General features: G+C 41.0%; 3 protein-coding genes and 1 non-coding gene across 4 annotated transcripts; 1 reads left to right on the top strand and 3 right to left on the bottom strand.

Annotated features, from left to right (window-relative positions):
- Window positions 1-8,643: 8,643 nt before the first annotated feature.
- Window positions 8,644-52,887, bottom strand: LOC149300139 (methylcytosine dioxygenase tet3-like). Its single transcript, XM_089485572.1, has 11 exons — window positions 52,555-52,887; window positions 38,067-38,123; window positions 20,996-23,528; window positions 17,323-17,413; window positions 16,980-17,073; window positions 15,563-15,771; window positions 15,049-15,199; window positions 14,127-14,216; window positions 13,774-13,911; window positions 10,894-11,230; window positions 8,644-10,349 (listed from the first exon to the last, which is right to left on the bottom strand). Exons 1-11 carry the CDS (start codon window positions 52,885-52,887, stop codon window positions 8,644-8,646), a joined length of 5,739 nt encoding a protein of 1,912 aa, XP_089341698.1.
- On the top strand, window positions 51,975-52,046 carry TRNAE-UUC (transfer RNA glutamic acid (anticodon UUC)). The gene has a single exon. It is a non-coding gene; the product is annotated as a tRNA-Glu (tRNA).
- Window positions 52,888-53,200: 313 nt separating the features above from the next.
- LOC149300138 (RNA/RNP complex-1-interacting phosphatase-like) lies at window positions 53,201-72,050 on the bottom strand. Its single transcript, XM_089485571.1, has 11 exons — window positions 72,019-72,050; window positions 71,014-71,089; window positions 70,449-70,580; window positions 69,357-69,480; window positions 69,015-69,075; window positions 68,630-68,676; window positions 68,061-68,136; window positions 66,988-67,096; window positions 58,685-58,786; window positions 54,566-54,655; window positions 53,201-53,272 (listed from the first exon to the last, which is right to left on the bottom strand). Exons 1-11 carry the CDS (start codon window positions 72,048-72,050, stop codon window positions 53,201-53,203), a joined length of 921 nt encoding a protein of 306 aa, XP_089341697.1.
- A 1,283-nt stretch (window positions 72,051-73,333) lies between these two features.
- On the bottom strand, window positions 73,334-89,194 carry LOC149300137 (disintegrin and metalloproteinase domain-containing protein 9-like). Its single transcript, XM_089485570.1, has 19 exons — window positions 89,116-89,194; window positions 88,121-88,203; window positions 87,196-87,257; window positions 86,293-86,371; window positions 85,417-85,493; window positions 84,347-84,512; window positions 83,497-83,559; window positions 82,260-82,331; window positions 81,891-82,063; window positions 80,511-80,592; window positions 80,071-80,207; window positions 79,071-79,206; window positions 78,692-78,784; window positions 78,198-78,393; window positions 77,023-77,125; window positions 76,233-76,416; window positions 75,355-75,435; window positions 74,580-74,733; window positions 73,334-73,434 (listed from the first exon to the last, which is right to left on the bottom strand). Exons 1-19 carry the CDS (start codon window positions 89,192-89,194, stop codon window positions 73,334-73,336), a joined length of 2,121 nt encoding a protein of 706 aa, XP_089341696.1.
- Between the last annotated feature and the right edge of the window lie 14,895 nt (window positions 89,195-104,089).

Raw genomic sequence — 104,089 nt, 5'->3', positions numbered from 1 at the left:
ACATCCTCAGCCAAGAACTCCAGGGGAATTGATTGAATCACTCGGGAAACAAACACTGACTGACTAACAGCAAGTGACATCGCATGTGACAGATTTCTGATGTATTACAAATTCTTGTTCCCGATTCTTTACTATTAAACCACTGTTGGTTAGTGAAAATTACCCCCGAATCTTTTACCTCTTTATGATTGGTACCCAATGGATATTACCCTAATGCTTCCATATAAATTAGGTTTTTTTAGAATCTCTCATCCGCTGTCATGCCTGTTCACTCTTAAGCGCTTGGTACCAATGAGACAGTGCTAATGGCCATTATGAACTTAAAACTACCTTTAATAAACCAGTTCTGCAGTTTGAAACTTTTTTTTTTTTTTTAACACATTATATTTGAATATTTTTCTTCGTGTTGTTACAGAGAAAACGATAAAACACTGTAGGCGTTTAGCAGCAGGGACTCCATGTTCGAAACTAAAAGTTTTTATTTTTTACAAGAAAAGCCCCTTCTGTTTTATTTAGGCATACTTTGCATTTTCTTAGCTTCAAAAAATACTTCCAAAATTACCATCATAGTTAATGACACTGGACTTCTAATTCATAGTCATATGTCACCAACTGTGCCTTCTTTGAGCCAGGGAAAATAGCTCAAATAAGTGAAACTAGAGGATGGTGATAAGATCACGTAACTTTACAGCAAAATGTCATACCCAACACTCCTAAAGCCTTAACTGGTTCATTGTATTGATAATGGAGGTATATAGGTGTACCTATATATCGGCGTAATTAAAGATACAATTACCCTTTCTGCCCTAATTCACGAAATTAAAAAAGCAACACAGAGTTTGAGTGCAAAAAATAAATATAAAATTTATTAAAACACCCACAATATTTTAGTTATCAGGAATAATACATTTCACAAACAAGCTGTTTGTGAAAATTATAATAAAATACAAATTAAAAACAAAAAAAAGATTCATACTTGCAATTTTTTAGGCATCCTAAAAATAAAAATTACAGAACACAGAATAGGTGGGGAGGAAATGAAAGGGAAAAAAAAATACAAAACATGGAAAATTATACAAAATAAAATTATCAGCATAAATTTACTGCACTATTTAAATCTGCAGTTTAATACACATTAATCCTACTGCCTTCAGACATTGTAAAATCTACCATTCATCAGATCAACCCCAAAATAAACTGAATTTTCAAGTAACCACAGTCACAAGTTGAGATATATTCAAGTGTGGCGTACAAGCTTAGCTCCATTGGAGAATCTTGTAACCAGTGAATTTAAAAGACATGAAATCAAATACATCAAACACCTATGTTTCTAACTATCTATACTGCATTTATTTATGCCACAAAACCAACCTGTTTCCCGTACTTCTTTCAAACCTCCTCCACTGCTGCTGGAATGTACAACACATGAATGTACCAGTCCTATCCAGCCCCGGAAAAGGATACAAATACATCAAAAGAAGAGAAAGTGGACAAGCCATACCTAAAATGTACATATCCGAAATTTTTTTTTTATTGTTTTATATATTTTTTTTTATTGTTATTATTTGACAATGCATAACAGCGGGCAAAGTTCTGAACGGTTTTAATTGAAGGTGTGTGGAGTTTTACAAAAGAATCCCTGAAGAAATGATGTTGTGATGGTGCCAGGTGGTAACATTTCAGTTCAATTATCCCTGGTAGCAGAATTTAACATACAAGGGAATAATAAAATGAAAAAAAAAAAATAAAAAAAAAATATATGTCACATTTGTCCTACCAAGAACTATTTGCAATGAGAAAACATTCTACTTACAGACGGCCCTGAAAAGCGGAGTTTGTACAGAAGGTGTTAATCGATGACATTTTATTTTAGCTTCTTATAAAAGGTGACAAACTGATTTAAATACAATGTAATCATTTACATACAAACACAGAAGTCAATAATTTCTCATCAATTAGACCCCATGGGTAAATTCTTTAAAGTTTTTTTTTGTTTTTTTTCCCATTAGCCACAAGACAAAAGTTTTAAAAATGCCCAATATAATACAATGCGAGATGCGGCATCCCACCGGATTATTTTGGAGATATGCGGAGGTGCAGTATAGAGACGGACATACGGGGGGAAATATAAATTACGAACGTGTCACAAGCGAAAATATAGGACACTTTTACCCTAGATATCATTCCCATCAATGAATGCCTACCACAAATGTTTTTGAGGTATAATTTAGGAAAAGTATCTATACAAACAATAAAAAAAAATCTGTACAAAAATATAAGATAGCAGTGAAAAAAAATAAAAAGGCCTGTACATCCGACTGAGACAGTTTACCCCAGTAAAATATATTACAGAGTGGATACGTTTTGGGGGGAAAAAGCAAAAAACAAAACAAAAGCGTGTATAATATATATATATATATATATATATATATATATATATATATATATATATATATATATATATATATATATATATATATATATATATATATATATATATATATAAAGGCTGTTGATGCAATGTCCCATTCGTTTCACTACCGTTCCATATAATATTTGTAGAATGTGTTGTATAGCTTATCTAGGTTAAGAAATCTTCCTTTAAATAGAAACGAGGAGAGGGCATGTATACGTTAAAGCCCCCGCGTCCCACATGCTACATTTCTCCAGGTAAACGGGGGAGAACCACGTTATCTTTCTACACAGCCTTACAAAGCAACAGAACTATCCACGCCGACGCACCAAAAACAAGCAGCGGAAATTGTGCATCGCTAATAAACGCAGGCACGGCCAGCTTCACCTAACTGAAGTGTAAAGAATAAAAGGAGACCATCGCAAATCATTTAAAAACACCATTCTATAAATGGTTTCACAGGAATAAAAAAAAAAAAACAGCCTTCTACACAAAGTTCAGATTAATTGGTTAATTAAAAGCCACCATTGGAGATCTGTTTGCTTCCGCGCCGCTTCTGCTTACAAAAGGAGACACCGCTATCCCCCCCCCCCCAATAAATTACATTTAAATGGCAGAAACATTTACAGCTACTTAATCATGCTCAAAAATACTTCATTATTAGCGGATCGTCTGTTTTTAGTTTAGGAATATTTGGAAGGCCGTATTTTGTTAAGAAACTGACATATCGCCATGTATATAGATATATATATATATACACACATATATATATATACACATACACGTGTCTGAATAGTGACGGGTTTGGGTAGAAACAGGACTACAGCAGACGTAGGCAAACTATCTCCAGCCGACCATGGCTGACGGACACTCACGGGAGATGTACTTCAAATGTTCTCAACCAAAGCATTCTGAGTCAGCCAGTGATGGACGATATCATCCTCGGAAATATTAATATCTCCACATTTACTAGAATACTAAGAATATTTAAGCCAAGAGCAATCAAAACTGAACAGTTTCAGCACAAATATCTGTTCTGTATAGCTGCAATACAGAGAGAAGAAAAAAAAAAGGATAAAAAAACAAACCATTTTTGACCTCAGATTTAAAAAAAATCATAATTTTTCTTAGCACGTAACATTAGGCGCATGACTGAACGGGCCGGACAGAAGCCGCACATCTCCCACCGCAGAATACACACACGTTGGTATGTGTCGGGTAGAGCGATCGGCTCGCGGGAAAATAAAAGCCACAAATCAAATGAGAAATACTAAGAAGGGAATGAGCTGCCGAGCTGGGAATGAGCTGCCGAGCTGCGCATGGTGACCGCATCAAGCGTGCAGATTTATAACCCCTTTCAGTTCCACAAGTTTTATGGTTCATTCCTGGCTTGAGGTAGGCTAGACTTAGTGTTAAGCGTCATTTAAAAGAGTTCCCATTCCAAAAATACACGCTGTATCCATTCCAGTTTCACCCGCCAGCTACCTGTACTTCTAACATTGTCAGACGCCGGGGGGGGGGGGGGGTACCAAAATAAATTAAGGGGGGGGGGAATTGTAGTTTCATACTAGCGCAACTTGGCACTGAAGGGGTTACATTTTAAAACAATGTAAATACTGATTGATAGAGATCTATAGACTAAATCACCCTGGTGGAAATAATAACAGATTACACATTGTTTGGGGGTGAAAGAAAAAGCTTTGTATTGTGAGGAGTAGCGGATATTTTATTTATTGGAGGGGCTTTTGTTTGATGTAAATAACTTTTATACAATTTACTGTCTCTTCTGCATTCAGAAACACACTGGCAAGCGCGCGAGCCACAGATACGGCGCAAGCGCTGCTACGTGTCAAAAAAAAATACTTATTCTTTACAAATGACGGTCGACTGAACCTCAACTACAGTCCCTGGTAAGATGACCCAGTAGTTAAAGCACCACCTGGTGTAGTTATGAATAATATCCCCCCCCAGGAACAAATGATCCAAAATACACCAAATGCCATTTTCATTTTTCCGTATTTTGGTGATCCGTCGGCAAGGATTCCTTTTTGTTCAGTAGAAGGGTGGGTTAGCGATTATGCAACCGTGATTTGCTTTCTTAAAAAAATCCAATAAATATACGTTTGAACGTTATTAGGAGTTCATTGCCATCTCTGGCTCAACATGAACTCCGGACGCTTTTAAAAGCAGGCACCATATAAAGAAAAAACGAGACTGCACTAAGTGTGTCCCCCCCCAGGCTTATTTCATGAAAATAAAGAGAAAATACATACAGATGTTAAACATTACTTTGTTTCATTTTTTAAAAAATATACCCCCCCCTGCCCAAAAAAAAAACAAAAAACAACACAGAGCCCTCGCATCTGGCCGGTGGAAGAACCAGAATAAATGATTTGGGTCCAAGACCCAGAATAACACAATTAGTGAGATGCGAGTAGTCAGCGCCCCCACCTTGTTATTACTACAGATGTTTGCAGGAACGTTCCACCCTATTTAAAGGTGAAGTTCCACCCAGACACCAGTATCTGAACTCTATACCATGCTGAGCAAATAAACCTTAGCAGTCCTTGAGATTAAGGCTCGTAAAGCTCAGTCAGATGAAGATCACACAAACTTTTAAGAAGCAACAATCGGCACCTGCGTTTGGGTCACAAGGCAAGTGGTCCGGGCAAAATAATTTTACACTATTAAAGAATTTCTCAATGGGTTCAGGCATTTAACAGGACAAGGAACGATTTCTCTAATGTTGCATTTAGTTAAGAATGCAATACATTTAGCAGGGTAGGTGGAACAGCACCTTTACCGGACGCTGCGGAGGAATGGATCTTGTTGCTCTACACTGGAAGTCAAACTGCCCAATTTTTAAGGATTTTAAGAAAAGAAAGGCTGCAGTAACTTAAATAATTCCGTAACACGTGGCGATGTATAAAGCACCGTAGAGTCCTGCCTAGATCGGCGGCACGGCTCCGTCTAATATTCAATGGGACAGACGCCTGCATCAGCACCCGATGTTTCGCCACAAGTTAGGCCAATGTTGTCTATAAAGCTTAGAACTTTGTGCGTTAGCTGACCATATGTGTTAACGATCAAATAGGACAGAACAAACACCCATCTGGCAACTTGAGGTCTAGGTCCAAATCCTATCTTGATGGGGAATAAAAAAGTCAAATCTCCACAATGGATTCCTGGCGCAGCTTTTAAGGCAGGGTAGTGTGGTTGTTCAGTACATTACCAAGTAAAAGCGGTAGACACGAATTATGGGTAATAATATCACAGAACACGATAAAAATGAAGCAAAGGCCAGTAAATGATATTCCACTACCAGGTAACAGCTGATTAGAAGGTACTCGTACATAAACATAAAAAGCCTGCACACACACACGCGTTTACAGGCGTTTCCTAACACGATGTTACACCTGGGTATAAGATCTGGTTTCACATCATAGGACCGGGTTCTCGGTATTGCCGGAACCGTCGCTCAGATCTAGAAAACGCGCATGCGCGGCACGGCTATACACCGACGACTCCATGACATCACAACAGCCGAAGAATAAAATCTGAAATAACTCCGATTCGTTTAAAACCTAGACGGACAGTCTATATACCTATATATCTCTCTCTATATGAAACAGTAACTAGCATTTTAAAAAACATTTCATTAGTCCATTAATATACTTTAATTATAGATTCCCTTTAACTTCTCAAGGCAGCATCCATTATGCGATCTTATTATAGTATCATAGGACTGAGTCCCTACGTGTGTTTGTGAAAAGGTATATGTTTAAGGCAGCACTTTCTGGAAGCAATGATTTTCTATAGGGAGGGGGGGGGCACCACAACGTGAAGCGGTAGTGAGTATGACCGTCACTACAGTAAGTCTACCACAGTAATTATAGTACATCTGCCAACGACGGGTTAATACTTTGTAGAATATACTCTAGAAAACCAACTTCTAGATGGTTACTTGACTTGGGACCCTTGGCCTGTCCCACGTTACAAATGTACAGATACTCAGTATCGATAGGGTGGGGAGAAGTGGCGTTCTTCGTCTGTTACACTATCGGCCACCCTAGCCAAAACCAGAGCACCGTTAAGCTAATCGGGGGGGGGGGGGGATTATATATATATATATATATATATATATATATATATATATATATATATATATATATATATATATATATATACACACACACACAGATATAGTAATTGGTAGGACGGACACACTGCGTTAAATATTCTAAGTCTATGTACAGTTCTCCCATGATCTATTTCAAAATGTTTGCAGCAGGATAAAAAGTGCTTTAAAATAAAATTTAAAAAAGCTATTTACAGATTGACGGTTTCAAATATTTAGGTGCATGGAATTTACCTCCGTGCATTTAGGAGTCCTTTAAATAAAATAAAAAAAACCACCTTTCTGGTCTTAATGCTGGATTTACATTCTGCGTGACATTAACCCCTCGAGAGCTTGAGTGGTTAACAATGACGAAGCAGCACGTTTTCTGTGGCACAGCCTGGCATTCTTTGCCCGGCTTCGGTTAAAATGACCTCCCTAAAAAAATCTAGATAGCTTTAGTTTTGTCTACACTCATAAAAAATACTTCTCTTTTCTTTATATTCCTTTAGTTATGTAGCACCTTGCCTTTCGCTGCAGCTCTTTGCCAACCTTTACCACCCCCTCCAAAAAAATGAGTTGTTTTTTTCCGTAAATACCAAAAATACACGTTACGGTTATAGAATAAGCACCAATGTTTTGCAATAGTTGTTGGGTTTGCTATGGTAACAAACCATACATCCCACAAAAGACCCTGAAGTCCTCCACCCAAACCCCCCCAAACAAATGAAACCTAATGACAGAGGAGAATCAATGATCCTACGTATCGATCGGGTGGACAATGTTATTAAGGAGAAAAAACACAGGACTGTTTCTTTTAATGTGTTGCAGTCCCACTAATATACACTGAACAGAGAATGCCCCAGAACCCACCAGCACCATATATACAAGAAGATGACTATTCACAGTTTGGATCTGGCGGGAGATACAGCAGCCCCTTGTCAACAGGTTTTATAATTCATACTTTATTACATTTTTTTTATCCTCCATTTACAGTGCAGCTGGTAAACACACACATTATAGAGATAGATAGATATATATATATATATATATATATATATATATATATATATATCTGTTTTCTTTTTATACCTAATGGGCAGTGATGCAGATGTGCAAACATTCTGGTCTCGTTTTCTACAACTGGAAATAGTGAAAAATGGAATACGCAGCACCGTCCACTATTTGGGTTCCTTGAAACCGAAAAAATGTTGCTTTAACCTTTTAATAACGGGAAGCCGAATGATGCATCAGGCTGTTAGAGAAACTATTTCCACTAAGGTGAGCTGCCCCTTCTAAACAGTTAAGGAAGGAGAGGATCAATGCACATCATGTTGAATTTTTTTGAGTCCCTGTTTAACTGTTTGCATGCCAGACACTCACCTTAGATGGAAACGTTTTACGCTTTCAATGCATTTTCCTGGATTGAATGTTTGTTTAAGTGACAGAGCTGGTCGTCCGTCTGAAACCACCATATATTTGTTGGACACATCTGTATTACTGCATCATAGGCTACAGATTTCTCTGTATATCCACATCATACGGAGTCAAACCAAACGCCGCATGGAGGCCGACACGCGAATTATCAGGAGGGCGATACTGTTATTTACACTCCCACCAAAGAATGATTAAAAGTATGTCTTTACCAACTGGTTTAATAAAAAATAATAATTAAAAAAAAAACATTTTGGTGATCCGTCAGCAATGATTCCTATTTGCTTGAGAGCACCTGTTCAATAGAAGGGTGGGTTAGCGATTATGCACCATGATTTGCTTTCTTAAAAAATCCAATAAATATATGTTTGAACGTCATTAAAAATCTGTGTGTCTTAAAAGGATGCCTTGATTCCTGTTCTTGTACAACAGTAGGTTTTGTTTTGTCTTGTTTTTTTAAAAATGCAGATATATAAATCTTTTTAAGATTAATGAAAACAAAATAAAAATTATACAGTAAAAGTTCTCTTACAGAGAGGGTTGAGTCCTGGGGAGATGTGCACAAAAGCAGGGCGCACCCATTGTACACACGTTAAAAGCACCAAAAATCTAGCACCATATCTTACAGTGCTCGGGGGTAGCTGAGGTACGGTGGCCACCATCCGTGGCTGCGTTAATCTCATATCCAGCGACTGTATGGTCCCGTCACCTTGGTATAGGCATAGGAGGATGCAGTGGTAGCAGAGTTTGTTAATAGAGTAGCTGCCTGCCTCGTCGGGATAATGTCTTTCTTCTCGACCGGTGGGGTTTCTGGAGTGGCAGCACCTCCCCACTTTCTCTTTTTACCAAAGCCTTTGCTTTCCTGCTTGATGCCTAGCCTGGCAGCCTCCTCCTGTCTCGCCCGTGCCCTCTCGGCCAGCTGCTTCATTTTGGCTTCCCACAACGCCAGACCGTGATTGGGTTGGTTTAAGTTTTTGTGCTGGTAGAACACCAAGGAGATGCGGGTCGGGTGACATCGATTGGGTCTTTTTAGGGGGGTAGTGGCATGAAGCTCCCTCCGCGCACATTCAATGAGGATGGAGCCGTGCGCCGGGGCTACAGCAACCCCACCGATGTTTTCATCCAGAAAGTTGTGCTCGCTGTCAGACCAGACCTCCTCCTCGTCGTCCTCCTCCTCTTTCGCACTCTTCATGCTAGCATCCTCCGCGTTGTCATCTAGGCTGTAAGGGTCCCACTGGGTCTGATTGGGGTCCGTTTTCAAATTGTTTACAGGTGGATTAGCATACGGATTCCAGGCTCTCTCTTGTGGTCCGGCATTTGGGGTTACGTTGCCTCTGTCGTAGGAAGCAGCCGAATTCCAAAGCTTTTCTTGGTATGACATGGGCTCTTTCATGGCTTGTCCATCATTCCAGTTTTTCTCCGGCGTGTTAGCAGGGGGAGGCAGGACAGCTGAGGTATCATTCATTTTGCATGAGCTCCACACCTTCCCTGAAGACTGTGTATCATGTTGACCCGTTTGATTATTCATTCCATATGCACTCCACTGCTTGCCCAGCCCGTGCCCACCCTTTAATCCTATGCCATTCACATGAGCACCAAAATAATCTCTCTTCTCCAGTCCGTTTGTTAAATTTGCCTTCTCGCTGGATGTAAACATGCCACAAGGTCCTTCAGCGTTAGTCCTTTCAGAAGATGTTAGTGCTCCGTTTGCTTTATACGGCATGGCCTGATCGCTGTTCTGCGATGCAAGATTTAGACCTGGACTTTGAGCGTGGGCGCTTGATGCTCTCTGGAATGGATCTACATGTGGCAGATCACTAATAGGCTCCTTCTTGATTACTTTGTTGAAGCAAGGAAGGTTCTGGGAGAATGGAGTGGTGTCCATGGCAGCAGGAGTGCTCCGATGGGAAGCGCCTGCGGATTTCTGACCGGTGGGATCTTGGTGGCTGTACTGGTGCGATGGGCCACTAGATCTCATAAAGCTTTGCTCAGTTAAGTCGCTCCCATATCCATGATTCATGCCATCGGCCAAAGACTGCAATTCTGGCTTCTTCTCAAATCTGTTGTTCATCCATCCACCAGTTCTCGCATCATTGGAACCGTAATTCATGAACTGGGAGGGAACCATAGGATTGCCGGGAAAGCCATAGTATCCAAAGGGAGGAAGAGGAAACTTTGAATGAAAGCCATTCATGGAAGGCATGTTAGGTTGTGCATAGAAAGAGTGATAGGAGTATACACTGTTCATGCTGTATGGGTCAGATGGCCTGCAGCTGCCAAGTACCGAGTAGCTCTCAACAACTCCATTACTTTTATATTTGAAGGTATTGTAGTGATTAGAAGGCTCCACTTTAACACAAGGCTTAACCTGTTGTGGGGGTACACCTGCAGAAGCAAAGCACGGAGAAGTTAGAATGAATGTATGGCCACCATTGTCAGCGCGACTAATGCCTTCATAAGAATTGAACTGCTACGCCGTTTGTAACACACTTACTCTCGGCATTATATTAGTTTGATATTTACCCTGCCTTGTGCAAAGTGTGATTGTGAAACGTACGGGCATATGCGCAGGTGCACAAAGCACATACATGCATAAGCGTACAGCGGGGAAGCATAAACTAAGAACGTGCGTTTAAACAGTAAAACACTACCTACTAAAACACACACGCACACCACCTTGTCTATACACACATGCCTGTCCCAAAACAGGACTTTTCTGTATCTTGAAGATTTTGATGGAGGTTTAGTGACTCTTACATTTAAATAAAAGGTTATTTAGGTGGTGGCGGTAGATCCACTTAAAGATGAATTACTGAACTGAATAAAAAATCAAACAATTTTTAAGGAGCTGTGGTTGTTCACATCTGGTAAGGATTTATTTTTGGTACATTCCTGAAAGCTTGATGAACCACTTTTATTGCTTGTTTACCTGGATTCTGGGTACACGGCTGTGGCTCTGCAGGCTCCTGCTTCGTCTTATCTGGGGTTGTCAGTTTCTCTTTTTGAAGCTTCTTCTTTTCAGCTGCTGCTTTCTTGGCCTCCATCTGCCGCTGTCTACAAGATTTGGCTGGTTCCGAAAGTTTACGCACCTCCCTGGGAAAGGAAGTCAGCACCTGAATTCCACCTTTCCTGACCTTTTCCGCTTGGCCCTCCTCACTTCCAAATTCATCTGTGGTGGAGACCTTGTAGAGCGGCAGAACGTGGAGCTGCTCATCTTCTGCAATCTTGCCAACAGTCCTATTATCTTCCTTAGTGAGGGTGCAGACCTAAAAGAATTTGTGAAAAATGACTCCAGAGGAAACAATGCACATAGAAAGAAGCCCGTTTAACCAAGTTTTATACTTGGTACCTGTAAAGAACCCTGTGCCTATAAAAGAAACCGGTGACCTAAAACTACGCAAAGTGGTTTATGTGACAAGACACGCTGTAATCTCCAGAGGGAAACAAGCTCATCAGAGGCAGTGGATGATCAAGACCCTGGGGGTTCCATCCAATCACAAGTAGTGGCTTGCAATACAAGTAATATTAAGCTACAAGTCATAGGCAGTCCCTTATCTGGCCACCAGGTGTCGCTGTTGCGCGGTCAAGTTGATACTACTACTTGTAAATCACAAACAGACCACAATTTATTTAACCCCTTCGTGACAAAGGCTGATTCTATTTTTTGTACCCTTCGTGACAACGGCTGTTTTATCGTTTCTGCGGTGTTTGTGTTTAGCTGTAATTTTCTCTTAACCCATTTACTAAACCCACACAAGTTATATATAGTTTTTTTCAGGACAAGAAGGGCTTTCTTCAGACACCATAATTTTTTATATATGATGTAATTTTCTATAATAAAAATAATAAAATATGACGAAAAATTGAAAAAAAAAAAAAATTCTCACTTTTATTTGAAAAATCTTTTATTCATCATAAAAAACTACTGAAAAAACCTGCTAAATAGATTCTACTATTTGTCCCGAGTTTAGAAATACCCAATGTTTTTATGTTTTTTTGCTTTCTTCTACACGTTATGGGGCAATAAGTACAAGTAGCGTTTTGCTATTTCAAAACCATTTTTCTCTGAATCTGGTAATTCTGTCTCCATGTGGTATTTGGGGCATCTTTGAAGCCAGCAAATTAAATTTACCCCACCAAACCATATATTTTTGAAAACTAGACACCCCAGGGTATTTTAGATGCTGATAGTTTAACCCTTTCCATGCACTAATCCTACCACCAACCCTTGTCAAAGTTTGTGATAGTAATTGTTTTTGCTGTTTTTTAAACATACTTTGTACTTCAGGTGTAAAATTACAGCTCCTGGTATGTTGTTGCTGTCACACAACACCCCGATATGTGTTCAGCAACATCTCCTGAGTACATTGATACCCCACATGCATGGGTTTGTCAGATTGTTTGGGGGCAAAAGGGCCAAATTTGGAACATGCCTCCTCAGCCGTATACCGCTGCATGGCAACAATTGCAGCAAAAATAGTGGGGAAGGAAAGGGTTAATGGCTCTAATAAAAAAAATTAAAAAAACCCTAAAAAAAAAGGTACAAAAAAAAAAAAAGTAAAAAAAAATGTAAAAAAAAAAGAACCCCAAAAACAATTGCCACTATGCAAGATCACTGTTTATGCAGTGATCAATGGCAATGAAGGGGTTAATATTAAATGGGTGGCTCTTATAAGAGCCTTTGGATCAATATATATATATATTATTGAGAATACCTAAAAACACACTGATCTGTCTCTCTCCCTCACTAGAAGCAAGTGAAGGAGGGAGGCAGATCCAATACTGATCAAAGGCAATGTTTAGAAAACATTGCCTTTGATTTATCAAATCATGATCACTCTTATGAGTGATCTGACCACTAGGGGTGTTATTCACTGGATGTCCATGACATCCAGCAACACCACCCCCCCGATGATGGGCTTGATGGGCGCCGCCATCTTGAAACACCGCATGTGTTTCGAAGACGCCGGCACCGGGAAGGTAAGTTGAGCATTTAGGAAGCGATCGCTTCCTTTGCTAAACAGGTGTTGCAAAGATGCCTCGATACTGAGGCATCTTAGCAACACCAGCTAAGCAAAGGAAGCGACTCGCGATCGCTTCCTAAACCCGTTTTTCGGCGGCGGGCGCCGCCATGTTTGAAAGACGTGCAGTCTTTCAAACATGTTTTTTTATTTGCTCCTAGGAGCGATCGGGGGGGGCCGGGAATGTTTTTTTTGGTGTTGCTCAATGCCTCGATGTCGAGGCAATAGAGCAACACCGTTTGAGTGAAAAAATCGATCACGGATCGATTTTTTCACCCGTTTAAAGACGTGCCGGTCCTGGCACGTCAATTGTCATAATCGTCACGATTTTCGGTGACGTGCCCGGACCGGCAATTGTCATCAAGGGGTTAAGCTTAAGAGGTGTTTTGGTTAAGCATATATTAAGACCACATAGTTTAGCATTTTTTAAAGGTATGAACCCTTTATAGCAGTCATTATAGAAGTGCTAAGCGGCAATATTTTGCCATTTCCTTGTTAATCGTAAATATTATAATCTACACCTTTGTCATTATTGGCTCTGCTAGCGTGCCATCCTGTGATCTGATTGCATGTGCATGGGGGGGGTCACTGTTCTTAATTCCCACAGATGAAATGCATTAGCCACCAACACCCCCTTTCCCTGTATCAGAGCTGGACGTCCATCTAATTAGCAATTTCCATCAATACAATATAGCTGCAACTTGCTCCACTATATTGGTGGAGGACAGTTTTGGTTTAGGTCCGAGTCATATACCGCTGAAAAGGTGGAGTGCAATGAGTGTTCTTACCACAGTGCAGCCATTGTACAAATTGTGCTGGTCCTTGTGTGCGTGGGCACAAAAATCCATGCACGCCGTTACTCCAGAGAACGGACGACCTTCCTTCAAACCCAACCGACAGTCGATTGCTACATCCTCATTATTAACCTAAAGAACAAAAAAGCACAAGAAAAGTTTGTTCATGGAGGCAAGGTATGGTTTGCTGAATGCGGCCATAAGGTAAAGAGGTAGATTACGAATGCTGTGAAACGACAAATGTTCTAAATTAGGAAGACCAGGAAGGACAGAACGGCTTAATGTAGGGAGGCCAGGAAAAGAGAGGATGAGTTAAGCAGACGTACACAAAGCATATTATCAAGTACCTGGTTAATGTAAGCCTGTGGGGCAAGCATCTTGTAAACAGGAGCCACCTTGGTAGCCAGGTCCTGGAAACTGTCCTTGAGAGATTCCTCCTTTGAGACAAACAAAACATTCATGTTATACAGGCTTAATACGTACCCGTGCAAGAATAATTTTACCCTGAAGACTGACCGTCGTATTTGGCCCGAACATCCAAAAACACGGTGCTTGGTTTTGGAAAATCTCAGTAAATATGACTTTCCTTAATGCTGATGCCCCATTCTACCGAAAGGCTACTCAAGGTTTGTGTTCCCCGTGAGCACAACTTCTGCTTATCCTTTGTTCTTCCAAATGACACCAAAATCACCCTATTCGGTTACCTACTAAACCCCAAATGAAACAGCTACACGTTTTCCTCAATCATACACGACATTATATTAATAGGATCATTTATCAATACCGAAACCGTTTATAACGATTTAGGCATACAAAAAGCCACCTCTCAACTCATTTAGCAATAAAACTGAGGACATTTACGAACTTGCATAAAATTGTAGTATTTGACTTGGGAGACATGTATTGTCAGAAACGCTGCACTGTGTGTTAAAGGTGCACAGAGCCTTTTATTGCAATTTATGAAGGTCGACACAGCCTCCATAGTGAAAGGCGGCCGGGCGAGGAGATCAAAGATCTTCCACATAACAGACTCTTTGTGCAGAACATCAGGGGGCCTGATCACCCAAGAGGCGGCCTAGGCCAGCATACATGACAGGGAGTAGGAGTCCCTGAGTTTAAATTCGGAGCTATTGGCTTAAGCATTTATTGTTCAGTAATTTTGTTTTAAAAAAGGTTAAAGAACCGGTCCATGGACCGATTAACCAATTTTGTAAGAAGCAATCTTGCCAAATTTTAATTTAATTAAGTCTGTAGCGAAGTCTACCCTACCTCTTTGGGGTTGTCTCCGATCAGGCGGAACTTCCGGGGGGTCTTACTACGTGCATACTTGCAGCCGTTGAAGTACATGCTCCAGGAACATCCAAAGGAGAAAGAGGCACCGCAGGTGTTGGGGTCCTTACCCTGGCATGCACACGTTCGACTAAAAGAAACCAAAAATTGTTAACCTTTATTATTGGAACTGTTCTGCTGTGATAATCTGCGGAACAGACGATAATGCACAAAACCTAACACCTAGTACAGTTTCCCTGTTACTCGTACTTCCAACAGAACTCTTAACTGAATGTTACACACATTAAAACTTACTTAGTGGACTTTGGCTATTTTGTAGCATCCATCTGCATGAGATGTGCGATGCCACCCAATAGAACTTCTCAAAGCAACCCAAAGCAAAGGTGATTTATTGACCTAATACATCTGACAAGATCAAAACTGGCAGTGGCAATGGCTAGGTGACAAAATAAATACTCAAAGTCACTCTCTGTTGTAGAAAGCATTTACTCACTCATCGTTGAGGCCACATCTCCTCGATGTTGGGTTTCCATACTTCGTAATTGTCTCTGTGAGGTCTTGATAGAGAGTATCTCCCAAGGAACGTGGGATTCCCTCCCATGCCATGATTAGGATGATTATGACCGCATCCTCACAACTATGGCCAGCCCGATGTCGGACCAAACACAGAAGCTTCTCCTCCTCGCTTTGCCTGCGGATTACCTAAACAGCAAGACTTGCTATCAGTATATGAATCCCAGCTCATTGCAGATCGATTTATTTCCAAAGCGGTTGATGTAAGTCTGAGAACTGGCATTGTGTTTTAATTATTAATGCCAGAAATTCATGGTGTGATGCCAGAGTCCAGACAGCACACAGCGAGCTACACCAGTGCCTTTATAATACAGAGCTGCGTGACCCAAAGAGCTCACGGCTATACAACTCAACCTGAGCAAAGAAAGAAAATATAATGGCAGTGCCATGATTAGGCTTTAAAATATGGATATTCTTATTTGCTAAACTAGTTGTGATGTTTTCTCGTGTGTTCATAGTGCCAACAATTTACCCAACATTTTTTTAGTTAAACTTGTACTGCAAACACATGCTGGGGATTATTCTGCTTCCAAAAAACAGGATTATAATATTCTTGTAGCAAGAAAAGAGATTATGCATCATAGAGCATCGCTGAATATTGGGGAATGCCATGCCAGTAATAGACTGGAATTGGCTTATTTTGCTGTGGGCGATATATCATGTCACTAGCACGGGCAGCTTTTAATAAATAATAATAAAGGGATATTGTTTTACTCTATCCTGTTAAGTAAATTGGAAAAGGACACTGTCTATAAGGAGGTTCACAATCACGCTCTGAACAGAATTAAATTCATCTGTAAACACAGGAGACAGCAGGACTTACAATCCACTGGGTAATAAATCATGCAGGATATCAAAGCATATAACCCTCCCAGCATCGTATGCTTTATTTACACAGAAGTGAAGGCTGACGTAACCATACAGTAATATTTACACTATTTGTAGATATTCAGAAACCTGGCAAATAATTTGCAGCAGCGTGGGGGTTAATCAAAGGATAATAAGGGATGAAGGCTTTTCTACAATGTCCTTCCTTGGCGCAGGTGGCAGACAGCTTAGAGCTGGCGCAAGGAGAAGACACATATCTGTAACAAGCGTGTAACGTAACACGGCTGTCCTCGGATCACCTCTGCCCTGCCTCTCCGCATCCGTTTCCTGCCATTCCAGGATAGAAGCAGCCTTACAGACCTAAACAATGCCGAGGGGCTATAAACTACGGGTAAGAAATGTCACCAGGGCATCTCCTCATACTTCCCGGGTGGTCTGATTTATAGCGTGCAATCCGTCAGATTCAGGGGCAAATCTGTACCGATGGGAGTAGCTTGAAGAGAACTTACCCATTTAGCAATCGGACAGCCACGGGAGCTCTTCCCTTCTCGTCCGGTGTAAACAACCTTCTCGATGCGAATGGCTTTCCCTTTCTCACCAAACCTGCAAGAGGATGGCAGAAAACAAATGAGAGGAGACATGGAAAAAATAGTAGCCAAAAGGTTAGCAGAGAGGGGGCTACAGACAGGAGCTGGATGGCACTCTATGAAGACAAAGTAATTAAGACCTTAGATGACGCGACTTAGAAGTTCGAGGCGTCTTTTAAATTTTATAAAAGGGGGACTGAGGTTTTAGGGTTCAGCAGTAATAACAAAATGCCCCCCCCCCCAGCACAGGCTGCGAGCTGCTCACCGCTCTTCCATGAGTTCTCTGATAGACGCCACTGACGGCCCTGAGCCAAGATGAGTGTAATACGGCCCTTCATCCTTCTCATTAATTTGTTCTGCGAGAAAGACACCGTAAATTAAAAACATAACACATTAGCACGTTCCCAGGATGACCTCTACCAGAAGTAACACCAAGACTTACAACAAACATAGCCCACACTGGGTTTGGTCGAGGTTTATGGTAGTTCCTGTCGGCTAATTATGGTGTTTAATCAAGTATTAATATATTTTAATAATATATTTGACACACAGTTATAATATATATATATGAAAATGTATGCGTCATATTTTATTTATCTTCAGGTATATTATATTGAGGGGTGTGTGTGTATATATATATATATATATATATATATATATATACACACACATACACATATACACACACACACCTCAATATAATATACCTGAAGATAAATAAAATATGACGCATACATTTTCAGTTATTCTAAAGAATCCATGCAACGAGGCTGCGTTCCCACAATCTATATATAGTGTACTTTGCTATGCCCCGAGATGCGTGCTGGTTACCATGGTAACAGGGAAGGAACTCACGCTGGGCGATGGAAAGAAAAACAAACAAGCCGGCTCGGCAGAGGCCACAACGCTGAAAAAAATGGATTCCGGCCAAAAAAAAGGACAGAACTGGATTTAAAGGAACCGGCATTTTTTACATCGTACCGACAATGAAAAACACGTGGGACACAAGTAAGCATAGCGTTTGCCGTTCCGCTATATTATATCTATATTAAAATGTCCAAGTTAATTATTCTAAAAGTTGTATTTTTAGAGAAATTATATAATCAAAGCGTCTCGACATCCTCAGGCATATAATGCCTATAAAGCTGCGCATGACTTTAAATACGCATGAAATAGGCATAAAGATATACTGAATCGAAGGCAAGAACAAGGACTGATTATGGTCCAAGTCTCAAAATCAGGAAACATGGGCAGACTTTGTGATTCCACCTTTAGACGGGTATGAACACTTTACATTCGTGACCTTGAGCAATAAAGTGTATACACGGCTAAACCCAAAGAGCAAACACTTTTTTTTATAAATATTAAAATGATGTTGGCCACTGTTGGAAGGCACTTTCTGGATAACTAAAGATTAGTCTGTATCAATCGACCGAGACCCCTTCCCCCATTCAGAACTTTATTAGACAAATGGGGTTGTCTGAGAAAATTCACCCTTCAGTGTTCAGTAAGATGGTGACGTAACAGACACGGTTTACAAATGACAAGTCAATTAGTCTGACAAGTCAACCCATTTAGATGTTTATCCTTATTCCGCATTATGACAGGATCATAAACCTCCATTTGTGAAACAGAAACATAACTCCCCGCATCCCAGTTCCAAGGACTTATTGGTAATGATTCCCCTTCTCGGTAAAGTCCAGCTCTGCAGATCTGTGTTGTTCCACCAGAACGCTTTGCTAAGTTGTAAAAGCAAAGAAAGAAAACCAAATATAAACAACAGGCTCTCCTACAAATCATTGCAACAGCAGAAGTCCCTGTATGTATCAAGAAGAGACAGTCCTGTGAACTGACAGCCTGAGACAGGCTCGAGCTTTCATGTACCTGGCCCTGCCCTGATCACGAGCAGAGGTGTCATCTAGACCACTGGGTCCATTCAAACCCCCATCAAAAAGTCTCAAGCCAGGGAAGAATAATATGTGGATTGTCAGCTCCTAACATATGAAGCCTCATCTGTTGATCAGAAAATCACAATGTAGAGAGCAACGGATGCCAAAGGCCACCCGGCCAGACCTTGGATGTGCCGCTCAGTCTGCCGGTACACAGAAGGTGGGAAGACCCATCTTCATAAAATAAATACAGCTGGTATTACACTATGTTTACGTGTCCCCACACATTTGTTTCCAGACATCCTCTTGCAAGCTTGGCGAGAAAGGGAAAGCCATCCGCACCAAGAAAGTTGTTTTCACCGGACGGTAAGGGAAGAGGTCCTGCGGCTGTCCAACTGCTAAAATTGGTAATTTCCCTAAGAAGCTTTGGATGTTTGACACAAACTATGTTTTAGCGATCACCCTTGTGCGTCTGATGGCACATTGCACAGCGCATTCCCCGGGTTAAGGAAGTGTTACTCATCTCATAGCGTGGAGCGATAGGGTTAGCTGTGGAGTAGTAACGCAGCGATGCTACCCTGCCCTCCACCCCCAAAGCTGCTAAAGGAATGTCTTACACACAGCAGATGTCTCCCGCAGCATTCCTGGGAAGAAATCCGGTCAGGGATGGTTTTACCCCCACACGCCCTGTCTGCAGACATTTCTAAAAGGATCAAGTTCAAGGGTAAGCCACGCACAATGAGGGATCTTTCCCAAACGTGTCTCTGCGGGAGATTCGGGAGTTCTCAGAGCCTATTCCAATAAGCATACAGTCTATCCTTCTGATGCCCTCCGCACGCACCCTAAAGACACCATCTGTCCACCCCACCATTGAGATCTCTAGGCCATCACCCAAGTAGTCCCTCTCCTTTAGCCTCAACATCCAGCTCCCTTAAAGATACAATAATAAGCTACAGGCGCTCCCATTTGGTATCTGCAATTATGCCAAAATCACCATGTATTTTTATTCATAAAAATATTTTTCATAAGGATTCCTCATCACTACATTTTTTCTGTGAAAAGATGTGACTGGGCATTGAGTTTCTTAGTACATTCGAAATCTTTTCACTAACCCGGAGTTAGATACAAGGCTTTCTAAACTTTTGCTCACTTAGCCAGCACAGAAAATGACAAAACCAGGGCCGTTAAAGCATTAAAGTTATTTACAACTGGGGTGAAAAGAGCTGGGCCAGGCTCTGCCACCTACCCTAAGATAACCTTTTTATCACGCTGCTGAAAGGCAGGCGCAATTGGGTGATTGAGTGCTGCGGACTTGACACCAGCTCCTTGAACCGCTGAACCCTGAGTCACCTATAGTAGACGGGGCATTGGAACACACACCCTAGTTTGCGTATGCTGACAAACTCTTATCAGCCTCTGACAGATAACAGGATCTCCTGCCTTTGGAAAATAACAGCGGGAGAGGTTTGGTTCTCCAGATCCGGCAATGTATACAGCCATCCGGTAGCCCTATTCCTCCCACCCCCCCTAGAAAAAGATCAACTCATAACGACCAACTTGTTAAAGCATAGTTATTGTGGGTGGCTCTGTTTATTAGGGTCTGGAGGAGAAGCGCCTGAAGGAATCTGAAAAATGTATGTATCTGGAATTTGGAGAAATATGCCCATGTAATCAAACGCTCTTCCTGTTTTGTATCAGTCTTACACATCCCGTACATACACGTCATTTCGGCAGCACCTCTTAGTACCCAGTGCTAGGTCCCCTACTGACAATATCAATATGACACAGAAGTAAATAAAACAGGGCGAGTCCCCGTCGAAGCCTCAAAGAACGGTAGAAGAATATGGGAGGTAAACAATTGCCAAGCACCCATGATGCCATCCCCTGATGGTAGACAGCAGCCCAGCGGGTCATCAATCCTCTACAAGGCTCCCAAAACCTAAACAAAATAAGCCCGCCACACTGCTTTAGATGTCATGAATGATGCTAAATCAAGTTCTAGGGCACCATTGCTTATCTTATTCACAGTACCTGAGCTCTACAACTTACCGACACAGTTGCACGTTGGAAATTCAGCTTGAGCCCTTTTAGCTGGAGTGTCCAATAAGCTCCTGGTTGGAGAGCTTAGATAATTCAACGGGGATTCCAAAAACCCGCTGAGGGAAGGATTGAAAGGCATCTCGCTTTTTGTAGGCGTTTCATCAAGACGTTGATTTTCCTCTGAGTAGAAGCATGTGGTAGACAACACTGTTATAGCACCAGAAGATTCAATTTTGATCTGCTTCGGAGACCTGGATGAAAACAGGCCATCAGATTTCTCTGACGTTTCCGGTTTCAAAGAGACGTTTGAAAGCGCAGAGCCGGTACGGCTGGATGACTGCGTTGAACTTTCAGCAGATAAAACTGGCGTAGGGTAGGGCAGTTTGGCCTGTGGATCTACCGACATTTGCCGTTTTGTAAGTCCTTCGCTATTTTGGGAAGGCACCTCAGAAGTGGGGAGTGGGAAATCATCACCAAACTCTGCTTCAAACTGCCTGATTAGGTCTTCAAACTTGTCATCTATAGAGTTGAGGTCATTCTGGGCAGGGATATGGCCTGCACTGCTCTGCTGGTTGATGGACTCACCCCTACCAGAGGTGGAATTTGTATCCTCGGTGGAAGGTGTAGGACACATGTCTTTCGGAACGGGAGGGTTCACTTGAGGAATGCAAAGTGCATTCATTTGACCATCTCTTGGCTGACTTACAGTGCACATTTCCTGAGTGTTTAACGTGTGTCCATTTTCAAGACCTGTCGGTATCACATTCTGTGGTACAGATAGGGATGTAAGCCCAGGTGGCTTGATATCATTAGGATAAGAACGATCAACTAACATCGAGTTCAGGTTCTCATTGTTTCCAACTCGACGAACGTCTTCTAAGTTGATCTGACTCACTGGCAAGAAGACAGCATTTGTGTCTTTCTGCTTGGGTTTCTTTATGAGCACCGGCTTGCGCGGAGGTTTCATTTTTGGCTCAACTTGTTTTTGGGAAGGGGACTGCCCTCGTTTCTTCCTCTCTTTTACAGGCTTCTCCAGTGACTTTGAAGCTGGTGTTTTTGGGACCCACCAATTTGGCTGTTCTTGGGTGCATTCCTGGATCGTGTTTGAGTCTACAAAGAGGTTTCGTTTATGATGGAGATGCTGCTGAAGTGCAGCCTGAGCACTCCTGTGTAAGTCTGTCTCTTGAAGAATATGAGACAGCTGCTGATCTGGTGACATTCTGTAAAAATCAGATGCTTCCTTCTTAATGGAGTGTACAGAGATTTGCTTAGACTTAGCATTTTTTGCTCTATTGGGTACAGCCTCTGGGCTTTTGAACACAGACTTTACATAGTCATCTGCATTCCCAAGCAACTGTTTCAATCCAGTCATAGGATCCGAGGGAGATTTAGGATGTCCTGAATCCGTGCCCCAATGTTCCATGTAATCTGATTTTTGTGGGGTGGCTGTATGGTTGGGTAGCACAGAGGAAGAGCCTTGGGATATATTATTTCCTGGAATGTATTGTCCGTCTTGGTAACCAGTTGCCTTCTCTTGCTCCCAAGAGGTTTGCCTTGGAGGTTGTGACACAGTAAGTGCATTTTTGCCAGTATATAGATGAGACTGCTGGTTGAATAGGTCATTGCAAGTCATTGACAAAACCTGGCCATGTTCTCCTTTGGCAGCAGGGAAATGTGTTAGCTGCTCATGTGGTGTTGACATCGGTTGGGTTGAGCCATTAGGATAATCCTTGTTTGACTGTGGAAGTGCGGATGACAGCTGCGTAAGAGCTTCAATTGCGATTGCAGTTTGCAGACTTATGTTCTTCTCTTTTGCAATGCTCAGAGCATTTTGAGAAAAGGGAAGAGTGCCTGAGGGGCATTTTGCAATTTTATTTTCTAGAGCAAGCACATGCTCTTTAGGAAAATTTTTCTGCACCATTTCTTTGTTGACCTGGCTCAGTGGGTGGAGTGTGCTCTCCGGATGACAAACAGCAGCAGACTTGATTTTGCTTTCCAACCACTCCAGGTAGTCTGGACACTCTGGCCCATCACAGTTGCAGTTAGGTGGCTTCATGCCGTGCCTTGCTAGGGTCAAAGCTGCCTGTAACGTATTCAGGTCCTCAGGACACTGTGGGGCTTTGTTTTCCGAAAGGCCAGTGTTGTCCCTGTTCATTTCATAGTTGAACTTTTCATATAGCTGCATTGATACCAATGAAGGAGTCCCTGATGCTGGTATGCCATATGAGGACATGGCCTCGGCCACAGCAGAGAATGCTACTAGGTTTTTGGCATCTTCTAGGTTAGAACTGTTAGCAGCAGCATGATTGGGGATAGGAGGGTTTTCCCAGTGGATTTTGTCATTAGAATTCTGGGGCGCAGGGGTATTCCTTAGCCACGAATTGGCTTCCATTAACAACCCGTTTTCAAGCTCTTCACATCCCTTATTCAGCAGGCCTGGGTCGCATTCCTGTTTTAACCTTCCTTCTTGATCATGGCTAACTGACCCCGTTTCCATTTGGTCTGTTTTGGGTCCATCAACTGGAATGCTTTCAGAACAGCTCTGCAGAAAACAAAAGAAAGAAATAAGAATCACAATAGTAACAAAGAATAACTAGTTACTTACATAACATGTTAATGATTAAAGCACTGTTAATAACAATTTATACATCAGAAAAAAGCAGTATAATTTATTCAGATAAACCAGAAATACACAAGCTTACAAAAATAGTGTAATAATTTGTTCACATAATATTTCAGCTCATATACCACCACACACTCAACTTTTCTTGGTCTTGCCTTCCTATGACTTCTGTGTTTTCAAGCCTTATGTCCACAACAGACCGTTATTATAGAAATAAAATCCTTATAGATCGTGTACTGAACACCATGTGATTCTAAAACAGGGTAAGACTTCAAGCCAACTTGGGTCACTAACTTGACCGACCACTACAGATTGGAACAAATACCCTTTGTGTATTATTTCAGCACTTAACATCTGATCACAGCACAACATCTCTCCAACACAAACTGTGTTAATAACCAAATATAATTTAGCCAAGAATCACCTGCATCTTCAAGGCTTAGAGCCACCACAGTAAAAAAAAAAAAAAAAAAGCAGGTACATTCTTTAATTAGGAGCCTGACATCAGTTCTGTAATGTTCTGTAGGTAGAAACCTGAAGCATAATATTCCGGGCGATGTAAATTCTCAGTTGCGTAATTAGTCAATGGAAACAAAACTGTTCAGACAACACATGGTCATAAGGAAAACATGAGAAATGGGTTAGCTCATGGAAGTGATTACACCACGGCTCATATATGAGAACATGTTCACCCACAGACCTCAAAAAAATGGAGTGCAGCAGGAATCCTCTCTCAACATTTAGAACCTCTTTCCTCATACTGATTCAAGATCATGGCCAGTTGTTAGGTCTCCTAAATATAGAAGTACCAATTTACTATTACGTCTGCCAGTGCTGCCTCACCAGAAGGGTTATTAAAGCAAAAAAAAAAAAAAAAAGGGAGAGTAAGTAGCCATTTCCAGCGAACAGCTCTCATTTATGCCTTTAAGAGAGGTTTTGTTTAACATACTTTTTGTTTGCTAGTGGGACTGAAGCACTAGCAGCAAACAATGGCTTCTCTATAATTCCACCTCCTTGATAGAGGCCTGTGAGACTGCAGCTTGTGTGTTTTCATTATCTTTAGATTTACAGAAACCAGGCAGCTGTCCCTTATCCAGACAAGAAGGGATCTTTATCTATTGAGATGCCAAAAAGCCTCTGATTGAGAATTCACAACAGCAGTAACGCACATAGAGGATAGCCGGTACACCGAATAAGCCCATGTAATGGTGTTTACAGATTATGATAAGCAAAGTACACTTATTAGAATCCCACCTTATGCACACAATAGTGGGATCAGCGATGCTATCACTTAGTTCTCATGATCTGCATTACCATCCCTCCCGCTCCATTATTTCTCCCATTTGGCTACGGCCGTTTTAAAAGGGAGAAAAGATAAGCGAGGTGAGTTCAGGACAAGAAGCGTATCATTTAAGCGGGTTTTTCGACAGTCTCCCACTGAGCGCAACTTCACTGTGACAAAGTATTAATTTAAATGAAATTGTTTCAACAGACTTGCACCGGCAGAACAAAAGGCAGCATTAATCATTTAATGCTAATAACATTATGTGGATGATAGATCTACTTACTTTTATAATAAAAAATGCAAGTCAAAATTATTTTGACCGAATTGCCCCTTTACGTGAGATCCGCCGGACCCAGTATTGGCTTGTTTCACGTAACTGCCCTTGTTTGGTTCCCCAAGGTTTATTCGTCTATCAGCGTGAAGTCCAAACAAGAATGCCACAAAAGTGCTGGATGGTTGTGTGAAGGATGATGGAGGCAGCCACCAAGAAATCAAAAAAAGAGGAACATATTTTTGGCCAATACTAATCCTTTATATTAAAGAAACCTTCATACCCCTTTGGGTATTTACAAGAGACCGGAGTGCAACACACAAAACAATACCAATTATGGGGCAAATAGATTATACCATAACATGTATGGCATTCTCCTGGCTGGCTTGATAATAATCTCGTTGAATAACCAGGCAGGGGTTTTTCTTCCTGAAAAGATGGGTATTCTGAAGCTTCCCAGATATTAAAACATAAACCGGCGTAATGGGGACAGGCAAGTCTGGCGCAAGTGAAGCAATCAACAGTATCATTTCATCAGTTGCTATGGCAACTGCGCTACAATTTCTCTGCATCCATAACCCCTGGTGACCAACACATTCGTTTATGTAGAAAGCCGTGTGTGTGTGTGTGTGTGTGTGTGTGTGTGTGTATGTAATGGTAGCTTCATATAAAGCTACTGTATGTATGTGTGTACTTTCACACACGTGCACAAGGGTATTCATGTGCTTTAAAGAAAACGGCTTTTATTGCATTCAACATAAAGATTGTAGGGGTATACAAGGGCAGCTGCGCTGGGAAAGGACAACCCCCCCCCCCCCCTCAACCAAAGAACACACGGTTCCAAAGGAATAGCAAGGGTTAAAAAGCAGGCCATCCCCTGCAGCACAGCCTTGGTGGGAGAGCCAATAGAATCGCTCTCTCCGGACCAGTCATAGCAGTAAGTCATCGGCCCCCTCTTTGTCTCTCTCAGTGGAACACAATGGACGAGGAGGCATGCAGAGCGTTTGCACAAAGATGGATTTCAGACACCCTCCACATTACGCTCTCCAGAGCAACCTGACATTGTACTTCAACAACACGGCCCATCCACCCAAACCAGGCGCATACAAGTCATAGATAAATCCAACCCAGTGATTCAAGCAAATGCTCATGTATTACACTTTGTACCCAATCCCAAATGCACATAAGCAAGTAGAACAATATAGAGATCTTTTATGCTTTTTGATGTGTACACACACACACACACACACACAGTTAAATTAACTCCTTGGCTGCTGGGGGGGTCAATTATTAAATGTATTACTGCAGTGCAGAGGGACTGTTGGGGACATGATCGGCTGACGGCACGACATGCAGACATTGCTTACGGGGATCAATAGTCAAGTATTCTCTCCGTGTGAAGGGCTACTTTTTGTTTTATGGATAATCCCCCATGAAGCAGGTGTTTTGGGATGTCTAGCAGCCAGCCGCAGAGAGATCTACAGCATGCTGAATGTGCAGCTTGTTAAATATTGACGTGGAAAATGAAATCGGACTTACACGGCAACGCTTGAAAGTAGAAAGAAAAAAAAACGGCAAAAAAGCCTTGGGAAAGAAAGGGTTACACACTGTGAAAATCCCAGCCTTCCAACCCGATGTATGCAGGCTGCAGAAAGGTCGGTAATGCATCTCACGGAGGCCTGATCCGGCACACGAGGATAAAGAGAGAAATAAAGGAACTTACATTTGAAGAAATCCAGCCGAATGCAGACGTGAGAAAGCTTTAGAGGGAAGGAGAGTCTGGTGCTTTAAAGGACGTGAGAGCGCAAGCGGTAAGCAGGAAGCTGCTTAAAGATTCAGCCTACACACACCTCGCCCTCCCCCCTTCTAACAGCTGTAGGGGCCATTAGCCCTGTCAAACAGCACACGTACATTCTGCAAACAGCACACCGCCTCGCTCTGCCGCAAGCCTCTGACAGAATAGTCTCTGCAAGATGGGCAACAATGTTCTCAACGTTCCACAGACAACAGCTATCTCCAAGCGGACTCCGACCCTGCATTCTGCGTTCACCCGACGGCCTTGTAAGTTGTCGCAGCTCGGTTAAGGGAGCGGAGCATAACTAGAATTATTTTCTCTCGCTCGTCCTTAAGGCCGGCTTTGCATGGTGCCTCGGAGAACGCGTCTGTATCGCCGGCTTCCTACAAATGCTCGGCTTCTGGTCGACTTTTGCCTTTGCCTGCGCTTGGCATCGGGCGTGCGGAGAAGGAGAGAGAGCTCCCATTCTTTCCCCATTCCTCGCCCCGTCTTCCCATGTGATGCAATCTGGTAAACCCTGGCAGATAAAGCGGAATCCACCCTTCCGTGCCTACGTAGGTTTGGCTGCCAATCAGGAGCGGGGCAAGGATTCCGTAGCGCAAAGGGCGATACTTTTTGCTACAATTTTGCAGGAATATTTAGAAGGTTCCTTTGTGGCGTCACTAGCGCGGCTCCTAACAAAACGACGACACGTTATACCAATCCTAACCTAGACGGTGTTAAGAGACCGTATCGGGGCGACGTGAACATGGTATTTATAGCTCAGTCAAGTGGGCATGTCACCGAGATTAAACGTATCTCTCTAAACCACCTCCAGATTTCCAAAACACAATAAGGATTATTATATCGTAACACCCAAGTTTAGTAGTACATGGGGCAAAACCTGCATAACTTATTAGCTATCCATCATGAGCCGACTACCCATTCTCCTCATCCCTCCTTTTCAAGGTAGCAAGAACCAATCAGCATTTCCCAAAACAGGAAACAAATGTAATGGGGAGAATGAATCATACCCACCATTTGTTAATTAGTTAATACAGACGACCTGACTGGCACACTGTTTTAATCGAGAAGAACCAAATCCACTAAGAAATAAGGTGGATTTCAGCACTATGTAGCAGAAATATAATGGTCTGGTCAAGAAAACCACAAATAACCTATTTTAAGTGAAAAGCAGGCTTAAACACCATCGATGCAGTCCTACTTATCAAGAAATTCCACAGCTTCAACTTTGATTAGAACCCAATTTCTTAAACTATAGAGATTATAAAACGTATAAAAACCCTGCACCTGTTCAGTTATTTACACGCAAACTATGAAAGGAGAGGGTTAAGCTTTAACTGGCCTATACATTTGAGGTCATTTTCTGTGTACGTGTGTTATCTGCTGCACAAGACTTTCTGGTTTTAAAGTGCAATTCTGTAGAAATCTATCATATGCCTAAAATGTGACATTTCACTTTCACAAGAATATAAATAACTCCCTACCCTTCGGGCTCTCCATAGTCACAAGGCAGAAGTGAATCATCCAACCGCACTAAGTGTACAAACACGAGCCGTCAGCTTCCCCTTTAAAGGCAAAATACTTTAGGGTCATTCTGTTGGTTAAATGTCCTTTCCCTGGGAACTTTCAACAGATCCTTGCTTAGCAAGTGTCAGTCACTATAGAATCCACAATACTAAACATAAAATAATGTAAGTTTACTCTATAACATGAGCCAAGAACGGCATTGAGGGGGATAAGGGTGAGGGGTTGAGATACTGCTGTGTTGGCTGTTAAATCCCCCTCATCAGAATTCATCATCTACCGATGCAGGATTTCTCAGCAAAGCATGTCCTCAGCTCTGCAATGCAGTATCCAGGGGAAAGGGTTTACCATAAACCTCTATCTATCCACTTATAGATTACATTTTAACCGAGGCTGCATTCCACTAGTGAAACAGTAACTTTCATAGGCCGGCTTTAAAAAATCACCCCTTCCAAGTGGTAAACCCAATGTTATGTTGATGATTAATTCCTGAAGACCAAGGCTCTTTATATAGTGTTTAAGTTGTCTGGATGTTCTATGTAGACCCTCCAGAGCAAGGTTCCCTCTAAGCTGTGCACGAACCAGCACACAAATGAAATGTATGTGTAAAGTTAGCAGGGCCGGACTGGGATAGTGGGACATTTCCCAGTAAGCCACCTCCACCTCTCTTTTTCTGCGAATCCGTCTGCAATATTCTGGCTGCCTGGAATACTTCCGCAAAAAGGCGGATCCACAGCGTGTACCACGTGGACATCCTCTCCCCAGATCCTTCAATAGGGTGAGAGGGTGTGGCCGGAGGCGCTCAGGGAGGCCTAGTTCACGGAGCAGGTACCGGGGAGAAAGACGAACACGAAGAGGCAAGAGAAGAAAAAGGAGCCGCTGATGCGGTTGGTGGAGAAAGTAGTGAGTCATATAGAGAGCGAGTAAGAAAATATTGTTAAATAAAAGAAAAAATGGCACACAACCATAGGGACAATATAGTAAAGGTGTGGCTGTGGTGGCCAACGCAATGCTACGTAAAAAAAAAAAAAATGGTGCCAATTGAAGGACCGATCTCCTCTCAATGTACGTCTGCCGTGCAGAGCAAGAAGGCACCGCAGATTGCCAGACTCAACCGCTGAGGACGGTAGGAGGGCAGAAATATGTTTTTATGAATATGAAGGGGGTATGCTAAGGGAAGGGTATGAGGATGATGGGGAAATAATGCAGGGAGGCTATGGAGATAAGTTATGTTAGGGGACATGAAGATGGAGGGGATGATTGTGATGCAATATGAGGTGATGAAGGTAATGAATGATTGCGGTGGGGGTTGTGAATGAATTATTACATGGGGATATCGTAACGTCTTGGGCAGCTCTACACACATCCATCCTAACACCATACAACTTACCTATACGTATATGATTTATATACACACACTTTAATACCTTACACATACAAATGTAACGTCATATATTGCACATGTATTATATTACAACACAACAATACAGTTATTAGCCATGAGAGAGAGAGTCCGCGCCAAAATTATATTGAAACAATTTCAGAAGACCTTGTTAAGCTAAGTTCCTCTAGGATTTCGCCTGTACCAGCCAACATTGCCAACAATGAACGCAACATACACTGTTACAATCAGTAGCAAAACATTATACTGTATCAACGTAAGAGAATAAACACCCTTGGGTAAAAAGCTCCAAAAGGTTTTCTGTATTCAAGTTCGAGTCCCCATATCCCATTTGAGAGAGAGTGGGTTTAACTGAACTCAAACAGGGGTTGTTACAGAATTTTGCATCTAGACAACAAAAACAGGCTCATTAATCTTTCAGTAAATAATAATAATATATAATAAATATTGGTCAGCCCTTTGAGGGGTTGACATATCCAACAAAGTCTGCTAGAACACTCTGACTCAAACAATGGGCTCCACCGACGTTGGCTCAAACCCGTCAAGATCAGCACAAACATGCATGCGCTCCAAGCCTATAGCCTCCTGTGACATCGGCTCAACGTTCAGCTCGGACCCCCACTACACTTAGGTGGATCAGTATCAAATTTAGTGCTGCGTTAAGATATATCAGAGACCGGAATTGCACAATACAGAACATTCTGACAGTCAAAGAAAAGCTTCAAAATAAAATGGTTTTAACAGATTTAACAGGGGAGCATTCGAATAACGAAGGATGTTATGTATGCATTATTCAATCTTACTATAACTGAATGAAATGTGAATGATTATTAACCAAGCCATCTAGGCAATTACAGATGTTGCGGTACTTATATGCAAAATTCAGCCCGTCCTGTTACCCCTCCCACTAAGCCTAGAAAACAGAGGCGTAGAACGAAGCCAGCCCCCGACACACATCGAAATCCAAGTTCTCGCCTTAAGATCTAGATGAAAATTTCCTAACAATATGGATTTTGCCATTTTACATGGCACATTAGACCCAGCTGGTGTCATTTAAACCCTGTCCTGTTTGATAATTCTGTATTCTAGAACAACACGCCTATAGCCCAGCCCTAACCGCTTACCTGGCCACCCAAACAGTCCAAGCCCCCAGATTAACTTGACAGGCTCTTCCGTAAAGAATGCTTAAGCCAAAAGGTACGACGGTCTCAACCGTCTCTTTTATCACTTTAAAGGGAAAACAAAAAAAAGAGAAAAGTGAGCTGCACCCACATCTTCCTCTCCTCCTCCAGAACCACACCTGTCAATGCAGACCGGTTGGGCAGGTCTTTCTACGCTGCCAGCAAGATCTGCTGCGTACAGGGTTCTTTCCTTCAGTTTAAAGAGACCAGCTGATTTAGTTCCTAGGTGCTTAGTGAACACAAGTCTCTGAGATGAACAAGAACGTCAACCTTAGGAAGCACTTTGCACACGTCTGTGCATGAGCATTACATGAAATGTGCTAGCCCACATACTCCACATTTTTCTTGTAACATTATTCCTACTATTGTTGATTGCCCAAAGCAGCCCAGAAGTTAATGTAATAAGTTGCCCATATTCATATTGTGTGTAGGAAACACTTTATTATGTGGCACAAAAGTAAGGTAGAACATCTTTAGGGCTGCAACTGTCTGCAGGCCTTACTTCTGTACCAACGAGAACAAGAATGCTAAACACAAACAGGTGGGCAGTCCTAATTAACTCTGTTTTTGAGTAAAATTTGTCTCTCGGCCAGGTCAGAACGGGCGCATGATCAAGTAACATCATGGCTGGTAGAGACGCTCACTCACAGATACAAAGGCCAGAGTTGCCTGTGGATTAGACAATCGAAGAAGACACAGCGGAAAGTACCTGGATTTTACAGTTTTATCCTTTATCAAAGCGGCACAGCTTGGTACACAGAGGTGAAAATAAAATCACACTGATTAAAGGGGGACTCGTGACCAAGTTTTCTGTTCCAGCCCAATTGACACCACCTTCTGCATCAGAAACGTAGCTGGTCATGCTTGAGGTTCCTTCACAGAACCTGGTCAGATAAAAGGCTGAATGTCTTCCGTGAGGGAGCGCGTGGACACAACGTATTTCATTACATGTGTATTAAAAGTATCAATTTGATATACTTTTATATCACTTTCATGAACAATTCCCAGGAGCCAGGAATGCTGTGGAACCTAATGATGCCTCTCAGTGGTTCACGCATCTGTAAGTATGGCTCCCAACCAGAGTAAATTTATTCAAGTATAATTCCTAATTTCAAGGTAAAAAGACAATACAAAAAAAATTAATCTTAATTCAAAGACTACAAAGAATTCAAATATTTGTTAGAACACAAGTAACACAAACAGGAGAGTCACCAAGCATTTCAAGAGGATGTTTGACGCGCTTTGTTAAAATGTAATTGAACCAATATTTCATCTTTCAACAGCGCTATGAGTTTTAAAGTTTCAAATTAGTGGCAAAAAAGTATGTTTGACTGATGTGCTAGCTGTGTTTGTTTAACCCTCTAATCTTCTTCAGGAAAGGGAATCCCACGTGTATTACCTTACAATAGAATGAGTAAATATACCATTAACATAGGACCCACACATCCGAATGCGCCCAATTATTTGGGCTTTAGCTCTTCAAAAGGAACCATCAGATTAACTTGACCGTTTATAAAAGATGTCATTAAGATGTGTAACGAAGAAATAATCACACAAAGCCTGCTTATCCACAGGACAGAACTGCTATAGAGGAGTTTAGTAAAGATGGTTCACAAGAAATCCAAAAAAGTATTTGACGGAAAACTCAGACCTTGGATTCAGGATAGCGTTATGCCTACCCCATGCATTCCCAGGATCCCTACCAACGGGTCTGTTTGCCTGAGAGACAACATTCATAATATGAATATTTAACAATTAATGTTGAGGTCTCCTGTGGCGACGGCCGTCACACACCAACTAGACACTCAAACAACGATGGGGAGAGGCCACAAAAGGTGGTTGTTTGGCTTCACGTACAAAAATTGCTACTTAAAAAACCCAAAATGTAGGTTTAATCATGGGGTTTAATGCTCAATCATTTCCAACGGCACCAGTGTCTTAGAAGAGTTGTGATTGCTCCGGCAAAGAGACAAAGGACCAACATTGAGAAGCTCTACAGAAGGCAACTTTGGAAATAGCCTCCTTTTTCTCGGTGGGATTTTCTAATTCTGGAAAACTCTTCAATGATTTAAGTGCATGATGTGACGCGGCGGGTGCCTTGCCGCTCCCAAGCAATCTAGATGCGGGAAATGGTTAACTGAAATGTTTAATAGATTACTTATCGCGGTCTTCTGGGGCAGCGGAGGTAAAGTGTGTATTACATGCGCGCGCGCACACACACACAATGCTTTCATTCGCTTGATACGCTTGGTAATCAAACAAACTATCTTCACTTGTGAAAAGCGATTCCCCCTCCCCCAAGATTTGTGCCAGCTTACCTGAAATCTAATATTGGCTCTTGCTATCAGAATGAAATAGTTTTCACACCAGGCTCCAAACCCATTTCATAAAAGTTCCGACATCTAAATAACTGGGAAAACCATCTCAGCTATTCACTGAACCCCTATTAGAGCCACACTGACTAAATGCTGAAGGTTTAGGAGTAGCCAAAGTCTCGACAGCCAGGCATACAATCATCCGGGTGGTCTCAAGGGACCCTAAAACAACATTCAGGCTTTTGCAGGCGCCTTCTCTTGCCTCAGCGAAGGTCATCAGATATATACAGGGGGAACATGAGATTCATGGCAGAAACCACCCCTCCCCAAAGAGAACACGACTGCTGGTCTACAGTTTGCCAAAAAGCACCTGGATGATTCTCAATCGTTCCGGAATGAGTTCTATGAGCAGATTTCATAAATACGTAAAATACGTTTACATATTTTAGATGCATATAAATATCAAAACAAATGTTTAGTTTGTTGGCCAACATCTGATTATGTTGAATGCCCACTGGGCACAACCAACCTTTTGAATAACCTAAGCAGGTCAAACGGAGGACAGCGGGTCTTGGCTGAAAAGCTGCCTCCATTGCATGCCACGAGTTTTCCTTGGCTGGTGGGATCTGCATGCGCATCTCTTCCCTTCTGTACTGCTGTAAGGACTATCACATGTGGGCAAGGTTAGTGATTACATATTCATTGAAGGGATGTAAAGCAAAGATATACATCCTCTGCACTACTCCAATCAGTCAGCTATTGCTGCTTCCCATGAGTATGTGAGCATCAATCATTAGAGCTGTTGGGCCAAAACCCGTCAATCTCTAGGAAATCCATAGCAAACTCTAAAGAAACGGGCAGCGATATACAAGTAGTACACGCTAGGAGAGCCATCTTATGCCATCAATGTTATTTGAAATGGTCTATCCACTCATAGGATATGTTCGTGCGCATGTGTGTTCTGCTGAATAACCTACTGCTTTAAAGCTGGAAAACGACAATGTCTGGTGTAAATGTGAAAGAAAAGGGGGGGGGGGGTAGTGAAAGGAAGGAGAGGGATCATACCAGGGTATATGGTCTGACATTCAAGGGCATTAGTGCAAGGCAGAAACTACTTCCACCCAAAACACTGCTTGTGCTGCACGTCTCCGGCACGGAAATGGTAAAAGTCATCAAAAGCATGAGTGTGTGTGAGTGTGTGAGTGTGTGAGTGTGTGTGTGTGTATCTTTCCTTGTGATTTGCTCAGTAGTGCTCAGGTAGGGTAGCCGAGTTCTCTCTCGAGGTCCTGAACAGGACTGGCTGCGGAGGTTCTGGCAGCTCTGTTCAGACACGTTTGGAGCCGCAGACAAGGATCGCCAGCGTGACGGTTGCTAGGTTTGCCAAGCCCTGGAGGCACGTCGGCTGCTACACCTTCCTGGTTGGGTTTGGGAGGGGTAATGAAGGGTTATTGCAGTAAAGTACAAGACAAACACAATTGTTTCTGCTGTCCTCCATTTCAAACTCATCTTAAGAGTTGACAAAGGCAGCTAGTGGAGACTTGCAGCCATATTAACACTTTGCGGGCTATAACGGTATAAAGGGTGTGTTGCAGATTATGCGAAAGAGGGTTAACATGCCAACGAAACCCCTGTCCCTTCCGTAGCATATGCTGCTCAACGCAGATCGTTCATTTTCCCCGAAGTGAGTATATTACATTTCACCACCTTAAATAAACTTACGTAATGGTGATTAATGATTAAAAATAAGTAACGTATGTATATTCTGCACCTACCATGGGAGAAAATGTGAAATTATTTGTTCTTGGAGAAGAAAAAAAAAACCTGCTTTTACTATTTAAATGGAAAATTGTGACCAAACCAGTATTATTCCCAAAAATTGGATTTTATTTTACTTTTGGCGGGGCTCTGACATGGCTGCTTATGATGAGGTGTGTGGGGGGGGGGGGTATTTTACAGAATTTCATTTTCTGTGGAAGAATTTCAGAAGGAAAAAGTGCTGTGTTTAGGAGTAAAATTCATTCTAAAGGCTATATCACTAGGATATATAATTTCCAACAGAGTGTAAGCTCACAAGGGCAGGGCCCTCTTCTCATTCTATTCCAGCAGGGACCAAGTGTACTAATGGCATTGCCAATTTTGTATATTGGCAATTCCAATATCATTGTTCATTTTTATTCTCGTATATTGTAACAGCCCTACGGAATCTCCATAAAATAACGTTATGTATTATAAGAATGTTCATTTCTCCCCCCACCGCCACCACCACCATTTAATTCACAAACTGAAATCTTTGGCTTCGACTGGCAAAATGCACTATTATTTAAGAAAGGCTATTACGATTATCGAGTTGGGAAAAGACCCAAAAGATTTGTTCATGAGACCAAAACTTACGGAACAGAAATATATTTACCACGGCCATGGTTGGTCAGGAGATCTGGAGCGACGGGGTAGTAAGAGCACAGCTTGCCATTCCCACAGTTCTAGGGATTCTAGGGCAAAGGCGCTGGGTAGATTACTTACACAAAACGGATTTGACCCCTTCTTCGCCATCCATTCTTGAAATCTCTTGCACTTAAAAGGTTAACGAGAGGAAGCCGCTTTATTGCGCAGGGAAATCTTATGGCTTTAATGATTACCGGTCCGAATGCTAAGCGATGACTTGGTTTCATTCATTCTCATCCTACGATTGGAAAGGCTAATAGAATAAATCCATGTGGCAGAGACAAACACCCAGTTTCTTCGCATATACAGCCTACTTTATCATTTCTAGGCTAGGCCACAGCGTGGTTGCGCTCTGATGCGGCGTTTCTGGACAATGGTTGTCATTGTGGATTTAAGGAACCTTTTTGCGTAATTTTGGACTCGAAAGCCGAGTCTCTATATGGCGGGCGGTGCATTTATTTTTATTCCTGGGGAAAATACCGCACGCTGGCGGGAATGGCGTGTCTCCCTCAGATGTGACGTGCGATGGATGCAATGTTTGTAAACTAAAAAGTCACGTGACGCAGGGATCTGTGACTCCGCCAGACACGGGGAGAGCAAGATCTGCCTGCCAGGAGAGAGGCGGCGAGAAGAGATTTCCTAGAAAGCAAACGAGGCCCGTGGTTTTCGCACAAAGCGGAAAAGCTGCAAAAATGTCTCGGACCAGCTATTTTTATACCGATTACCAGTTTTCGCGCAGCTCGGATTGAATGCGACATGTTAACCCACAGAAGGCCAACGGCTGGCGCGCTATCAGCCAAAGCTAGACCAATGGCTCAGAGATTCCCACCGGAGATCACCCGACATGTGACGGGAGACAGGCTTCCCAAACAGGTATGTGGGATGTGTGTTATATGCACTCACACGCATCCACGCGCCGAGACCTCTAGGCCACACACACGTGCTGACATTTACACACATATACATCATACTCAGAGATGTACGGGCTCACTACAACTAAACAGATGCGTGCAAATATATGCCGCGGGTGGAAACCCGTGTACACCAAAACCAAGTTTGCTAGCACGTGAAAATGTTTCATAGCCACACGTGCATCGAACGTCGAAAAATAAGCAGTTGGAATAGCATGAAAAGTTCCACCGAGTATACGGACGGAACATTTCTTAAGATTACTACGGATTACAGATACCGTGACGTCTGACCAACATGTACATTTGCAGGCACTTATGAGTTTAGTAGAATAGAGTACATATGTACGCAAGCATAAACGGCACCGCGGTCAGCGAGTATGAACGAGCGCGCTCCCTACGATACTTTCCGTTATGTTACAGGGTATTTTGGCAAACGGATCGATTCTTTTAAACAGAATCAACTAAAACCCCAAAATATGAAAATTCTTATGTTTCAATTGGAGCACAGCCGGAAAATGGCTCTGCAGCAGGAAGAGTAATATAGTAAACAAAGTTTAAAGGGAGGTATCGAAACGCGGATACTCCCTGCTACTATACAGCGCAGCGACTACAAACACTCTTTTAACTGTATGTGTACATCAGGCCATCGGATACGGCTAAATCACACCGGTGTCTGAAGGGAAAGGGTGCATTTCTTTTATCAAGCCCCCGTGTATTCTGGTTTCCTGTAAGCTAAAATGGGGACACGCGTGTCACACGCCATGACAAACGTGTGACACAGATGGGAACGGAGGGCTGTGTCCTGGCCAAAGAGAGACCGTCCTCCAATACGGTCATACGGTCGGTGCAGTCACCGCACAACACAAACACAGACATTGCATTTCTGAGATAAGCAAAGAAAAATATGGAATGTTAACCCTTGATGTATGAGCAATGCCCTGCTCGCCCCATTAACCCCCAGCGACTTAGCACTTACTCTACACACACACTAGCTACTAAACAAGACCCCAGGAATATTTGCAGAGAGCATCTAAAAAAATTAAATAAAAAAAATAAAAAAGCGAAATGAAACCCATCTCAGTGACGGCGAGGGGGCTAACCCGGGGGGGGGGGGGTGATGACCCCGAGGAGGGGACAGGGTTGAAACTAATTGACCCCAAAATCTCTTTACCACATTTGCTATCAGATAAAAAAATATATCCAGAATACTTCTTTTTTTCCTAAAGAACGGGGTTTCCTTTTCCACGTAGAATTAAAGTGGAAGTAAATGGGTGGGAAATAAGGCTCAAGTATACGACCTGCTACGGAAATGTTTAATGAGGACCTACCTTTAAGCTGTGCACTTGCTCTTCCACCTGAATTTTGGAGCTGTCCTTATTTACAACCTGAAATTAGAAAACACACAGGGGGGGAAAAAAAAAAAAAAAAAAAAAAAATTACGGAGGGTTTCCATCTTCAGAGTTCGATTTATCAAACAGAACAAGGAAATGGAAGAGGGGTCCTGTGTACGTACACACAGTGCCGGTGCCGGGGGTCACAGGGACATTGAGGGTAAGATGCCGGCAGATAGGAATTGAAATGGAAACCCCAGTTTCTAAACCCCCAAAGCCCTAGAAGCTCAGCCGGCTTGGACGGCAGACAGATCGAACAATAACCTTTTGTTTAAAGGATCTGGCTTCCAAATTCAAAACACAGTTGATTACGAGCAGCCATTTTAGGTCTGCTCCTATAAAGACACTGGTGCATTGGCTTTTTTCTTTTCCTTTAACCTCCCTCCCTCTCTAGTTCTCTCTCGCTCCCCCTCTTCTGCCAGCCAGACGCTGGGATCATTATCATAAAGACCGAGTTCTTAATACCTCTCCCTCTCCTCTCCTACCCCCTGCACATGATAATATGTGACATGCCCTCCTCCCTCTCTCACTTGCAGTAGTAGGGAGTCCAAGGCACAGGGAGGGTGGGGAGGGGGCTGGGATGATTTTTTTTTTTATTTTTTTTTTTTAAAGATCTTTCTTAACATGGAGAGCAGACCATGTGGTTTCTCTCCCAGCCGTCAGCGGCTGCTGGAATCTGTGGACTGGACTATAATAATAGGATGGAGTGGACGCTTCTCGCTAATCAATAGCTGTATATTAAATCACACAGACCTTTAGAGAATGAAAAGGCTTCATTTATCTAGAACTACTCACACACAGAGCTAGAATAAAATAGTCATTTCTGAGATTGTTCTTCAGGGAACGAGGGGTATACACGGTATATCCGTCAGAATATATAGAAGTATTTATAGAAGTTCACGTTAACCCTTGCACTACGCAAACATCCACAAGCACGTACTGCGATGATGAAATGAGCTTCTAATAAACACACTACGCTAGAAAGTACCAAGTAACGCTGCTACTGTCAGTAACGTATCGATAGCATTTTTAAGACACAATTACCAAAAACTCAAATTGCTACAATTTTATTTTTTTATTTTTTTTTAATTCTCATAATAAAAAGACATTTGAGAAAGGCGGGTGGGTCTGCCCTGAAAATCCCTTTCAAGCCACCCTCCTATCGATACGCATAATTTGTGAACCAAAGGGTTAACGTTAGGGAGTGGTTAACTCTGTCATGAGAGGCTATTTAATAGAAGGTACAACGTGTGTGGTTCTGTAGTTGAGCGTACCGGCAATGACGGGGTTAAACCACAGATTAGCAAAACAGGAAGCCTTTCTTAGGAGGATGTTCTGCGAGCGTTACACAAGAAATAGATTATCCCCCAGCCCTCGTCTTACTTCCTTTTTGGAAGATATAGGAAGGAGAATCTATATGCGCTTTTGTTTTAATGCATTCCGGGCATTAATGTCTGTGGAACTTAGCGAAGAATCTTAGCGAAGATCCGCTACACACAAGCCGGGTTTTAACAATGTAGCGCTGACGGCAGAAAGGGGTGTGTTGAAAAGATCCGAATGACCTAAAATGAACTAGGAAAAAATAAATAAAATTGCCCTAAAATGGAACTCCAGAGGAACGATTGGCGTGTGCGAGCGGCGCGCGGCCAGCTTAAAGGAGCAGCGACTGCTGCAGCGCTTCACTTGGCGGCCGCTGGAGAGTCACGGATTTAACGCTGAATACAGACGATGGTGGACACCAGGAGCTTTATCTACATCTGGCACGATAAACGTGGGCATGTCAACGCATGGATTTTACGGGTCTTATGGGAAGGTTCAACATAAAAGCCTTGTCACCAAGTGCACAATGCAAAAACACAAAAAAAGAGGGTAATGTCAAGTAGAGCGAAAGAGATGGCATTCTGTATATTAACCCATCGTATCTACATTACTGCATCGCTGTGTAACATACAGTAAGAATACTCCTAAACAGTATCAATCAGTATTAGGAAGGTCACAGCTCTCTGAACTCTGTGCTTTCATGGTTATTGAGGGGTTAGGAGATATCACAGTATGACATCCAGATTAATGTATTAACACATGTCCAACACAGATTAGCGGTGGTCCGGTAATGAGAAGCACTTGGGACCTCGGCCCGACTTCTCCTGCACAGATAAAGCACTAGCGTTATATCCAGTTTGTATCTGCCGAAACTTTCCCCAGCTAATCGTCTACCAAAAAGGTCAATGAGCTCAGGAGAGAACAGTCAACTGGACTATGAATGTATTTATTTAGAATAAACCTCTTTTTACTATATCTTTAGCCACATCCCAACAGATCCCAACATTGGTTACAATGGCAATTGCTGTAAGAAAAGAACCCTTAGCTGGTTCCTTCGTAGCATTACAGTAGAGGACAAAAGCAGCTTTTGATACAGATAAATATATATATATACACATATATATACACACACATTTTATATTAATGCAACCATTCGTAAAAACCATACATGGTTACCAGCCTCTCCATTCTTTAAATCATTTGATGAAAGCCAATAAACCAGAAGACCTTGTGTGTTTAGTTCCAAACCCAACAACTTTGCTCTCACCGATAGTAACCGTCATGGCTTCCACTGTGATTACTGTAGACTGAAGGGGGTTTGTGTCCATACTGTATCATTGTTTTAAGCGGTAACATTCATGCAGTAAATGGAGACAGCTAAGTGATAGAATGAGCCTCAGTTTGCCGTCTCTTGTGCCCAGATCCAGCTGTTGTCACTTTTTAAGAGTTATGACGGCACAGCTTTTCTGGTCATAACAAGCTGTACACTTTCACATCACATGGACCAAGAATGGTTGAAATTCCCCTTTTCTGCTCCACAAGACTTTAGGGAAAGTTCTCTCTCTCCAAAAGCACACAGCTTCTAAATACTATAACAACCGTGTACTCTGGAACCTCGTGTGAAGCGAGTAACGCATCTACCTATTCCATCTAGTGCAACATTTTCACCAGTTTCTTAATCTTGGTATAGAATAGAGAGCGCGTTAATCATGAGGCAGGCAGCACTCGTGTTGTTGCACACTATTAAAGCAATACATTTTCACGTATTTCTTGAAAGTTGTCTTTTTGCCTGTGGACGTCAGTAATACATCTTTGCATGATCAATATAATCTTGGCTTATTAGGCAGATGCACCCCAGAGGGCATCCCCTAACATCTTCATCGTGGGGGGAGAGTCCCTCTGCAGTACTAGATGTACTCATTCAAGATAAACAGAAAATAAAAACCATAGCTAAGAGTCAAAAAGAAACTTTTCAAATTCCCCTCTCCAGTGTAAAGCTCTCATATTGTCATTTGAGACGGACATGAAGGTGGGAAGACCCCAGACGAAATCATCATTACGTCTTCATTCACTGTGAAGACAAACAGGGCAGCTACTGAATGTAATTCCCCAATTAAAGTTGGGGAGAATAAAGCGAGCCGTGGCATAGCCGTGCCAGTTCCTGGACCATTGTTTTACGGAAGCAAACCGTAACGTGAAACCCTAGAATCATCGAGGAGGCCTTTATTACAATGTGTATTACCACAAACTCACATCGACACTGTAACAAACACTGATCTGGGACTTCTATTTGTAAAGGTCGCTAGTGTTTTCATTTGATACGTTTTTGCCTCTTTCTGAAAAAACATCAATTAAGTTCCTTCTGAAATCCTTTCCTTGAGCAGTTCTATATTTCACATTAGGACAGACTCTTGGGGTTCAATAAGGTTGTCTTAATGAAGGTCAAGATGTCAAACGACTTCAAGCAGCATATATTTGCGTGTATGCAAACAGAATCATAACTGTGGGATAACCAGATCCAGGAGCAAGCGTGGGAAAAGTGAAGGTTAAACATATCTGAGCAAAGGGAAATAGATATATAAAACATAGAATCAATGATTTTAGATCACCACGCCAGGAGGTTCAACCCATCTCCTGTTCCTAGTTACTTCACCAACCATAAGCAGAGGTAAAAATCCGTAACTGAATGTGTTTTTCAAATGCATGTCCATCAATATGTTTCAGGCGCAAGTAACAGACACAAGCAATATTAGCAGATAAGCTTTATTAAAATACCTTTAAAACATTAAGCGTTATTGTCACTGATCCACTATTACGAGTCACTACAGAACACCCAACGACCACAAAGTTACTTTCAGATCCTATTAAAATAGCGAAGCTATTGCGAGTGACAGGGGGTTGTGTTACAATGGTGTGCTTTTCCATAACACACAGTTTTTGATCTGTTATTCACAGTCATGCACCTTCTGCAGGGTTATACCTCCACCATGTTAGTCAGCTGTGGAGAGACTAGAACAACGCATTGAGTTTTCGGGATTACGGCACTGGCATACATGCCTACACCTTAAAATACCAAGTTTGGCTTGGGTGATACATTCACCTTTGTCAATATTGCCTCCTCCGGCCCCAAAAAGGGGTATCATCTTCAACTGAAGAATCCCATCTTCTGTTAGACCAATAAATAATAAAAAGGGAGTAAAAATACCGGGAAACTGCATTAGAACCGGTTTCAGCCTACTAAAAAGGGAAGCACGGGAGGGAAATCTACTTCAAGTAGGACAACGAGCCCAAGCACAAGATGACAACATTGCAGCTGCTCACGACCAAAAAGGTGAATATTATAGAGTTGCATTGGCAAACTACGTCACTAAATGAAAACCGCGCACCGTCCAGAAGCGGTGTCCAACCAACATGTGCTATCTACAGCAAACCAGTCAAGAAGGATGGACCAAAATCACCCAAGACACCGCATGCAACATACCTACCCATTACAAATATCATAAAGCATGACATTTTAATATACCAACTGGATTAAGCCAACACAGATAAAAACGGAGTCTTTCGTTTAAGTTGTTACCGTTTATTGGGCCAACGTTAACAAAACATGTCAATTTGCATTAAGCTTTTTGGAGCTCAGGGGTCTCTTGAGATGGAAAGATTTAGACTCCGTCAGATGAAGAGATCCCGAATGCTTATGTAAGTATATATTTTTCTATGTTGGTCCAATAAAAAAAGGTATAAACTTCGACTAAAGATTCCAGTGAAAGATCTGGTCCAGAGTACTTCTGCAAGACAATGTATAGAAAAGAATCCCTACAGACATCAAACTATTAACGAGACATTAGCCAGCAAGCGCATGCTTTGCACCGTTCAGGATTTTACCTGGCAGGTATGAACATGGTCTCAAACGTGTCCTCTTGCTTTTAACCAAGACTCACATTTTGTGTATTGGGTATTTCAAGAGTAGTGGATGTTCCTTGTTTTCAGGGCACAGCCTTACGTGGGAAAATGTTTTCCTTTGTCAGCAATGTCCCAGAGGGAGCAACCCTTTCCATGAAAACATAACCGTTTCATGACAGATACAAATCTCCCTCATTTACACCATGGCAAGAACGTCCAATTGTAAACATTACAAGAATTTAGGAGATTTTTGTTTCACATCCTTAGCTGCCTTATTTGGCAAAAAAAGAAAATAGAATAGTTATTTATATTAAACTGAGATCTTGCTGGTAGGTAAATAAGATTACTTTAGTAGCGTTTAGCAGAGGGTGGTATTTCTTTTCACCGTGACATCCACTATTAGCGTGTATCCGGAGGAATGTACCAGGAACGGATGCCTGCTTTATGCCATACGCTAATTAGCCATGTGCAAAAACTCGTGGCCGGCCGGCCGGTGCGCTGGACGATTTCCCACCAGATTCCACAGCACAGCGGCAGATTTCCCACCGAGGTCATTTAAATACTGGATCGTCACATTATGCCTCAAATGCAATATGTCAAATGGCTTAAAAAAAAAGATAACATTTATTTCTAAGTGGATGGAATGGTGCTAAAAAAACCCCACAGCGTTTCCAGAGACGCCCAAAATTAATATTTTTAAGCTTCTCTCATTTTAGAGTTTAAGACCCCCATGGCACTAAAACTTCTGATACTGTTCTTCTAATATGTACATGGCACACATACATATATATATATATATATATATATATATATATATATATATATATATATACACACACACACACACACACATACCTACCGTATTTGCTCGATTATAAGACGAGGTTTTTTTTTTTAGAGCAAATGCTCTGAAAAATACCCCTCGTCTTATAATCGGGGTCGTCTTATAATCAGACCTCAAATAGGTCTGACTATGAGACGACTAAGATCCAGATCCCCCTGTCTCCCCCCCGCCCCACTTACCGGTGCGATCTTACGCTGCAGCCGGAAGGAGGCGTGACTGGCAGCGGGGGTTGTCTGCGTCCATCGCGCAGACCTTCCGACTGTCAGAGATCAGAGTTCCCCGCACTGGTGCGACACCGGCACGGGGAATTCTCTTTGACAGTCGGGGAAGGTCTGTGCGATGGACACAGACAACCCCCGCTGCCAGTCACGCCTCCTTCCGGCTGCAGCGTAAGTGCGTGGGACCTACACACTACCCCGGCTACATGACAGGGAAGTCAAAAGCACCGGTAACTTGGGGGGGGGGGGGGAAGAGTGTTAAATGGGGGGCATAAGGCATTTCTGGAGGCTGAGTGTTCTATGAAATGCCTTTTAACCCCCTTAATGCCACTCTGCCTCCAGAAATGCCTTTTTAACTCTCTATACGCCACACTGCCTCCTGAAATGTCTTAAACCTCCCTATATGCCACTCTGCCCCATAATATGCCTTTTAACCCCCTTAATGCCAGAGTGACATATAGGGGTATAAGGCATTTCTGGAGGAGAGTGGCACATAGGGGGTCAAAAGGCATATCATGGGGCACAGTGGCATATAGGGGGGCATAAGGCATTTCTGGGGCAGATGTGCATAACTGGGGGGGGGCAGGTTGGAAAATAGAAGGAAATAAAATCAAAATATTTTTCTCAATCATAGCTTTTATTAAAAAAAAATAGTTTACATGAATTAACATTTACTGGTAAAACTTTTTTCCTATAGGGTCGTCTTATATTCAGGCTTTTTCTTTTTTTCCTAAATTAATATTCAGATTTGTGGGGTTGTCTTATAATCGAGCGAATACGGTATATATAATATATAAACATATTCTGGCAAGGAAGCAGACAGTTCACATGCACACACAATATATTGTACATTATGTATAAAATTTATCATTACTGAGTAGGTATTGATAAATAATGGTTTTCGAGTAAATTTGGCCTATTCTACCCCCAAAATCTGATTTCCCGGTTATAACAACACAACTAGAGAGACACATTTACACAGCAGTGTGCGCATGTTTATTCTGTGACAGATCCCAAACATTGTCCGTTACTGGAATATTAGTGATTATCACCATCATTCTGGATACACCCAACTCCAAAACAGACCTTCATTCCCAGATATTAAACGGATGACAAATTGTTTATTTTATGGAAAAGGGAAGCAGATGTCCACGTTTGAGACAGCCTCTGAGTCTCTGCCACTGGCTCCGCTGTCAAAAGATAACCAACGGGCCAGAAATAACATTATTTATAATATGTATAAATAATACAACCATGAAAAGAGGAGAAAACTATATTATATATATATATATATATATATATATATATATATATATATATATATATATATATATACATATACACACTGCAGTATCTCAATCTCTACAAATGTTCTAAGTTTTGTGGTAGGTTATAAATAATAATCAAAAAAAATAAATAAAAAGATTCCTGTGCAAAGCCAAGCCCAGCATCTGCCCAAACCGGACACACCAGCCACCACATGGACTTTAATGCATAGGATGTCAGAGCGTCCGAGTGATTTTTGGTCCTTCCAAACTGGCATGAAAAGCGCCAAGCGGAGGGCCGTGTGCTGCAATGTTTTAGGAAAAGAACGTATATTGCGGTACTTTCGAATGCATTTTTCGCTGGTGGAGCTGCTGTTGTATCCTTTCACCGTAAAAAGGGAGCGCATTGTCCTGAAGGCTTGCGTCTGTCTGCTCAGCCAATAAAAAGTATCAATTTTACTTCATTGAGATTTCTTGACTCCCGACTATAAAAAAAAAAAAAAAGATACCTTTTAAACTAGCTGATCGCCAACTTCAATTCAAATACTCAGCGAACACTTTAAAAACTTTTACACCTATATATCCGTGAAAGTCCTGAAACGCTCATTCAGATGGGAGCAATTAGCATTCTACTAGATTCTCGTTAAAGCCCTAAAGCTTTTCCTCACTATTTACATCTGAATAGACCTTCTCCATGTGAGCTGCACAGAGATGTTGATAACTAAAACCTTTATTTCCTACCAACCCTCACCACGCGAGCCATAACCAACCAGTTTGGATCCATTGTCCCAGCAGGCGAGTGCGGAACAAATACGAGGGTTGCGTTGTCTGTTGTTCCCCGTGCCAAGACTGTGCCAGCCACGTGGCAAAGCTTTAGAATTACTCCACATAATCACTCAACGTAATCGCCATTCATAACTTACGCAACACATAAAGCACTAACAAGAAAGAGTGTGCGCCCGGGACAATGACACAGGCGCCGACCGACGATTCAAAGGGCACCAAACGGGATTCAATGCCCATCCAACATTCCAGGCATGGGGCATCCATTAAAACACGGGACATCATGTCTTATCAGTACATCACAAAAGCTTGGAAACATACATGTAAACATAAAACGGCTACACGGCACACCGTAGGCTGGATGAAGAATTTGTAACGACCCACAGTATGTAATTTCAAGAATTTTAGGAATTCAAAACAAAGAGCGAACGCAATATGGATAAAGAATCCATACTTTAATAACAGGGGCAATTACTGCGTTATTAGTATTGCAGGGATCATAAGCCATTATGAGTACATTGCTACGGAGTGTGATGGCGCTATTTAAAACAATAATAATAATGAGTAGAGGAATAAGAATAATGGTTTAAGAACCTGCACATCTACGTGTAATGCGAAGTGCAAGCACACCACCTGCGTTCACGCTAAATCAGCAGACAGCCTGCCAAGAAAGTTTTGCATTGTAATCAGAAGCGGTTACAGGCTCACAAGGAACTCTTCCGGATATCTTTCATAGCGAGCCGTAACCAATTTAGCCATTTCGTGAGCGCGAGATCTGAAACAGGTTGCACGTCTGCCATTCTTAAATGTACATGTCTGTCATTTAACAGCATTAGATTGTAAGCTCACGGGACCAGAGCACTTTTCTCCTCACCAGAGCACTTTTCTCCTCCCGTACCAGTATGTCTCAGCAGGTGTTAATTGTTACCTGTAATCCTCCGCTATTTCAATCGATATGGAATTCGCTAGTGTTCTGTGAATAAATCGTAAATAGATAAATAAAAGTAGTAGTGGCTCCCGGGAGTCATTTAAGCCCCGCATGGGATTTCTATGGCCTCCCTAGGGACTCTATAGGTTAGATATACCACTATTTTAATAGGACCAGAGCCAAGTACATATGAATGGGTAGAGAAATCCTTGGGTTATTGAAGCAGCATGTCGACCGAGCACTATTCAGGTTTCTCGCAGTGTAAAAAGCTAGGAGACAATAGCAGAGCCCTAATAAAGGAGGAGATTATGGAGACACTTTCTCATTCTGCATCATCACCTCCTCACTCCCACCGTGTGTATCACCCAGCAAGTCATCTGCCGCTTCCCCCCCATAGAAGATACAATGACGGCATTGTCTTGGATTGTCATGCGACTTCTATAGGTAACGACGTACACCAGGACCTTTCCTGCAATCTGTGAAAGAAGCAGAAAGCTCTTCTTTCATGACGGACTCACTTTTTACGAATGCAAATCGCAATCTACAGAAACAGATGGGTTAACAGACACATTCTATCTATATTCTTCTTCTCAGCTTTATCCAATCTGGTGTAATAGACAATGAAAAGATCTAGTTAAGTGATGTTTATAGATGTTTAATGCATGCGGTTTTTCGTGTGACTATATGGTTTTTTTTATGGTACACGCAGTCCCTTTGCACAGGTTTTACTCAACGCAGATTGGTACATTGGCATGTCACGAAGGTAGAAGAATCCGAGCCCAATCATTTGTAAATACCCTCCAACCAAAACCAGGATTCTGACTAAATGATTATCTTTTTTTTAATCTACTTCGAAATATTTGCAGGGAACAAAATGGCCAAACCGTGGATTAAACCATTTAATAGACAAAATAAAAATAGTCAATCATCCTCTTTTCTCTTCTGACATCGTGGCTTATTTAAGATTGAAAAGGAATCACCAGAGTCCCGTCCAGATGGTTTTTGTACATTTTTACATGCTTCATTAAAACAGAGAGAGAAAAAAAAAAGTAGATTTACTCCTTATTTGTTTGTCTTTGCTACAAGCTCTAGAGCTGCTTTTGGGGCCAAACTGCTTGAAATGGTGATGTTAATGGCCGGGATGAGCATAGTGAGAATTCTTACACCTCACCTTATCACTAATGTGGCTTTTGCATTCCACTTGTGTTCCAGTAGAAAAGGTAAGAAGCAAGTTGTAAATCTGTGAAATTTGCCACCTCCCAAAACAACAGATTAAGGACTAGAGAGCGTGGCCATGAAAGAAGACCTTTGTACCTGCGGAATGGAGAGGGCAAGTGTTCTAGTTATTTATTTACAGAAAGTTGGGCAACGACGGGATGGCCGTCTAGTATGCTTCCTTGAGAGGGTTAAATATTTAACCATAAGTTGGTTATTGTGCATAAAATAAGTGGCATAAACATCCGAGGAGCCAGATGGTACATAAGGCATTGAGCAGAAAGAATGTTTACCCCAAAAATGTGGACACGTTTGCAGCCGGCGTCAGGTTATGGCAAAACGTCTGCAATGTCCGCAACCCGAAAAAAGGTATTTCGCATTAAGCTGGTCTGAATTCCCAAAAGACGGCAGAAAGTAAGATCACGTCTTTGATTTCCCCTCCTTTCACGCTTCAGGATCTAAAAATAGATCGTAAGCTTGACCTACATTGCCTTCGGCTGCCTCCTAGATTAACGGACTTCACCAGAAGGTTGGCGAGTTCTTCTCACGTGAAATCAGCCGGTTCCCCGCTAGATATAGTAGAACAGGTCAGAAATTAGAAAACGAACCTTAACTGAAACAGATATTAGAAATTAGAAGCGTCCCCGCTGTGCCGCGTTTCCTGCAGCGTAGCCTACTGGACCACGGATGAAAAGTGCCCTGAGAGGTAACTTGAGGACATGGCGAGCGGAATACTTATGAGTCATTTTCCCAAAGTAGATCAGCCCCTGGTTCGCAGCTATGCGGCAGTGTGGGGTCGTGTTTAGGGGAAGGCGGCGAACGAGAGCGTCGATTAAAAGGCATGAATAAGGAATGGCAACGTAGGAGGATTCGCCCACGCTCACTCCGCCGATGCCGTGGGATTCTTAAAACGAGATGAAATGTCGGAACGACGCAGACTAAGGATCTCGAAACAGAGACGTCGCAAAAACTTGAGATGGAAAGAAATAGCTGCAAGGAAGCTCGGGAGATACGCAAACCTGTGGAACATAGTTTTCCGCAGAAGAGGATCGACAAACGAAAAGGGATTCTGTAAAAACAAAGTGATTCAGAGGAAAGAGCCGATGGTAAAACGGAGCGGAGGGACCTCGCGTCGATTCATCAGGGCACAGGCTGAACATCCTAAACCATCGCATTTTATACTGCGACAACGAAACCAAGGGATGGTGCATTTAGGAAGAGAGGGAACAGCCATCTTTAAATGATCCGTAACAACATGGATTGCCTTCTGGACAAGGACGCATATTGCTGTCTACTTGGAGTGTGTTCCAGCATTAGAAATGTATTTGGGGGTACACGTTCAGGGCAACAGGGTGAACACACATGAGCAGGCATTGTGGGCAATCTCCAAGACGCAGTTACTGCTGCTACCAGCGCAGCTCAACATCCTTTAATAACTGGATTGTTACAGAACTGCAAGCATATGGATTATACAAGTACCAAAGCTTACCAACAAAAAAAAAAAAATGGCAAAACGGTGCGTCTGATATGCAGAAGAATATTACCATTATTGATTTCCCCCCCCCCCCCCGAGACCAGAATATATGCGAGCGGTTAAAAGGTGTGCAATACCACATGAGACATGGGGATGAGGACTGCGGCCATTGGAGAGAATGAAGAGAACGGAGAGAGGGGGTTTTTTTTGTAACAAAATACAGTTGTTACGGATGTATGTAGTAGTACACGAGTCGACCCATTGCACTATTTTGACTATTTGACCACTGATTATAGTAACAAATGCCAACTTCTAAACCAAGGATTACCAGCTGGTAGCGCTACAAAGGTTGGTGGTCTAAAATTCACAAGACCCTGGGGCAGCCACCGATCTAACCTGTGGTCTACAGAAAGCATATCAGTGATTGATAGTGAATGGAGTAAGACAGGCAGCTGAGGTTAGTGGTTGAAGCTCAGCAGAGCCCTGTCTGCTGTGAAGAGTTCTTCCTGATACAGCCACATAGCGATCACAATGCAGCAGAAGAAAGAAGCCCACAGAGACGCGCACAATAGGAGCAGTATGTGGCCTGCATTGGGGGAGGGGCGGCTAAAACCCAGCTGGCAGCCATAGGATACGCTCGCCTATACCACACGTCAAAAATCATTCCCTGAAAGGAGGAGGGGAGGAGGGGGGAGAAAGGAGGAGGGGAGGAGGGGGGAGAGAGGAGGAGGGGGGAGGAGAGGAACGAGGGGGGGGGGGGTGACGCAGGCTCTGTTACAACCCCAAACACAAAAGAGAGGCTTGGCTGCTAATCCAAGAATGCCAGTGATTGCTGACATTCATGGCAGCAAGGTGGACAGATCCTAATTATCGTAATCAAGGCTAGGAAGTTGCTGAAGGAGCGAATGAGCAGAATGCGAGGCTCGTTTCAAAAGGCCCTCCAGTATTTCGATTACCCCCATCCCTCCTAAACACACAACTTTAAGCCCCTTCTAAAACAATGACCCCGCAGCATCACGCCAACGCGTAGAGAACGGCCATGTGATTCACATTACATTCGGGTCAAAAATAGATATACTGAGCCCCGAGTACTCCATGTGAGCAACACGCGTGTCATGTAATTTACTCTGCATATGGCGTTTAGTGATGCATCTATAGGGGCCATTAAGATGGAAAGATAATGGATTATCCTGGCAGCAAATGTAACCAGTTTAATACTCCCCAAATGAAACAAAGATGACGCGATAGAGATTATCTAACAAGCTGCAAAAAAAGGTTTCATTTTTTAAATGGTACAAAAATGACTATTTAACCTTCAAAAAGGTAGAGTTTAGTAGCGCATAAAGCAAACGTGCAGACCAGAAATATCCCACGGCCTTCGAGGTATGACGCCTGTAAACGTAAAAGTTTAGAATCCGTCTTTCATCACAATGTTTTATAAATAAAGCATTAAAAATAAGGCAGCCGCTAAAAAATCCTTTAAACCGAGCGAGCTGGACAAATACAGTAACGTTCTGTACACTTTGCTTAAAGAATACATGCCCATGTACTCTTATTCGGACATTAAACCAGAAATATTTATTCTAGAATGGGGGGGGGGGGGGTTGAACTCTCAGCCAGTATTTCAGGCTTTGCAATACTGGTTTTGGATCTCATAAAACTGGGAGGAGGGTAGGGGCTCCACTACAGCACGTCCCACACGCCTGCCGCTACACCCGTTAATTACACACACACACCGCTAGAGCCGCCACCAGAGGAGGAATAGCGGCTAAGTCAGGATATCTGCAGCCCTGGATCTCACACACACACACACACATCATTGCTTAGTAACGCAACACGCAACAATGCACAGTCAATCTCACAGAGCTACGCAACGTTTCCAGTTTGTACGTAAGAGTTCCCATATGGTCTAGCGGTTAGGATTCCTGGTTTTCACCCAGGCGGCCCGGGTTCGACTCCCGGTATGGGAATGATTTTTTTTCTTCTAAAATTTTATTGCTTCACAGCAAAATGAATAAAATATGTTAAATTATGCCAGTTGTTTACAAGGATGCAATATAACACCAAAGCACCTACCCCTGCCAAAAATCAAAGTGATATTACATCTCTTGACAAAGGTGTGCTTGTTAAAAGGTACACTCTCTTTTAAACCATTATTCCCATATAAAAAAAAAGTCAGTTTTATTGTGTGGTGCATGTATATATCACCAAAGTTGTGTATGTCTGGTCGTCCCAATTGCCGCAACCTAGAATACAAATTGGTGAGCCAGGGGCAGGAGGACGTTACCATCTTTTAGGGAATGCTAAAAAAACAAACAGCACTCAACCATACTACCCAAGGCCTCATGGCATCTTGGAACTAGAGTTGTGTCGCCAGACAAGTACTTTTGACTTTCAGCGCGACTTGAACTTAAATTTTTAAGGGATAGCTAGAAACATGTAGTAATAAAATAAAGTATACAATCTATAATTTCTCACCTCTGTCCCTTTAAGTGGAATCAGTCTCTTCTTCTTGAGCTCCTCGCACTTCCTCATCTTACATATCTGATGGCTGGTACTCCGGTTGACACAATTGTAACAGGCTCCACACGGTGCCTTTCTTAAACACGGCACACAGACCCCACATCGCTTCCTCTTCTTCCTGCACTGCTCTAAAGTTTCCATGGGTATGCCACCACCGAGGCCACCACCGCCATTCTCTCCTGGTAACTCAGGTTCTCTTAACCTCCCCAAGGATTCCCCGTCATCGTGGAAATCATAAATATGTTCGGACCCTGCATGAGCAACCGGTGTAGGCTGGGTATCCTTCATGGCACATTCAAAATACTGCAGAAACCCGTCAGAGAAACTTCAGGACACCAGATTCACTAAGAAAGCATCAGACTTTCCTTTTTGTGAGGTCTAGGTAAGCGTTATCTAGTCCTGCGACTCAACGACAGACAGATTTTCAAACTGTAACACAATTTGCGTCCCTTCATTTGGCTGTGAACCCTCGAGTAGCTTGAACCTTCCTATGGAATTAAATTCTAGTGCCCCTTATTGCTTTCTTCTAAGCACAGCTGAGCAGCTGAAGGAAAGCGCGCACGGATCTCTCGGAGACTCCCGGCTTCCCTCTGACAGCTCATCATGACGCCAAGAGTGCAAAACTTCTCTCTGACTCTGGCGTGAAGCGGGTCAGGCCTTTCAGAAAGTTTACCTATGAGAAAGAAAAATTACAAAAAATACCCAAAAATAGCCAGTAGTCAACTTTTAAACAAGCAAGTCTTAACATTATTGGACCAAACCCTTAAACATGCACAGCTACATTTAAAAGAGCTGGAGAGGGGGTCCAAATAAATCAATGTGATCCAACAAGCACAGGGCAACCAAGAAGAAGCAGCTATCTTTGGAATAGAGGAGAGCTTCCAGTTCAGGGATTTAATTGCTGTCAAAGTAACACTAACTGCAAAATAAGATGATTTAAGATCAGTGTCTGAATATACAGATTAACACCTTCACTGCTGCATTATCCATGTATCAATCATTTTATATCAATCTACTCTTCATCAACTCTCTGCCAGATACACAAAAGCACATAAGCACTCACATGCACTGCAAGACCACCACACTGCAGCCAATCACTGCTATTCATACATGTGCAAGAGACACACACTATATATACATACATACATACACACTGTATACATACCATGTACAGCCAACATACAATGAAGATCGTGTACATTGACACCCTATAAGCACGCAGACTATAAGCGCAATACACACCTACAGAAGCCCCCGGCACAGACACAGAGGGCTAATGGCTCATTATCAGTGACAGGCCACAGCGACCCTTCGCTTCTTTGTTCTGAGCCCCGAGCTGGGACTGTACCAGCAGGTCTGCCCTCCCCTCCCCCTCCAACAAAGAGACACCCGCCCCCAGTGTGCAGGGCAACACATCCCCCTCCTCCATGCCCCGCAGATCCCCCAAAACACCGGGGGCAAAGTACCCCAAACACCCCGGAGCAGCCCTCGTGGAAGGGGGGCAATGTCCAGAACACCCACCTACACAGAATGCCCCCTCTCCCGGAGCTCGGGCGACACGGAGTGCAGCCCACGTGTGTGCAGAGGGCATCGGGTGCCAATAAGTCAGCCCCCGGCGAACGCAAACCGTGCCTGATCGCACCGCACACAGGACACTCACTCTCCGGGCACCATCAGCATCACACATCATTTACATACAAGAGAATAAAGCACCGGCACCCGGGAGAAGCCCGATCTATAGGGAATGATCCATGCAGTGCGATCGCTGCACACATGCAATACATACAGCCATGCACACATGCAATACATGCACACACTACTGAAATGCATGCATGGTGCATACAAGCACTCAGTGCATCATACATGCACGCCAATACACAGAAGCGCAATCACACGGCATGCGCACATCTGCTTATTAAATGTCACGTAGAGCCGGCGTTCGGGAAAGCACTCAGCCCTGACTCACCTTGTGTGCCTCTCTGCGAGCCTTCAGCACCGGGGAGGGGGGAAGGGAGAGCTCGGGGGCACAGATGTGGAGCAAACAAAAGGGAAGTGACTGACAAACACAAAGATGCGAAGTGGAGTACACGGGGATTCGGAGCAGATCTGGTGTGGGGGGGGGGAGAAGCCGAAGCATTCAGGGAGGGAGCAGGTGCTATGAAGGAGTAGAGAGGGAATAATGCTATGTACACAACAGGGAGGGGGGCTGCCATACATACAAAACAGGGCCCTTCCTATACACAGAACATGGACCCCTGATTCTATAAAGAACTTGGTGTAAGGGGGGGGGGCTGCTATATTCAGAAGTGGGAGTGAGGGGTTGTGTTATATATAGGAGGAGAGGGAGAATATACTATACAGAGAACACCTATAGGATAGAGCAGAGCTGGCTGATCAGTACATTGGCAGCTGCTACTAGATCCTCAGCCCACTAGCCAATATAGCTGAAGCCTGGACAAGCCTTACTAGAAATGAGTGGCTTCCCCTGGGCCAGAGAATGGGCCACAACAGATAGTATATGTGTGTACTGCAAACATAATATACGACAGAATATATGGATTTCACACCGATACGCAAGACGTGTATATAACTATATAGCCGACTTAACGGACATAGATACAGCAACACCGAACTTTGGGGCATAACTTGGAAAGCGAAATCATATTCCGAGCCCCTCGTACCGTAATACTTTACTTGTGTTTTACGCTCATATGCTAACCTGGCCTTTAATGAAGAGCAGAAGCTCCAGTTCATGGGGCGATATATGTGATCACATGACCCAGCGGAGGTTTCCCACGATGAATCACACAGAATCCCCCCCCACACTTTCTTTAAAGACTCTGACAAGATCTCATTTACTGAAAGTGTTATGAGGTTTTAGTTTTTACCCCATGCTGGTCTATTTCAAAAGATCTTCAAAGGGTCCAGAATTTAGAGGTTTACACTAAACAGGAGCAAGACGCCATCATTTCATTTTTCAGAAAAGGAAAGGTTTTCTGAAGAGCGAGCGAAGTGGTTTTTTTTTTTCTGGCACTGCACCAGACAGGCAGCCGAGACGCGGCTCGGACGACCACAAACACGACATCGGCCACTAGGAGCCACCACCGACCGCACGCACGCACGCCACACAGCCGGCACTCGCACAGAGCGAGACGGAGAAGTACGATAACCCAAAAAGTACACGGCAGAGAGATATCCCCCGGAACAGGACTACTATGTCCATAAACGCAACCCAACAGGTTCCTCTTGCGCCTTTCTTTACATACGTCATAGGTGGCGGCACATATTCGGCATTCGCTCAATTATTACATCTCTGATACCCAATCAGTGAGAAGGTGTTTGAGCTTCATTAGTGTCATTAGCAGCTTTTTATTAAACCAAGATGCTATCTACCCGAAAGATGAAGGAGCATCAGGACAACAGCCAGCAGATAACTGCCGGGGGGTTCTTCCCAAAGGTGGTCTCCAACTCTACAAAACGGGGCACATTAACTAAAATGAGAGTTTTCAGGAAAACAGAACATTTCAACTATGATGTCACTACGTTAAGGGGCATTAATATAGTGACAAAAACAGAAAATATAAAGAAGGACGGTTACAGGACTCAACAGGTACGGCCAAACTAATAGAAGCCGGCACATTTCTGCAGCCTCTGCGGAGCTGCGTCTTTCCCCTTCCGTGTACCACCATGGCCGGCCTACATGTCAATATGTAATTCTAACGCTTTTGCATACATGTAGTAGCACATACATGCACAAAAACCTTTCATCTGGCGCAAGCCACTGGCGCAGCAAAACCAACAAGAGGTCAACCTAAAACTAGAAGGTCAGAGGCTCAGACATAAAGTAAGTTTTACTTTACTGAGAGGGTGGTAGATAAATGTAACAGCCCCCCAACAATAGTGGTAGAGGCTAATACAGTGAGGGAATTTAACCATGCGTGAAATAGATTCAGAATAGCTTTACGCCTAAGACAAGACCAAGGACGGATTAAGATCCGAGTCTTACATCTGGAAAACGTGTGGACTGGATGGTCGAATGGTTCTCATCCATGTCTCGCTCTGAAGAAAGCATTACTGGCCCTTTAAAGACCTCCACATTATATAAAGCAAATGTGATTTCCCAGCTATGGCATTCATTCCAGCCTACAACCGATTGCTCCTCTTACCCCCCAGATCTCTGCAGATAGCCAGAAAAGTTCACTAGCCATCCTGAAAAAGAAAAAGACGCATCCATAGAAGCCATAAAGCATATCGACACCACTAATCAACAGGTTTATTTTGGCATTTACAAACCACACAGCTAAAGTTAAAGGGAAACGGGAAATGTTCCTGTATATTTTACAGCCCGAAGATGTTGGTGCCCGGTGGCTATCTGTGTTTACTCTGCCCATCCCCAGCAAGATAGTGGGGGAGGAGAGCTGTGAGGGATTTGTCAAAGAGGAGGAGAGCAGATAATCACAGGCAAGACAGTTTAGTGCTGAGCAGATCTCAAAGCATAGGAAAAGAAAACAGAAGCACAAGCATAGAATTTCACAGCGGAGAGAAGTCACCGGGCCATCTAGCCGGCTTAAACCTTCATCAGTAATTGGTCTTGGATTCGGGAGCCGTATACATATCCCGCGCACGTGAAAATCAAAAACAATAAAATGTCTTTAAAGACAAATCGCTTCTATTCCAGCTACAGGTTTTTGGACTTCTGAGGATATAGTAGGAAATAGTGGAAGGAACAGTACATCTTTTTTTAAGCGTTTAAAAAGGTACAAAATACTCAAAAACTTTCTTAAAGTGGAATTGCCTTCTTTCCACAGAGTCCAGACAGAATGACACACTGCTCCTCTCAATAAAGCTCAATTACATGTCCTAAAGTCCTCTCTCTTCATCCATCTTCACCCTACGGGAGCCGCCTGAGCCAAATGGACGTAATCAGCGATATATAATCTCTAAATAAAGAAAAACGTGCGATCGGACTATAAACCTTTTGGAGTTAAAGAGATGCCACGATTGCAAAATAAATCTGTTAGGAAACGGCAAAGGTCACATATATAACTCTGCAAATAAACATTAACACAGAGCCCGGCGCAAATGAAGAGTCAAACACATCCAGGTACAGACAGTAACGCGGAATTCATTTACATCACCCGTCCAAACATTCAATAAAATGCCATTTAGACGCCACGATATTCAGAAAAAAATATCTTAACCTTCTTTAAAACGTATTTCCATTTGTCCTAAAAACCCCAATCAGCATCCCCATACATTAAAAGGCATATTAACTGCTCCATGGACAGGGGTTTGCTGAATCATAACTCCCCTTATGTTTAACGTTAACATTGTTTTTAAATTACGCTATTTTTTGTTATTTTAAAACATTAAGCTCTTGGGGTCTGTATATTCCTTAGGGATCTCTTTTTCAACCACATGGTACCCTTTATGATGTCTTGATGACATCAGTGGGGACTGCTTATTTTTTTTATTTTTTTTTTTAATATATATAGTTTTCACTACGGCAGCTGATCAGTGTAACCAACAAGGCTCTCATAGGTCGTATTGTTGATTGCAGTACCTGTGATCAGCATGAGGCAGGGGGTCATCAGATGTCTCAGCGTGGGTCAGATAGACTTACCGCAAACTCTTTTACATCGAATGTTGTTTCTCATGGCACGGACGCCACAAGCAAATAATGCTCAGAATTTCTGGAAATTGTGTGCTACGTAAATGTAACCGGCACTCGCACCGAGAGCAGTTACACTTCATCGGCCAAGAGCCAGAGATTCTGCCCCATCTCCTATTTACCAGCAAGGAAAGGCCACATACCGGGCAAAAACAAAAGGGCCTATTATTCCATCCATATGGTCACTTAGCACATGATCGCTGGGATGTCATAGTTAAGTCCCAATGTCATGAATGGGTTAAAGTACTTTATAAGTACTCGAATATATTCATTCATGACCGATTTAAAAATTCATTCCATGGTTCACTAGTCGGTGACAGTTTTTGGCTGCTTTAAGCAACTAATCAGCGGCCTAAAAGCACTTCCCTTACAATCAATAGGAGCTTTTTCTGCGTGTGCGCGGAGAGGACTCACCTGGAACTCCAGCACGAGCCAACTCTGTAGCCTGGTGGCCGAGATTACCTCGCGCATGTACATTGCGAAGCAGCCAAACACCATCTTCAGCAAGGCAAACAGCTGAGGGCAGAGAAACAGAGGAGACAATGATCAATGCATCTGAATAGGAAACACATTAACAATACGATCACCCTCAGCCATCACATGCATCATAGGGTATAAGAGGGATGGAGTGCAGCTTTATGTTACCCCATCGTTGTTTATTGGTTCATAGTGAAGTTTGCGGGTAGAAGACGGGAGATATCTTGCTTGGATAATGTTGACTTTTGCGAAATCTCAGCTTCCCTGTCCTAAAACTGCCACTCACATTAAAAACATGGTTAAGTGAGTGGAACAGATAACTGCGCATGCGCAGGCCGAGCATGCTCCCTGCATCAGTACAAGCAGATGGGGAAGAAATGAAGCAAACCCAAAATGAATGCATGCAGTAAACATCCACAACAGAGTGCAATGCACGCTAATGTTATCTATTGTTTTATATAGCACCATCATATTCCACAGCACTGTACAATGGGGAACATCAAAATACAAACAGCTTAATAAACTATCCCCAACAGCTAAAGCTTGAGTGGCTTTTTGTTGTAATGGCTGCACCTAATCCAGTGTATGCAATCCCAAACTCCCCAAAAAACACCTCAGAAGTATCAAACCAATATGGCTACTCACCGCTTCATGTCAGCTTTGCAGGCTGTGGTGCAATGAGCCCATCCTGTATCCATGACACAGGGGCCCAGTGACACTGCCAATGCTTTCAGGAGCCAAAACATGGCTCCAGTCTCTGTCTGCATATAAATATGCATTATGTTCTAGTTCTAGTTCTAGTTCTAGTTCTAGTTCCCATCACGGCTGAAGCCCCCAAACACCTCAACCTCCCCTCACATTCAACCTCTCACTCACTATCCCAACCTCCAGGGAGCAAAAGGAAGTGGAACTTCTGGCAGCCATGTTGGAAATGGGCACTTCCTGTTTACAACATTTACCAAATTCCCTTATAATGTCTGTGTGTGGTGAACCAGGTTACCAATGATATATCTCAATATAACCACTAATACATCATACAGTGCGGACAAATGATCATTTAGTATACTTTCAGGATTATTTGATTGCCTATTAATCAAAACCTGATTATATATATAAAAAAAATGCATAGCACGGATATTTTGTTACGTATTTGGATAATCACAGATCCCAAACATTTTCGCGGTGCAATGCTATTTATCCCATTGTATGATGGCACAATATAAAACAATAAATAATAACTGCTGCCGGTCCGTGGATTTAAATTAAAACAAATTATTTACTTTTAAGAATTAGCCGTAATTGTCTAGTATTGAAATAGTTAAAATGGCTCTTCTAATGACAAAGCCTGTACATGTACGGGCTCAAAATGCATTGTTTTCAATTGGTTAAGGGACAGCCCATGGTCCTTAAGGGGTTAAGGCTTTTTTTTACATAAACATGCAGTTAAAAATAACCTTGCAAGGGTGAACATTTTAAGAACAATAATGGCTTCCTTTGGAATTCATTGACTTTGTGGACTTGCGCGATAAGAGATCAGGGTTATGCCTCAGCCTGCTAGTGCTGAGTGAGAAGTCAAAATATGGAGACCTGATACCTTATGTTTTTAGAAAACTTTTCCCATATGACTAAAACCGTGCCTCAGAAAGGGACAGAAAATCCTGCAAAAGCCACGAGAGATGAAAACATTGGGCGATCTTCCTGACTAATGCACAGTGTATGCAAAACATCTGAGAAAGTTTGGGCCTCATGGGCATCCTTCTCTGATCGCAATGTAATGCTTTCCTTAATCTTTGGCGTTTGAAGAGGCGTAAGTTACATCAAATATATTACCATTGTATGGCTCATCCTCAGGAGCTCACGTAAAGTGTCACTTATCCGCAACAATAATGCCTTTAACAGAACAATTGTGTTGGTATTTTAAATGAATTCAGAAAACCTCCCTCTTTGGCGACTTCAGGAAACCTACTGGATTATAATAGAAGCTTGGTGACAGGAGGAGACCATCGTTATGGGTATAGCTGCCAACAGTCTCAATTCAGTCTAGACAACTGAAGTTTATGTTCCGGTTGTCAGCTCTCCTCATATGTTTCCCAGCAACGTAGGTTCTGTGCATGCAATAAAGGGTTGGAGACCATGGCACATCACGCGGACAACGTGTGACAACACAATATAGCCCCGAATTGTGTGCACAGCCACGCATACTGAGCTTGGCTACTTTCAAGCATCTTTCTCCAGTCGCAAACTATAGAAATGATCCCTGAAAACATAGCCACGCATAAAGCCACAAGTAGTCTGGTGTCCCAACACGGGATGGCTGGTGAGCGTGTATGCAAATGGTTCCTATGCAATACCCGTGTCTATGACAATGCTTGTGGAAGTCCCTCGTACATCTGCTACATTTAGTGAAATGCTGACCACAAACCTGCTGTTGCCTAAATCCGATCAGTGCTTTACCATCCCTTTACAACTATTCATACAACTGTTGTAAGACCCAGAAAATATATAATCTAGTAAAAAAAAAAGAAAAAGAAAACCTCAGTATGCCAGATTCTGTTATTACTATGAACTGGTGTGACCAGGAATATTGTTCTGAGAATGGAGTGTGATTTTCAGATGAGTGAAGGAGCCCTAGTTCGTGAAAAGACAATAAAATACATGGATACATAAGAATTCAGTACATTTCTTTTTTGAGGCTTAATAGATGGCACCTTTAATACGTTACACTGAACTGTCTGTCTCGAAACATTATTTCATATTTACAAATGGCATGGCCTCCGGTATATGATATAATAGCAGCCTACAACAATCAGTTTGAATCCTGGGGTCTAGAAGCCATTTAGTTAGTGGGCATCTAGAACACCTACAGAACAAGTCTGACCTCTACTCACCCAAAATATCAGCCAAGTTTAGGCACTGATGATATAATGGGTTTACCTAGGCAAAACATAAAAAAAATAAATCCTGCGTTCTCAGAAATGAGCCTGTTAGGTTCCCGCTACGGGGCAATTACATATATAAGTGGCAGACTACTTCCTTTACTGCTAAATTCTATTAGTTTCCTGGCTGCTGTTGTGATGGGTTTATTGGGTATTGGGCTTTCCCTACACAAGGGTCTCTGAAAACACATGACCAAGACTTCCTATTTTCTGATATCAGTGACTAAAATTGGAATACAGCAGGCTGATAATTTCACAACTCAAACTGTGCAGGCGGATGCTGACTACACTCATTCACAGTTAGGAGTTACTGAAATAGCTTCTATTCATTAAAGAAAGCCTAAGGTGTGGACTTTACAGATCCTTACACCATTAGGAAGTGATCAGTCCATGGAGCAGGCAGCCTAATATGGCTGGTTGCTACCATGGTAAAAAGCTAAAGATCTATTATGAGATCAGCTGGCTGGGGTGCTGTAAAATAATTCTGATCACTTCTAGCTTGTCACAATCCCCACATAAAAAAAATGTACAATGACATAATGTAGATTATAGGGTGATGGGAGTTTTTTTTAGGATTCTTTTAACGCCTAACCAACCCTTACCCTATCTAATGCCCATTAACCCACAGCACACTAACTACCCAATATACATTAAATATTACATATAAAAATATTAAAATAGAGAAGAGTAACATGCAGGGCTGAAACAACGAATCGATGGTCAACTATTTTCATGATCGGTTAGTTGGTCATTCTATTAGTTGGTCTGGTACAGAACGCACTATTGCTTTAAAGATAAAGTTTAATTTACTGGTCTGATCCAGTCCCCTCAATAACCCCCGACCACCCTCCGGTCTGCAAATTAAACTCCCTCTCTCCCAACCTCCGGTCTGATCTGGTGCCCGGTCTCTCTCTCATCCCCTCATTAACCCCCTCCTACCCTTCAGTCTGCAAAGTAAATAAACTCCCCCTCATCGGTCTAATCGGGTCCCCAGTGTCTCTCTCTTTTCCTGTATCGTACACCGGTCTGAAAAGTAAATAAACTCCCTCCCATCCTTCGGTCTGATCCGTTCCCTAGATCCCATCATTAACTTCCCCGGTCCCTTCATTAAATTATTTTAAAATGGCATTTTTTTTATTTATTCCATTAATCGAAAAAATAATCTGCCAACTACGCAAATAATCGTTAGTAGCAGCCCTAGTAGCACGACCAACGTTTCCCAAAGTTTAGATCAACTTCGCAAAGCAGTCTATTTTGAAGGTGTCAAAATGTCCTACCTAATCTAGCAGCTCTATGATTACATGATATGATTACACTATATAATATGATTATACTATATGATGACACTATATGATTACATTCTATGGCAGGAAGAGGCAGATTGTGTTTTAAAAATGTAGTGGCTTTAGCGGTACCTGAGGAAATGGTTACTGTCTATGTACAATAAGGCTTTTATCCGCATGATGAGAATATCACAGTTTTCACTTGATATCTATCAACTCTCGTAAAAGGAAGGAAGGAATAAATATAATATAGTTCTGCTTTCATTCAATTAAATTTGCTATCCTAAGCACCTTTCTGCACCATATATATATAAAGCTGTCAGTAATGTCCACAGAGTCTGCTTTTCTCCATTTAATAAATCAAGTTTATCCAGTAACCCATCTAATACAGTTTATGAATCACAATTTTAGACGTGAATTCCCATTTCAATAGCTTACCTTCACGGCTTCAATCTGTTAGAAAGCGTACTGATATACCCCAAAGTTAAAGAGAGCAATAACAAGGCTGAAAGTTAGCACTGGATAATTGTTTATTTTAAATCAGAACGCGTTACACTTTTTATGCTTTGTTTTGAAATAATTTAACTCGGTAAACTAATGACCAAGATTTACACAGAATACATTGTAGCATTTTTATTACCTCTCACCGCAATAAGTAGATTATGCAATAACTTCGACCAGATGAGGGCTGGTGCCATGCGAACGAGTAATAAACCAGCATAACACCTTTACCATAAAGTGAATGCGCAGGAAATCCATGGGGAGCCCAGAAAGGTTCCAGTCAGGTTGTTAATCACGCCTAGTCATCATTACGCTACACACTTTGGTGGCTATATGTAAACCTTTTCTGTATGTTACATGCCCATAACTCAATATTTCTCCCATTAATAGATAATGTAAAGATTCCTAGTGTAATTCATACATTTTTTTTTTTTAGACTTTATTTAACCAAAACTTCTAAATGTAGCTTTTTTTTCTCTAGATGTTCCTTTGGGTGCACGAGATGAGCTGGTACAACCTAAATTTTATACGATACCTACATGTCACCAACATGTATGTAATACACAGCTTCCTTCATGATAAACCCCCTTGAAAAAATAAAATCATAAAAAAGATACGCAACAATCATATCATCAAATCATTTTATTAAAAATCTCCCACCTTCTACTAACCCATACTGGCTGCACAATTTAGAAAATACATATCAATTAACCCTTGGTGTGCAAGTGAGAAGGAAAGATTTAATGCTACTTAAAAAAAAAAAAAAAAAAAAAAAAAAAAAATGTACAGATATTGAACATTAATTGCCGGTAGTGTGACACTTAACCAAAGCTTTTTAAGCTACTAGATGAGAATGCTTCGGCAATGTGCAATCCCAGCACCTGCAGAGCTGCAATTTATGGAAAAACTCAATGGTGTTAGTGAAAAGAAAAGAAGCAATCAAACAGGGATCACTGAAGCAAACAGGCTCTTTATACATTATATATATTTATTATATTATATACACACACATTGCGTAACCCATCTAAACTATGTTAACCCTTCACAACTAGCTTTTATGTGGTTCGATATAAGAAGAGACTCTCTCATCCTGGAAGACTTCAGAAAAGATATTTAGAATTTTTCTTTAATCTTTCACTTAAAAAGTGAGCTATAATGGAGGTATTGCATGGATAGGCTTATTTTAGATTGTTAATGTATGTGTCTCAACTTTTCAAACAAGTTTCCTTTAACTGATCCCATTATACTTGTGACATCATAATGCAAGCTGACTGGTATTACACTAGCGCCACCTGCTGGCCCCGTACAGGATAAACAGCTCCAGTCTGAAGCCAGGTATAAGCAGAGAGACTGGTAATCTAATTGGTGAAGGCTTTATAGAGGATAACAGGGCATATTTAGAAAAAGAGGCAGAGTTGTATTACAGAAAAAAAAACTGGTAATAAAATATACACAAAAAGATTAGTAATTGGACCCATAACATTATTGTGATTCTTTGGGTAAAGTTTGGGATCTATTTGGCGATATCACCGCTTAGGTGAATATATAACAACAGGCGAGTTAGTGGGCATATTACATATAACCCTTTAGAACAAATGCCACAAGTGAACCACATGGGGCCATAAGACGACAACATGCATTCAAGCTATTTAGCATCTGCTTGGATCTTCAGAAGGTAAATGGGAAGGTAATCCATTCCCGCACAGGCTTTTACAACTGCTATTATGATATGGAAAAACATTGATACCAAATGTAATTAGGAAATGTCAAGAATGCATGAAATCCAAGCAGTAAAGGTTTTCTAACATTTTATGTTACAAACTGAACTCATCAGAAAGCAAAATGAACTCAATTTTGGTATCCTAGAATATCAGCCCTCAACAGAATACTAGCTGAGAAACCAGACACTTCCAGAAACTCACCTAAATTGGGTAAATTACTAAAAAAACAAAAAAACAAAACGAAGACATACTCTGCTAAATTTAACATATAAAACTAAAAGGTTTTAAAAAATATTTTTTTTTAGTAATATTTTTTTTGTAGAATGCCTTAACCCTTTTCGAGAAATGGTTATTTATTCATGAAAAATGTTTGCAGTTGGGATATTTCTGGGAATGGATAATTGTCATGCGACACAAAAGCAGACACTGTAGGTCATTGCCATAGAAACTGAAACAGGTACGTAAACGGTTTGTTTTTTGTGAATTTTATTAGGAATAAAAATTCATCTTTTCCAAGGTTTTTTTTTGCATAACATGCCAGATAGGACAAATAAAATTTTCATTACAATGGGTAAGGGTTGTTCTTAACAATCAAATAGATTTCACACCTTTCCCCCCATTCTATTATACGATAAAACATTCGTTTTACCTAAAATCAAGGAAACTCCCTAAAATTCAAATAAGTAAAATCAGATAGTGTCTCGTTAAATTCACAAGCATTTTTCAACATTCAAGCGACAAACTTACATACCCATAAGAACACTGCTTTCTTATAAAAACAAAGATCCAAATTTATAATATGCAATTTATAATTTTAAGCCAATTTTGTGATGGGGAGGCTAGCTAGAGGGACTCTGATCCCTGGAATTAACTGGCAAACTTAATAAAAAAAAAAAGGGGCACAAGTATTCCATTGTTAATATCTAAAACATATTTCTAGAATAATAAAACATAAAATAAAACACAGTTGTGTGAATCAAAGTGTGTTAAGAAAACAGATGTCCAACTATAGAAGTCTAACTTACACATAGTTATTTAAAGATGGCGACCAGCCCGGGAATATCCGACAATTACCCGAGGGTATTAAAGAAGGCACAGTTGACTACTGGTTTTATGGGTGGCAGGGAATTACAAATGCCAAGATTCTAACGCAGCGGGTGCAGAGACCAAACGATCAGGGTAGGTCACCACCAGCCTTTGAGATCTATGCGCCAGTAACCTATGCACTAAAGGAGACTCTGGTGCACATCCTATGACATCATCCATGAAGCCCATGATGATATAAGCAGGAGAGATGTGGCTCCACACAAGTCAGACTGACAACTCCACAAGACTATGGGTAGTGAAGCAACCAAGGAGCATCTGTAGACTTCAGGCATTGATAAGTATCTACTGTACATACAGATGATAACTCAAACTAATCATCTCTTCATCCTCATAACCCTCTTCCGCTGTAGTAACCATAGCGATTCCCATTATATGGAACATATATAAACACTTACATGCAGACACGTCCATCGTATCTGCTTGACACACAAAGATCCACATTGCTCTGCAGACATGCTGGGCTTGCTAGCCATTGGTTAATAAATATTCTGTCCAATTAAGCCCAAGCATCTCTGTATTGTTTAAAAAAAAAAAGTCTACTAAAATCCTTAGGTAAAAGCAAACAAATTAAAAGAAGAAGAAGAAAAAAGTCTGTATCGCTATTTAAAAGGCTAGTTATCTGGTGCGGGATTCCTTGTGTATGGATGCCACTGCCCAGACCAATCAGCAGCGGGGCCCTGAGCGGGAATTACGTTAGTCGGATGCTTTCTGCCGTTATTATTCGAGTAACCCCTTCTGCGTTGATAATGGTGTCTGTTCCCATCTCCTTTATGATGGTAATCATGTCTATTGGCATCTCCTCTACAATAACAATTAGAAAGGAAAAGTTATCACGTGAGAAACGGTTTGAGCAAGCGTTGGGCTGTAATAGCATATGAGATACAACTGTTCTTACATCTAAGCATAACCGAGGGTGATCACGGTACCTGGGGATGTTATTCATTTTGTTTAAATTAATTCATTTTGAAATCGGTTTGCTCTAGCTACACCAGCTGAATGCAAGATCTGTGAAATTCTGCACTTTTACCTGCGATGCATTTGTGGACCACCTTCCATATGAGGGGGCCCGCACGCCGGCCCCGGCACGTTAGGCACTGGTGGGTATGAATACGCAGGAGGTAACCTAGAAGCAGCTCCAAAATTAGCACGAGGTTGGCTGCACAGCGGGGGGGGGGGGAAATAAAAAGAATGAAATCAATATTTATTTAAGGAGCTGTTCCACGTAGGGTGTCTCTTAAAATTTCCCCAGATACGTTCTGCATCATATAGACACATAAAAGTAATCTGTTTTTTTTCTCTCTTTAATGCTCTTTTAACCCCTTAATGACAAAATACATTGTTTTCAATGGGTTTAGGGACCGCCCATTGTCCTTAAGGGGTTAAAAAATGTATTTAAAAGTTTATTGTAATACTAGAGCTGCCTAGCAACAGAGTCCTATCATTCTACCAAAGCCCTTCCCTATGTTTTACATCACAGCAGGCTGGCCACCAGCAGCCTTTTTATGAATATACTTTAGGAATACCTGTGAGGCCATGGATGATGATGATGATGATGACGATCCTGACGGGGATGTGGATGACACGGATGCGTCTCGTCATCCATCGTGTGTGGTATATGCGGCTGGTGTGTGGCTAGAGGTGGAAGTAACCTGGGTTTATCCAATCCAGAATTACTTTTGTAAGAAAAAAAAAAAAACATACAGGGAGTTACTCATATGAAAGAGAAAGAAGGGAAAAAAAAATACAGAAGTGGCAATTTACATACGTTCTCGTCACTCCATACATCAGGTCATCAATATAGTTTTTGCGCTCTATAGAATGTCCTCGGCTTTTGTTGAATTCTAGGTAAAACAGAGTTTCATAATTAATAAATTACCAAAAATTGTAAAAAAAAAAAATTTGTAAAAAAAGAGCATCCTAGAATTGCAACAAACTTCATTTAAGTCAAGAAGGGGGGTTTAGGGGCGGTTTCTAGAAGATATTTTAATTTAAAGGTCTATTTTAATTTAAAGGAAAGATGGATTGGGGGAAAAAAGCATTTTTTTTTAAATATTTATATTAATAAAAAAAATTAAAAATGTCAAGTCCCGATTTTGTATATTAAAGAATGACTAATACTATACTATGTATAGTATAAACTATGTAAAAAAAATGGCATTTAAAAATAAAGCAGCAATAAAGAAATATACATAAAAGAAACATTTCCAAGGGTGAAACAAACCCGCACCAAGTGGGACACAGCTTATACTAAAACACAGCATCAGAAGCATATTTATAGCATGAAGCAGTGCAAGCATAGAAGAAAAATACACCAAAAAAACCCCACACACATACTTTCTATTGCTTCAGAAGGCACCATGTCAGCCACATCAATAAGATATCTGGAAGAAGACAAGTGATTAGACTGAAGGTACAGCCACAATGTTGGGTGAACCTCCAAAGCGTTCCTCTGCTCATCTTTTATTGCAGACAACGGAAAGAGACAATAAGACAAAAAATGAACCTCTTTAAATGTATAATCTAAACGAATGTTGTGCCTGACAAATTATCATTTTAAGTTTTTACACTGGAAAAATAGAAGGGTTAATTGCTCTAAAGCGGTTCATAAATTCAGATTCCTTAGCGCCGATATGTATTAGCAGAAATTCTCCAAATTACAAGGATTCTTGAACACAAAAAAATGAAATCTCCAAAAAAAAAAAAAAAAATCCAGACTCACCTACAGACCAAATACCCAGTCCTATTCAATCCATGCGTGCAATGAACACCAATAAGTTTTTCTGTACAAAAAAACAAACAGGAAAAAAAAAATTTAAATCTGATTACTATAACAGCAGAATTCTACATTTATTGCTCAGAGGATGCCTATTTACCACCATGTTTTAAGAACGCAAATGAAAAAATCATATTTTGATGCAAAATAAAAATTGACAACTTGCAGGTAGCAGATCTGTCAAAGAAATGCTGCCTGTTTTATTGAAAGATGACTGACCCTCTGTAAGAACGGACAGTAAGAAACAACGTAGTGGTTAGAACGTATACCTAACAGCAGCCAACCTACCATTGTCTGAATTCTCTCTCAGAAACTGTTTCACGATGCACTTGAACTGAAATATGACCTCATCGCTTGGTATTTCTTGCCCAGCAGTGAAAAGTTTGACGTAGTGCAGAGTCTTGGGTAACTCCTGCAAACAAACAAACGTACAAAGATTTTTCAAATATTAGAAGAAATGTATATATATCATTTTTCTTTGGAGAGACAAAGACAAAGAATGGCTACTAAGATCATATCCAAAAAATAAAGCTCAAAAGCAAAAAAAAAGAGCCATAAGGTCCCTCAAGTCTACCTTTTACATGGCACTTGCCTTGTCTAATATTCAGGACCGAAATCCAAAGATTAATCCCATAATAAAAACCGCGCTAAAAGTAGTTTAAAAACCTCAATACAGGGAAACTACTACAGTATATGAACCCTTTCCTGACCAACGACGTACCGGGTACGGCATTAAAATATGTGCCTAGAGAACAAGTCCCTCCCGTATATATATATATATACACACACACACACACACACTAGAAATACACACGTTTTAAGTTTATATTGTGTTTGTGTAGTTGGGGTTAGTTAGTGGGGAATTAGTTATGTACGGTTAGTTAGTGGTTAAAACAAATAAAAGCCAATTTTAAATCTTAACGTTACACATGTTAAAGTAAATGAAGAATATATAGGAATATAGACTGGTTTTCAAATCAGGGCGAGTTAAAGAATATGTTTTTGGTATTTTCTAGCTGTGGATAATTTATTTACCTGTCAACATGTGAATACATTCAATTTTTTTTCAAATTGTATTCAAAAAAGTAAATGTCTCACATATAGCAATAACACTGAATGAGAAAATGGGAAATAACAGCTGAAGAAAGACATGGCAAACACACAAAATTTGTAGTATAACATAGCCCCGGCCTTTAAGGAGTTAAGGAGCTGCTCCATAAGTGGGCAATGGAAGAAGAAGGTAGTCAACTTTGGCTCTAGAAATATAATAAAGCTTCAAACACAAGGATTCGGCCTCATAATGTTTGTGTTTTTACGTCTTAGGACGGTTTATCTGCTCGTGTTAAAGCATTGTAACGTCTCCCAGCGCATTGACGCTACCTTCGGCCAGTAGTAGCGAGTAGTACACGTTAAATCCACGATCAGGCCAAGTTCTTCATTCTGGTTTTGAATTGCTTGAATCAGGTCTGCTGGTGAAAAGCGTTCATGAGGAGCAAGCTTGTTCTCATAAACCTGACAATAAACAGAGCGGTTATTCCTCCCGGAACACATCATTCACTTGAAATGCAAATCTTATGTCTGAAGCGACTGCTCGGACGCGAACTCCCAGCCGATATTTTTATTAGTTGGATTAAAAATACATTCTGAAAAATATTCTGCCTTTAATAATGTAATGTTTTCAGAGAGCTGACATTTATATGCGTTGTAGCTCTATTATTTTAATAATCCACAATGGTATATGCTAGAATGACTCAGTCTTAATCCCCCATCTGGACCCACTGACTAACAAAAGTCTATGAAGAAATGGACTTCATTAGCATTGCCATAAAGCATCAGCTCAGTGTGGTGTTTGCACAGGAAGTCACCCAAAACATCACATGACTGAAACAAAATGAGAAAAATACTCAAATAAAAATACTGCATCAGTCAGACACAAATCTCTTACTTTCTTTAAAGGAACTTTAAAAGTGATAAAACGAGTGCCCGGGATCCGTTTGCCGACTGGGATATAATCTGTCCACCTAGAGAGAAACAAAAGCGATCATGTATGTATTTGTCTGAACACAAGGAGGATCCACACGGTATATCAGCAGAGCCGGATCACATGCGCCTGAATGCATGACGGCAGCAGGGTCACTTTAATTTCTGTCCCCGATTAGGGAAAATGTACCTTGTATTATTATGCATTCTTCTATAGAGGGGGGCTCATGCTCTAATCTTATACGACGTCCGCGTTACGACTTATTACAGACCCCAACTCACTCAGAAACGCAGATTTGGGTTATTCAGAGCCCTGGTCAAAACTTTCATCTGGGTTTATTCATTAAAGGGGCTCTCCCTTCACTATCATGCCTGGGAACTCTCCGGGTGAGCACCGCTTCTCCGGGTCAACACCCAAGTCCTCCGGGTTGCGGGGTCTCAACACGCCCACTTTTCCCTTTAAATGGGGGTGTTTCCCACTGACATCAGCAGTAACACCCCAAGGGAAGGATCCGGGTAGCTGGAGGTATGCTTACTATACATTAACCCCAAAGGCTGTAAGATTTCTCCAGCAGGACGGACTGAGCAAGGAGGCTGAAGAAATCTCACTGATGTAACTATACATTATACAGGGCGGGGGAAGCGCTACCTGCAGCAGACGCTCTCTGGGATGGGCCTTTATAATGTATAGCGCAGTCACAGCTCTCCCTTTCATGAATTAACCCCAGAGTGACATCACTAGAAGCGCCGGGTGTGACGGCAGCGCTTTTGTTGCAGTCCTTCCGCCCAGAACCATGTTTATCTGCTGCTTTAACTCCTCTCTGTTGCTTTCTTCCCCCCCCGCCGGCTTCCTCCAATAAACCCGACCCCACTCCATGTCAGTTTCGGTTCCCCGGTAGCAGGATCCACCCGCCTCCCTGCTTCTCTTCCTTTCCCGTGCGGGTTGACAAGCACCTGCGCCGCCGGTTACCTGTCCGGTATATGGTTCCTGCCTTTCCCCATTCCCCGAGCGGACACCGTAATCTGATGACGAATTGAAAATCGTAAAGTCGGACAGATGAGATTTCGGAACATGCAGATGACCATCATACGCACGCCATCGCTGCTGTAACTGGACACGTCTGAGGCTACACGCTCTCATGGCATCACTTCCGCCAGTAATAGCGCGGCCATTTTTGATGTGGGTAACGCCGGGCGCTCGTATAGGCGGTAGCGCAGCACCATGTATTAGGTATTATTGAAGAATTGTGCAGCGGTCTCCGCTTCAGATCAGATTATAATTCGCACTGCAGGAAACCCAGAACGCGTGAGGGCTTCAGGGGCAATGCAGCCAGTAGAAAGGGCCACTAGCCACGGCGGGGCAAGTTATTATTATATTTTCTTTTGCAAATAGAAGTTCTTGTAGGTTCGTGTAGAGATTTTAGGTCCTGGGATATCCCGTGTATGGGTTCCACGGGGCCGGTGCCATTGCACAGCCATCCCCCGGTGTCTGCATTGTGTCTTCCTCAACATCAGTGAGAAGGCATAAGCTGCTCTATGGGACAGGGTGCCATGGGAGGTTAGGGGTTAATATTGCTGTTAGGGTAGAAAGTTTGCTTGTGCGCTCGCTCTGCTATTCCGGCTGGAATTAGGATTGGATTGGAATTTTTTAATCCAGTTTTACTTTTCTAATTTTACAGGCCAAACTACTGATGGGGGGCCATCAGTAGTTTGGCCTGTAAAATTAGAAAAGTAAAACTGGATTAAAAAATGCAAATTTGTTACAGGTTTATTTGGGGGTAACCTGCCCTATATCGTTAACAGGGTGCTAATTGTCTAGTCGGCCTATTGGCTCACAGGGCAGATAGCGCTATTATTTATGTGCTCTGGGTGCGGGGCAAGCATGTGTATGAGACTGGTTATGTCTGAAGGGTTGTTAGATATGTATGTATTTACAATGTTACTAAAACCTAATAAAATACCACTGGCTGTTGATTATCCCAGTTTTATGTCTGTACACTTTCTGGAATTAATTGTCTCTAGATGAGGATTTACCATTCATCACATGGAAATGCCTAACCACAGGGTTCATTGACTAAACAGAGAGTGGGAAGTAGATTTCAACTCCCTCACTTCTCCAGGAAGAAGGGCTGAGCTAGCCGCGCATGATTCAATGGGCGATGAGAAATCTCACTGGTTTAACTATACATCATGCAGGGCCAGACAAGCTCTTCCTGCAGCGGAAGGTTATTGGGTAATAGTGAAGTCAAGGGGTTGGAACCCCAACACTCCTGACAACGATTCCTTTAGCGAACCCTCAGTCTTGCATCCCACTTCCCGATGTCCTCATCTAAGAATGTTATACGTTTATTTTCCATTGAAACCACTGAGCGACATTTGATGGGTTCTTTTGGAGAAGTCGGGTATAAGTGATTTCTTATTCTAGTGATTTGAGTGAGTGTCCCTGAAATCTACAGAAGTTTCATCAACTTCATCAACTACATTGAAACAGCTTTTATCTGCTTCCCTATGGAAGGGATTTCTCTATGCCGTGTCTGCAGTTTATGTTTTTTTGTACGTACTCCATGCAGATTGTAAGTTTGAAAGCAAGACAATTTATATATATATATATATATATATATATATATCCTGAGTTGGAAATTGCCACTAGATAACTCGCACATAAAAGGGTAAGAAATGAAACACACGATTAGAAAAATACTGACTTTTATTAAGTCTAACTTTTAGATGACTAACAACCTTTTTTAAACAGTTTTCAAAAATCACCAGAAATGACAGGGTAATTATCATCTTGGACCTTTAAAGAAATAAGATAACCAACATTGTGATGTATTCTTAAAAACAAATATTAAAAGAGATATTATTCTCACCAAGGCAACATTATAACATATTTCTAAAACAAAGCTAATACAGCTTGCCTTATAGCCGCAGAATTAATGGAGTACGCTGGATCTCATATACACTTTAGTTACAAACAAAGTGTCCAGGCAGCAGATGTAGTAGCCAGAGCTAGACACAAACTCCATTCCCTCACCATGCTGGAAGCTGAAACGAGGAATGAGAAAGATGGTAGCAGTGTTAGAACATTGCCTGGACTCCAATGCATTTTACTGCATACACGCCCAGCACAGACCCAGCGAAAGCAGTACATTAAACATTACTTATTTCACTGAAGAATGGCATCACAGATCAGCGGCATTATTACTCCTCTACATCCCGCTGATGAAATGCTTCTCACCGCAGCAACGGACCTACTATGTACTGGAAATTGTCGTCTGGGAATGTATTGCTGCTCGTTTCACATCATCTCATTTTCCTCCGGAAAGTCATGACATCAGTAAATACAAACTAGTGTTTCCTTACCAGTGTCATAAATACATTCTGGATACAATAGAGGTGAACAAATGACAAAAAAACATGAATTAAGAGGATTGAAAAGGTGGAAAGATGTAAATGCAACAAAGTGCACTTTAAGCCAGCTGTTTGCATTGTTTGTGACCACGACAGAACATGCTAACGTGGAATACGCACCGTTTTCTAGCTGGCGTGTCTTTGTTGAGCTGAGTTTTCTGAATGACTTTTCAGTTGCTGGTCCACTATCGGCGCTGCCACCAAATCCACTGACGGTGCAGTTAGGGGGGGCCCACTTCACATCACAATGGCAATTTCCGTTGTTATTGCAGACCTAAGAACGTGATGCATTTTGCCATTAATACTCCTTTAAGGGTCACAATAATACTCGATTAAGTCTCTCTCATCACAGGGCTTGTTATTTTACTCGTAGGCAAAGTGGCAACAAGCATCTCACTGCTAAAACCTAAGCTGAGGTTAATAAATGCACTGATGCCAGGTATAAAGCTTTGGGTTATTTAGTTACATGTTTTGAAACTTCTCCGCAGTTAATAGACAGGTTTCTGCAATACTCTGCCTACTTATTACACAGCTCGTGTCCTAACAGGGTTAACAATCACATATGAGGAAGATTAGCAGCGTCATAAAAACTCATTATTTATATTTAAAAATGTATATGGCCTATAAAGTCAGTGTGGCCTTTGATTAAAATGTTAAAGACTAATTAAACCGTTAAAGACCACCGAGCGTTCTTCAGGGGTCTGTGTGGTATTAAGACAGGTTAACAGTAACACAGTAAGAAGTGCTGCGTAAATTGTCGGCGCTATATAAATAAAATATAATAATAATCATCTTTTACCAGCTTTCACAAACCAGCAAAGAGCACCCTCTGGTGGCTGAACCATATACTGTGCATTAATAAAAACTGCCATTTTTTATGGAATTCATTACTCACCCCATTTCCTCCACACTTTTTTTCCACATCACAATCATATCCCAAAACTGAAAGATCGACACAACTACGGTTCATACAAATCTTAAAAGAAAAAACATGTTTTACTGTAAGAGCATAACAGAAATGAAAGCATCATTAACGGTTTCTTTAGTTAACAATGTCCAGCCTTTTTTCACAGTTTAAACTTTATATGCGTGTTTAGACTGGCGGGTAACGGCCTTTACTTTTTAATAAAATGATAAATATAGAGTTAACAAACTCTATAGTTGTTGAGGCTCCATGGGGCATTAGACTGCCACTTTAATGCACATCATACTTTTCTCTTTGCATTTAGGGGCTTATTTGTTAAAGTTGACATTTGCATGATCCTACATGGCTAGTCGTCCATACTTTATGTACAGTTAAATAAATGAGATTAAACAATGCTTCACGCGTGGACTGAACACCTTCATCAGGCATTGCAAGGCCTGGAAAGTTGAAACTTAAATTGTCCTGCAATCTTCTACCGTCCCTGGAAAAACCGACCGTATCTGACATCAACAGACCACAACTTAGTCATATCTAACATCATGCTGTCAATCAAGTTAAATCTAAGGGAATTGGCCCAATAGGGTAAAGCAGCCATGTTTGTTTGGACCTGCAGCTTGTATGTTTGTCTGCACTGAATAGTTTTTATGCTTACAGGCCAAAAAAAACATGCTTTGCCAAGCCATAAAATATAGGACTTCTAATTAAATCAACGTCGTGAATATTACATTTCATGGTATAACGTTTTACATCATTCCTGTTAGGATTCGCTTCCTCTGTGATAGGCAGTACGTAACTTTTTGGCTTCGCACCCCTGTAAAAATACAATACTTTTTCCATCAGCCCAGTACCTTTCCTGTTCCGCATACGGCCCCATCCGGTACTGCTCCGTGATCGATGGAATCTTTCCTGAATTGGAAATCTAGTCCCCAGCAAAAGGAGTTCTCGTTGGGCATCTGAATAACAGCGGCGTATTTATCTTGGGCTTGGATTGTTTCCACACCTTGGCACTGAATACGTCCACACATCACATCCCTAACCAAGTAGAAATAAAAGAAAGTGAGTTAACAAGTCAATTCTTCCATCACACAGGACAAAAAAAACCCTCAGTAGTAGTGGTCACTGACACGTTTCGTCTGTGTTGCCGGAGATACTGCATTTACTTTCAGACAATATAGAGGTTAATGGAGATTTTTCCAGATATAATCCAAAGCTCTCTAGTGCCATTAGGTTTATTTATGCTTGAAAAGGCTGAGCTATTAAAAGTTGTCACAGATCGTTGGTGGCACATTAACAAAGGGGCATACTGTCCCAAAACATTAGTGCTGTCACAGCTCGGCTTTTTTCAAGGGTAAACCTGGGGGCACCCGTGCACCTTCAACGACCCGGTGTCCGAGGTATTTATTTTATATGTTCCTAAACATCTTCCCAACATCTTTAACTCTTGCTGACAGTAACACTTGTTGTTGCCAAAGCACTACTTGACTCCAGCGCATCGTCCTGTGTCCTCCAGTGTAAAACACGTCTTACAGAGTCGCACATGATGAGCAGTGGGGGAATAGTAAACTATACGTATGAGACTCCTAAACTTTAAATGTGAAATACTGAATTCCACCTAGCCACCTCGTTAACGTGATTTACTGGGTTTTGCATTGAATCAACTCGCCGTCTGTGCCACAGTTTCCAAATCTGTCACCAACAGCATTCACAGAATGGAAGCAGGAGAGAGGAGCAACCACAGCACCTGGGCAGGAGACAAATGACACCCTCTGATATTGTAGATATCCTTACAGTACATTGGCATATAAACTTTAATAAAAGCACATACAGTTATATATAAGTTACATAATACACAAACGTACAAAATACCATGAGCTTTAAAAGAGAGCTAATAAAATGCACGTGCATGTGATATATATGTTTAAAGGGACACTTCAATGCTTTCAATATCCACGTAATGTAATTGTCTGTTTTGCAAATACACGGGGGGTTCTTCATAATTCCCCATATGCATTGGCCTCGTGTGTAATTTCAATGGGAACACTTTCCTGCCGCTGATCGGCTGCTTCAGCCAAGTACTGTCGGATCACAGAGGAGGAGGCCAGCTGCTAGGTCCGGTAAGCGCTTTATTTTTATGTTGTTTTTTCTTGGGGAGAATGCTTATTAAAGTACTCAGAGTACGGGTGTCATGGACACTAAATTGTCCCTTTAATGTTAAATCTTTTTGCAGAAAAAATATCTAAACATGACACTTTTTCGTTACTTTGAAGAACTCAGTAGTACAAACAGTTTAAACGTTCTATTAAAATATATTTTATGCAAATTAGGTATCTTTTTTTATCTTATTTTCCAAAAGCTATTTAGAAGAGTGAAATATTATTTTTTAAATCTTATTTACTGAAAGTGATATAGAAGAGTGAAGTAGCTTTGAGTTAAGAGTTGGGGCTAGGACTTGCAGAAAGAAGAGACAGCAATATGTAATACGTCGATATAACATTCCTAGCTGCCTTGCTTATGGAATGGGATATTATCCTGGAAGATGAATAAAAGTGTAATCAAATGGATGCGTATCAGCTACGCTATAAAACAAAAGCAATCCACAGACAGCGACTCTGCCCCCAGCTGCCAGGATAGGTTCATTGTCCCACGGAGACTTAACATTGCAAACACGAAATATGATTTATTAGACTAGGAAACATTCAAATATGAGCAATTCACGTTATGTCTTATATCGTAAACACACTAAATGTTCTTTCTATAATGCACTTTCCAGTACTTTGTAGAAATCCTGCACCAATAGAGACCTAAACCCCTACCTTCCCCAAATATGCTTTGACAGTGCTCATTGTAGTCATAGCACATCTTTTGGTAGCACACAGACGGGCCTTTGTTACAGGGGGAGCCATTCTGAAGGTATGTATCTAACGGGCAATCTCTGGATTTTCCATTGCAGTATTCGGTTAGGTCGCACTCGGTGCCTGGTATCCGACAAGGTGTTCCTCTAGGTAGAAACTGAAAAACACGCACATGATGTAAAAAAGCTAATGCCTTGTGATCTTGCAGCTGTCTCCATGCTTTATAGTTCTACTTGATAAAATTATACCAACGGTTGTCATTTTCTGAAGACAAAGGAAAACATGGTGTATAGCATTCAGCAATATTTATTTTAACAGTCATGTCTGTTTTATTACTTTTATACCCAAATTATTCTCCATCTCTACGACTGTAGACTAATTTTAGCCGTAGATTTCTTAACCGAAAACGTAGATGCAATGATATGGTTATACAAGCATATGAAGGCTTGTCTTACCACGCAGTTCTCACAACACGCTCCCGATGAACATGTAGCATTCTCTGTCAGTTCACAGGTGGTTGAGTTACAACATATATTAGTGGAACATTCCTGAAAAAACAGTAAGGGAAAGACTTTATAAGTGCTTTCTTTGCTCAGGGTCATAAAAAAAGGTACATTCGTAGACACCAGAAACATAATTATATAAAGCCCCCTTAACAAACAATGCATATGAAAGTCCTTTGTAATTTATTTCATATACATTGTTTACAGATTATGTTGTTTTTGGGGTTCCAGAATGTATTTTTAATGGATATGGCATGCAGAGAAAAATGTCAATTGTATATTTTTTTGGTTTCAGTAAAGGTTAAATCATATTTCATTGTAATATACAAACCTCTTCAGAGCCGCAATCAGGTACATATGAGAGAGATTTATCTGGGCCTGGATTATTCCAAAGACATTTCGCTTTGTCACTTGCATAAAATTCCTCCATGTCTTTTATGCTGCAATCACTAAAGCCAGAGGACAGCCTGAAATATGAAATCATTATGTCTGTATATTAGGGTTAAATTAACAAACAAAGGTACTTTTTCTTGTCGCCTATATTTCAATTAGACATATGCCGAATAGATAAAATATCTGGTATAAATCACACCGCTGCTTACTTTTGCTGCATAGCAGAGATATACGACACATAGTGATGCAGAACTCAATGCCAAACTCAGGGAAACATCCACTGTCCCTCCTCGCACAGTTCATGGCCATTTATGACATAAAACTTATTTTTTGGCCATCTGGCATTTTTAAACTTATTTTTTTTTAATGGCCAAAGATGAGTTTTTATTACACTTTAACCCCAATCTCTGCAGCTCCCATTGGCTTATTTTTTTGTTTGATAAAAACATTATGGGTGGGTGAGGATAGTATAGGTGGACTATATATAACCCTGAGCCACAAGCACCATTCCCAATTTACAGGGTGTTGGAAGACAACGATATTTGTTTTCATTATTTTTTATTTGGGGGGGGGCTCACATTTGACCTCTGAAACCCGGAAGTTTGCATGCAACTTGTGGAATCCATGTATTGCTAGCTTTTTTCAACTCATATCAACTTGACTCTCCTGCAGCCAGGCGTATGCAGGTCAAGTATTTATGTGACTGCAAATTAGTAATAGTGAATATGGACTTACTATTAAGTGAAAAGATGCATTTGAAATGCACAGGGGATACAATTAATAGAGAGAACGCTGTCCTAACAAGCCTATAACGAGAAATGTACCCAGCTTCGCAAAAGACCTCTGCAGAAAGTAAAACCGGGGATCTTCTTCAAGGTAAGGTACGATAAGCCAGGCTCAGAAGTGTAAATGTACATATATGTGTTAACGTAACTCACAATACTGTCTCGTTCATGGTGCAAATAGTTTTTCCAGAACGACAGGTACATCCCGGAGTGTCGTGCTTCATCCCTAGGACATGGCCCAGCTCGTGCACAAACAGATTGGAGCTCAATACCAGCTTCTCAAGATTCATCTACAAAAAGCATAACATATAAATCCCCATCTAAAATTAAAGAAAAACATGCAAAATAATCGCTCAAATAAGAAGGTAGAATTTGTTTCTTGAAACTTGCAAGCAATAAAATATGTAAAGTATGTGGTATTATGTGAACCATTATATCATGATGGGGATTTAAAGAATACCCAAGGATTAGCAGGCTATTGGGAGATATGAGGAGGGAAGTGTTCTCTCCATTACAAAAGAAAGAAATACAAAATTTTAAAAAATGTAAATACAACTTAGATTTAGTTAGCTTTCATTATAAAAATAATATACCACTGCGAAGAATCCTGCGTTATTGTGGCTGCATGCTCCATCCAAACGTGCCAGCCCTGAAGCCAAAACTGTGCTTTCTCTTCTAAAAAAGAAGGAATTGGCATGATATATGTAAGCAAGCTGTTGTTCAAAGCCAGGTCCTAACCTAACAAAAGGTTAGCCATATGCCTACCCCTGCATGTTTAATTCACTTATTGTGTTGTCCTCTAACACCCCTGCTAGGTGGCTGCTCCATCCACCATTCTCTCAGAAAGCTAAGACTTACTTATGTTACAAGTGTGGGGACCTGACCAAACACCCCCCAGCTGCATTTTAGGGGTTAATTCACGTTTTGTATGGGGTTCTGCCAGCAACAGCAAAAACTAGCCCCCCCCACAAGCCTTTTGATGACTCCTGTAGGCATGGAAGCCTACAGCAGTCATCAGAGACTCCCCCTGCAATGGCTGGTCTATAGACCAGCAATTGCGTCCCAGTTGCCAGAGGCAGCTTCAGGGACAGGGGAGAGGGTTCTTCAGCTCCGTGAGAGCGACAGTGCAGCGTTAACCCCTTCAATTCCACAATTGTGTATAACGCATTCGTGGCATTGCAGGGGTTAACATTTGTCCCCACAAGCTTGTGGGGACTAAATATCATTCAATGCTGTGCTCCAATGGAACATCAGCATCGAAAAAAAATTAATTAAAAAAAAAGCCAGCACTGACCTGAAAGTCCAGGGTGCTTCCAGGTCAAATGCTGTGAGTTTAGTAAGTGGGCTGATGATGATCAGATCACTCCGAACCAACCGTTAGTTTAAAAAAAAATCCTGGCTCCTAACTTTTTTAGCTGGCGCCTAGATTCACAACAAATTTGTCAAGCCCTGGTAAACATTAATTCACATGTAAACTTTTTTTTGCCAACCTGCCTCCCAGATATGCCTTATACCCCCCCATATGCCACTGTGCCTCCCTGATATTCATTTAACCCCATATATGCCACTCTGCCTCCCTGATATTCCTTTTTATCCTACAAACCATTATTCCAATAGCCCTTCTATGAACACTCTCTAAATCTGAAGATGGGGTCTCTAGAACTATGCACAATACTCTAGATGAACTCTGACCAGAGAGCTGTAAAGGGGCCATAATCACCTACTGTTTTATGCTACTAATTCTGCTAGCTATACAACCCAACACTTTTCCAAATCTTAGTTTCATTACTCCCAAGTCTCTCCCCTCCATTGTCACTTATAGCACCCATTTGCCTTTGGTATGAGAGCTGGGATTTCCTTTAGCCTAAATGGTACCACAAGATACAAAGCTAAGATTTTAGAGCCTCTTTAGGGTTTAATATATAAGTGGAATAATCAGGATTATATATATATATATATAAAACCACACTTACAGAGATAAGGCTGCAACATCACAGTTGATTCTACTGTCTAGTGATTCTCTCTTCCACTCCAAAAACTCCATGAGAATATCGTCAGCATCATCTGTTTCTGTATTAATGAGATTCCCATTGGACCAAATTTCTATGCCAACCAAAACTACTTGTGTGTTCAGCGGCTTGAGAATCTGAAGAATGATACACAAACACCAATAAATAAAGTGTGTGGAGAGCTGTAGGGTTGCTTTGTATATTCAGAAAGTAAAAGTTCCACTGATTTGCATAGCCTGTAAAATTACTTTCCGCGGAATACAAACACACACATAAAACATAAAATTCCTTTAAATTTACCAAATGTGAAATAAAGACTAAAATAGCACTTACAGCACTAACGGTATTCATCAATTCAAAAATGCTTTCAATTAACGATGTCTCATTTTTATTGTGAAACTGAAACTGGAAAAAAGAATATCAATATTAATATAATATTAAGAATCATTATTAAAAGATACACATATAGCCCTTCATCTAATTGTATAAAGAATCATTTTTCCCTCATTGCAGAAAATTGTTTTATTTATGATCTGAAAGGACAAACTCAGTCTTGTGTAACTGAACTGAACACTGAGGAATATGTAAAAGGCACAGTCATGATTAACCTGATGGCTCCCCACTTTAAATCGCTGCTAAGTCCTCCCCTTTTCAATTACTGGCATTTTAGCCTGTCTAGAAGGTTACTTGCTAGTGGTCTGGATGGGTCACGGGCGATTTAATTCTAAACATGTCAGGTAAGGGAAAAATGCATTAAAAGCATGCAAGTGTATTCTACCTCCTACTAAGTGTATGCCTCCGTTCATCCTACAAGTCTTTTTGTATAGTTTTAAAGGGACATTCTAGTGCCCAAAGTACTCCTTAAACAATCATTGCAAATGAAAGTACTTTCATACGCATTTTTCATAAGTGAAAAAAAGAATATATGTCTTAGGGAGAATCTGCAGCAATCTCACAGCAATGAAATTGGGGAAAAAAGTTAAATACAAAAAATATATATTCCTAATAAATGTAAAGAAGTTTTCAAACAGACACACCTGTTATTGTACTGAATTGTAGCGTATCACTTGATTTATTCGTGTAATAAAAGCAGAATAAGGAAAGCTACATGTTATAAGCATGATTAGCTGCTGTATGTCCATGTTGATAAATTTTTATATACTGGTAGACTTAACAGTGATAGAGATAAAGACCATATTTTAGACCAGTAAGCGTGTTAACAAACAGTGTAATAAGTAAATGTGTGAAACATTGTTTAGAAAAAAAACACTTGGTACTCCTCAAATTATAAATATAAAATAAAAAAAAATCTTCAGTTGATCCAAAAGTATTACAAAAATAGCATAGAGTATAAAGGAGTGTTTCGAAACTTCAAAAAAAACCCTATGTGCATGGGGGATGTTGCTGAGCTTAATTTTTTTCAGTAGTGGTACCTGTGGAAGGAACTGTCCTGTTAATTAGTCTTAATAAATATCTTGCTATAGATTTTGCATTTCTGCAGAATGTAATGTTTGTTTGTGCTTTGTGAATCCAGAAGAACCGTTTATTACATATTTGCCAAAAGGTTTACCTGTGGCCGAGTAGTAACCATGAACAATTCAACATATGCACTTTTATTACGACCGCTTGCTTCCTGTAAAGAAAGAAAAGACAGAGGTCTTTGAAACAGAACATATTTCTGGCTCTGTCACCTCTTATATTTTCCTGTTAGCACCAATGGGTGGTGCATCTCATCCACAATACATAATTCAGACAGAGAGGACCGAGATTCCACCTCTTTAGTGCTGTATGGAACTATGGAAGACTACGGTACAGATAATTAGCTTAGGTTTTCAAGATGGACAATATATGTGACTATAACTGATCACTCACATTGACAATCAAAAAAATACATTAATGATTAACGTATTGTTATAAACCTCATTGAGAGATGTACATTTTCAGCTAGATATGAATTAGCGCCTCCAAAATTATACTGAAAATAACAGTTTTACTACTGACTTACAACTTATCAGTGTTTATCAAATAACAGGCATGGACTGTTCTCTCAAGAGAGATACTGACAGCCCCTCTACGTTCTACTTGCTTGGAAGTGTGTTAGCTGTCTGTTACTTCACACATCCCTTGTTAGATTGTAATTCTCATTTTGATTAGATCCTCCTTGGTACTAGGGGTAGCACCAAGGATTATACTGTACAAAAGTGCTGTATTCTTATTATTTACCTTTCTCCTTTATGTTATACCACTAGAGATGATCTTTTCCTATATGTATCTTCTTCCCACGTCCATCTCACCCCCCACAGATAAGAAATAGTTAAAATATACAATGCACATAATATACATTATATTTAGTAAAACATCATGCAATTGAGACATGAACCATGGAAGAAAATACAAAGAGTTAATAATTTCTACTGCACCCTCATGTTTGGTTGGCTTTCTGTTTCAGACGGTGAGTTGTCAGTGTCCAAGGCACACTTCATTGCAGATCGAGATGTATCTGTACGATAGATGATGTGTTTGAAATCTGTAAGAGGTCCATCTGGTTCAATTGCATACTTAATGCCATTTAAATTCATGGTGCCCCTACAGTGACAAAGAGTTGCTATAATCTTATGGACAGAAGGAAAATCAGCCAGCCATGTAGATTTGGAATTATTTCTATTCTGTTTATTTTATGTAGAAAATATTTCGACAGGAAGAATACATTGAGATTTCTCTTATCTTCAAGAATATTCTAGAGATAATTTACTATTACAGCAACACAGGTACAAGGTTACACATGTAAGACAAATACAAAGGAATGAAATAAAGTCGAACATTAGCAATTCTTGCAGTGGCATTTTGATTCTAGGTACAAGGATCCAGACATTTTCATAAATGACATAGATTTAAAGTTTGCTGAAATTTGGGGTGCACTGTAGTAGAATGCAACACAACCCTTTCCTTCTTGTGATAATAAATCAGAGGTTGTAGAAGGATCTGGAAAGCCGAGGTGACTATACTACTCATGTACAGAGGCAGCTTTCCAAGGAAGTGGTTGTGCACCAGGCAAAAAAGCAGGGTATGGAATTAAGCGTGAGCCTGTTTAGATCTGTTAAAACATCACAACGGTTCTATAATCACATTGGAAAATAGAATGCAGCGTTGAGTTTGCGGTGGATTTGTGGGGCAGATGGTATACAACATTCTCATAGTAAACTGTCACAATTACACAATTCACTGATTTTAACCAGGGGACTAAAGCAAGACTTGTTTATGAAAAATGCAGCTTTTTTGGGAGTTAAACTGGGATCAAATCCCATGCCAGGACATTTAAAAGAACTGGGGCCAGATTATAACTGGACTTTGGTTTGATAACCAAAATTGGGATTGATTTCCTGCATGAATATTCTGCATTAAAGCATCTGCAAACTATACTACGCCAACCCAGTACCAGCACACAGACAAAAGGATGAGAAGAAGATAGCGTGAAAGCTATTATTATTACCGAAGTCCAGAACATGTGCTCAGGGCAACTGTGGAGTATGGATGATCTTGTATGTATCCTTGGAAATAGCAGTCATTCTAAACAGAACAAAACATTCAATTATTGTCACAGTTCATTAGTAAGGTTATTAATGATAATACTACATGTTAACAGGGCCGGCCCAAGGCAAAATGCCCCCCCCCCCCCTTTATCTACCCTTCCTCTCCCTCCCTATTATCTACCCTTACCCCCTCCCCTTGTACTTACCTTTCAGCAGTCCTGCGGCGAGTCTCCCTGTTTGGTCTCGGTGCCGGCTTGTAATGCTGAGCGGCGGAAATGAGGTAATCTTCCGGCCCTCAGCATTACAAGCCGGCACCGAGACCGAACAGGGAGACTCGCCGCAGAGGAGAGAGAGAGAGGGGCGCGGAGCGGGTACTGACAGCTTGGTAAGAGAAAACCACTCGGCGCCCCTTTCTCTCTCTTTCGCTTTAATTAAAAAAAAAAAGGGGTTGGGGCAGCAAAGTGCCGCCCCTTCAAAAGTGCCTCCTGGAGCGGTTGCCCCACTCGGCTCCATTGTCGGGCCGGCCCTGCATGTTAAATGATTTTTTTTTATTTTAGTTCATTAAATCGGTTTATGGGACGAATCTAAAACAGAAATCAGGATGATGGGAGTTCGATTTTGACCTTATGCAAGTAAATAGGACACTGTTACTGTGCTAAGCACCTTGTGTTCTGTTTATATAACGTGTACCTACCACCTGGTATTTGTTCAATATAATAATATTTGCGGGGATCACCAAAAAAAATGTAAGAAATTGCATATACTCCATTTCTGATATTTTGCTTTCATTTGAAAACAGATTTTATGGTTTCTATATAAATGGAAAATACATTTACCGGAACACTAGGTTGATAGGAGTACAAGGTATCATTCTTACTATATGAAAATACTTTGGAATCAGGGGAAACAAGGATCCTAAAACACAGAAAAAAAGGATAATAAAATGATAAAAGATATAACGTAAATAATAATGTGCAAAGTAATCAATGTCTACTGGCCAGAGCCTTCTGTACCTTCTACCACTGTTTGCTTAAATTTGATATTATCTGTATTGTATAGCAAATTGTACAGCTCTGTGAAATCAGATGGGGGCTACATAAATGTGAACAAACCAAGAAAATACAGTTAATACAAAATGAGCAAACGATGGACACACATGTGTAACACCAAAAAATATATATACACACACACACATATACACACACACTCCCTGGACCTGCTGTCACTTATTTACCCTCCTTCCAGGGTATTAAAGCATACATCAACCCAAGGGCACAATGAGCATGCAACACGGGAAAATAAGAAATTAAAAGAAAATAATATTTTAGACGAGCACACTGCATGCTGCTGGATCCAGTCAGTAACATTTCTGCCCTGTTTATTCTGTAGCGTTAAAAGAAAGTTTCCAAAAATTCCCAAATCTTTAGTTTCCGAAAGGTTTCTAGAATACAGCCTAAGAATTATTTTATACGTCTTGCTGATTCTGTGAGAAATCAGATTGCAATTTTGGAGTCTAAAAGGAATTTGTCTCCTTTTTGAGGCACAATTGGAAATTGCGTCAATAACGGTTTTTTATGCCTTCTTCTGGATCAACAGCAAGGTTGAACTTGATTGACTTGCGTCGTTTTTTCAACATAAATTACAATGTTACTGTAACAATTCTTTCAATTACATAAAAATACCTTTTTGGGACCTTTGTGTGAATCAGTTTTACTTTCCTGTGTATCAGTTTTACTTACCTATTCTGTTTTAAGTGAAGAATATATTGTTTTTTGTCAAGTACAATCATGTATGTCAGCGCCTAAACAAATAAAAAGTGTGAAATGGACTTGTGAATCACGATGGTGTTTATAAGACACAGAAATAACACAATGTCACATAAAAAGATACATTGTCTTACATATATAATCCTTATTTCTGGACAGATTTTTGATATAAAAATATGAACGCAAAGATAATTTTTTTAACTGTACAAAAAAAAAAATAATAATATTAAATAAATTAATAGCTGAAGGGACAGAAAACTTCCCAACCAGCATTACCACACATGGAAGAACTTTAATACGCATTCGTGACACTGTAAAAAAAACAGTGACATGAAACAGTTTTGGGATCATAGACAGCTTACAGTATAGTAAAAAAGGGAACTATGATAAGTGTAGTCATAAGTTCTGTAGTCAGACGTTTGATCATGATACAATAGTTACAGATACAATAGGAGCAGATCCCTGTCCTGTAGAGCTTACAGTCGAAAAACACTTGCCCAGGAACACTTTTAAATTATAATTATTTATAATAAATTATTGTTTTACTTAATTTTGTCTCCCTTGTAACATGCACTTAACATTCCCAGTGAATCTATGTTGGAGAGATAAACAGCCCAAGGAATCCCAGTCTAATATATGTAACTTTTGTATATTTTGTGTTTGGTAGTAGATTACCGAACGTTGCTTACGTATAGTCTTCTGTTGTATAGACGTTAGCCTATACAATAGATAACTTAGTAAAGGAAAAGCTACAAATAGCAAGCTCCACAAAAATGTACATTACACTGCCATTGATACATTATTATTATTATTGTATTAAAATAAACTCAGTCTTACAATTTAAAACAGAATCCAGAAAAAGAGGAACACTCTAATGAAAGAACAAAATAAACCTCACCGTGATATTATCGATGGTTTTCTTATCCAGCAGTTGCGGAGTTACAATTTCATCGGGATGACCCTTCGCTATACCCTTGATATCTAGATTAAAGAAGAAAAATGTGTTATTAAACATCCAATATAGTAAATCACACAAAACACCATCAAATGTTGCAGCAGAGATTTCAATATTATACAGAAGCTGCTCTGCTCTGATGACCCTCTACCCTCACCGAAGCCGGTCAGCCAAGAGCTGTAGAGCCCTGCTCCCTGACCACTCTGTGACCAGCAAGCATGGTGATCGGGGTGGGAAGAGGGGAAAACCATATATATATATATATATATATATATATATATATAAATAATGAAAAAATAAATAAATAAACCTAAAGTAACAACAAAAGATTAAACAATTACAAATGTTAAAATAATGTACACCCATATTTAAAGGGACCCCAGTGATGTCACCACAAACTACAAAGAATATATAGGAGACATCTCCCGCGTCTAAAGGGGGTTTTTATGATAAAGAGGAGTGCAAAAAATACTGAAAAAGTAAAAATTTAACAAAAATGTAAACGTAAAATTTTTTTACTGGGGGGGTAAACTTGTCTTTCATAAATAGAAATAAAACTAGTTTTGTGTGTAAGGGACTCTTTATAAGCCTAAAGAAACTGGGGTATTAGTGGGGTATTAGTGGGGTGATGCTGCTAAACACAAACTGAGTGTCTTTTTATGTACAAATATGGTTTCAAAGTCAGGACCTATTTTTTACCCTGAAGTAAAACATAAACAGCGCTCTAATCCTGTAGGTGTAAAATATCCCAGGCCCTTAAACGTTTAATTTGTAATATTTCTTCTTGTATTGCATATCTATTGTATGGCATCCAAAATCTGTGCACACAGGCAGCTATTGGTTAACCCTTGCAATACCATAGCTGTCTGTAAATTGTTTCGTCTCAAACATATTTTTACATGTTTACATAAACATCCTAAGTCGAGAGCGCCAGTTACCTAGGTTTACCGTCAGCACTGACGGGATAAGAAGAGTAATGGTTAGGGCTGTGAGACCCCTTACTCCGGCCGCATACATGGCTACTCATCCACAACAACGGCACTGAAGAAAGAGCTGAGCACACAGTAAGAACGAACACCGGTTAATCGTGTGACGCCCAGTGACAAAACGGAACGGCCCCGCCACGAAGTTACCGCGCAACTACCTCAGGTCACGTGACTGCCAACTGGGCGAGGCGGGGTTACTGCGACTGCGCACTGCAGTAGGGTCTTTCTCGGGGACTTTTGATACTGACTGACTTTATCCGCTCGGGCGTTCGGGGCTGTAATGGCGGCCCGGGTCGTATTTATTTTAAGCATTATCAATGTCAGAGTGTCTGTGAGTCCGAGTTGTGTGACTTCCTTTTTTTTTTTCTTACGTGTTAAAGTGCGTCACACCCCACACGCATCCTAATACGGAACAGGGGCCAACGATTTATTTCTGACGTTTCTGTTTAGAATTTAAAATGAATTATTCATGTAATTTAAGAAGGCAGCCACAGAAGTGATGAGGCAGAGGCCAGTTAATAGTCTGCAAATTCTAAACATGGCGGCTTCCAACAAATACAACATAGTGTTAGTCTTGGTAAAATGTTCCTTTTGGTCAGACATTGATCATGTATGTTCAGGATTTGAAACAAGTTCCCTTTTGCCTCCCAGTGACCCCAGTGTGTTTTGGTGTGCATGGACTTAATGATAATTAATGATAGAACTCGTGAAGGAAAGGGGGCCTTTCCTTCACAAGTTCTATCATTAATTATTATTGTTATTATCCTTAATGATTTGTGTAGCGCCAGCATATTCTCAAGTGCTGTGCAGTGGGTAAACATTACACATCAATCGCATAACAATTTGTACTTACAGGAACAAAAGGTGAGGAGGACCCTGCTCAAAAGAGCTTACAATCTAGGGATGGATCACTAGCATGCCGGTGGTACTACCATATAGATTTCAGCAGGCCCAAATTTGCCAGGACAGTCCCAATATCTGAGCTATATGTCCATACAGTCAGCCACTTGTTGGGACTGCTGTTTGCATGCACAGTCCTCCATTACCAGAGTGTGATATTATATCAACCATGATCACATATTGTGGCTGGATCTCACATCTCATGCTCTGGCATGCCATGCGCATACCTGGGAACTCTCCGGGTTTGTCCGGAGATTGCCAGGTGAAGACCCGAATCCTCCGGGTTGCGGGGTCTTGACACGCCCCACTCCCTGCACATTTTCCCTTTAAATGGGAGTGTTTCCCGCTGCTGTCGGCAGGAACGCCCTCAACGTCAGAGGGACCTCCCGCTGACGTTAGTGGGGACTCCCACCGACGTCACGGGACCGCCCGCTGAAGTCACTGGGCAGTCCTGGCCACGTCCCGCAAGGGAAAGCTCCTGGTGGCCGGAGCCTACAATTTTCTCCTCGTTTTGCTCTTCTTTCTGCCCCCTTTTTGCTCTCCTCTCCTTTTACTTTTCTCTTCCCTCCTTTCTCTCTTCTCCTTTCTTTTATGTTCTCTCTTTCCCACACGTCTCTCACCCCTCCCTTCATTCTTCTCTCTTTTCTAAACCAAACACTGGTAAAACTACATGGAGGGTCACAAGCCTGACCCGTAGGCCATTCACACTCCCAGACGCAGCTTCTCAAAGAGTGTCCTGGAAAAGCGTAGCCCATAACTTTGTTAATGTTGTATTCTCCGTCATTGTGATAGCACTACAGACACATGTGGGAGATTTCTGGGCGAAGTTCTAAATGTGGAGAAGTAACCGTATCAACCCAAGAAATGTCCATGCCAACTGCTCCATGCTTATGACTTTAGCGTAATTTGCTCTTTAGATTTATGGCCCCATATGTAGGGTATCTTCTGTCCATCTTGTTGCTGTTATGTCACAATTTGTTGTCTAACATCGGTGTCTTGTTTTTACAAGTTAGTGGAGCCTGCAAAGTTGCAATATCCCCTCTTTCCGGACATCCTGGAGAGCGATACTTCTGTACAACAGGACTGGTACGGCGATGTGGAGGTTGATAACTTCAGAAAGGAACATAGTGCTGCTGACGGTACATATCATATAACCATGATCCCGCGTATGTACCCATATATCTACAGTTGCTTACATGATTATAAATACTGGTTTAATTTAACATGACAAAATACAGCTGGAGTTGAGGTGTCAAGCTTGTGAGCTACTCATTTATGTTGTCACTAGATCTACTAGAAGGTAGTCCCATCCAGCTGGAGGACAGGTACATGTCATCTTAGTTAGTGGTCATTTACCTGGGTGTCCTGCTTGGGACAAGGGATCTCGTACCCAACAGATTGTTGTATATTTTTCTACTGAATTACCAATCTCTGGATATTCCAAAGAAAAAATATTGAACATTTTTTCTTTCTAAAATGTTTTAACTTAATTGTTAGATAAAATTAGTAATGGGGGGGTCAAATTAGAGGTCAAATGGTTGAGCTAAAACTAACGTTTATTGTTTCCTTAGGTGTAGAGTCACTGAATCTGTCTGGATATGAAGTCGTAGTACCAAAGCAGTTATCCACTCACACAAAGGACAATTCTGTAAGTTTTCCCGTAGAGCTATTTTGGTTTATTGCAGGGAGTGTTAGATCCAGAGTAGGTACACTTTGTAATTTTGCCTTACATTAAAAAATTAGTAAGCAAGGCTTTTAGGCTTCAAAACAATTTATTTTAGCGTTCATAATTATACATTTAAGAAAGATCTGGCACGAATACTATTTCGCTGTGCCTGAAAGACCTATACTCTTGTTCAGATTATTACTACAAAACTATTAGAGGCTTTGATCATTCAAGAGTAATTTAGGTTAAAGTTAAGTTGGTTACTGACTAGGTTATTACTTCACCAAAGTCAAAGAGGCCTGTGTGATCCATCGTAACACAAAGCTGTAATAGACACATAGTCATACCTGGGAACTCTCTGGGTTTGACCCGGAGATTGCCGGGTGAGCACTGCTTCTCCGGTTCTCCGGGTCAAGACCTAAATCCTCTGGGTCAGGGGAGCGGGGTCTTGACACGCCCCACTCCCCGCCCATTTTCCCTTTAAATGGGGGTGTTTCCCGCTGCCGTCAGCAGGAGCGCCCCAGATGTCAGTGGGAACGCCCCCAACTTCAGCTGGACCTCCCACCGGCATCACAGGACCGCCCGCTGACGTCAGTGGGCGGTCCTGGCTGCATCCCGCAAGGGAAGGCTCCGGGTAGCCGGAGCCCAGAAGCTCCCAGGTATGCACATAGTGTATCTTGACACTGGTTTATTTATCCCCCAACAAAATTATATATAAATTCTGTTGGGGGATAAATGCTCAATTTGAAGAAAGACATGTGTTATGGCCACCTGGGTGCCACCACATGTGCGCCATAGTTTTGCCATCGCTGGATTAAGGTTATGAACTGCAACGAAATATAGTATAAATTGCTGGTAGAAGATGAGGCATGTGGCACAGAATCAAAGATGATTTAACAGGCTCAGGTTTTAGTTGACAAAGAGACCAGGACTTGTTTAAGGGTTGATTACATATTATAGCATTTCAGAATTAATTGTGACCGGTTTATACTTTTGCAGGACCTGCTGTATTATTCTATTCAAATTCAAGGAAAGACTTATACCTTGTCTTTGAAAAAACAGTAAGTTGTCTGCGATTTTTCATGACTCTTTCTGGAACATAAAGTAATAAAGTCATGTTTAGATCATTTAATTGATTTTTTCCACAATAGCTGCTATAATTACTTGAATTAATTGAAGTATTTAAATAGAATTCTGGTATTGGTTAAAATCAGCAGTGTAACTCAATATCACCTTCTGTTTACAGAAATATCCTTATTTAGATGGAAATACAAGAAATTAAGTAGTTTCTCAAGGGGTACTTAATCTGGTGTAAATCTAAATGTCTTTTACAAGATTACAGTACTTCAAATAAAACTAATGAGGGCATAGTGATATTTTTAATACACAATACATCATACAGTATGAATTAACACATTTTATTTCTGCAATAACTAATGATTTTTATTGTCCTCGATGTACAATAATGTGATAACATTACCTTGAAGATCTCACTCTGGGGTTGTGTATCATAAAACGGTAATTCTAATTATATATATATAACACAGGCCTTTCACTCATAATATGCTATATGACAAGGTCTTGGGTCAGTATTAGTACCATCTTGGGTTATATATAAAGTGGTCTTGGAGAAAGGATATTAGTCCACTGCTGGCTGAGGTCAGCTCATGTTTAGCACCTTCTTAAAGTTTCTTAGACATCTTTTATAAAACTAAACATTATTTATGCTTGCAGGATTTTTATTCCAAAAGATTTACCAATATTTATTGATGAAAAGGAGGAGACCGAGCTCTTTAAATACATTTTGACCATGGTATGTTCATTCATTTATATTGTCATAATTCATTTTATGTGTTTACAATCTGCTGATAAAATGACCTGATCCTGTTAACTTTTTACATTCTGTTTTATCAGGATAGGATCACTTTATTATTTATTGGCTAATTTTGAGGGTTTTAATACCCATTTGAATCCTATCTTTGTGCGCTAAATATTAAAGCCGCTTATTTCTCCTAAATATAATTCATGGTTATGTGTAAAGTCTGGTTGGTAGTAGAAACAGTTTATTGAGGGTTGGCCAGCAGACCATAATTACCATAGTTGGTCTTTAAATCCGATTATGTTATTTTAACAAAAATGTGAAATTTCCTGATACCAGTGGAACTGTGTATTAATCAAACACTTCATGGATAGTGAAAGCGAGGAATTGAAATGTTTCACCTTACCTACAACCCCACAGTATAAATTTGCCTTGATTTCTTCTTACTTGGCTGCGTTTACCAGTTCCTCTCCAACATGCTCTATTTCAGAGTGATTGCTACCACCACGGACGTGTTTTGGAATCAGAAAGATCCTCTGTTACATTGAGAACCTGTTTTGGACTCAGGTCTTCTGAATTGTTTGTTACATTTCCCTTCTTTCTAAGTCTATACCAGACATAACCGGGGGTCAGTTTTCCTACTGAGCTATGTCTTACTTAATGCTCATCTAGCGTTAGGCTGGTGACAGCATAGCTTAGGGTAATAGTAGTTACAGTTTCTGCAACAGCTGGACAAGGGCTGGGTAAACCCCAGGAGTCTTAAAGCGATTTCAATCAAAAATGAAGCTTGCACATTTATTCTTTTATCTGAATTCGTGATTCCACCTAGATTTGTCCTGCTCAGGCTAGAGGTTAAATGCTTGCTGTCACCTTCTATACAATAGGAAATCATTAAACATATATATATATATATATATATATATATATATATTGTATTTGCAGGGGAATGGTGGAATTTCATCATGAAAGCTTTGTTATTCAGCCATTCGAGCTTGATTCAGGATTTCAGCATCTGGTTTATAAAATGGTCGGTTATACAGGATCGAGCATCATAGCCGTTAATGATACTGACCTCAAAAGTCAGAGCTACCAACAAAAGCTTTTCGAAGAAGCGAGTACTGCAAAGGTATGAAACGTACGCGTTCCTGGAATAGTATTTAGTGCAGCTACTTGCCACCACTAATATGTCTTTGTCTGTGTGATAAATCTGTTGATTCAAGGAACATAAAATAGCATTTTTTTTTTAAATCAATAAACTCCCTATGCACAAATACTAAATGTTACAATCCTGTACACCAAATAAACGTATGTAATGGTGGTTTCTGATTAAAATAAGCAGTAAATGTATTAGAAACTCACTTCATTTATACACGATAGTAGAGTCATCTTCCTGTTCTCGGGCTATGAAGTTACTCCTCCAGTAAAACTGTCTTTCTCCTGTTATCTTATCTCCGTCCCGTTGGCAAGTTGCTGATTGTTGTTGACTGGTTCAGACAGTCTTTGCGTCGACGTCTGGACTTCAGAAATTGATTAGCTAATGCTGGCTTTTCCATAGATCATAGATTTTGACATAGATCACAGCTTCTAAGAGGCGAACTTTATAACGCCATGACAAATTGCAATTGAGTATTTCAGCACATTTTACGCTTGTAAATTAACATATGCTATCTTTGTTTTTGTGTTTGGAGCCTAGAAAATCAATTTTTCGGACTACACGGTATTTGGAAATAGACTTATATGTAACAGTAGAAGTGGTAAGCAATCATATTTTTATAAAATTATTTGGGTTACTCAGGTTCAATAACTCTTTCCTTAATTAGAACTACTTATGATTAAAGGACACGTAGCGTGCCAAACGTTTCCGAACTACTCAGTGCTCGCAAGATGTTAAAATTATATGTTATATTTTGATATGTTTTATGATGCATATTAAAAGCAATATGTATCTTGATGGGACAAAATTATTGTTGAATGTCTTTAATTAACCATCGGCTGAGTGGATGGGAGTAGCTAACGATAACTTTATTGTTCTTAGTTATTGATTAATTTTCAACTCATCGCGACTTCAACTTTAGCAGTACATTTAAATTTTGGAAACCAGATCAGTTTGTTATAGGATTATGTTGTTTAAAATTAATATTCAGTTTTATTTCTAGATTTAAATAATACAATTAAAAGAAGAACAGCTGAAGCCTATATAGAAATATAATGGATATCATTGTGCATGTATCACAGTTTTATTTTTCTGTTACAGTATAAGGCCTTGGGTTCCAGTCCATCCAACACCATTTCTAATTTCATCCAGATGTTCAGCTATCTTAATGCTGTAAGCAATCAAACCTGTTTAATTTTTTGAAATACATTTAGCGGAGATGCTTATGCCAATTCTGGTTTGTCTTGGTTCTGGCTGAAGATGCTCCTGCTTGATAAAGTCAGGCAATGATGACCTTAAAATATACTTTTTTGTTACATTTGGTCATTTAAAGAGGGTTGGAGACAACAGGGCAATGGGTCCTATCTGACGCTGGTCCTGCAGAATACATAAGTCAGTAATTTGCAACTGCAACTCTTCTGCAAACTCCCAGTTTAGTAAAAAATCTCCAGTGTCACAAAGAAAAACTGCCTGCCAGAAATGTTACAATGCAATATATTTATATTACGGGAATCCCTTCACTTGCTTGCATATTGTTTTAAGTTGGTTTTCTGTTTTTTTTCCTCCCAGAAATTCTTGCCATTAAACCTGCATGTCTTTCTATCTCAAATCAATATATGGACAGTGTCAGACTTCATTCCACAAGCGGAAACCCTGAGTGGCACGTTGGAGAACTTTTTTGTTTGGCTATCTGGAGTTCCTGTTCACTTGAAAAGTTCTGATATGTCCTTGTTAATAGTGTAAGTATAGAATGACACTACTTTTTAATTAGTTTAGTCTAACTGTCCCTGCGCAAAAACGCAATGGACAGAAATGAGTATCTGTCTGGGCTGTATTCACTAAACTAGGAGTTTGCACTTGAGTTTAACATTTCTGGCGACTAAATTTATCATATATCATAAAAAGGCCAACCCCATGGAGTTGATCATGCAAGAAGGAATGAGTTGGCCCAGCATTGTCCATGGTTAATATGAAGTGATTTAATGAAGGTAAAATCATTAGAAATATTGGCGTATTCCTTTGTGGCAAAAGGAGCTCACCAGGTTCTAAGTGAATATTGAAGTCCATGAACTGAAACTCCCATTTACTGAATACTCCCCTCTCATGGGTATACACACTGTATACCTTAAGAAAAAAAACCTTCACATATTATAAACATCACACAAACATTTCTTTTTGTTCATTCTGGATCAGTGCTGGGCATCCTTCCGAAGTCGGGACGACTTATTTTGGACAGATGTGTTCAGCCAACAGCGGAGCAGTTGTGACGGTATAAGATTTATTGTGAATGTCTAAAGTACCTGTCCTTGCATTTCTTGTTCTTGCGTTTACGTGTAATATAAATGTATACTTTTAAATCTAGACCAAATTATTCAACTATTTAACCGAGGGAAAAACATGTAGTCTTATGGTTGCTGAGGGTCAGTGGGATGGGGGTTTATGGTTAAAATACCCAATACTTTTAACAGGCAGTCCTCACAGTATATCAGTATATCATTACTCCATGTGCACTGTATGGACAAAAGTATTGGGACACCTGACCATTACACCAACAAGGACGTCTATGACATCGGATCCCACATACATAGACATTAATATGTAGTTGGCTCCCCCTATAACAGTTTCCACTCTTTTGTGAAGGCTTTTCACAAGATTTTGGAGAGTTTCTGTGGGATTTTTGCCCATTCATCCAGTAGAGTATTTATGAGGTCAGGCACTGATGATGGACGAGAAGGCCTGATTCACAGTCTCCATTCCAGTTCATAGTAAAGGTCGATGTGGGGTTGAGGTCAGGGCTCTCTGCGGCCGGTCAAACTCATTCTACCATACCTTCATGGAGCTTGCTTTGTGCGCTGGGGCACAGTTATGCTGGGATAGAAGAGGTCCTTCCCCAAACTGTTCCCACAAAACTGGAAGCAAAGCATTGTCCAAAATGTATTGGTGTGCCCCCTTCAGCATTTGTCCAGGTGTGTTTTTCATTTTACTGATATTATTAGTTATGCATTTTTATTTGCTGGAATGTCATCTCTATTAAAGGCATAGTTAACCTCCCCACTCTATGGGTACTTTAATATGCATTCTTCCAAAACACAAAAATATAAAAACAAAGAACTTACCTGAGGCGCAACCTGCAGCCTTGAAGCTGCTGCTTCCCTCCCCCGTGATCTGTTGATTCTTGTCACTTATTGGCTGTTTGAATCATTTTAACACCTTTTTACCAAAATAAAATTAATGTTGCCTATTATGTATTTCAGTATTTTAAAATAAAATACCATACAAAATAAAATTACAGTGCGCCATTTGTAATTCAGTGGTGTGAGATTTGGGGTCAGAATATTATGATATCATGATATAGTTTATGATATCATCTATAGTATATGAAATTTAGACTTGTTTAGACTATTGTTGTAGTTTCTCTTTAAAGCTTCTAACCTAATATTTTCACATATAGTAAGTATGATATAATGTGTTTTATTTTAAATACATTAATACAACATGCTATTAAATAATTCACATATGTTTTTCTTAGTTTCCTAAAGGGTTATCTTTTGAAAAATATTCATGCCTTGTCGCTCATATCTTGGGCCACAGTCTGGGAATGTTACATGACAATAACAGAGAATGTAAATGCCCATCTTCTATATGCATCATGGACACAAATATAATGTAAGTGCTAAAAGCTCCCGAGACAGGCCCTCTTCTCTTTCTGTACCATTATGTCTTAAAGTGCGTTCATGTTGTTATTTCTTTTGTTTATTGACCATTATAATGTTTTTTGTTTATTTTGTACTCTCCCATATTGTAGGATTGCTACGGTGGGGATGTCAAGCTCAGTTGGGCAGAGGGACGGTTTGAATCTACAGACCTATTTGGACCACACGTTTCTAAATGCACTCAGTACTCCATAAAATAATGATATATATATATATAATTCCATTTGTAGCCTAAAAAACACTCATAAATCTTACAGCATTCATGCAACTTACGGTCAGACAATTAAACAGCTAACATTGCTCAAGCACTCAAACAGCTTTCATACAAACACACATACACAGTCTCAGGCATTCTCTCCACCTTTTGGGACTGGTTTAACCCCTAAACATGCCAACTGCATAGGACATTTATAGCAGGCAAAGTGGGCTCAGTTGGCTACTACATAGTTGCACTTGGAACACTTTAGCGGGCGATTGCGTGTTGTGTGTTTAAGAGTACATGCAAAAAGATTCTCATAAACGTAAAGCTCTGTAGTCTAGGGAGAAGAGGAGCCTGCTGATTGGTAAATTTGTCTTTTGGCAATGGTTGGGTCCGTGGAACAGGTGGCTGTTATGGTCGCTTGCTACAATGGTAACTAGTGATGCTACACAAGAATCACGGAGAGATACATTTATCTAAATATAGTTTTTTTGTATTGAAAAATGGTTTGGTAAGCTTTTTGGATCACAGCTCCTATTACCTCTAGGCAGAATAATGATGAGAGTGATGGTAATTGTTGCCACAAAAGTAGGTTCACCAGTGATGCAAAAAGGTGCCATAATTGTCAACACATGTGTGTTTACTGTAGAGAGGTTGTTTCTTTAGCGTGATTAAAAGATTTCACTCCTTCTACTTGTATTGTGACCAAGATTGACGAGATGTGCAATCCACTTATATGAACCACCTCATCCATTGCCTATGTTTACTAAGGGGGATCACACAATGTCATCTGCTGGTGCTTGTGGAGAAATACTGGTCGTACAGGGGGCCCAAGGGCCCCTGATGTGGGACCTTAAGGTAAGTCTGGGGCCAGACCAGCTACCAATTTTACCCTGATGCTTTCTTTTGCCTGAACCGGACCATATGAGCTAAAATCACATTAAGGCTAGGTTTCCACTTGGTTTTTTTTTTGCTAAAAACGCCCATAAAAACGCCAATTCAGCCACACGGCGTTTTTTTACCGAAAAAACGCTGCGGCCAGATGTTAGCTGTTCTTCAATAGGAAATCGCACAATGCCATATCCACTTGGCGTTTTTCTGTTTGGCATTTTTTCTGTCCTCTTTGGCGTTTTTCTGCTTTTTTGGGCTCTGTGGCAGTTTTTCAGAATCGCAGCATGTTGACACTCTGGCGTTTTTTGCAAGGAAATCTTGGCGTTTTTCTCCAATAGAAGTCTATGGGAGAGAAAAAACGCCATGAAAAAGCCATGTGGGTTTTGCCTTGGCGTTTTTTATGGCGTTTTTTTCCACAGTTACAATGCAGAGGATGGACCCAGTATCTATGTGTCCTACGAGAAATAGGCTGGAAACAAACAGTTTCACACAAAACAAAGTTCATTTTGAATTTTACACCATTTGGAACAAACTTGCCATTACAAACAAACATACCCAACTGGATCCTGCGTGCCAAAAGCAACAGCAAACAATTTGCACCATCATTTGGGGCCAATCTTCCTAGAGGAGCAGACATTCGGAATAAAGCATGCCTTACAAACCACAGAAAAGAGACAAAAGGGTCCGCCGGGGCGTTTAAGTAGAACTCTACCACGGAAATGACATCAGGAGGGGGCAAATACTTGCCATTTATCCTAATCCCTTTTAGCTGGATCACAATTCTAACTTGTAAAGGCTGGAAAAAAAGCAATTTCCACAGAAAGGCTAAAACGCCAGAAAAAACTCCAGAAAAAATGCCAAAACGCAGGTAAATGCAGTGGCAGTTTTTCATCAAGAAAATAACGCAGGACAAAAACCCAAGTGGAAACTTAGCCTTAAGCAAGTATCGTCATGATGTATTTTATATACCGGTACTACAGCAGTTTCTTGATGGAAACACTTGTTTGTGCATAATAAAGTGTCTCTTTTTTAGGGGTGCTGCTAATGTAAGGAGCTTCAGCAGCTGCAGCTTGAGAGATTTTGAGACATTTGTCGTGAAGACTGGAGCTAGTTGTCTCCTTACACTGCCGGATCTCAAGTCGATTGCTGACCCCTCGCTGTGTGGCAACAAAATGCTGGAACGTGGTGAAACCTGTGATTGCGGAACGGAGACCGTTAGTACTTTTGGGAAGATTTCTCCCATTGTCATACTGTAGACTTTCAAATAGTCCACTTTATATCCTAGAACAAAAAACAAAAGCAAAAAAGTTCAATAATGTTAACACTTTCTAATTAATGACATTAAAAAGGCCATTGAATTCAACCGTTGAACTGTTCTAGATGAAGGAAAGTAAACAAAATCTTATGTTTATTAGAAATCTAATCTGCGTATAGGATGCTTTGAGTGCATTAAATATCTGTGCAAAAATGTTACATCTCTGGATCTATCTATTAAAACATTAAGTGCTCATTGTGATGGAAATTCAGATCCCACAGCGAAGTTTACATTTTAAAGTTATTTAAAAAATCTTTTTATAGTAAAAAAAATTAATACTGGTGCAATTTATGAAAGTAATTGTGGAAATTAAGAATTATCAGAAATGCACCAAACGACCCAAGTGCTTTGTCATTTGGTTGTCGATGGAGATGTTTCCACCAGGTTATTTTTTATATTAATTTCATTATTTACATTTTTTATTCTTTAGGAGTGTAAGAATGATACCTGCTGTGACTATAAGACCTGCCGTTTAAAGCCTGGGGCTAGGTGTGCACATGGCGCATGCTGCGGAAACTGTCAGGTACAGTTGGAATACTAAGAACATTCAACGTGTTCGCTTAGGTTAGATTGTATCTTCTGCTTAGCTACATCCCATCATAAAGAGGAATTCCCATGGATTTTGTTCCAATAAACTTCCTTTAACTGCAGACCCAACGGTTGTCATTATCTTCAGTCATGTGATATTTTCGGTGACTTTTTCTGCTCAAACATTTAGTCAGACTGGGCGATTGAGACTAAGCCATTCTATTGCTTACCACAGGCGGTATGATAAGGAGTCAGGTTGTTTGTCTAGCGGATTGGGTTACGATAACACATACAATGGCTAATATGCAGCTGCCTAACAACATTATATTTTGCAAAAACTAGAACTGTTTTAAACATAGAAAATGGCACAATGTTTCTTCAATCTGATACTAGTAATAAAACAATTTGGTGCAAGTTCGAAAATCTGTAAACTTCTGTTGCGGGAAATATTGATTGAACATTTACATTGCAGCTTGTGTTTCTGATATGTGCTCATATATTCTCAGTGTCCCAGATTTATTTCACGTAAAGAAGAAAAGATAGCGCCTTCTGAAAGAAAGATGTACCCGTGCGAATTGATTAAGGGGATTCAGTATGGTGTCTCAGGGTGTTTATACACAAACTAAGGGCTATAATTGTTTTCTCTCTCTTACTATTTTGGACTTTCATAATTCTCTTATTATGATCAGAGGGATATACAATCAGGGCCGGCCTTTGGGGTGTGCGACCTGTGCGATCGCACAGGGCGCCACACTCCAGGGGGCGCCGCCGCCACCGTAGCGTACCGCTGCCGCCAGCAGCGTACCTAGCGGTGGGGGGGGCGAGCGGCACCCAGTGCCGCTCATCAGGGGGGCACCCGGCACCCCTCCAGAGACGGACAGTAATGTCCGCCGCTGGAGGAGCAGGCTCGCAAGGGAGCGGTATCGGCTCCCTTGAGTGATTTTAAGCCGGTTCAAGGATCTCCCTTGAACCCGGCTTAACATCACTCAAGGGAGCCGGAGGTCTGTTAAAGACCTCCGATACCGCTCCCTTGTGATCCGCGCGGCAACAGCTGCTGTGCGCCGGGGTTTGTTGTCAGATCCCGGCGCACAGCACTGAAGCCGTGCCCACCGCTGTCCGTGCCCTCTGACCCGGAAGAAGACAGAAGAACTGAAGAAGAAGAACGAAGAGGAGGAAAAGGAGCTGTAAGGAGAAAAGAGGAAAGGTAGGAAAGCATTCAGTGAGAGTGGATTGGTATGTGTGTGGATTAGTGTATATATGTGTGGATTGGTATATATGTGTGGATTAGTGTATATGTGTGGATTGGTATATATGTGTGGATTGGTATACGTGTGGATTGGTATACGTGTGGATTGGTATACGTGTGGATTGGTATACGTGTGGATTGGTATGTATGCGTGTGGATTGGTATGTATGCGTGTGGATTGGTATGTATGCGTGTGGATTGGTATGCGTGTGGATTAGTATATGTGTGGATTGGTAAGTGTGTGAGAGTGATGGGTGTTATGCTGTACCATTTCCAATGTCTTTTTCATGATCTAATTATGCTCTAAAAGTACATCATAACTCCCATCACTCTATACTGTTCCATACAGTGGCAGAGCTGGGAGGCAGAGGCCTTGCACCCCCACCGCAGGACTCCTGAAAGGTAAGTGAACTTCAAAGAGGGAAAGGGTAGATAGGTAGGAGGGCGTATATAGGGAGAAGGGAGTGAGACAGGGGAAAGGGGGTAGATAGGGAGAAGGGAGTGAGAAGGGGTAGATACGGCAGAAGAGAGTGAGAAGGGGTAGATAGGGCAATCATACTCCTATAATGCCAAGTCTGCGAGTAAATCCTGGAATCTGGGTATGCCTGGGCATGATAGGAATGTGATTGCTGTTAATCATATATATATATTTGATATATATAGACTTGAAAACCGAAGTTGTTTGTGTGGTTATTTGGAAAGTCCCTGGAGTGCCGGTAACTATTTTTGGACATATATATATATATATATATATATAATATTATTTAATTGTTTTGTCCTATTTTGGTGTGTTACTTACTTTAAATAAAAGTGTTAGATTTTTTATGGTGTTGGGGGGGTCATATTCGGTTTTGGCCAGGTAAATGCTGCACTTTCGGTTTCAGTCCAGAATTCGTTTCGGTGCATCCCTACTACTAAGCCAGACAATTAAGTGGTAGGCCTAGACCACATCAATGTTTGGCGTAGTATATAGTGATTGGGGTTTTGTTACAAGTTTTTATTCCTTTCCTTTTTTTGGGATGGGGGGGGGCGCCAGAGGAGTAGTCCGCACAGGGCGCCAGAACACCTAAGGCCGGCTCTGTATACAATGAGGTCCCTAAGCAGTTATATATTAGGGTCACATATGGATGTATACTCATTCCTATTCATTTTAAATATTATTATTAAGTAGTAACAGTAGATAGTCAAATCCATACATGTTTATATATAGTCAAGCTTTCATTCCACTAAATCACAAAAATAGTTATTTCCAAGGGCTTGTACGATTGGGAAATGTTGACAAGTATGCTTAGATGAAGATTACGTTTCTACCAATTCTCCAGAAAAGGAGCAACAGCTGGAATGTGCTTCTTTCCTCTGTTCCTCTATCCGCCAGCAAAGCCTCTCATGTTTGTTGTCTTCTGATGACGTTAATGGAATCTATGCTGTCTGACATTGTTTAGTAAAAGTATAAGGTGTAGTAAGTATATATATATATGTAGATACATATATATTCA

The sequence above is a fragment of the Sceloporus occidentalis genome, unplaced genomic scaffold (genome assembly GCF_023333645.1).
Source record: "Sceloporus occidentalis isolate IW3139 unplaced genomic scaffold, rSceOcc1.0.p SCAF_26, whole genome shotgun sequence".
Lineage (NCBI taxonomy): Eukaryota > Metazoa > Chordata > Lepidosauria > Squamata > Phrynosomatidae > Sceloporus > Sceloporus occidentalis.
The sequence above is the reverse complement of the archived record's forward strand: the minus strand, read 5'-3'. Positions and strand labels throughout refer to the sequence as shown.

Bases quoted from the DNA above. Each gene is read 5' to 3' on its own strand.
- LOC149300138 (XM_089485571.1), bottom strand. From the start codon at position 72,050: ATGGGGAAAGGCAGGAACCATATACCGGACAG. The intron at 67,097-68,060 runs GTATGTAAATTG...TTGTTATTGTAG, and splicing joins ATGTATGGAGTGACGAGAAC to AGGAGATGCCAATAGACATG. The intron at 53,273-54,565 runs GTGAGTCAGGGC...TCTTTCTCATAG, and splicing joins CTCGCAGAGAGGCACACAAG to GTAAACTTTCTGAAAGGCCT.
- LOC149300137 (XM_089485570.1), bottom strand. From the start codon at position 89,194: ATGTATGCGGCCGGAGTAAGGGGTCTCACAGCCCTAACCATTACTCTT. The intron at 83,560-84,346 runs GTGCAGTAGAAA...CTTTCTTTACAG, and splicing joins AAAGCCAACCAAACATGAGG to GAAGCAAGCGGTCGTAATAA. The intron at 78,394-78,691 runs GTAAGACAAGCC...CGTGTTTTTCAG, and splicing joins CGTGTTGTGAGAACTGCGTG to TTTCTACCTAGAGGAACACC.
- LOC149300139 (XM_089485572.1), bottom strand. From the start codon at position 52,887: ATGAAGGATACCCAGCCTACACCGGTTGCTCATGCAGGGTCCGAACAT. The intron at 15,772-16,979 runs GTAAGTTCTCTT...CTTGCTGTTTAG, and splicing joins GCTGTCCGATTGCTAAATGG to GTAATCCGCAGGCAAAGCGA. The intron at 15,200-15,562 runs GTGAGTAAATGC...GGTTTCTTTTAG, and splicing joins AGATGTGGCCTCAACGATGA to TCGAACGTGTGCATGCCAGG.